At 34.8% G+C, this 144179-nt stretch overlaps 2 protein-coding genes across 2 annotated transcripts; both read right to left on the bottom strand.

The window, feature by feature from the left end:
* Window positions 1-18805: 18805 nt before the first annotated feature.
* On the bottom strand, window positions 18806-55434 carry LOC128864212 (uncharacterized). The gene is made up of 3 exons (XM_054103772.1): window positions 54978-55434; window positions 19281-19484; window positions 18806-19195 (listed from the first exon to the last, which is right to left on the bottom strand). The coding sequence occupies exons 1-3, from the start codon at window positions 55042-55044 to the stop codon at window positions 18984-18986; spliced, it is 483 nt and encodes a 160-aa protein (XP_053959747.1). The 5' UTR covers window positions 55045-55434; the 3' UTR covers window positions 18806-18983.
* A 17315-nt stretch (window positions 55435-72749) lies between these two features.
* On the bottom strand, window positions 72750-139257 carry LOC128864255 (uncharacterized). The gene is made up of 3 exons (XM_054103828.1): window positions 138655-139257; window positions 108609-108794; window positions 72750-73935 (listed from the first exon to the last, which is right to left on the bottom strand). Exons 1-3 carry the CDS (start codon window positions 138713-138715, stop codon window positions 73721-73723), a joined length of 462 nt encoding a protein of 153 aa, XP_053959803.1. The 5' UTR covers window positions 138716-139257; the 3' UTR covers window positions 72750-73720.
* Window positions 139258-144179: the final 4922 nt, after the last annotated feature.

The following is a 144179-nucleotide window of genomic DNA, read 5'->3' as shown; positions in this document are numbered from 1 at the left end:
CGTTAAATATTTTTTTTTTTGTTTTTTTTTTTTTTTGTCGGGACAACTAGCATAATTTTATTTAAATCTACCCGATCTCCGAGGAAATCTGAGTAGATCTTGTGGTGCCAAGGAAACAAGATGGTCGCTTCTTAACACATCAGTGCCAAAGACCTCAAACCTGATTCGAGCGAAGGCGGGGCAGACGCAGACTGCGTTAAATAACTTTGACCAGTTTCCGAAAATTTCTTTCTTTCTTACTTAATTTTAGTAATATAATAATAATAATTTTTGAGTTTATTCTACTAAAAAAATCTTACAAATCTAAGATTCAAACAAACTACAAGAAATTTCCATCAAAAATTTAGCCTATTGCATTTCAATATAATAAAGTGCAAATTTCGAGTGGCGAGAAATCGCATTGACTTTTGACAATTTTTTGCTGTCGGTCCCAAGCATTTCCTCCGTATGCAGAAAAAAAATTGAAATCATAGAGACACTTGCATATATCGTGTAGCCGATGATATATGAGAGTATGGTTGAGCAAAAAGCTAGACGACCATCCCAATAAACTTGTCCCAAATCTCCTTCTAAATCAATGTCACACACGGTTGAGAAAAAACGACATTTTCAACTCTGCACTAGATCTCATCTTGCAAGAAGGTCCGTCGGCGAAGAAATCTCGGTCATTCTGTACGACCTCATCGTCATGAGTGATACAGGAAGTTTCAAGGGAGCCTGGAAACTAGGTCTTTCTGGTTTTCAACTACGAAGAATCGGAGACCGGAAACCCGTTCTTTCTGGCTCCCTCCATTCATCACAAGGAAGCAGAAGATTTATAAACTTTTTGTTAGTTTCTTATACAAGAAATATTCAATAAATAAAGAAAATGACAAAAAAATCAAAAGCTTGCAAATAAAAAGAAAATATATTTGAATATAAAAATATGTAAATTAATTAGTTTATTCATTTAAGCTAAATCTTTTTACCGCGCATGTGAATCAAACTTTCGGAAGCTTTTGAAAAATATTTCATTTAATAAAAAGTTTTGTATTAGTACAAAACTAAAAATATTTAAAACTGGCAAACCCGGCCCCCTTCGCTGGGCACACTAAAATAGAATAGATATAGTTTAGAACAGAAAATATATGATTTTCATATTATTTATTTCTTTATTCTTTATTCAAGCGCTTTGGCATAAACAATATTTTTTGTTTTTCTATTTGTTTTTGAGTAAATATAAAATATAAATTGAAAATCAGGAAAAAAGAAGATTGTTTTTAAATTTCAAATCAACGCATATGAATAAACAATCGTCTTTTTTCCTGATCATCCATGAATTTTTCGTTTCAATTTATATGTTTTATTAAGCATTGGAGCTTTTTTAACCATTATCCATTTATATTTTTCAAAAAAAAAAAAAACGAAAACAATTTTTTTTCCACGAACACATAATTTCATTCGGATTTCACGTTAAATTCTCAAATTTCGTAGGAAATTATTCACTGTTCCAAAATCCACTCCAAAAAAATTCACAAACAATTTTTACATGTTGCACTTACGTTTTTTCTTTATGGCATCCAAATCAGAAAGAAATATAGACCCATTGTAACTCACACTGTCAATTTGACAGTTCAGTTCCGCCCCAAGCGTTAAAAAAGTAAGCGACATTATGGGTGGTTCAAAAGAACGCTGTACCCATTGCCAGTGCTCCGAATTACAACCAAACTTTACGAAACCCATTTTCAATACTTACTTAACAATGTGCGTAAGTTTGGTTTAATTCGGTGCAAAGACACGGCGGGTCCACATTTTGGCATATATTTCGAGACCCTAGTCATCAATAGGTATGAAAATTACCCCGTATTAAAGCACTTATCAACAGCTTTCATTTGATATCCATATTGTACAAACACATTCTAGGGTCCACGTTTTGGACTCTATCTCGAGACCCTAGTCACGGAGCGGATGGAAATACTCTGAACTAAAGCATTCACCAACAGCTTCCATTTGATACCCATATTGTACATACACATCCGAAGGTTACCCGGGTCCACGTTTTGACCTATATCTCGATATACCAATAAGTATCCAAACTATACGGAAACCATCTTCAATACCTCCTTAACAATATGTGTAAGTTTGGTTTAATTCGGTGCAAAGACAAGGCGGGTCCACGTTTTGGCATATATTTCCAGACCCTAGTCATCAATAGGTATGAAAATTACCCCGTATTAAAGCACTTATCAACAGCTTTCATTTGATATCCATATTGTACAAACACATTCTAGGGTCCACGTTTTGGTCTCTATCTCGAGACCCTAGTCACGGAGCGGATGGAAATACTCTGAACTAAAGCATTCACCAACAGCTTCCATTTGATACCCATATTGTACATACACATCCGAAGGTTACCCGGGTCCACGTTTTGACCTATATCTCGAGACCCCAGTCACGGAGTGGCATGAAAAATACTCTGTACTAAAGCATTCACCAACAGCTTCAATTTGATACCCATATTGGACATACACATCCGAAGGTTACCCGGGTCCACGTTTTGACCTATATCTCGAGCCCTATGCACTAATAGGTATCCAAACTATACGGAAACCATCTTCAATACCTTCTTAACAATGTGTGTAAGTTTGGTTTAATTCGGTGCAGACACGGCCGGTTAGCGAACACACACAAAAAGTTGACTTTATTTTATATATGAGATTTTTTTCAGTTTGTGTCCGAAAAATCCAAATATCTTACGGAACCCTATTTTTTTCCAAAATAAAATGTAATCCATGTTACTCTTGGATAATGTAGTTTTCTAATGGTGAAAGAATTTTTAAAATCGGTCCAGTAGTTTTTGAGCCTATTCGTTACAAACAAACAAACAAACAAACAAACAAACAAAGTTTTCCTCTTTATAATATTAGTATAGATAATGTAAGAAGAACCAACAGAGTAGAAAAATTTATAAAAGGAATCTTAACCTATTACGTTTTGAACACAAACTCTCGTACAATCTCAAACCCGAAATGAGTTTTCTGCACACGAACATCTCTTGTGCCATTTTCTATAGTGTAAGTAAAAACATGTAATAATATAAGCTTCTACTACTATTAACGCACGCGCCAATTATTTTTTTTTATTTCCTATTTTGTTTTATAATTTATCGCCCTTAGAACTCAATAATTTTGTCTATTTCGAAAAAGTTTTGCTACTAATCTATGAAATAAATATACCTATTGGGCACAAAATTTATTTGTGGTGCTTCAAATAAAAAAACTAAAAATAAATAATTGCCGCGTACACTTCTGTTACGTGTTTGGCCAGGCTCCTCCTCCTATTTGTGGCGTGCGTCTCGATGTTGCTCTACAAATGGATGGACCTACAGTTTCAAGCCGACTCCGAACGGCAAATATTTTTTAAGAGGAACTTTTTTCATGGCAGAAATACACTCGGAGGTTTGCCATTGCTTGCGAAAGGACCACCGATATTAAAAAAAACTTGTTCTATAATTTTGCTAGATTCGAATCCACGCACTCCCGAATCGTAGTCACGCATCAACCCTTTCGGCTACGGCGGCTGCTTCGATGCCTCAAATACAAGAGACAATTCTCTGTAGGATGGTTGATGATTGAGGAGGTTTGGCCAATCTGTTATGAGGGAAAAACAAAATTTGAGCGAGCAACTTCTGTTGCTACGTCATCGGGTACTCGGCAGGAGTTATAGATTTCTAGGTTTGCTATTTAACTATGGTAAAAAAAAATTGTGAAGAGAGTTTTGGCTGTAATGTCACTTAGGGATTCGGCAGCCGAATTCTGCACTATCATTTCATACGTATTTACACACTCGTCCAATCAATCGAAGCTTGTCATGAGCAATGCTTGCGTTGATTTTTTTCGTGTGACATCAACATAATCTCTATTATTTCGTAAACCAGCCGTTGTCATGACACCGGTGACGCCGGCTAATCAGCTGATTCTTTCAAATTCGCTGAGAGTCGGTTAACGGTTTGATCTTGCCAATACCTTCAGAGTTATTTTCTGCAATTTTCTTGTGTTTGAGTTGAATTTAATACTTTAACACCTCTCAGTGCTATTTTCATCAGATGGTAACAATAGAAACAAGTTTTCAGGCTGACCAAAAAAAGTTGTTTTGAATGAGATTTATTTTTATTTGAAACTATACTGGATGCGCTCCAGCTTAACCTAACCTTTAACATTATTTACAATAATAATTTTTAATTTAAACGATGCTAGTCAAATCGAAAGTACGTTTTCCTCTAATAAGACATTTTTACTTCAAAAGTGTTTTTATCAGGTTGCAAATATTAACTCAAGTAGGATATTTTGCATTGCTGTTTCCACATAATCCGCAAATTTCGTAGTGTTGTCGCATGCGACTGCCTTATATCCGTCCATGTACTGTCACTTTAGCAGCATTCACGCGGAATATATGGAGAATGTTTGATACTGCTACGACAACTGTGTTAGTGGCCGTACCATTGCAATCAAATTCGGGCTTAATTCTTCGTAAGAAAACAAGCGTAAAAATTGATCCTTCAAAACTTTTTGCGATACTCGGAATTGACGTGGCTTGGCTATCATATACTGGAACTGGTTCATTAATAAAAAAAATATATATATTAATTACTTATATGCGATTCAATTACTATGTATATCATATAATGGATATCACTGAAAGGAGGTGTTTAACAAATTTCTAATTTCTGTATTTTTGAGCCAATTTCCTTTCACTATTTCATATATTTGTATTAAATTTAAAGATTTATTTATATTATATGCATATGTATATATACATATACATATTTTTATAGCTAGAAAAATAATTCTGAAAAAAAAATCGACCCATCCTAATGTACATATTTACTTCAACTCAAGTTCTCTCTACCAACTCAGTCGCGCTGTCGTGCATATTTTCTTATACACTTCTTTATCGACTCGCCATCAGCCAAGCATAGTTCCACTTATCGAATTTTAGGCGCCTATTCCTCTATGCGTGACTAGCATGAAACTAAAAAAAATTATTGAAGCCTCAACGGATTTGAGGTAGTAAGTAACTAAAAAAATAAACAAAAAATATACAAAACAAGTTATGCTAATTTGCAAGCACTTACCAGCGTAAAAACGCCCTTCAAATTGCGCGTCCCTGAAGCATATGGCGTGACTGGTTGCTGTTCATTAACTCTTCTCTGTTTTACTTAGCCTACTTTTTCCTGTAAAGTACTTATTTCCATGACACTACGTGTTTACGTACATACATACATACACATATTATTGTGAAACATATATTATTATAACGGTATGTTTGCATATCCTTTGTTTGTGAAACCAAAATCCAGGCGTTGCCCTTGAACTTAGGAAGAGGTTTGGCAAAATTACTTAGCAAAAAATGTAATCACACACCAAATGCCTCTACCTGAGGTCAGAGGTTCCGGTGTAAGTGTTGCAATATTTTTTATGCAGTTGAAGGACATTCACCCTTAGCGTGACTACGGACTATTAAATATAAATATCTTTTGACGCAAAGGTGCAGAATCTGTAGTGTAGTGTCTAGGGTTTTCAAAATGTAAAGTACTCACATACATAATTTTCAAATAATTTGGATAATATACAATAATATCTTTTATACTGTTTAATATCAGGCTTGAATTTTGAGGGCAATTAAAAAAATGTGATGCGTTCGTTTAATGGAGAAAATGCGCAAAACATCTTACTTACTTACTTAGGTGGCCATAACAACCTGTTACCGAGTTACGGCCGACCTCACTAGCTCTCTCCAGGCGACTCTGCTCCGCGCGCGCCTTCTCAAATTCTGTACATCAAGCGAGCATAGAGTTTCCTCCACCTGGGCTTTCCGCCGGAGCAATGGTCTTTCTCTGCGTCGGCTCCCTTGGACTTCGCCCTCGAACACCTTTTTTGCTGGAGCTTCTTCATCCATACGCACGACATGCTCTAGTCAACGCAGGCGTTGGATGGCGATGCGTTGAACTACGTCAATGTCGGCGTAGAGCTCATACAGCTCGCGCAAAACATCAGCGAAAAAATATTCTCAAAAATCAACCCGAAAACTTGCCGAGTTTTTATAAACTTTTTAAAAAGTTTGAAACCATTGTCAAGACGCACGCGACAAATAAAAGGAGGAGCTCGGCCAAACACCAAATAAAGAATGTGAGCACCAATTATATGTAGTTGGGTCTTCAAAAAAATTTCACGTGTAATGCTATGCGCCTTTGACTAAACCTACTTTTCTGTACCCTATCAAAGAATCCGATGCCATGGCAATAGAGTAGAGTAATTTAATTGAAGGTTTGCTCTTCAACCTAAAGGTGCCCATGCCATGACAATACTGGGTATAATTTTTAATTCAAGTAAAAACCGAGATATTTAAATGAGGCATCACGATTGTAGCCTCAGTATTAGATTTTCTTGTCACTTTTGCCATAGCATACTACGGTGCGCCCTGTTATCCTAGAAACATATCCAGTTCCGAAATGGCTCGATTTTCTCGAACCCAGTGCTGGTTTTTTTCAGTTCGGTGTTTACTAAAATGACACCATGTGATTGTGAAAATATACTTTCCTGGAGAATTTCAGTAACCTGTAGTTCTAGTTAAGTAGAAAAAAATGCATACTCGTAATTTACATTAGACTCAAAATCTGGACCAAATACATATACATGTGATCAAAATAATAGGTACATATTGGAAGTTCTGACAGAAATCAAAGTTAGTATTTATTAATGAATTCAGTACAAAAAAAGGTTATACTCGTTTATTATACATACTTTACCATAAGCAAAAACTTAAAATTTTTAGCACAATTCTGCAATGCTAAGAAAAAAAAAACCAAAATTGCATAAACCGCCATAAAAAGCTGCTCAAAAAAATTGGTACATTACAGCATTTATATTAAAAAAACTTTGAAATGGTATAAAAAAAAACTTTTTGTTTTGTACAAAGTTATTGTAGTAACCAGTATATCCACCCTTTTGCGATATAACTTTCGATATCCTTCTTGGCATGCTCCTAATTAGGGACCTACACGTATCTTCACTGATTTCATATCAACATTTTTGGACTGCACTCCACAAATCTTGTTTATTTGTTAAACTTTGTTTGCCCAACTTTTGTTTAAGATGTCCCCATAAGTTTTCAATTGGGTTTAAGTCCGGGGATTGGCTGGGCCAAGTTAGAAGGGGAACTTTGTTATCCTCGAAAAACTTTTTTAAAAGCTTGGAGGTATGTTTTGGGTCGTTGTCTTGTTGAAAGACTCAACGCAGTGGCATGTTTTCCTCCGCATATGGAAGCATTACTCTCTCCATTATTTCCCTGTACGCCAAAGCTGTCATTTTGTTTGTTGTCTGGAAAATCGGGCCAACCCCATACCATGAAAAGCAGCCCCATACTATTATGCACCCACCTCCATGCTTTACAGTCTTTTCGGTAAACCTGATATGGAATTATTTGCCTTTGGGACGTCTCACATGTCTCTGACAGTCGTTTCCAAACAGGTTTATCTTAGTTTCATCACTCCATAAAATATTTGTCCATTTCTTTTCACCTTCAGGACCGGACCAGTTTGAATGCGATTCAGCAAATTGTAAAAGCATTTGTAAATTTTTTTTGCGCATAAGGGGAACTTTTCTGGCTAATCTTCCAGGAAGATTTGCTTTTTGTAAACGCCTTCTTACTGTCGGAGGATTTATAGTGTTGCCGATTTCTGCAGAAATCACCTTTGAAGAGCAAAATGGATTCTTTTTTGCCATAGCTAATATGCGACGATCATCACAATCAGTGTTCTGTGGGCTTCCACGGGTTTCTTTTGTCGGTTTTGACTTTAAGGCATTCTGTACAAAGGCATTCAATTCAATGACCGGTTTATTGATTTCGCTATTTCTCTCAAAGATTTTCCATCCTTTCTAAGGTTCATTACCAATCGTCTCTCCTCAGATGTACAGTGACTTTTGCGACCCATGGCTGCATAAAAAATTGTTTTATTTTTGGTAAGTAAACTTTTATCAATTCGAAGCAGAAAAAAATCAAAATCAAAATTTTATAACGCAAATCTATACAATAAGACGAATGTACGTATTATTTTGATCTACTGAAATTGCGTTCAAATTAAACAACGTCAATAAATAATACAGTTACGGCAAGTGACGCTTTGTTTTTATACTGAGCAGAGTTGCCAGACATAACCCCGCAAGTATGGTTAACAACTACTTCACAGAGATGTTAAAGTTGAACAAAATACTACTTTTAAATATATCGTTTCTAGTGTACTTATTATTTTGATCACATGTGTATATTTCGTTGGATGAAGCATTTACTTACCCGTAACTTCAAAGATATTTATATGTTATTCAAAAATAAGGTATTTAGCAGCTAAAAATGGTCCATTAGTGTTAAATATCTTGAGAAATGTGGGAGCAAGAACCTAAAATATAAGAACAAATTGAAATTTGTGTACATTTTTCATTTTGCATATCATTATCGGTTTATGTTTAAGCTTACAAACGAAAGAAATTACTTTCAATTCTTTTTTCAATGAGCTGTGTAATTTATGAAAATCCACTGAGGTTCGGTGAAGGCATTTGACCCTTTCATTTTCTCATAAACAAATTCTCCATACATATTCTGATAAAGAATGAAAAAAGGATTGAGTAAACATTTTTAACTCTTAAAAACAAAAAAAAAAATTGGCTTTTACACTCCTGTTAGATGTTTGACCGAGCTTATCCTCCTATTTATGGCGTGCGTCTCGATGTTGTTTCACCAATGAAGGTGAACCTAACGTTTTAACCTAAATGGGTTTTTATGAGGAGCTTTTTCAGAAATACACTCGGAGGGTTGCCATTGCCATTTGCCATTTTTAACCCCTTGCGATCGGTAAATTTCTCTCATGGAAGTGTAGCTAGTCGGAGCAAATTTAGCTTTTCGGAGTTATTTCTCCCTTAGTGATTTAAAGTAAATAATATATATGGATATTAGAAAACATAGAATTCTTTAAAACTGATTTATTGTGTTTAAGAACACTTATCTACATACACAGTCTGCCAAGACTGAACTTTGACATTGAAAATAAATTTAATTTTTTGATTTAAATAGAAAAAATAGCACTCTTTATTTACCTTTGACTTCGTTTTTGTTTCGTTTATTCACAGCATTTAAAGGGAATTAATAAAAAAAATAAAATTCTTTTGAAAAGCATCAACTGTAGCAATAAAAACAAATAACATGCTATCTCAACAATGTGAAATTTTTTCTATTGAAATCGAAAAACTGAATTTATTTTGAATGTCAAAACTCATTCTTGACAGACTGTATAAAAGAGTTTAATTAAATTTTTGTTAAAAGATTTTGTAAGCGTTTACATTTCTTAATTTTTTTTTTTGCTTTTGATAAAAATACGTGTGTTTAAAGTCTTTAAACTGCATATTTTAAAATATTAAAAATTGGAAATCTTTCCTTTCCTCTAAATGATATTTTGCCGCTAGACTGGCGGCACTGAATTTCACGACGACTTGCGAAAGCAGCCAATGCGGCGGTATCGACCGCAATGGGTTAATTTTTTGTGCATATGAAAATTCAATAGCCTGCGCTATTATGTTCTTATAGGTACTTATTATACGTAGAAATACAGAAAACTAAAAAGATAAAAATAATAAATTCAACGGCATTCGAATGAAGAAGACTTGTACTGTAAGAACATGATTCAATTATTAAAGGTTTGCTCACTAATGACATTCGATTTTTGACACTCCCTTACAAAAGGTTGTATATTATTTAAGAAGGTGCATAAAAAGGAAAAAATTAAATCATTTTTGGGAAAAATGGTAGCAAATTAGTACTCGTATTTTTTTTACTTGAATGGAAACAAACTGCGAACGGTTTAAAAAGTAAATTTTAATTAATATTTGAATGTAAATAATTGTATGGATAGAAGTGATTAGCGGAAATTGCCAAGTCTAATACTATTAAAACAAGAAATTATTTCACATAATCCAAGATTTTATTTTATGAATTAATTTTTAAATTTAAAACCAATTGCGAAGTTTCGCCAATATGAAACTATTTTGTTAAAAATAAATAAATAATTGGCACGTACAATTCTGTTAGGAGTTTCGCCGAGATTCTCCTCCTATTTGTAGCGCGCGTTCCACAATTGGAAGGCCCCACAGTTTTAAGCTGATTCCGGTAGATGGTTTTTTATGAGAAGCTCTTTCATACTGATACTGTGCTTTTCTAAGCCTCCTCTGAACACTTCATCCATCCATAGGAAGGTGGGCTCATTGGAAACAAGTTCTGCCAACTTTTATAATGAGGTGTGCAATGTAATCGATTGCGTCGGGACTATTCAGTAATTCTCCCTGCTGTAACTCTTTGCAAAACATGAGTTCCGTTTAAATTATCACATCATAAGAAATAAAGCTTTGTAAATTCTCCATCTCGATCTCGGATTGCGTCAAATACCCTATCATGTCCTAACTTAAGCGGTATGTATTCCATGTCATACTACCATAGTCCTGAACATACCGATGAAAACTCTTGAGCGAGTTGTTGCTCGTAAGCAGTTTATTTTGAAAATGAAATGTTTTTTCTACAAATTTTACTTTTCCTCCACTTTTAGTCAAAGTTTCTAGAGCTAGCAACCCAGTGTCTTGCTAAGGGAGCCGATTTGTCAAGAGGGAATGAGAAAGCTGCTTACTGAGCAAACCTTTTATTATTGAATCATGCTGTAAGATGCTGCGTATGTTTTTTAGAAATAAAGAAATTGTCACGCTACTTAAACTGAAATATAGGCAAAAATTCGTTTCTTTTTTTATTTTCTATTTTTGGTTAAAATATATCGTAAATTTGAGTTATCATGCGTTATTGTGACCATGGATTCAAATCCAGCATGTCGGAAACGCTTAGAAAATATACTCTGGTTTCTAGTAAAATTTGCATGTCGGTCTGTTTATTGGTTTGTGCAAAAAAAGAGGATGGCTCCGTATGCAGAAGGCTAGGCAGACTAATCAAATGTTTTTGATTTCCATTCGTCTGGAATTCGCCAAATATCTCGCTATTGCATGTGCAAATTATTTTGCAGCCCACAAATTCCACTTTTTAATAGGTAATATACCAGTATCTATTAAATATCCTTTGAAGCATTAATGAATGCGAGAAGTCAACCTTACACCAGACACTGCTTAAGCGTATTTGGCATGCAGACCCACCAAGCGTTCGTTGTAACGTTCACACGGTAAGTAGGTAGGTAGGTCTGACAACGGCCAATGTGATACACTTAGATTTTTCGAATGTCCATTGTGAATATCCATCGGAACTTTTCCTTACATTATGGGTTCCTTTTTAAACCATTCTGTAGCTTTTATCAACGAGCAAAGCTTGGTTAGTTTTAGATGCGCTATATCCGCTACATCTATTAAGAATGCAGTAGCAAGCGTGTAAACTCTGCGTTCAGCTAATGCTTCATATTCACAAAGGAGGCGTGGTTACTTGTTAGGCAATGACTAGTTAATACACCTATCCTGTTACCTGTACCTTCTCTATTAAATCTCAAAAGGCTTTTTTTTGGCGACCGCTGTTCCATTTCGGCCATGTCTTTTGGCTTAGTTCGCTTGTAGTCAGGTTTTGCTAAATTGTATTTACCCTGTTGATGGTTTTCCTATCTATTAGTAATGTACCTACATACCTGATTAGCGGTCAGCAGCTAACAGCTGATGCACCGTCTGGACTTTGTACGGAAACAACTTCAAATCTTGTACCAAAATTCGCTGTAAAGACCGTCGACTGATACCCATTTGCGTGGCACGTCGTCTGGTCGATATATTCTCTGCAGAACGGCTAATCCGGGGTCTGCCACGCCTGGAAGCATCTCGTGTTGTGCCAGTCTCTTCGAGGCGAGCGGCTAAACGTCGCAGTGTTTCACCAGTAGGCGTTGGACGGCGAGGAAATCTGCGACGAAATTCACGTTGTGCCAAAGTTACCGACCGATTATTGGTCAAATAAATAGTCAGCAATATTCCACGTTCTGGAGCAGTGTAGCGTAACATTGTTTATTAACGTGTATTTCGCATGTGTTTACTACACAAATGTCAAAACAGAACTGACATTAGGGGCCAATCGCAAAATGTATAGGATTTTCTGATAGGAGGATTACTTTAGCGCCACCTGTTACAAGTGACTATGGGCATAGGTATCAACGTTTTATACAATTGGGTATTAAGAGCTGTACCATTTCGGGCAAGTTCATCTGCTTTGCAGTTTTGCAGTTTAAAATATTCCATGATTGTTCCGGACTTTAACGCTTTTATAGCTGCTTGACAGTCTGAGTAAATGAAGACTTCATTTGTGGATAATACTCTCGTTTTTATCGCTGAAAGTCACTCCTTTTATAGCCGTGACCTCCGTTTGAAATACACTGCAGTGGCACACACGGCTCACTATATACGAATATTCATTTTAAAATCCTCCTCACTGGAGGCGCAGTCACATAAAATATACAACAAATGTTAGAAACCTCATATGGGAACCTCTACTCAAAAAGCAATATCAAAGTGCTTAAATTTTCCGTTTAGGCAGAGGCAAATAGTAGTAGAGTCTGAGTAGTCTTCTTATTCCCTAAATAAAAAAATTTTGTGGCTAAAATAGGTCTTTGAAATTTACATTAAAGTACAATAACAACAACAAAATTTTGTTATTATAATAAATGTGTTGATTCAGCTTCTCCAACTATATGTGGTGGGCAAAATGTTATTTATATAATTTAATAGAAGTTGGCGCAAAAATAATCACCCTATCGAAAGATTTGTAATTTTTGCAAATGGCGTCGTACTTCAATCCTATTTAGCACTTGCGAACTAGACAGTTGCGGCATACAAACAGACTAGCAATGGAACGCGTAAATGTCAAATGAAATATTTCAATTACTGAAATTCTTTTTGTTTTTGTTTTTTGTAAACAAAATTTTCAAAAACAAAATTGTATGATTAATTTTGCGCCACCTAATATGTTGACCATTTGTATTAAAAGCTTTTCTGCACATCGGATATTTCATATGCTTGTAAGACCGAAACACATTTTTTTGTTTAATTTTATGAACTTTATTTCTTAGTTATCTGGATTCGGCGGACAATTTGATTTTTACATATTTTTTACAATTAATCGTACATTAAGGAATTGATATTGTGGGTGTTAAGGTAAGAATGTGCTTAAATGTATTTGGGTATGTATATTTTAAATCGATTGTAGTTTTTGTTATTTCATTCAGAGTTGCTGGGTTGAATATTTTTTTTTTTTGTTTTGTGGGTGAAGAACAGGTTTATGTAACATCTTTTAAAGGACAACGATTTGTATACTATAACATGGATTTATGTGGCTAGGCAGACATGCATACATACATAAATACTTAGTATGTTAAATGTGTTTTTGTTTTTTTCTTGTGAAAATAATTACAATATTTGTATGTAGTTTTTATTGTTTTAGGTTTTGTATTAAATTCGAAATTTGGTACTGCGTTCCATGCCTACTATGGCAATCTATGTTTGTCTGGATGTTTGTATTTATGTATTTGAAAATGCAACAAGTGGTTGTTGTGCTCTAATGACTTAATTTGTTTGCTTGTTTTGCTATTCAATTAATGACTTTGCTGACTTAAAAATTAAAGATCAGAGTTTTATTTGAAATTAGACTACATTTCTTTTAATAAATAGTTTAAGACTAATTAAAATTAAATATAAACCAAACAGCTAAATATTTAAAAGTCTTTCAATATTATTAAAATAAGTTAAATGATTTTTAACAAATATTTTCAACAATTAAAAGCTATAATACTCTTGATTTTTTATTTAAAAAAATCTTTGAATTTCTAGAGAGATAATAAAATTTAATATTTGTGCAAGTAAAAAAACAAAGAATAAAAAACCCAATATTTTGCGTCTCTAGACGGCTTTAGTAATTTCTAGCTTGCGTTCATTACCATCATCAGTTCCTGTTTCTCCCATTGGAGTATAGGGCCTCAAGCTTGCGTTGCCTACGCGCAATCAGGCTAAACTAAATGACATTTAAAAAAAAAAAGAAGATCTTTTACTAAAAAAATCTTCTGAGTCAGTTTTGGTATTGCTTTACCCAGTATTGTTTCAGTGCGCTTTAAAGATGCGTATCAGCAAAGAGAAGATACACATTTTCTTTAAATAAAAGTTAAAAATGCAATCAAGGCGACTGAAATGGTGCCTAGTGAACTGTGAATTGTGTTTATGGTAATGATACTAAAATAAACGATCAAGCGCAACTTTAATTTAGTCGACACTCCGGAAGGCAAAGGAGCTAATCATTACACAAAAAGCCATTTGGACCTATACGAATGAAGCTGAATGCAAAAAGAAGCTCAATGCCAGTATCAGGCCAGTTCCAGGTGCTAGGCAATTAAACCTCATAAACCGAATTTCCATCTTTGCATTGCTGCTGAATCGCATTTCATGCAAAATAATAGATTTCTTTTTACCAGAATTTATACTTTTTTTATTACAATTTATACTTAAACACTGAACTATAATATAATAAAAGAAAGAAAGTAGTTCGTTTCTATGATAGTTCGTTCCCATTCTACATTACTAGAATGGCCAAGCAATTTTTGAGTATTTTTCCATAAATCCGTAACAGCATAAAACAAAATTAATACAGAAATAAACGGATTCTCGGACATCTACCCAAACATGCCGAACGTTTTAGTACAGGAGGAATTTTATATCGTAAAAATAAAAGCTTTCGGCTCATTAAAAAAATAATTTTCGTATACTACTTTAATTCGACCCTGTGGATTGCCGAAACTCCACTTTGGATTTGTTCAAAAACGAGAATCTACAGAAAAAAATTATAAATATAAAAATTATATGAAAAGGAGCTGCAACTGAATAAACATGGTAGAACTCTGAGCAATAGAAAGATATTTGGCTATTGCCGAGTGAAATCTTAAGAGGGATGAGCGAGTACTTCTAATATCTATTGGGTATGGGAATAAGTTTCCGTCCATACGGATTTCTCTGACGAAAAACTCGAGTTCTTTTGACTTGATCCAATCACTGCGCCAGTTTACGATGCTCTCGTAAGAAGTCAACCGCTGTCCAATAAGGGCTGACTGCATTGATCGGATCAGATGGTAATCCGAAGGTGCAATGTCCGTGGAATACTGCGGGTAGGTCAAGATTTCCCAATTTAGTCCGTCTAAATATTTCTGGACCGATTTAGTAACGTGTGGCTTGGCGTTATCATGCAGCTAAATCAGTTTTTCATGTCTAACGCCCCATTCCGGCCGCTTGAGATCGCTATTCAAACGCATTAGCTCCCGTCGTTAATGATTACCAGTGATGGTTTCAGATGGTTTAAGTTGTTCATAATAGATGACACCTTTCTGATTCCATCAGTTGCACAACATAACCTTTGCGCATGAATATTTTTTTCGCTGCCCATAGACCTGGTTCACTTGGCAGATTCCAGCATTTTCGACGCTTAGGGTTATTATAATAGATCTATTTTTCATCGCCAGTGACGATGCGATGCAGAAAACTTTTTCTTTTCTGCTGTTCCAGAAGCATCTCACACGTCACCAAACGTCTCTCGATATCCCTCTCCTTCAATTGATTTGGCTCCCAGTTACCTACTTTCCTACCATTCGCGTGTAAACGTTTACCGACGGTTGAGCTCTCAACATCAGCTGCACTTTTCTTTAAAAAGTAATAAAGAAGCCTGAATTCCTGCAAATGCTGTTTTTTCGGGACGAACGTAGACATTTTTGACGTCAGATAAAAAAGGATCTTTACGCTTCAAAGGAATGTCAGCTACTACTTCAAGTCACCAGTATATTATTAGAGCGAACACAAAAATAGTATCAGCAGTGACACCTCTTTTACGAGGGTGGAAATTTATTCCCAAAACCCAATACTTAATAGTACGAAAAAGTACCTCTCAGCCACTTCGAAAAAACAAAAAAATTAAGATAACAAAATTACTTTATTTATATTTAATTTGAAATTTATTTCTCTTCTGGGCTTAAAACATCTAAGCAAATAATTAATTTTTTGTCTTCAACTGAAAAGTTCGGAATTTTGAACTTATCAATTTTTGTTTACAAATTCAAGCAGAAAAATAAGTTTCGTAAAAATAAAAAATTTAAAATTTTTGCTTTTTGGAAGTTGATGAAATAAATTATTTGTTGTTAACCAAAAACTTCGATAAGAAACATAAAAAAAATAAAAATAAAAAAGTTAATAAATTATAGAAAAAGTAAGCAAAAAAATAAATTTATTTAAAACTTTTGAAGTTATCGTTTTTTTATTCTTTTAATTTAAGCAGAAAAATAAATATATTTTAAAACAAATATATTATTCTTTTTTGTTAAGCAAAAAATTAAGAAATTAAAAATTGTTTGTACCAAACCTAAATTAAAAATACAAAATAAAAATTAATTAAATTAAACTAAAAATGAATTAAATTAATTTTGAGTTTTAATTTAAGCAGAAAAATACAATATACGAATATATAATACAAAATTTATGCAGAAAAATAAATTTATTAAAAAAAATTTGAAAAATTTACGGCTTTTTTTGTAACTTGACTAAACCATAAAAGGCAACCAAAAAACGCGAAAAGAATTTAAATATCATAACTTGCTTGTACCAAAAAAAGATTTGAAAAAAAAAAAATTAAATAGGAATTGCAAAAAAATTATCAAATAAATGTGAGCAGAAATATAAATTTATTTAAAAATATTAAAAGAATAAGCATACAATTAAATAATTTAATTTAAATTTTTTCTATTTTTGTGTGTTTTTTTGTTTTGGAACAAAATGCAAGAAACTAAATTTGTTTACAAATAGTAAGAAAAAAAAAATTAAATTAATTAAAAAATATAACAAAAATTTAAAAAATAAGGTAAAATAATAAGTGTATACCTACGAAATGAGACTTTCACCTATTAGTCCATAGATGTCGCTAGGAGTATTTTTAAACCTTCCCAAACATCTTGTTTTTTTCGCCTGTCATCTGTCAACAATATTCAGTTCATTGTTTGTTACGTTTCATACAACAATGTATTTTTGTCGCTCTTAAAAATGTTGAATTTCGTGCCTTCGAACTACGATTTGTGGACATCGTTGATTTTCTGTTATCAATTGAACAAAAACGCTTCTCAAGCTCATCAAATGCTCAAGTAGAGCACAGTGCTTCAGGTGGTTTAAAAAATTCCGAAGTGGTGATTTTAGCGTGGAGAACGCGGACCGTGGCCGGCCACCGAAAAAGTTTGAGGACGCCAAATGGCAAGCATTGTTGGATGAAGATGATGGTCAAACGCAAGAAATGATGGCAGAGCAGTTGGGAGTAACCCAAAAACCCATTTCCAAACGTTTGAAAGACATGGGCATGATTTTAAAGGTCGGAAGATGGGTGCCGTATGAACTGATTGAAAGGCAGCAAGAGAACCGAAAAACCACATGTGAAATGCTGTTCTCCCGGTTCAAAAGGAAGTATTTTTTGCATCGAATAGTTACGGGTGATGAAAAATGGGTATATTTCTCCAATCCCAAGCGTAAACGATCGTATGGTCCGCCCGGCCACAAGCCAAAAACATCGGCCAAGCCAAATCGCTTCGGCCGCAAGGCAATGCTGTCTGTTTTCTAGGATCAGTGTGGTATGATTTGGTACGAGCTATCAAAACTAGGTGAAACAGTTGACGGTGCACGCTACCAACGACAATTGGCCGATTTGAGCAGCGCTAAACACCGAAAACGCCCAGAATATGCCGATCGGCGTCACAAAGTAATTTTTCTTGATGACAGTGCACCGCCACATCGAACAAGAGCGACCCGGGAATAGGTGGAGGCGTACGATTGGGAACCGCTGGTGCATGCGGCTTACTCACCAGATTTAAAGCCTTCCGATTATAATTCGTTTGCATCGATGGGCCACGCACTTTCCGAGCAGCGCTTCAATTCTCACGAAGAAGCCAAAAAATGGCTCAATGATTGAGTTGCGGCCAAAGACGGCCAATTTTTTGGCGTGGCACCCACAAATTGCCTGAGAGATGGGAAAAATGTGTCACTAGCGATGGCTATTATTTTGAAGACTAAATTTGTAACCATGTTTTGTTAATAAATGTTTGAAATTGAAAAAAAAGTCTAACTTCATACGTATTTACCGGCATATTAAAATTTCTTTTACCGAATTTATAAAAACATTAAAAAAAATTTAAGTAGACATATAAATTTATTAAGAAATAATTAATTAAGGTATTCGGTTTTTTTTTAACAAAAAACAAACAAAATTTGACAAGAAACAAATTTTTCGCCTTTAATCGAAAACTCGGTGAGGTATTAGCGGTACGACGGCGAAGCACTTGAATATTAGATTGACATTCAAAAGTCATTAATTAAATTTTAGTTAATAAAAAAAAAATTTAAATTATTTTTTTACTTTGAAAAAAATCAGCATTTTCAAGGTTTAGCAAAACATAAGCGGATAATTTGCTAGCGACATATTTTCCGCTAAGGCTAAAATATTTTCACGTCGAAATTAGGAATTCAACTTCCTGCTTTTTAGATAATTAAAATAATGGGTTAAAAATCACTGTTTCTATAACAAATTAGCATTTTTTCTTTCATAAATTTAATTTATTTTTCGTAACTTACAGTCATTAAGTATTAAAACGCAGCGTCCAAATATTAATTGTGAAACTCCTTTTAAAGGCCAATTTACAACAACCAATTGGCAACCAAAAAGCACAGTTGAACTACTTTCTTTCTATTATAAAAAAATTATACTAAATCAGTACATAACTTTTACTTATTAATATTCTTACATTATTTTTCAAATCAATAGCATCAAAAAGAATATAAATTTAATTTTTTTTTTTAAATCATTACGTAAAATTAATTTTTTAATTTCCTAACTAAAACTGCCGATAGCTCGAATTTGTCTAATTCTATTATAACTTAAAAGCACACCGCTTTAGCCAACACTAGTGGCAGCAATTGGCTGAGCCATGAGACAAATTGTTGGCCGCCACCATTGCATTGATCGGTTAGACAATCCTGACAAAATATTCGCTTAACATTATTTTCGGTTAGCTCCTCCATACAATGCTCCAGCGAATCCGATTTGTTGGTGTAATAGCAGAAGCGTTTTGTGATCGTTTTGCCGTTGACTACAAGGAAAGGAATACCAGGAAAGTTGAAATGTTAGTAATTACATATGTACAGTTATTGTTGTTGGGTATTAGATGCGCTCACTCTCTTCCACAGTTTTGCGACAAACAGGTCGCTCGTGCTCCGAATGTGTGGTGCTGCTGCAATTACGCAAAACGCTGATGTTATGTTCCTTCATCACTTCTGGCCTAGGAATGTTATCCTCATCAAAGGTTACGTCGCAGAAGTCCTCGGCACCAATGGTCTCGGAGCTGCAGTGCCAGCATTCCAATTGTCTTGGCTGGTTGGCTGTAAAGTTAATAAAATGAAATGAATAAAATAATGTTTAATAATAGGAATTTCAGTGTAGCTATATTAGTTTTTTACTAGGTAAATAACAAAATATTGATTTTAAGGGGGGATTCCCATTCCCCGGCTTAAAAAAATCGATTATTTTTTTACCGATTCTTGTTTACTATACTTTCAAAGAATTCTGTGCAAAATTTCATGACAAAATTCGTTAAATTGACGAAGTTATGCGTGATCGATAACACTGAGAAAGCGCGCGAGCAATAGCAATAGTTTTCTCAAAACAGCATTTTTCTATACGGCCGCTATGATATCACGAGAACTATTCGGTCGATTGCTGTCAAGTTTACGAATCTCGAATATCTGTCTCTATCTGTCCCTATCATAAAGTACGGAAAATAAGCTACAGGCATGCCTTTTTTTATAAATAAAAATCCGAGGAAAAAATGTGCGAAAAAACAAATTTTGTCTTTCAACCATCGCAGTTATACCTATTAAATTTCGAAAACATCTTTTTCAATAGCTCATACTGAAACTATATTCATAAGGAGTAAAATGCCATTTGAATTTTTCCTTTCAGACAACCTGGAGCTGAGTTATCGTGGCGGCCAGCGAATCATAGAAATTTCACCACCAGCGTTGTCAAAGCCACAATTTTCCAGAAAATTGACCAAAAATTGAAGTTGATTTTATATAATGCATAATAAATATGACTGTAAATTTTCCTAAAGATTCAAGTGATAATTAGGTTGTAGGTTAATGTTGTAATGTAACCAAGGTAGGTTGTACTCTTTACATGAACAGAAGACATGATCTATAAGCCTCTCATACTGTACGACGCTGAAGTGTGAATGAAATTCTTTCATTTCTTCTTTCTCAGTGGCAGTTAGAAGCACCAACGGTTCACAGTTCTTTTTTACATTCTTCTAACTAGCAGAACTGTAACAGCTTTGAGAACGGAAGCTTTTGAATACATGCCTTCGATATGGCCTAGTCAATTGAACCTTTGGCTTGGGTGAGCTAATAATAGTGAGCTTGGCAATGCCAATTTTGCAAGTACACCAAGTAACTTTTAGAGGAGTTTAGCCGAATACTATAATAATAAAAAATAACCATAAACTGAACTGAAAAATAACTTTTCTTAACGATACTGAGACTTAATCAAAAGATAGACGTCCATACATTTTCTTTGCCCATGCACTAAAGAAGGAATAAATTAGTTGGTTATGGTATCGATCGTAGAACATCAAATTTTAAGACGAAATTTCGTTCTGCATTCTTTAGTATGTTTTGTTATTTTTGCCATATTTAGATATTAGTTTAGGGAAATCCAAGTTGGAGTTTGGAAATCCATTACTTTTACGTAGTGGTAAATGGTTTAAAATGGTTTGATGTTCTATTTTTAGCTCCTGGGCTATGCTACGACTGCTAACATGCGGGTCAACTTCGATTATTTTTATGATTTAATCGACACTTCCGATGGCCGGCCTGCCTGTGCGAGGTGCATCGTTAACATTAAAAATGCCTGAACCCAATCAACGAAACCAAAATTGCAATTTACGATTTCAGCAGCCTGGCTTGCATTTTCGCCTTTATTAAAGAAAAACTCTAAAATGCACCGAATTTTCTCTTTGCTGACTTCTATTATTAACACCCTGTAACTCACAACTGAATGGAACAAACCAAACAAGACAAAATATTTTTTTTAGTGTGAAATGTCACCTTGACAACAAGAATAAACTTTAAATTGTTGGATCAATACTTTAAGAGATATCGATCACTATCAGATAATGGATTTCTTTTTCCCCAAACTAACATTTTGCGACTAAGTTTTTACAAGCATTTTTTGATTCACCTCACATTCCCCGATACGAAATCTGACTATGGCATCCAACTGGCATCATTTCATGAATTGTTGAAACGACATGTAAGATGTTGTTTATTTCATGTGAAATGCGTAGAAGCAAGAAAGTTCACAGAGAGTGAAGAATTGTTTCAGGAAAGGTGCTTTAGAGAAAGCAGACATCCCTAAAGACGATAGCTGTTGAACCGCAGAAGACGAGCTTTCACTTTCAGCAGTTGCTCAGTTTCCAATACTATTAATTTAGTTCACAAACAAGTCCAAGTTGAAAATATCAGGATTGAACTGTAACTATATCGCAGTTAAGTTGAGTTAACTTCTTATTTATTTATGTAATGATTCGATTCTAACACAGCAAAGATAAACCTTGTAATTATTAGTGCTAGTCGTAATAGGTAACAATTTGTATGGTAAAATTTACAAAGATATTTTAAGTTACAAAGAAATATATATCAAGTTAACATTACTTATGATTAAAATTCAAATTATCCCTCTTAGTACTAATATATCTGCAAAGTTCGCGTTTAAATGTGTCCATGCTACTTAAAGATACTAAATTATGCGGAAGAGAATTCCAAAATCGAGTCACAAGCACCGAGTACTGTCTTTCCGATGTTTGTGTTTTGTGTCTAGCAGCGAGAAATTTTAAGTTTCTCACCGATTTCATGGCAGTTGTTTTAAGTGCGAGGCGCCCAGGTACTTTCGAGTAGTAGATTTCGCGCAAAAATAAGGGGGAACTGAACTGAAAAAGCTTGTACAAGGACATGGAGTAGATTGTTTCAGATGAGAAATTTGGTCTCTTGTCTTGGTCTCGAACACATAACGAGTAATATTATTAAACAATACATTAAGATTGTGTTTACACGCATAACCACAATTTATAAAGATTTCTCAACCATACAATAACGATGTCTTAACATATGTTTTAACATTTAGGATGCAAGTTCGTAGAGGTGTAAAGTCTTGCGTAGTCCAGAGCGCGCGAAGTATTCCGTACAACTTACCCACGACTAAAGTTACGAGACTATCCCAAGTTAATCTTCGGTTGAAAATGATTCCGAGATTTTAACCGAATACTTATAATTTACAGTAATGTCGAGTAAGATTTTAGGAAAATTTGAAGCCTGGAGAGACTTTCTTGAAATAACAAACACAAATTGAGACTTCTTAATTTGTTAATGTGGCATTAATTTTGGTTGATTTTCAGAACACAGTCATTTATACCATTGAGTTTGCAAGATCGATAAATCTGGACATCATCTGCATGCAAGTGAGAATGCATTTCGGTAAAGATTGCTGATAGGTCGTTGATGTACAAAGAAAAGGGAAGAGGACCACGAATAGATTATTGCGGAACTCCCCTAAGCAATTCCAAAACAGATGATGTCAGTGGCCCAATACCGACAGCTTGTGACCTATTTTTTTAGAAAATAGGCAATAAACTGTATAGAGGGGAAAGCTAAAAAATTTGTTCGAGTTTTGCCAATAAGATACTGTGGTTAACTGAATCAAATGCCTTTGAGTGGTCGAGTGGGGTATGAAAAGAGACTTTTACTTCCTGAATGGACTCACGAATATCTTCAATAACGTCAATTACTGCAGCTCTTATGAAGGGCTCTATTTAGCTATAAGGAAACTAAAAGCTGTTTCTTTATATCACACTGACCCCAAGGGCGTTGTCTTGCTTACTGATCTTCATATACATCTCCAAGATGTTGCAATTAAAGGAAAACTCGCCTACCTGGAATATGTTCTGGTTTTGGAAATTTTGTCGCAAGTTATTAATAACTTGTTTAACAGTTCCCTCACAAGTGGACACATTTTTCAGTCCTCTAGATATCCATTCAATGGCCCTCGTATATTATTCGAAAAATTGTACTGCATTTTTGGATTTCTATTTATAGTCATCGTATCTATCCTACTTGGGATACCGCCAATGCAACCCAAAAAGATAGGAAGTTCTTCTCTAAATGCCCGTATATGCATCATTTTCTTTCTAGGTGCGCTAAAATATAATATGACCTCATTTTGGTTAACAATTCATTAGAAACTCATTGCTTAGTTGGCTGTGCATTTTTCTTGTTTTTTTTTTGGCTGGCACAAATTTATTAAATTTTTTAGGGTAACTTGAACCTTAAAGGAAATAAATTTCCTATCTTTTCATTTTCAAATAAGATTTTATATGAAAAAGTAGGTTTTTCTACGCTTTTCACGGTCTCACATAACAAATCAAAATATTGTCACGACCGTTGTGATATGTAAAGCAAAAGTAAAGAAGAAGAAAAAGAAGAAAACCAATAATAGTTGTGGGTTAAAGTTATTGTAAACATCTAGGATGGCACACGTAAAGAAATATTATGCGTATGACATTCATACATACATACATCTACATATACACACACACACACTATTATACTTATGAGTATTTGTACACTCAGCCAGCAAATTGACAACGCTGACATCATCACAGCGCCAAGTAATGAGGCTGATGAAGAAATGCGCATAAATTCATATGCACATATAGACATAGGTATATATGTATACTCACACACACATGCACAAAAGAAGAATGCTTGCGAATTTATTATTACTTCGCCTTTTTTGAATTATTGGCACATTCCGACAGGAAATCCCAGTCAACTGGGCGCCCACGTTGTTAAAACATATTTTGCTTTTAAACAGTGTCAGTATGCCACTTATACTCGTACATACATATTTGCTCGGCGGTGTAGATAGTTGTGTGCATACAGGAAATCAGAAATAATTGACACTTGCGTTGGTGAAATGTTTTTCCCTCTGCAGAAGCTTTCAAATTAAAAGGAAAATAAAATAAACTGCAAAATGCAGAATGCGAAATGCAACATGTGGTTGAAGCGAAAGCGCATAACGGTTAACGCATTTCGTAAATTACTGACTAAGCTTTCACTTATCTTCCTTCCACTTGTGCGCTAGTAAATGATGATGTGATAAAAATTTTCATTACTTGCAAATTATGGCCTTTTGTGATGACTTAGTTGGCTTTGAATACATATCAAAAAACGCCACCCACTGTTCTCTATCGCCCTTTCCTTAAGCTTTCCATTGGTTATTTTCCCTTTGATTTTATCAATATAGTTTTATGAGAAAAACTCAGCGCTTGGCGCCAATTTTGCATAACTACCGAGTGAAATACCATTTCAAAGGACACAGCGAAAGGACACAGCCAGACAATTGGCGCCGCCATGACGCGTGTTCTAATTTTCAACGGAATTTTAGTTCTTGTTTACGTTTTTGTTGTACTCTTTGCCATTGGCATGGCTCCATTGATATTGGTTGGCGACATACAAATTTTACACAACATAAACTCTTTTATAACTTACTGCTATACTGGTTGTCAACTACTCCCACTATGACTTTACTTGCAAAGCAATGCGCTGTGCTGTCAAAGGCGTTCTAATTACGGATCTATGCGAGTGGGAGTGAATCAGTTATCGTAGTTACGCGGTTTATGCGTGACAACTATTCGATTGAGCCCGAGTTCGATGCGCCGTATTCGCTTATGAAACATCAAATCGTAGAACAATTTTTTCTAATGAAACAATTTTTTCTAATGAAACAATTTTTTTGAATGAACTTTTGGGAGGAAAACTGCCTCTTTTGCGCTTACAGTGGAAGTTTCCAAAAAATATATAATAATAAAAATGTATATAAAAAATTGTCATATAAAATTATGGGGTAAAATAAAGGGTGGTTAAGTTTTAAAGGCAGGTGTTCATTTTAAACAAAACACAATTAAAAAAAAAAACTATTGTCATTTCTCTTTATTATGATAATACTGGTATGGCTCAATTACATCTAAAACAAAATATTGGCCAAATGGCCGCCGCGGCCTCGGCGGCACACCTACATCCGATGGTCTAAATTTTCGATGACGCTGAGGCATATTTGAGGTTCTATGCCGTTAATGTGCCGAATCATCGCATCTTTTAGCTCTTGAATTGTTGCTGGCTTATCGACGTGCACCTTTTCTTTCAAACAATCCCAAATAAAGAAGTCCAACGGTGTCAAATCACATGATCTTGGCGGCCAATTGACATAGCCGCGACGTGAGATTATTCGGCCATCAAATTTTTCGCGCAAAAGAGCCATTGTTTCGTTAGCTGTGTGACAAAAGGCAGCGTCCTGTTGAAACCACATATCGTCTACATCCATACCTTCCAATTCGGGCCATAAAAAGTTCGTTATCACCTCACGATAGCGAACACTATTCACAGTAACTGCGTGACCGGCGTCATTTTGGAAAAAATACGGCCCAATGATGCCGCCGGCCCATAAACCGCACAAAACAGTCACTCTTTGTGGGTGTATTGGTTTTTCGGCAATCACTCTTGGATTATCATTCGAGGTGAAAATGTGACTCATCACTGAAGATGATTTTGATTTTGATTTGAACGCCCGTTTTCATAATAAGCCTGAATAACTTTAGTGCGTTGTTCGATTGTATATCTTTCCATGGTTCAAATTGAATTAATTTTAAATTGAAAAATGTCAAATGAAATGAAATGAAGCAACTTGACGTTTAGGTGTGGTTCACATTCAACATTGGCCCTTGAAATTTAACCATTTATATATAATATTATATGACAAGCTTCCGCCAACCAAGTCACTGAGGCATAACAGCTTGGTTGTTCCTAAATACAATTCACTTACTTCCAGCGGATTGTTTTTCATTAGCGCTGAAAGACCGTGAAATTTGATTCCTGAGTTTATGAAAACTTCAAAAGGGATATACTTAAGTGGTCAGAGGCCCGTAAAAATGATGATTTTCAATATTTTTTTCTTTTTTGCTGGTCAATTGCTTTATTTTACAAAAATAAAAGCGTAGCATTAATACGTCATATTTCGACTTGACTTGACAAAATATCAACAAAAAAAATAAAAAATTAATAATTGTAAAAGTTATCGCTGTTTATGTGGAGCCCGTTTCTCCAGAAGTCCCTTGCGGTGATCTTCACAAGTCGTTGGAGTTTCATCTACTTGTAAAATCAATCGGTCAAAAGAAATTAGTTTTATTAATAGATAATCTTCTGGCTGATCGAAGATTTTTTTGCTTTTTCAAATTTCTCAGGAAACATTTTTCAAATTTTCGAGAAAACATCCGACAATTAATTGTTTAAAAAAATCGAAATTTTTGAAAAAAACAATCCTTCGATCGAGCCCAAGTTTTTTATGTTTTTCGAAAGCAGTATAATTTTGATTGAAATCTACCAAGCGGTTTTTAAGTTACAGTGATCACCAGTTCAAGAAACATAATTTTGAGAAAAACGCATTTAAAGTTTTGCTGCTTCCTCTCGAACGCTCCGGAGCGCCCGAGCGCCCTTTGTTAATAGTTGAATAACTCGAAAAACATTTGTCGGATTCAATTCAAATTTTCACACAATATTTTTAAGATATCATAATTTAATGAAATGAAAAAAATCTAATTTTTTGAAAATTCTAACTACCCTTAACCCCTTAAATACTTCAGTAGCAGCGATGTGTCGTCTGCACTTTCACTAGAATAAACCTTCGTGGGATATTGCATCTCCACCCATTCTTTTCTGCATTTTTTCTGTATATCATAGTTGGCTTTAAACCTCTCTTTTTAGGGCAACATCAAGTCTCGCATAACAAATTAGAGGAGGAACTCACCCAAATACTTTAACAAGACATGTACGCACAAATAACAAATCGCTAACTTAGAGTGAAAAGTTGCTAGGGCCGGTTTTTCAAATTTTACATGAACATAACATCTCGTATAAAAAATTCTTCGTATTCCAAGATAAAGAAACATCAATCGAATCGATTTCCGCAACTTTGAAACGTTTTTGTATTTTTGTATTCTTTGAGTAGTAGTTTGAACGTGGCAAAGTTGCTCATCATTGAATGAAACGTTTAAAAATGAAACAAATATTTTAAGAAATTATGAATTTATTTTTATTTTTCTTGCTTCTTGCATTAAATAGATTTTCTTAGCAAAAGTGGGCTGGACTTCATAATTTTTCACTCTAAGCTAGCGATATTATCCATAAACTCAAATATCCAAAAAACCTTCAATCAGGTCGAAAAATATACAAAAAATTGCCACCTAAAAATAAACCCAATGGAGTGCGAAAAAATCTTGTTCAAACCTCTCGTAAAAAAATGTAGTCGTGGTATACGAAAAAATAGGAAAAATTTTGAAGTAAAATCAAACCCAAATGACTCAAGTATCTCGGTGCGGAGCACAGTGAAATATTTAGGAATAAACCTGAACATGTTTTTGTACTTCAATCATCACGTAAATCAACAGTTGGAGTGGGCCACAAACGCATTCCTTTTTATATAAAAATCATCTAGAGTCAAGAAAATCATGTACGAAAATTAATACCATCTATAATTACATACGCTGTTCCCATATGGTTGAACATATCTCCATCGTTTATGGAAAAAATGGGAATTTTTGAAGTTTTTTAATTTGTATGACCTTTTGAGAGTTTGCTCTCCTTCTCGGCACATACAAACGCAAGTTCCACTAAGATCCAGAAACGCAACAAAGTCTTTAAAAAGATAACCAAAGACGCAGAAATGTAATAGGCAATAGCAATTCGATTCTGAACTACGCTGCCCCCGTTGAGTCTCCTGTGATACGCAGTGGGCTAAGCTTCAGACCTCTCAGAATACTACCACCAATACAGCCGCGGAATACCTCCTGATGTCTCTCCGGCACCTTCTTCACAACGAGGCTACAATGCTTCCAGTTAGGAAGCATAGTAAGATGCTCAGCAAGCAATTTGTGTGAAATTGATACCATAGAAATCATCTGTATAGGCACTTACTGGAAGCTGAGCCACCTCCCAGTCGAGTCAGGAAACATCTCTTGAGCTATACTGACGAGATTCAGGACCTAACACTACTGCAACTGCTGCATCAGACAGACAGGCATTAGACGACATTCATCGGGAGCCTCTTACCAATTTCCTAAACTCCCGGCCTCCGAATGCTGTCAGCGGATTCCAACCACCACCCATCGCAGAAGGAGGGCTTTAGTTCTCCTTTTGGATACAACCCGTTGATACAGTATGTTTTCTGGGTCTAAGGTGAAACGAAATGATGACGATGAGTGGCTAAACTGTACTTGCAGGGCTTAATGAACTACTACTACAACAGCCATTATATCTTATTTATCGTATTTTTCTTTGGAGGCAAAGATTACTCAGACAATTTGTCGAATAACCGAGATTTTAATTATTTTAAATTTAAATTTTTTTGTTATTATTGTACTCAAATTCAATTGGGTTAAAATTGCATACCAACAATATTTTTAGAAATTCCTGTGAAAAAGCTTGAACCTTTGAAGCAACTCTGCCTTTTTGATTTTTGTACAAAGTTTAAAATTTAGAGCTACACGCTTTTTTGTTAGATGATAAGCTATGCTTTTATAAAAAAGAAGTAAACAAAAAGAAAAAAAAATCGGGAAAAAATCCAAACTGGTCAAAATATTGAACTGCTGTAGTTTCATCGCAGGCTGTTTTGCATACTTCAAAAACAAATCTCGCATTTATGACTCAGCGCTTGCTTGGGTTGCTTGGGTTTTGCGCAGTACTGTTTATGTGGTGGAGTATTCTTATTACTTGTTGTTGTTGCTTTGCAGACATATATTTATGTATGCCATGTCATCATCATCCACCCCAGTGTGCATCAATAAATTAATGTTAGCACAAAGGACTACTCTCACGTACTTTCTCTTTTGACTTTCGATTACCTATTTAGTACAAAAATTGTATTTCTTTGAAAATAAAAGTTCTGCGCAGACTCACTTAATTCGCCTCCCCATAGTAGCTTATTTATTAGATAAAGAAAGATGAATGTAAGTAAGCTCTGATTTATACACAGATATGTCCATGTGTGGGTCTAGTTTGAATTTTCATAACTGGAAGAGCTCTGTATTTCGGTTTCAATGCTCGTGTAAATTTAAAAATATAATAACCTTTAATTCCGGGTGAAACGTAGTTTTTAGAATAACTCAGTTTTTTCCTTCTACGTTATTTATTTTTTCTTGATATAAAAGGCAGTTTTGAGAGTGCCTGGAATTATTGAGTTTAGGAAGGTGGTAAGAGACTCCCGCTAATGTCGTTTAATGTCTGTATGAAAACCGTCTGATCCAGTAGTAGTTGTTGTGCTCGATCCTGGATCACAGATATAAATAAATTGCGTGAAATAACTAAATCTCTATGACTTATTAACAAATTTTGACATTTTGGGTATTTTTAATTAATTTTAATATTTTTTATGAAAAATATAAATATATAATTGGCACGTCCACCCTCTTTGGGTGTTTGGCCGAGCTCCTCCTCCTATTTGTAACGTGCGTCTTGATGTTGTTCCACAAATGGAGGGGACTACACTTTCAAGCCGACTCCGAACGGCAGATATTTTTAAGAGACGCTTTTTCATGGCAGAAATACACTCGGAGGTTCGCCATTGCCTGCCGACCGCTAATAGAAAAAACCTTTTCTTAATTTTGGTATTTCACCGCGATTCAAAACTACGATCTTTCTGAATTCCGAATGGTAGTCTCGCACCAACTCATTCGACTTCGGCGGCTGCCGTACAAAAAATACTCCTACAAAAACCATATAAGTCCAACATTCAAACTTCTTGGATACTCAAACAACAACAAAAAAAGGATCGGAAAATTTCAGGAATCTCGCAGAAAATTTGGTGATTTTTTTTTCAAATTTATATGGTAAAATTCAATAAGGAATAAGTAAATTGTTAAACATTGCTAACCAAGAAAAAGTGCTAAACAAGTCAAATCATATCAGCTCTTGAACCTATTGCCTATTGCCTATTTCCTCTAAAAAAATGGAATCCGTTTTTCTCAAAAGAGTGATGCCAATAATTCAAGACCGAAATATAATCAGGAAAAAACACTGCACCATCGGCCAAGTCCATAGACTCTTAAACTGCATATATGAAGCATTTGAACAGAAAAAACGTTACACAGCTGCATTTCTCGAGCTTTTGACCACGTTTGGCATGATGGCTTACTCTATAAAATAAAATACACTCTTCCAATAAATCATGATAAATTTATTAAGTCCTACCTCAAAAATCGATATATTTTGTCCAGCAAGGCGAAGAACAATCTGAACTATGTGAAAGTTCAGCTGGTGTACCAGAAGGCAGTAGTATAGGCCCAACCCTATACTTGCTACACACATACGATATACCAGCTTCTGAAGAAACAATAGTTGGAACGTACGCGGATGACACTGCCTTACTCACAATTGACTCCCACCCCTATGTGGCCCCACAAAAACTCCAAAAAATACTAGATAAAATAACTCATTGGTTGAAAGAGTGGCGCATTAAACCAAACGAGACATAATCTTCCCAAGTCACTTTTACACTAAATCGAAGCTCAATAATATAACTTTAATCATGCCCCAAACCAAAGTCACAAAAAATCTCGGCATGCATTTTGATGACAAACTTTCATAGAAAATCCATACTTTCACCAAACTGAAGGCTCTAGGAATAAAACTCAGAAGCCTGTATTGGTTGCTACATCGAAATTCTCATATTCTCATGTAAGCTCTCACTTTACTCAGCTATCTCGAAACCGATATGGACATATGACATTCAATTTTGCGGGCAACTGCAGCTAACTCAGGCATCAAAATACTTTAAAGATTCCAGTCGAAAACCCTCAAAATGATCTCAAACGCCCTTTGCTATATCACAAATGCATAAAATATTCGTGATTGCAAAGTATCTACAATAATTGCAGAAAAAAATATGCCCCATCATACAACACTCGAATCCAATCGCACTCAAACCCTCACATAACTCTCACATAAATAACTGCACATCCCATAACCTTCACCAGACTCAAGAGAAAGTCTACAACAGACCTCATATCATTATAAATTAGTCTATTTTATTATTTATCATAAAATTAGTAAATGGGTGCATTTCATAAATGTCTGTTAAATTAATTAAATAGCTTTAAGTAAAAATATTGCTTAATGTTTAAAAAACATGTCGCAATAAATAAATGGATTAAAAAAAAGCGAAAAAAAAATTGCTAAAAAGTTCTAGTTCTATATTTATTTAACGCTGTGTAGGTCTCAAAATTGAAAAAAAAAATGTATATATTCTTACCGGCTTGGACTCGCTCTGTGCGGTTTTCGTGTAAGAACCTTATATGAAATTTAATTATAATCGTGGAATTGGGAAGAATAGTTTTTGGAATTTAACCAATTTTTGTATTTATTTTGAAAACTGAAATCGTATGTTTTTTGTTAGAAAATTAAATATAATTTATATAAAAACAAAATTTAAATTGGTAAAGATATTGATGCCCGTCATTTTGTTTCGGGTGTTAAGGCATGAAGCCTGGATTTAGGAATTTTCACATCTACACAGACGGCTCTAAAACTTTAGATGGAGTGGGAGCGGGCATTTACTGGTGTGGGGAAAGTCGCGGAGCTAGCCTGCACAAGAACAAGAAAGAACTCAACAAATTATATATACGTGGACAGTCAGCAGCTATAAAATCAATAATCTGATATTGTATTAAGTCCAAAAATGTTTAACGGAGCAGGGAGACCATAGAAAGGCTAGCTGCAAACAGTAGGCCTGCATATCTGTTGGGCACCTGGACACAAAGACATTATGAGAAATGAAATAGTAGATGAGATAGCAAAAAATGCTGCTAGACTACCATTTGAACAAGAGAACGACATACTAAAACCGCTAAATACTATATACAACGAAATGAACGACTACATGAAAAAGCGAGTGGAAGCTAGGTGGACTAATTTGGCTACATGCAAAACAGCAAAAGTTATGCGTAGAACTAATGACAAAAAACTGACTCCATTCGTACTTACATTCTCGCGGAAGGACTGCAGAACTATCATAGGAATGGTGACAGGTCCTAATCTATTGGGTCTACATGCGTACAAGATAGGGATTGCTAACACGGACAAATGCAGGAAATGCAGAGAGGATGTTGAGGAAACTCTAGAACACCTTCTGTGCGCTTATCCGGCATTATTAAAAACACACAAGCGGATCTCCAAGCGCTGCTTAGATTTGCCAAAAGCGCTGATATCCTACATGATGTCTACTTTCGGTATTCATAGAGGTCGGTCTCCATCTGGTATCGCTAGATACTAAAAGGTCTATGCGAGGCTTAATGCCAACCAGGCGAATCTAACCTAACCTATCAGAAAGCCAAACTACACAAATTTTTCACATATTTGTATCTCTCTCTCTCACTCTTTTTTTCTCTCTCTGTAAAAATCTATGACATCTGCAAATCGCCATCCCGCTTTCAGTGAATTTGACTTTGAATTTGACAGCTGATTCAGATTTGCTGACTTCGTAATTAGATATTTGTTTTCATGTTATTTTGGTATTTTTGTATTCATTTTTATTATTATTCACGCTCTACGCCATTCCCTCTCTTGTTTTAGCCAGAAGAAATTTCTAGAAATACTCTCACGAATGTCGCAAGCTTGTAAACTATCATGTTTTAAGTACTTAATACAACTTATTTCCTCCTAAATTCACAGTAAAAAAAAACGAATATTTTTGTTTTAAATCAAAGTTGCTATACTGCTTTGTGTGACCCTTTTTCTTCAAGACCTTTTGTAAAAATATTTTCTGTATTCATAGAACCTAACTCTAACTAATCTCGTGCTGGAGGTATTAAAAACTATAACTGCTTGAAGTTATGCCGTTAAATATTTCAAATTTCCTCTTTCACAGCAGTGAGTACTTAAAAGAAAATTACACTTCTCGCCCACTTCCATACGCTTTGCCCAAACTGGTGAAATGGCAATGGGTTAATAGCAAAAGAAATGCGAAAATTGGCAACCATACAAGGCAGCGTATACGGATATGTAACCTAGTAACACAATTTATGCTTTTCAATGTATATGCGCGTTCGCGAAAGCCATAAAATCACCCAGTGCCTCATCGCAAATTTGTTTCGCAGTTGCATGTAGTCACTCACTTTTCTGGCAAGAAAGTGTATGAAAGTACATAACTATAAATATGAGTCCGCATACACACGCACATGCAGATCCCCACACTTTCTCTTCTACATACACGCACATTGACCAATTGCTTGGTTGGTTGTCATGGCGAGTTATAACCTACTTGGCATGTAAAAAGTATGCTTTTGCAAGGCTGCACCTCAAATTCAATTGAAAGTTTCAACAGAGAGCGGTTGTGGTCAGGTGGATCTTCACACCCGTCCACATCGCCATCGCCTTCAAATGCCTGTTATCGTCACCGCTGAAGACAGCGTTTAACTCATTTCTCCTATGCTATTACTTTAATAATTAGGATTAGGTGTATGTTTGTAATAATGCCTTCATCCTTACGTGCTTGGCGTCTGCTAAAGGTGCGCCAAAAATATTGCATGACAGGTTGCGCATACGCCATGTACTACCACCAGTCATTTGTATGCTTTGAATTCTAGTTTAAGGCTCAATGCGAACATTTTCAAGCAAGTAATCGCTTTGCAAAAGTATGCAAATTTATGGAATTTTTCAAATTTTCTATTACTATGACTTTTTCTCTCACTTATAGCTTTATTATGTCGTCGAAAGCTTGGCTGTTGCTGCGACTACTTAGCTACCAACTAATGAAGTGGTTCAATTAGCAAATGTTATTCAATACTTAATTGCAGTGCACACCTAAATGCATATTGAAGCAGAAAAACAAGTTTACATATTCGAAGCGTATTGATTATCATTCTTGGCGCATGACTTTGTTTCTTGAACGCATATTGTTTACCATCAGTCACTGTCAAGTGCTTGATATTTGTGGTTGCCAAGGAGCAGATAAATTTAATGAGCAGGCAATCCGTACAATACGCCTGCAACTGCACTTACACCAACAAACGTTTACGTTCTGTCTTAATAAGCATATTGTGTGTCGCTGGAGAATCTCCATTTTAGCACTGAGCTTCTTTGTTCTTAGTTCATTTATTTGGTTTCTGTTTTGCATTTTTATACAAAGCGAATTTAATACCTTCGACACCTAAAAGCTCTCACATTAATGATTTGCTTGTTTTTGTATATTTATATTTTGTCAAAGCGTTGGCGGTGAAAATGACGGTCAAGAGTATCGCAAGTAAAGCGTGAAATACACAAGTTTTGCATGAATAATGTGGATATGTACGTGCGCATGTATATGTTAAATTATAAATAATATGATTAGAGTTTAAGAGATATTATTAAAAAAAGTTCTGAGCACTTTATTTCTTCTTTTTGTTCAAGTTATGTGGCTCAAGTTATACGGAGTCCCTTGCAAAACACAACGAAGCTGGACATTATGGTATTGCAGGGTACGAGTTCGCTGACAAACTGTCTAATGAAGGCTCTGCAAGCGTACCACTAGGCCCTGAACCCTTTCTAGATGCCAATCCTACATCAATTCAACCATGGATTGACGACTTGCTGAGGTCTACCCATAGAAGACGTTGGTCTGAGTTGGGCTCCTGCAGAGTAACCAACTGCGTTGTCAAAGAACCAAAAAGGAAATGAGCGACCCTTCTCTTAAAACTTAGTAGGAAGATTCTGAGAGCACTGATGGGTGTAATTACAGCGCTCAACGCTCATATGGCTACGATGGGAATCATTGATAACCCAATATGCTTACACTACCGTGAGAAAGAGGGCATTGCAAACTATTTTCCCTGTAGCTGTCCGGCGTTTCCTAGAATCAGTCTTAGGGGGTTGGGGTGTGATGTTCTGAGTATCGATAAAGTTTATACTCTTCCTCTTCTGGACCGCTTAAGATTCATCAATTTATCCAAATGATTCGCGGAAGAGTGACCTCTAACCAATTTTTGAGTCTTACCATCCATATAGTATCTACTCTGTCTCCCTATTCTTTCTACTGTAATCTATCCTGGTGTAGTGCAATGGCTTTCCTGACTAAGTGTTTGGACTTTACCAGCCCCCACAAATCTAATTTAATCTACTTCCTCTCATTTTCGCAAAACTTCTCTTGAAGCCAGTTCTGTATAATCAATGAAATTTTGCAATTGCTTGAAAATGTGAGAATCAGATGGTGCTAGGTCTGAGCTATATGGTCGATGTGGTAGAATCACCTACATAAGCTCTTACAACTGCTGATGCAGTATTAAATATGCATTGCGGCCTTAAGGTGTCTTGTTTGATTAAAAGACTCTTTCTATTCACCAATTCTGGCCTCTTCTCGTCGATTGCCTGCTTCAATCTGGGCAGTTATTAACAGCAGAGTTCCGTATTGAGTGCTTTGCTCGATGGGAGTAGTTTGCTCATTCTTCTTCCAATCCCTTTAAAGGTATAACAAAATCTTTGGTTTATCAATCTGAGCTAAAAAATCGTTCGGGTCAGCACTTAGCAATTCGAAAATGATCTTTTGCAACTGTTTCCCCAGTATATGAGCCATTTTTCGCTTTCAAAGAATTTTGTAGCCTATCCTCAATCGGTATTAGAATAGATTAAATTTTCTTATTTTTCACAAAAATTTTACAAAACTTTTTAAAATATTTGTTACTTCATTTAAATGTATATACAGCAATGACTTTAAAAGTCGTCTGCCGGAAAAACTAGGTAGATATTTATTTACAAAACCATTCATCTATAATAAATAGTCTGTAGTTTAAAGAACCAGTAATAAAATTGATTAATATTTTCCATTGAAAATCATTTACACCATTTAGAAAATCAAATTTTTTGAGGACGGTCTTTCCAAAAAAAGTACAGTGGTAATATTTGTTTCATCGCCAGTTACCATTATATTAAAAATGTCTCGACTTCCACAAAGAATCATAGCCGTCAATTCGTGTGGCGTTCGTACATCGCGCTTCTGTATGAGACCAACCTAATTCAAACAGATTCAAACGATTTTCTGGTTAATCATCAAATTTTGAGCTATACAATAAATTTGCAGCTGCCGATTTAGCTTGAGGAATACCACGATTTTTACTGGTCTAGCTCAGTGTATCTCATCTTCAGCACTCATATTACTACATAGATACAGATAATTGGAATCATAATTTGTTTTTATTGCATTTGATACTGAATTCGGTCTATAAGCAGCAAACAATTTTTGACCGCCTATCCTCACGTTTCACCTTGGTTGTGGTGGAGCTGAAGGATGTATTGTATTTTCTTTTTTATTACCTACATTTTGGAACGCTGCAACACACAACTGAATCTCCCAACTACAATAATGCCAGAGAACTTTTTTTGAGGCACGAAATCGTCTTTAAAAGATACAATACATTGTGTACAAGTAGAATATATTTTGATAAATTTGGTTAACTAAAGACATTTCGAAGAAAATGCTCAGAATTTTTTGTTTCCCGTTACTAAACAGCTTTTTTCTATCATGTTACATGCTTCTATATGATCAAATCCACAATTTGGTGGGTATCTGTCTACGGATATTTTTACTGCAGCCCACTTCGCACCTCTCTTATTCAACAGGTTAGAGTTCACGGTGTTGCGAATACTGGAGGTGTGACCGCCATCAGACCAGCGGTTATTTCAGCAAAGTTGAAGAAATCAGCTGATTTGCTGATATCATAAATGAGGTGACAGCCGTTTGTTTACAACGGAGATTGGCAGAGTTGAGATTGTGTTGGTGATATACAAAAAATCAATCAACGCATCCACTGCCAAGTTTACTCCGTTGTTGTCTGAACAACTACTGAATGCGCGAGAACTCGAGCGAAATGCACTTGAAAGTTTAAACTCGTTTTTCTCGAAACTACTTTTTCCGACCGTCTGCATGATACCTCATACAGTGTTTAGTATTTTTTGATGCGTTTTTTTTTCTAATATTCGAAACTTTTTTCCCTATAGGCTGTCGAGCCGGATTTGTGGTATTTTTATTAAAAAATGTTATGAACAAAATTAAAGTGAGACATTTATGACGTAATACCCATATTTTTTCAATGCCGTAAATTGCAAAATTTTTCGAAATTCAAAAATCCGGCTTGGCACTATAACTAAACCTTATTTTACAAGAAGTTTTTTAGGAGGAGCAGCTTTTTTTCCATTGCACTTTTAGTCACGTGATTTTTTATATACTAGTTTTTGTGAAGAAAAAACTAAAAAAAACTAAATAACGTCACTTTACATATTTTGTTTTCATTTTATTCGCCGTCAAATCTCATATGACGTAACAGCCTAAGTTATTCACAAAATATTGCTTTGGGTTGCCAGACCTTGCAATCTATTATCATTGTTCAGAACCAGTTTCAGCAAATTTAGGTGTAGTACTAGAGTAACCGATACTAAGTTATCCCAATATAATTTGGTAATAGAGACAAAAATCAGTTTTTATTTAAAATATTTTACAAATTTGATTCAATAACTGGAATAAAAGCAATGATGAAACAATTATTGTAGGACAGTTACCAGCCTATAACTCGAGTTTCACGGCAGAAATTTATATATAATTGGCACATACACCCTTATCGGGTGTTAGGCGGAGCTCCTCCTCCTCTTTGTGGTGTAAGTCTTGATGTTGTTCCAAAAATGGAGGGACCTACAGTTTCAAGCCGACTCCGAACGGCAGATAGTTTTATGAGGAGCTTTTTCATGGCAAAAATACACTCGGAGGTTTGCCATTGCCTGCCGAGGGGCGACCGCTACATGTCTAATATGATAACTGTTTTTCTTAATTTTGATGTTTCACCGAGATTCGAACCGACGTTCTCTCTGCGAATTGCGAATGGTAGTCACGCACCAACCCATTCGGCTACGGTGGCCGCAAAAATTATAGCCATTTATAAAGCCTTAAAATTCGCCAGACACGGTCGGGGTAAATTTGCGATAGCCACAGACTCAATTTCACATCTCGAAACCATAAAAAAGTCTAAAAAATAATAACAATTATGCAGGCAGCATACGAAATTTACTTACAAAAATAAATAAAAATGAAATTGAATTTGTCTGGGTACCAAGCCAAAACAGTACATACGACAAAACTGCCACTTGGTATAAAAAAATAAGCCCGCAAAAATTAACTATGACCAAAATCTCCAAAATCGACCACAACTTTGAACTGGCAAGAAAGAACCTGATTAAAGTTGCAAGAATAAGATTAGAACACAGCACTTTGACAAACCAACATTTAATAGCGAAAAACGTTACCAATATACCTATGTAAGATACTTTAATACATCCCCAACCAACATAGAACAAATATTAGAAAAATGTCAATTTTTCAACCAATATTAAAGCTCTCCAACCAATACAAAGCCAATTGACCTTCTTATAAGCCCAACCCTAGAAAACCTCAAAACTTTTTTAAGATACTTAAAATATTGAAATATATAATATATGACAAAATCTAACCAAAACCAATTACTAAAAGCTATTTAAATTTTTCCTATTATTGATAAGCACTAATTAGCTTGAGAGCACCGCAGTCATAGCTTCGATATTTGTTGCAATTAAGATTTGACTATCAGTACAACAAACTTAATAAAAAATATAAAAAATAAAAAAAAACCATATATTCATCAGAAATAAATGAAATTTGCAGTTGTTAAAATACAAATTCCTTTCCTAAGTAGTACATAACTTTATGTTGGGATATATTATATTTATATGCACGTGTGTGATAAATACAAACATTTGTTTGGTTACCGTTTCTCTTTCACACGGAAACTAACAATTTCTTGAATTGGTAAACAATTTTTATTACATTTTTTCGATATGAGGAATGTAATTGCGAAAATATGTTCCAACGTAAACACCTTCTTCTTGATTGGCGCAAAAACCTCCTAAAAATTTAAAAGGTATACACCAACATTCTTTTGATTACCTGAATACTAATCGGTTGTGAAAAATTGTATTTCATTCAAATTAAAAGAACTTCACCCATCCATATATACGTATATATGAATTTCCTCATATCTTTGGTATGAAAAATATCTGGAAAATTATTTAAGAAAACTAATAAAAATTTTACGACTCTGTTAATGCTCCTAAAGCAGCACTTTGGCGGTATTCTTTGTTATATTTATTTTTTTTTTTTTTGATTTTAGATATCTGCTTCACACCTTCGAAGAATATTTTTATTCAAAATATTCAAATTTTCAGAAGGTAAGGATGAAATTTGTAAGTAGTAAACAGCAAAGCCAATTATAGAAGCTGGCCTAAAATACTTGTGGTAAGCTGAAAAATATAAAATTTATTTTTTTTCAAACTATAATTTTCTCCAAAGAGAAGTGCAATTCGCGCTATAATATAGCAAGAGTTCTTCCATATAATCATAGCGGCGCCGACCTGCTCAACTAATAGTATTTTATTTGGCCTTTATTATTTATGACCCCAAAAAATGAGCCTTGAGGTCGCATAGAACTAAAAGTGTCTAAAGGCGAACGTTGAAGTTCGATGTTAGCAGAAAAATACATTCACTCATCCAGCTCAATTCGGTAGACACATTCGCGGCCATTTCGCATGTCTGAAAATGGAATAAAGTCCGTTAAAAAAATTATAAAAAAAATGCTTAAACGCTCGATGCACACATCGCTTGACAAGTTACGAAATTTCCTTTTTCGATAAAAGTGTAAGGGGTTATACGCAGTTATGAAGCAAATAAAAGACGGGTTGTGAAGGATTTATCCTGAAGAAACTTCAGAATATTTTAATTTGAAAATTTTTGGCGGTTATAAAAGCATCCTTCAAGAACGTAACAAAATTTTTTATTTATGAAAATGTTGATTATAGAGCGCGCTGCAGGCGATTTCTGGAACCTCCTTTAAGAAAAGACGATTTACGGTGTACATCGTAACTCAGGATTGGATTATCTGAAATCAAAAAACCAAACAAATTTTGTTAATGTAATATGTATATTAGATTATCTAGTAATTAATCGTTCGGCTAATCAAAATAGTGAATTTTCACAAAATGGCAGCTTTTAAAAGAAATGATTTCGATTTTTACGTTAAAATTTGGCCGTAAATTGATTATAAAATGGAAAATAAGTATCAGATTTACAAAAGGAACGATTAATTACTAGAAAATGTATCTTTAAAGATTGAGTTAAAACGGTTGACCGATCAAACAAGCCGTTTTCGAGATATCGTGTACACCGACTTGAAAAATGCCGTTTTGAAAAAAAAACACGTTTAAAGTTTCAATCCTCTGTCAACGTACCTTAAAACGTGCCGAGGCATCTCTACATATTTAGGTATAACTCCGAAAGTATTGCTTAGATCTACTTCAGATTTCGTGCGTATACTTTTGAATATATGTACATTACAAAAATTTAATAAAAAAAATCGATTTTTTTGAAGGTCATAACTGCGTATAACCCCTTAACCAAAGGTCCAAAATAGGAATCCATATTTATATGGCTTGTTTAGAGCTCCAAATATCGCGAGTGAAAGCTCACAAAAATCTAGAAATAGGTATTAAGGGAAAAAGTTCAATAAATGGATTCTAGATGAACTGAATGTAAGCGAGAAAGAAGAGCATTTGGAGACATCCCGCACGACACTAACCACCTTTTCACATGCCCTTTGAAACCTACTCATCTAACACCCCTCTCCCTCTGGACCCAACCTGTGGAAACAGCATGTTTTCTGGGCCTGCCTTATATGAGCCAGACAAGACGAGCGGTGATATACCCTAGACTGACGTGGCTTCTATTACTGCTAAAACAACAACAACAACAACAAGCATTTGGAGGCTTACTTTGACACTTTTTCTCATAACGAATTTGACCTAATTCTGAATCGGTTTATCTCTTTTGATAAGAAAGAATTCAAAATGACAATCGCAAACGTTCAGCACAGAGTTTGGATAAGGATGAGTTACCAAAGCAGAGGTTATAACATAATATTGTAATAAAAAAAAGCTAATAGCTTGTGAAGCATTTAGCCAGCCTGACTGGGGCCTGGTTGGTCGATCATCAAAGTAATATAATACGAGGTGGCGTAAAAATAATCACCTCATAGAAAGACTTATAATTTTTTCAAATGTCGACGTACCTCAATCATATTCGATACTTGTGAACTAGAAAGTTGTGGTATATATTGTACAATAAAAACACAAGCACTAGATCGTGAAGATTTGCCTTTGCATTACTCAAAAATTTTTTTTTTTTTATTTATAAAAGGTTCTTCAAAAACACATTTAGATGTTTAATTTTGCGACGAAAGTTAAAAAACGAAGAGAATGGCAGCCTATCTATGATAACCCTGGATCAAATTCTTCATCAAATGATTTAACTTCTCCTTTCACCCTTTTATTCATCGCAAATATAGTAGTGACCAATGACTAATAACTAATGACAAGTGACTAATGACAAGTGACTTGTGACAAGTCTCTACCATTTAATTACCCACCCTACTCATCAGAATCAGCTCCCATTCTGTGAAAAACTTGTCCGCCAGGAGTTCATTGGCCATCGTTCGCCAGCATTCAATTATCTAGCAGCTTTGCCTTTCTTGCTAAAAATCTTGTTTCTGACGATCTACGTATGAAAATCACCAATTCTGGAGATAGACTAGTATAGGTGAAGGTAGCTCTAAACTAATTCTAATTGGTCTCATAAGTTGTTTGCATGATGCGATTTGATACACCAGTTTTGTTAGGTAAACGAACTGGAATTGCAGCTTCTTTGTCTTTATAAGTTCGGGTTTTCACGAATATAGTTTCGACAAGCAGTAAAGTGCAGCTGATTGTTGGCTGATAGTATTTGTATTTTTAGTATTTCAGTGCATCCTTTTGAGGAGCGGATATTCACAAAATTTTTTTTCTAATACTAAAATATTTTAATATTTAATAAATAAAAAAATATTTTAATAATTTAAATATTAATAAAATTAATATTTTAATAAATTATTTTTTTCTATTCCTATACCGCCTTGATTATATACTCGATATACTTTAGCTTAGACGGATGTGGTCATCGAGTCTGAGAAGGCTCTAAGCAAGTTTTTTTTGCTTTTATCCAGTTCCTTTAGTCAACGGAAACGTTCTGTGAAGTTGATGATAATGATAGATGATGAACACGGAACATTGAGTGTAGATTAGTAGGCCAAGGTGATGGCGCATTTTCAGGCAGCAAGCATAAGTGAACTTTTAGTTGGATAAAAATGCAGAGCGCTTACTTTGCGTCTTTTTCTCACCTTCGCTATAATCGGGCTTGAGTTTTTGGAATATAAAAAAAAAATGTTTTGAAAGGCAAACCTCAGCTGTGCTGCACAAGTACACCTTTCCCAACTTGCTACTCTGTGACGCCGACAAAAACGAAATTCGTGCACACACATACACACATACACTTCAACACACTGAGTTTCATGATTTATGTGTATTCAGGTGAGATATTCCAAACATAACAGCACACGAAATTTACTAATTTATGATGTTTTCCTAGAATTCTAAAAGTGATGTGAATAAAGCAATATTTTAAAACTATTTGCGAAAATCTCATAGTGCACAATCACCTGGCAGCTAAACAAACAAGCCACGATGCATTTTTATGGAATACTCTTTGAAAATATTTCCAACTACATTCACTCATCCACAGATGCCTTTATAAATACCGAATAAGTTTGTACTGCATATTTCTGCTTCTTACAATTTTTGTATGCAACCACATCTATTTACCCAAGGTCATTACTGCATATATTCTAATCACCTTGCTGACATTTATGCATCGACAAGTTCAATGCTTGTTTTAAATTTTATTTAACACCGCAATAATTTGCACTAAACCATAGCGGTGTGGCCAGCCGACAGACATGTGGAAAACACAAGAACATCCAAAAATAGAGAAAATACATGAAAACACCTGTACGCATGAGAAATAGTCTGAAAGTAAAAACACGGCTATGCCAAAATTAATTACAGAACATTTTTCATCAATCGCCCCTTCCAGCCTCTCACATTTGCGGACTGATCTGTTGATCTGTTGGCTTGCTGCTCGTTTGTTTATTCCACTTCGCTACAAGTGAAATCTTTAAAAATTCTTAATTTTCTGCTGGCAATTGCTCTAACAATGCGCTCAGTGTTGGCTCCTATTTTTATACCCTTCACTAAATTAAGGTGAGCATGTGGAGCTTCATTCACTTTGTTCGAGACAGATGGAAACAAATGGAATAAAGGGGTAATAACTGCATTGAAATGATGAGAATGAAGAGGGGCATAAGTGTATAAGTCGTCATGCTCCTTGGTCTCTATGCAAGAACACTAATGCCTCTCTAAACGCCAAGCGTTAGCGAATGGCGAATAGATGAAAGAATTAGCTTAAATAAATATTCGTTGAATATATTGGAAAGGTCTTCATAAATGGCTATATTTCTGGCCTAATGTAACTATCTTAAAAGAGACTTAGGTTAGGTTAGGCAGGATGCTTGTCTAAGACAATACACTTGGTGGCCCTAAGACCTATTGTGATACCTGCATTTGACTTCCATCCACCCAGTAAGGGGCTTAAACCACTATTGAGATATTTTTCAAATTTCATAGGCCTTCAAGGAAATAATCGCAAAAATATTTGGCACGGCTTCTTTGAAGTGCAGGGCATTCACTGAGGAGGTGAATATACCGACTCAATTTCTTCTTCATCTTCACAACTCCTGCAAAAGTCAATGTGAGGTATACCCATTCTACCGGCTAGGGTGCCAATAGTGCAGTGACCCGTTATAACACCTATCAGGACGCTCTTAGTTGATCTGTTGAATCCAAGCAGACATTTTGTCCTTTTAAGATTCAGTTTTGGCCACAGCGCTTTGGGACCCCTCAGTTTGTAGTCAGATACTACGTTCTATTGGTTTCTGCGATTACGCTCAAATCAACCGCAGTGTATAGTTCGTTTAGAGGTATGCTTATCACTCACTGAAGATCAAGCTCAGAGCTTTTCTTTGCACGCTCATCCACTCTTTCATTTACCTTCACTGCAGAGTTGCAGGGGACCCAACAAAATATGGTGTTGTATTGTTGGATAAGCGACAGCAACCTCCTGCATTCTTTAACATCTTGAATTAATGCGCGCTGAGACCAGTACCTTGATCAGTGCTTCTCTATCAACGAAAATGGTAAAATTTGCAGTTAGTCTGATCGTCTCTGCTTTCTTGCCTATAGCTTAGATCTCAGCTTGGAAGACGTACCGATATGGAGTCTAAAGGATCTACTTAAGGATAATTGTTCTTAGTACACTCCCGATCCAGTGACATTGTCCATCTATGAGCCGTCAGTATAAATATGGTGACTACTAGCGTCCGATATGACTCTGGTCTGCCAATCCTTTCTGTCGGGTTTTCGTATTTTAAAGACTTTGTTCAGATCTATCTTGGGAGCCAGATAGTCTGTTTTCGATGCGTCTTGCAAGTGTTCCACAGATAGTAAAACTGATGCTTGAACGTGCATCTTTTCTTTTAGCAGTCACTTATACCAGTTTTATGAGGTATAACCACACTCGATAGCGGCGCATCTTGCTCGACAACTTTGTTGTTGCTTTCACACACAAATTTTACATCAAAAGGGCAGAACCGAAACATAGCGAGCAGTTCTCTGGTGGTGGCGAATCGAAGGCGCTTAGTAACCTAAGAATAAGGCCACTCGTAATATGGGGATTGGAAAGATTATTTCTGATCATATTAAAAAAAATGGTAACGAAAATGCAAATTAATTTATCAGCTAAGCTATTGGAGGGTATTTTATTATTTGACCAAATCATCACTGCAACCTGTCATCTTTTAGAAAATATATTGACCAGAGCAGCTGCACCACAGGGCAACTGCTAACCAGGGTATAAACCAACAAACATTTTAATGTTTAATATCTACTTCTGGAAAAGAAAAGCCTTTACCCTGGATTCAATTGGAATAATCCTCGCAATGCAAGGTTTTGCTTTGCTGGTCTGTAAAATCTTAAAAAATCACTTTCTCAGCATGGATCCACACACGAAAGGTAGGTTTGCTGTTTATTAACCACTATTAAATCGTATCCCTACGATTTCGTTTCATATGTGTACACCCCCTTGCAAAATTATAAACACACCACTAATTTTTATATAAAAAAAATTACAGTTCAGACTACAATAAACACCAAATTTAACTCAATAATTCAAAAAAAAAAAATGTTCAAACTTTTTCAAAATTTCTTCAAAACTTTCAACTTTTTAACCAGAATTTTTGGAATGTAAAATTATAAACACACCACTAATTTTTATACAAAAAAATACAGTTCATACTACAATAAAAACCATGTGACGCAAAATTTTAGACTTTCCAAACATTTTTCAAACTTTTTTAAAATTTCATCAAAACTTTCAACTTTTCAACCAGAATTTTTGGAATACTTTTGGGTATATGGTTTTATAGCAAATTTAATTTCGTAAAATATATGTTTTAAGTGACTACAAAATAAGTTTGATTTTTGAAAATTTTTTTCCCTGAGGTATGGATCATTTTCTTCTACGCAAAGTTCATGCTTGAATTTTTTTATGTGTAAGAAAATGCCTACTAGTGTCAAGTAGCAAAGATATTGTGCCTGCTTGAAACCCGAAAGAGGTACTTTGAACATCTAATTTAATCCGGTTTTTTGTTAATAATAATAGTTTTAGTATTTGTAGCCTGCCCAATGACCGACACTTCGACCTAAAAACGTGTATGCCCTACTACGTGTTTTGGAAGAACTTAGAATACTGGTCGTCTTGACTGCCACTATATGTATTACATCACGATCTATTTAAAGATGTGCTCTACCTCATGCTGGGAATCGGTTGAAAGCCAAATTCAATAGGCGCTTTCTTGATTTCATGCGGATCCATTTGATCTCGATGAAAGATGTCCAACCTTGCCTTTGCCAAAGCAATACGAGTACAGTTGCACAAGATATGCTCTGTGGTTTACTTTGTTTGCTTGTACATAAAATATAAAATAAAAATAAAAAATATAAAATAAAAATAAAATAAAAAGGTTTTTGCAAACAAATGTTTCAGAAAAAAATGTTTTGTCATATCGCCAAAGTTTGCACGTTCATATTTTTTAAGGCTTGTTTGCTTCTTTTGGACCAACATTTTGTAAAAATTTGTACGATAGAACCTTAATATGATGGTCCAATGCAGGCCGCCTTTGCTTGTCATGTCTTTCATTTAATTCGGTTTGATGATTGGTGTCTTATCTTGCACATTTTTACTATTAAAAAAAATTCGCAATATTTTTTCACAGCTTCTAATTAACATCATAATTCAAGAGTATGTTATATATTATTGAATATGGTTAACATATCTGTTTTCTTTTTCTTTTTACGAATCATTTGAGTGTTACAATAGTGTTCAAATCGCCCATTTGGCCATACACGTTTTCAAACCCACGAAAAACAAGTACAGCAAGAAAAGCCAGCCTGCATTGGGCCAACACCTTTAGAAGCGATATTAAAAGGCCAGACTTGCATTCATCCAACATTATTTTGCATAGAATTTACTACCTTAATTTTGTGCACTTCTAAAAATCTCTAATTTTCAATTCAGTGTAGGGTATATGTCTTCGAAAAATCATTGATATTAAATGCTCTGTTTTCCGTTTCTTCATACGAGGAGTAAAATTAAAAACAAAAAAAGAAAATAAAGGCCCAGCTGCGACTTACTAATCGGCAACCTGTCATTTGAAATCCATTGCGAAAAAGTATTAAAAATCGCTTTAAAAGCCACAAGTGGCCACAAATACAAAAGTGTTTCGGTAGGTACGAGTACCTCTCGCCCTCGCAGGCCATCGATGGCTGCATCATCTTAATTTGGCCGTTCATTGGCTTGTGTGGTAATAGTGTCTAAGTATACAGTTCGCGCAGAGGGCACACAGGAACAGCTGTATATAAAACTTTTTGAATTGTATAAGCACTTTTCTGTTTTCTTAATACTTTTTCAATACAATGCTTACATAAATAGTATTTATCGTATGTATAAGTATACATATATCATATATTTATGCGAGCTTCTTCTGTCAATGCAGCTTCTGAATGTCAATCGAATTCATTTTCGGCCATGATCGCTTTCAAATATTAAAGGTAGGAAAAACCGAGAAGAAATTTCCCTTTACCATTCAAGAAAGTGGACACCTATTAGATTTTGAGTAATGCAATGAATGCTTCAGCAGAAAACTTTTTTTACATTTCCTTTTTTTTTGGAAATCAATAGGAAGTGCAATCAAGACAGATGATCGAAATAAATTATTTAGAGAAGACTATTTTCAATATGTAGAAATATATGATATAAGTCATAAAAGTATGAAGGCATATATCACACACACACATACATATACACATACATTTGTACTAGCATTCCGCTTGAGAAGCATTTGGTTTTTTGGCAGCCGATTCGTAATATGAATTTTTAATGAGTTCTCTGTCAAATATGATTGAATCTAAAGAGGTAAAAAATACTAAAGTTTTTGCAGAAAGCAACAAGATATGCTTTATTTTTAGTTCAATTATTTTGTTTGCTAGGGTGCAGTGAGCCCTAACAAATTTTATGCTTAAAGTTTTGGTGAAATATTTGAAGTTCCAACAGCCCTTTTAGCTAACTTTCATAAAACAACTAAGGTATAATATACTGAAAAAATTGTAGTAATAACAGGAGACCTTCTAACTGCACTTTTAATTAACTTTCACAAAACTTTTTTCAAAAAAGGGTCAAAAAGACCCAATCTTGTAAAATTTAGGGGGTAAAACTGTTGTACAAATTGTTTTTAAATAAATTTTATTAAGGACAGGTCTTCGGAAACCTTTCATTTGCATTTTTAATTAACTTTCTCAAAACCTTTTTGGGAAAGGGTTGAAAATATGATACTAATTCAAGTAGAAGTTAGGAGTTTAAAATATTAAAAAAAAATTTTTTCGATTAATTCTATTAAATATAGATGTTTGGAGATTTTTTAGCTGGACTTTTAATTAACATTCACAAAACTTTTTTCAGGACGGGTCAAAAAGACCCATTCAACATTTTTTTGAAATGTAATATACAAAAAATGTTTGCAATAAATTTTATTAAGGATGGGTCTTTGGATATCTTTTAACAACACTTCTAATAAACTTTTTTCAAAACGGGTCTAAAAGACCCATTCTAGTAGAAGTTAAGGGGTAAAAATGTTGTACAAACAAATTTTTCATCTTTGGTGCTTTTTTTTCTTGTACTTTTATTTGGCTTCCACATAACGTCCTTTAAAAAAGGGTCGAAAAGATCAGTTCACGTAGAAGTTAGGGGTTAAAATGTTGTACAAAGAATTTTTCAAATCCATTTCATTAAGTATAGGGCTTTGAAGACCTTTTTACTGCACTTTAACTTAAGTTTCACAAAATTTTTTTTAAAAAGGAGTCAAAAAGCCCATATCAAGTATAAGCCAAGGGGTTAAGATGTTGTACAAAAAAAATGTTTTAATACGTTTTATTAAATATAGGCCTTTAAAGACCTTCTAATTGCACTTTAGTACATTTTCAGCAAACTTTTTTCAAAAAAGGGTCGAAAAGACCCACTAGTTAGACGGTTAAAATATTTTGCAAACAGTTGCTTCAATATATTTATTTAATTATAGGGCTTTGGATACCTTCTAACTGCACTTTTAATTAAATTTCGCAAAACTATTTTCAAAAAAGGGCCGAAAAGAACCATTTTGATAGAAGCTAAGGAGACAAAATGTGGTACCACAAATTTTTTTAAATAAATTTCATTAAGTATAAGCTTTTGAAGACCTTCGTACTGGGGGTCTGGCCCATATTTCTGAATTGTATTTAAGATATTCCTATTATAGCTAACGACTTGAGCTTTCAGGTGGCTGCCTAAAATTTAATTTTCTCTCGATTAGTGATATAACCGTTTAAAACGGATCCCCGCACAGGAGAAAAAAAGGCCAGACAAGGGTGTCCAGCGGAAGTTATTAAAAAAGGTGTCCAACGGAGGGTTAATTAACTTCCACAGAAACATAGTCCACAAAAATCTACTGAAGTATATTATAAATTACGGGATTAAAATATTGCACAAATAATTTACTCAACAAATTTTATTATTATACAATAGAAGCCTTTAAATATAGAAATTATATTGCATATATTTTATAAATAATATTCCAAATTATAAATAACAATCCTCTGATGGATTCAAAATTCGTATTCATTTTATAAATTTTAACAAATTATTTTGAAAATAAACACTGTATTTGCCGTTGATGGCGCTAAATAATTCAAATTTTTTATTTTTATTTTATTTTGTCAATTTATGAACTCGTATTTATTAATTGTATTTACAAAACCACATAAGCGACGCTAAGCAAATTGCCGAGGTGCCATTTCATCGCTATAAACATCGCCAAAAAAATTATCAATTATAATGGCTCAGCATGGTGAAGCATGCGGAATATGGCTCTTTATTAAAAAAATTTGGGCTAATTAATGAACGTATGCACATATACTCGTACTTACATACTGTTAACAAAGTACTAAGATCTTATAATTTAAAAGTCTACTGAACAAGATTTAGGGAATTCTTGGCTGATGGTTAGATGGTAAGTGATTTATCGTGATATTATCTAAATGTTATGCGGCTTTTGAGAGTGAAAAAGATACAATTTTTCGAGGAAAAATAATGAATTTGGCGCCACTTGAACGAGATATTATTGTGCATACATTTCTGGCCCAGAACTCAACAAGTGCCATGTAACATTTGACCGAATTGACCTGATTGATCTGACTACGACTAACTTATTTCCTTCGCTGACAAAGTTCAAGCTCCTAATACGAAACACCCGTTCTCATTTAATAAAAGCAATGAAACAAAATTCACTGCGTAAAATGAAGTCGATTTCGTCAAATGTGTTTGAAAAATAGTTTATTGGTCTACGTGAAAAGTGATATAATGAATAAATTTGAAATAAAATAAATTTGAAGGAGTAACAAATATTTTGTGTCTTATTGCCAATTCTTGGAAAATTTTCCACAAAGTGTATTAGCTTATCTACATATTAATTGAGTAAATATTTGCATAGTGGCTGCCAATGTTATTTTGAATGGAAATATTGCATACAATTAATTAAATATGCATTTGAGTGCATACAAAATGTGAATGCGCGTGTGTTTGAATGAATTTGCTTCGACATAGAAAGCTTTCGAAAGGGGACCACTGGCTTCAACTGCTTTAGTAAATAAATAATATATTTTGGACATTTCTATTGAATATATTCTGAATAATTACTTTGCAATAGCAGCCACTTGGCAAATATTTATTTAGAAATTGCAGAAATTCACGTTGCATGCGCCAAGTTACCGAGCTCTTCACACACGCGCTGATGCACTTCTTCGTCCAACTAAGCAGCTTAGGCAGATTCGATTTATTGTTCGAGTTATCTTATTTTTATATAATTTCATTCTTATTTAATTTATATATAATTTTAATCTATTATATGGATCATCTTCACACTGAGCGAGCCGATGAGGTTATCGTGTCTCTAGCATTTAGTTCGACGGACTAACCATACTCGTATTTGTTGCTTTTGCTTCTATATGCCGCTTAACGTAGTTTCTGCCCATCAAATATTTGCAAGATTCTAAGGAGATATCTTGCACTAAGCGGATTTAATACAAGATTTAAGATTAAGAAATTTTATTTGTGTCATAAGTTCGTTAAATAAACTAATACTCAATGAAAATTGTGACCAAATTTTTTCTATTAAGAGGCTCATTTCTCCGTATGTCGTAAGCAAAATTGTCACATTTGAAAAACCAAAAAAAAAAAAAAAATATGCACCAGACACTCGAAATTTCCCTACACTTCAAAAAGGTGGCGGTTTGGAGTTTTTTAATTGCACGAGACATCGTGTTGCTCCCTTCCTTCGGCATTACCATCAAAGATCAGCTCTACAGGCATATGATTCGTGACTTTGTTATGGTTCTGATTTTATCAAAACTGATGGTGATGATGGTAGAGTCAACATTACCATCAAAGGTAATAAGTACTACTAAATGATTCACTCCCTTTTCCACTTGCTAAAGGACAACAATTTCATACCCAGAAAATCGGCACTATTGGTCACTATAATGCAAAAGAACGATTCAATGGATCATTTGCTTTTTTATCGCTCAGTTTGGACTACAGAGCAGCATAATTGAATTTCACCCGCTTGATGAAAAAAAAGATAAATATTTTTTTCACTTCGGCCGCCGTAACCGAATATGCGGCTGCTATAGCCAAACGGGTTGGTGCGTAACTACCGTACGGAGTGCTCTATTTGTGGAACAAGATCTAGAAGCACAATACAAATAGGAGGAGGAGCTCTGCCAAACGCCTAGCAGAAGTGCGAATTATTTATTTATTTCATTTTTCCAAGGTCTTCTTTTTCTTCCTGCCCTTAATCCTTCGTTGGGTGTAAATCCTACTCTATGCCTCCTGGACGCGCTTACGGACGTAGCTCGGACACACACTAGTCAAAGCAGCGGGCAATGAACGACACTGTATTCTGCGATAGCAGGGCCTTACTGTGTAGTAGTTTAAGTTGCTGCTGAAGAAAGAGATGCGTGATCTCTGTGAGTATGCAGCTTAATCCAACGGCTAGGCTAACGTTAGCTCAGAGAGCGTAAATGCTAGTTGGAGGCGGAAGATAGCCAGCATTATTTTTTTTTTTCTCTGGGCTTCTTTAACATCTTTGAAGTCGTGGTTAGGATAGGTACAATGAGCTACTCCTAGGTCATATGAAACTGGCGGTGTATAAGCCTCTTGTGGTTTAACGGTGGCGTTTCAACCACAAAATAGGATTACTGGTAAAATAAGGCTGATGTAGTCTATAAGGAGGACAAGCTGCACTACCAGTCACGAGGTGAATAGATTAGCCTGCTATTTTCTTCAAAATCTTTGCGACAACAATACATTTTTTCAGTTAATGAATATAAATTTATAATTTTTTTTTTAAATTTCTAAATAATTTTTTAATTTCTAAACATTTTTCTAAATATTTATTCAACAATTTTGACATAGAAAAACATTTGGGCAAAAATACAACAGCTAAAAAAACATTTTTTGTAATTTGAAAGTAAAATTTGGGCAACAAATTTGAAGCGCCAGAATATCAAGCTTTATTTAGTTCATTTCTGAATCAAAACTAGGCGGAACTGAGATTCAGTTAATCTTGAATATTTTTCGAATTACAAAATACATTTTCGGAACTCTTGCCTCTAAGGGGTTGCTTTGAGACCAATTCTTTCGAATTTTGGTCACTAATTGCTTACAGTAGCTAGCATTTTTCTTAAAGAACGAAATAAACTTTCAATAAGCTGCTAGGCATTTCCTTTGAATAGAAAGTGTTTTTTTCTTTAATTTTTAATTTTACCAGGTTAGGTTGGCTTGAAGCGATTATCCTACGGGACACCCTTTGGTTCATAGCCCATTGTGCGGAACGCGTGGTGAACTTGTCCGTATCTCTCTTAAAGGCAGGGTGTGCTTTTTAAAAATTTTAGACTAAATTTCCTTGATTTTTGCAGAACTGAAATCTTCCAATTCATTTAAGGTATGTCTACCTAAAATGGTGAGTCTAAGATTGAATAGAGCAGGACAATGGCTCAGAAAGTGTGGGATCGTTTCTTTCTCTTCCTCATCTAAACAGATTCTTACCATAGAACGCTAAATAGCACGGCCACATTTTTTTCTTTCAAAAATCTCACAGGATTATAAAAGAAAAATCGCTGAAAGGTCCCCTCGACCAGACTAGGTTACTGCCTGTTTTATGGTCGCTTTAACTGAAATCGGACAATGGCAAACCTCCGAGTGTATTTCTGCCATGAAAAAGCTCCTCATAAGAACGATTTGCCATTCGGTGTCGACTTGAAACTGTTGGTCCCTCCATTTGTGGAATAACATCAAGACGCACACTACAAATAGGAAGAGGAGCTCGGCCAAATACCTAACTGAAGTGTTTTTATTTTTTTTTTACGGAAACCAAGATTTGTTTCCTACCTAGGGCGTTTTTCACCCAAAAAACGAAGAAGCAAGATGTAGCGAATTTTATATGACATAATTTTTTTTAAGATTGGTAGACTTGCGGGAAACTCGTCATTCGACAAGTTTCTGAGGTCGCACAGAAGAATTTATTTTTAAGCACTTTTTCTGGTGGTATTTTTTTCGAAAGTAATCGCCTTATCTTATAACAAAAATTTACTATAACTAATGTAGCAGAGTAGGTATAGAATTTTTTAAACATTTTTGAGATATATTTGGGCATATACTTGTCTTTGTACGAATGGAATATTATATACCCTTACAGACAAACTAATAGAATCGCGATATTTGGAACAGTTTTGACTACTTTAATTTTATTTTATTTTTTTAACTTTCATACATTTTTTATAAAAGTATAAGTAACAAATATCATATAAATCAAAATTTCAAACTTTGTACGGGATTTATAAAAAATCCAAAAATTTTCATTAGCATATCAAAATTTTTAATCAGAATTTAATATAAAAATTCGTTCATTTGTTACGTGGAGAAAATGCGCAACACCTTCTGGGAAAAAAATTATCAAGAAGAAACGAGAACTTTGGGGTCACTTCAAGCCTGCTAATGGGCCATAAGACTGTGGGCCCATTTTTTCATTGGACACAGTTTTGAACTTCAACGTTTGTTGTAGAATGCACGAGTTTAAGGGGGGAAGCTGGTCTAGAATTTTGAAAAAATCGAAAAATTTTTTTTTATCTTAAAAGGTGCTTTAGGGTCTTAGAAATAATATACCAAATGAGGGATGCCAGCAAAAATGTCTAAATGCCCAAATTTTTCATTCGACGGCAGTGCCTCGCAGGTATGCCCCGAACGCTACTTACAACTTTAAACGCGTTTTTCTCGAAATCACTTTTTTTAAACTGGCCGAAGACATAACTCGAACAAATCTTTACCGATTCTTACGAAATTTTGACAATACATTCGAAATACCTTTCTCCGGAGACGTACGTAGGATTTTTTATTTATATTACATAGTTTTTTTTTTAATCAACAATTTTATGTCGTTCTTTATAGTGAAAATTGTAACTTTTTGTTCAAACGTGCACCATTTCGCGAAAAAACAAAATATCGAAAAAATCCTACGTACTCTCTTTCTGTTGTTATATAGAAACTAAAAAAATTTTATTTTAAACAAAAATTAAGGAGTTTACGTCTTCGGCAATGGACCCACTAGAAAAAAAGGCGCCTTAGGAGAACTGCTGGACAGCGGCCATTTTGAAATTAATTCAGACGAAAAATTTTGTATTTGTACCATGAAAGCTATATTATTAAACCTATTTCACAGATTTTCGATTGATTCCTTTGTTGGGTCAAAATAAATTCATAAAATATGCCCATTTTTTGTGCTCTAGACCAGCTTCCCCCCTTAATGTAAATTGAAAAAATAGTAGGAAAAGAAAAGTAGCCAAAACCAGTAGTAGTCGCAAATCTCGTATTTTATCCGTAAGCGTATAAGAAATATTTGTTGATACCTTCGCAAATTTTCGTAAAAATTCGTACGAAACCCAAAATAACTACAGTTTATTATAGACATTACGAGCTCTCCAAAAACTCAAAATTATATTTTCCCATACAAAAAAACGTTTATTATTCTTATAAAAACCAATACCAACCTTGACTGCAATGCATCAGCAAAATCAGGCTAATTCCGGCTAAGAAAATTTTCAAGCTGTTTTCCATTTCTTGCACAATTTTTCAAACTGTAATACAATAATTACAAATCGTTTACTTCTGGCTAACTATCGTCAATGGCTGACAAGTATTTCCTTTGAAATTTTAACGCAGACTGTGACCTTCGAAAAAATGTTCGCCTCAAGCGATTTTGCTTTTATTCCTTTATTTCTACTTTATGCTATCAATGAGGCATAAGAAATATTTATACCAATATTTCAACTCACAAATGGAAAATATAAATTCCGAAATTTATTTTTTCTTCAAATATTCGCACAATTGCCCGGACAATATGGCGCCATAAACCGTTAAAATTCAAAAACTATGCACACTTAAGTCACACAATAACATTAAGGAGATTATTCGCACGTGACCAAAGCACAAACGCGATGCAGACACTTTCTCTAGTGAACTTCGACTAAAGTGGCCAGTAGCAAACGTCAACGGAAGAAGCTACCAAACGAACAACCAGAAAGGCAAATGCGGCTAGGCAGCTAGCAGCCCATTGACTGGCAAAAGCAGCCGGCATGCCAAAAACAAAGCATCGCAATTTTCAACTTTTCACTAGTGACGTCGTTTAGTAGTGCTGCCTGCTATGCACATACATACATTCGCACATACGTACTTCTCCGGCTGCAAATACAGTTTTCGCTGCCTCGCTGCTGTTGCTGTTGCTGTCTGCTTGCGTCCACCATCGTCTCTATTCGTGCCTTTCTGCACGCTGCGAAACGCTTTGGAGTGCTTGCTTTGCTCGCCTTCCATGGCGCCAGTGCGTCGTTGGTGCTGGTATTGTTGGTGGTGGTGGTGGCAGCAGTCCTAATGGCGCCATGCGAAGTCTTGAATGGCAAACGAAGTGCTGCTTTGGTCCTTTGGGAAGGGGGATGCTGTTAACAGCTGCTTTTGGACAGCGCTCTGTTGCTTAACAGAAAGTAAACTCGTTAAAGTTTCAGAGCCACTGCAGTGCGCATATTTTTGTCTCTATCCGGTTTTTTTATGAAATGATAACAGTTTGATGGCCATTAGCGCTTTGTGGGATAATCGACTGTTATTAACAGCGATTCTGTTAATGTTGTAACAGAGAATGTTAATGAAATGAGAAGCCGCAAACGAGAATGTTACTGATTCACACCGAGCCATGTCGGTGTTAAGAAGCTATGAGTTATTTTCCAATATCTGACGACAAAAATTATTCTCCAAATTAATATCTTTGTATTGACGGTAGTAATTCGAAGTGAACTCCACTGTGTCAAGCAAAAGCAAAGCATTGGTTTTGGATAGACTTTGTCACGTTTCATAGAGAAGAAGAACCCGCTTGATAGCAAAAATTGAGAAAACAAAATCAGCTGTTTTAGTTAACCAGCCAGCTATCACAAATTAGACGACAACAATTTTGGTGTAACTAACTCAAAATGGTGAAATTACATTATCAAAAAGCTATGATATTAATTATTTGGTTAATGATGTATTCCGTGGAGATGAGGTAGATCGACATTTGCTCCGGCATGTGGGACAATCCATTCCATTTATCAGCAAGAGAGTTCCAAAACTATTCCGCCTAACTCCAGACTCGGCTGAAGACCTAATTTCTCAGCTTAATAGGCAACTTAGAGGTTCCAGAAAAATCGCTAAATCTTATAACCTTCAAGCTTATTCAATTCTAAACTCAGCCTTTATATTACTAACTTCTAGCTGCATTGCGATTTTTTGCAATGGAATGTTGCAATGGAATGTTGGCACCTATGGGTCGATCAACAGGGAGTATCCATCAGCCAGTCATCCATTGTTATGTTATAGATACAATCAACCGCTCTATACGAGTATTTTGCGCAAAGTTGAGGTTTCTTATGACTTAAGCGGAGTGTCACGCTGAAAAATAAATAAATTTTTGATTGAGTTGCTTGTATGAGGCGCGGCTTCTTTTAGGGTCTGTCGATGTCATCCTAAAGCAAGTATTAGAAAACATTAATTATTATAAATTTGTGAATAGGACAATTGTTAGTGCAAATAGCAAATATTATAGACAAAAATTACATTTTCGACTCGTTTAAAGTAAGCGAATTGCGCTCGGCTCCTATCTCCTGGCCCTTAACTGACTTGCTCGAAAATAAGCTGCAAGATTGGCCATACTTTTTGAAAGGATCTTACAGAAATATGCAGGCAAGCATTCGATTGGAACCCGCAAGGCACCCGTAGGTGCACCCACGTCACTGTTGACAGTTATAACTTCGAGGTTGTAAAAGACTTCGTATATTTAGGAACCAAAATTAACACCGATAACAAAGTCAGCCTAAAAATCCAACATAGAATCTCTCTTGCCAACAAGTGCTGCTTTGGACTAAGTAGGCAAATGAGTGGTAAAGACCTCTCTCGACGAACACTCTACAAGACTCTCATTATGACCGTCCTAACGTATGGCGTAGAAGCGTGGACGATGACAACATCCGATGAAGCGACGCTTGAAGTGTTTGAGAAAAAGATTCTACGCAAGATTTTTGGACCTTCGCATGTTGGCAACGGCGAATTTCGCAGGAGATGGAACGATGAGCTTTACGACGACATAGAAATAGCGCAGCGAATAAAGATCCACCGGCTACGTTGGCTGGGTCATGTCGTCCGAATGGATACAAACGCTCCGGCACTGAAAGTATTCGATGCGGTACCAGCTGGTGGTAGTAGAGGAAGAGGGAGGCCACCTCTGCGTTGGAAAGATCAGATGGACAAGAACTTGGCTTCACTTGGTATTTCCGGGACTGGCGCGCTTTGTTAAACTTGCCCAAAATCGCGTAAGCGCCAATTAAGAAGAAGCTGCACGTGGAAAAGAACTTTTGGAAAATAACTTAAGGTTGCACGGAAATCTTTTAAAGAAGTCAAAGTCCTCGCGAAGGATCGCGACTGTTGGAAACGCTGTGTAGAAGCCCTATGTCCCTACACAGAGGACAGGAAATAAGGGATGACGCTGTATAACCCATTTAATTTTAGTGTATTAAAGATTCACTTTTAGGATTTTTTTTTGTGCTGACGCTGCTGGGCACTTTCTTCTATATAAAAAACTTTTCGAGGGAACTTTGTACAAAATTGTCAAATAGCAACAGTATATAAAACTAAATAGTACAAATTATTTTAATTTATTCCGATTAAAAAATTTTAAATTTTGGTAAAAAAAAATTTTGAAAAACGAGTTATATGTTTTTTGTTGTATAATGAGTGAAACTTTTACAAAAAACAAAAACAAAAAAACTTAATAAACAAAAGTTAAATAGCAGAAACAGATCAAAATGTCGCACACCCGTATGATCAAAAAGTACGGGGAAGGGGATGTTGACTGTTTTCTTCGTGCCAGACAGTCAATAAAGAATATTATTTATCCATTTTGAATTGCCGCGCCATCGCACCGAGCCCAAATTGTGCTGAATTATTTGTACCAACCACCAAGTAAATACCATCGAGTAAACAGCTTATTCACCTGATATGCCCCCGTGGACTTCTTTTTGTTTTACAAGTTGAAGTTACCACTTCGTGGAAGGAGATTTCAGTCGATAGAGGACATCCATAAGAATTCGACGAAGGAGCTGTAGGCCATCCCTTCGTCGGCCTACCAGGGGTGCATGGAGGACTGGGTTAAACGTTGGCACATATGTGTTGCTTCAGACCGGTCATATTTTGAAGGAGATAAAATAAATTTGCCTGAAATTTAACTCTTTTTTGTTTTATTTAAACATTCTCGGTAGTTTCTGATTATAGGGTATGTAAAAAAAGAACTGGACTAACAAATCTTTAAGGGGACAGATACCTGTAAACGGCCATATTTTCCCTTATATATTTTTCTCAAAATTGGCATACAGTTTATTAAAGTAATATACATTTTTATCGTGTACGCCAATTCGAAAAAAATTGTTTTGAGAAAGACGCGTCTAAAGTTTGAAAATTCTCTCCCAGCGCTCGAACGCAAAGAATAGAGTCGTCACGGTTCACGATCTATAATATAAGAAATACTTAAATTTACATTCTAAACATTTTTTTAAAATATTCTTAAAGGATTATATAATATATTAACATTTTATGAAAAAAAAAACAAATTTTTTTTCGAAATTTTACAGGTATGTCCCGTTAACAAAACCCTTTCAGACACTCTAGCCAGTCTCATCATAATTTAAAAATTGTTACATTAGTTCCCACTACTATATTTATTACATGCGAGGTTGCCACCTATTCCGCACATAACTCAATTCAACCAGCTAAACTACCAAATTAAGTATTGCATTACAGCCCATAAATAATCAGTATTTATTAACTATTCATTGCCCAACACTCATGTTATTGTACAAAACCAAAAAAAAACATTTCTGTGAAAAATCACAGCAAACAAAAAAGTTGCGACAAACTCGCTTCTACAATATCTATGAGTTTATATGCAAATTTTGGCATTAATCTTATTCATTAAACGACAACAAAATCGAATGGCGATCAGCCCGTGACAAAGCGGAATTGCGGGATGGCAAAGGAGAGGAGAGCTAACAAGAAAGATTCAGACAGTTTATATGTAAATACTCACACGCACACACAACTATACGTGCATTTGTATGTGTGCAATGACTGCAATTGACCGCAAAGTGCGTGACAGCCTAAAAGTTGTGAGTAGACGGCGCACATGCGCAATGCGTTACGCCTGGCATTTTCCGTTGGTCATAAGTAGATATTATTTTGTTGTTGCAAACCGTCAAATGTAAGCAAAAAATTATTTAGCAAACAAACCAGCTGACTTGATTTCTAAACATGGCAGCATAAATTCACCAAATATTGTTTACATTGTTCGCTGATAATGCAAAATAAATCTTTGCTGCAACAAAAATGCAAAGGAAAACTACCATAAATCGAATAAATAGACTTCATGCCACATGTCAATTGCTTCGGGCGGCAGCAATGGCAGCGGCAGCCACTCCAACTGCCTCGGGCGACAGCATTTGGTGCGTACATAATTTAGTTTTTGCTTTGCCAGAGTTGACCATAAAGCATTTTAAAGGCATGGCGCACGGCCAGTGGGCAAGCCAAACCGGCCAATCAAGCAACTGGCCGCACGCATGCATTCTATTCTGGCGGGCATTGCGAAAGACAATCGAGAAAACACATTTGCCATTTTTTGGTTTTGTTTTTCTGTTTTTTTTTTCCTTTTTTTTTTATTTATTTGCCAACTGATTTCAAGGCTCTAAATTTGCTTAAATTAAAATTAGAAATAATTTAACTTAATGTAAGTATTTTTCTTCTAATCTAGTTTTTAAATTACAAATTTTTGGATTTTCGTTAAAACTATTTCAAGAAATTACAAATTTTCTAGATTAGATTAGTTGTTTTACGACTTCATTTACCGCTGAAAAGTGATGATTTCTACAACAAATTACAGCTTAATCTCAAAGTAACAGAATAAAAAAAAAAAATAAATAAAGAAACCACCACAAGTAAAATCCAAATATTATATTTACGAAATTCTATAATCTGGCAGTACCTTGTTTCCATACCAGGTGCAACAAAATGACCCTCAGCCATGGATTGTCACTTCAGCAGCATTCTCCAAGTAAATATTAATGGGAATATTTGTGATGTTGCAACAACACCATCCCACATTACTCCGTTCTAGCTGATTGTCAAAGTGGTATCTGCTCAGGTACCTCCTTGTGGTTCAACAGCTCACCCTGAAGGATTGCGGATATTTGCAGCTAGGACACGCCATCTCATAAACGACCAGACGTCGCTCGAACGCGTTTTTCCATCAACTTCAGAATGATGCTGCATGTGATAGTAGACCAAGAAGCGTCGGCAAAATACTTCGCTTCAATCGCAGTACCTACAACTGCTTCACAGCCGGTTTTGAAATGTCTGAATGAGTGAGAGCCACTGTATTCTGCTTGGAGCTTCACTTTCCACGGATGTTCCGAAATCTATACTGGAATTAAAGCTACTAAGTTAACAGCTGACAGTTGGCAGGTGAGTTGACAGTTATTAACCCACTATGAGCTCTGTTAGCCTCAGATTTTCCTTGATTTTCAAATAAACTTGGAGCACCTCATCAAGATAGCACCAGCCATATTAGTTTTTAATCGTCCAAGTTTATAGTACAATGCTTTATTTTTGTTTATTTTCTTGGTTGGTTGGTTGGTTTAAGTGGTGATTCTTCCAGAATCCAACTAGCGCTTCCGCACCATTTCGTTGCCACATCCACGTTACCAAATTGTTTAGCAGTTGTTCACAGCATGACTATATCCAGTCTGTGCGGTTTACGAACCTTATCAGGTTGTTGATATCTAAGCCAGACAGCTGTTCGAGACTCTCGAACAGCGGTTTCAGCGGTTTGCCCAGGGTTAACAATTTGTCCTTCCATAGGGCAGGGCATTCGCAGATGGAAGATTGTTTCCTTTTTCTCCGGTTGTTTACGACTGTGACAGTATGTATTGTGAGGGATACCCATTTTGGCTGCTTGTTCTGCCACAGACCAAAAGCCAGTTATGAATGCCGTTAGTCTCCAGGCGTCCCGTCGTTTCATGTTTATCAATGTTGACGATTTCTTAAGGTTGTAGGTGGGCTATAACGTTCTGCTAATTTTGCATTTCGTCTGGTCTCTCCATCTATAATCTGCGATTTGGAGGTATTTTAGGGAAATTTCACTCTTGACTGCACCTAATGGTGTGAGTACCGATTCTGCAAGATCGTTATACATGGCAGATCCCCTTCTTGCCAGTTCATCCGCTTTTTCGTTACCTTCAATGCTCCGATGTCCAAGGACCCCGATTAAGCTAACTTTGTGGTTTTCACTCAAGGTGGTGAGGCTATTCTTACTTTTTTCCACCACATTAGAGGTTGTTGTAGCCGAACCCAGGGCCTGGATTGCAGCTTGGCTATCCGAAAGAATAGCGATATTGCCCTTAAAAGAGGGATCTGCGATTAGTAACCTACAAGCTTCTCCAATTGCCAGTACTTCCGCCTGAAAGACACTGCAAGCATTAGGGAGACGCACAGATCTTTCAATTCTAAGTCTATGAGAATATATACCAGCTCCAACACCACAATCCATTTTACTGCCATCTGTATAGACTGTAGTATCGAACTTGTTTAGTGAGAATCCCTTATTCCATTCTTTCCGAGATGGAAAGAGAGTGACAAAAATTTCTACCGAATGTTACCGTCGGGACGATGTAGTCAGTAATCTTCGAGGTATACTGGGTTTGTCGCAGTAATAGACTGGCATGGCCATGAGCTTTTTCCTTCCAGCGACCCGCTTCATTTAACATCTTCTTGATAAGTAGATCTACCGCAATAACGTGTGTCAGAGCATTCAGGGCCTCCCTAGGACATGGTCTGATTGCACCGACTGTTATTGCACAAGCTGATCTTTGTATTCTGCCAAGTAATTTGATGTTGTAATCTCTCTCTAGAGCTTTCCACCAAACTACCGAGTTATACGTTCAAATTGGTCGTATAACCGCCTTATATAACCATAATGCATACTTGGGTTGAAGACCCCATCTTCTTCCTACCATACGTTTACAGGCATATAACGCGATTTCTGCTTTCTTTATCCGTTCAATGTTTAATTTCCAGCTAAATTTGGAGTCCAGAATTACCCCTAAGTACTTTGCACTGGTTGAAAGTGAGAGGGTTTGTCCGTTAATATTTATTATTTCCTTACTTTGTCTTTAAATTCGACAATTCGCTTTGACGCATTGCCATAAGTTTTACATTTGTACGAAAAATTAATTTTATATGGCATATGGAGGAAATCTATTCAAAATAGTATTAGTAGCATAGGTATGGAATGATGCGGCAGCAAATTCTACTACTGCTCTCAATCCACGTAAATACATAACTTAGGAATCTGAACCACACAGCTCTCTATGTTTTCTATGCTTAGTATAGTACAAAGTTAGAGTTTCATATGAAATGCTTGTCGAGATCCATACAAATTGCATTGCCGTGAAATATGCGTGAAATTTCGTATGTATTTCACGGCAAAGATGCACGTGTTGTTAAAAAATAAAATGGAATCTTTTATAAAAGAGGTAAAAATGCAACAACTGCTACTGCAGAAATAAACACAGTTCACAGAGAGAATACTGCGAGTGTAAAGACTGCGCAAAAGTGGTTTTCAAAATTCCGAAGTGATAACGGCGACGTGGATGATGCCCCGCGCGCTGGTCGTCCGACGCCTTGCTCGAACTCGTGGAAGCTGAGCCAAATTTGACAGTCGATATGATAGCTCAGAGGTTAAATTCATCGCATGAAACAGTTCACAGGCACCTGGTTCAGTTTGGAAAGGTTTCAAAGCTGGGCAAATGGGTTCCGCATAGACTTTCCGGCGCCAACCTTCAGCAGAGAGTGAATGTGTGTTCTCAGCTGCTGCAACGGCTTCAACATGAACGTTTTTTGAACCGTATCGTTACTGGTGATGAAACATGGGCCCTTTACAATAATCCTGTCGCAAACGCTAATGGATAGATAAAGATGAAACACCAGAACCGACCCCTAGAGATGGCCTTCACCCCAAGAAGATTCTCTTGTCTATTTGGGGGGATATGGCCGGTATTGTTTATTATGAACTTCTGGAATCAAACCAGACGATAACTACTGATTATTATTCCCATCAGCTATCAAACCTGAATGAGACACTTAACAAAAATCGCCCGTCTTTAGTGAATAGACGCAAAGTTTTGTTTCACCACCACAACGCAAGACCTCATACCGCAAGGCAAACATTAGGCAAGCTGAACGAGCTCGTATGGGAGCTAATGCCGCATGCACCATACTCTCCGGATATTGCACCTTGTGATTATCACCTTTTCCATGGACTTCAATCCCATATGAGTCAGAAGAGCTACTCCTCAAAAGGGATATTGAATCGTATTTTGGCTCCAAGGACAAACAAATTTTTGAGCAGGGAATTAAAAATTTGCCTAAACGTTGGGAAGACATTGTAAATAATGACGGAAAATATATTATTGATTAATAAATACTTTAAATATCTTTTTTTACTAATTTTAAAACAACCTTCAAAAAGCGCACGAACTTATGGACTGACCTGATATTTATTGCCAATTTTTTTTTAAATTTTGTATAAAAATATAGTATATGCTACAATAAATACAAAACAATTTAACACATTTTCACAAAATTTCGAATTTTTTATTTTAGTTTTAGATTTGTTTTCTGTTATGCAGTTTTATAGCATTTAATTCCAGAGCAGCAAAAGTGCAAGCTTGAAGTTACTGCAAATTATCGTTGATTTTTTTTTTTTTTTTGTGCTGATGGACTTGAACACATTATTACTTGTATATTTGTACCTATTGGAACGAAGCAAATGCAGAGACGTCAGCTGAAAAATAATTTGTCCGATTTGTGCCGCTTTTATTATACTGAAAACTATGTTTTAATAGCAAAATAACGAAGTAGAATTAAACCAGAAAAACATTGTGGATATGGAAGAAAACAAGTCACCGCGCCAAAACTTTTTTGACTCACTATATGTACGGCCCTCGTATATATCAAAGCATGCATTAAAATAGCAAAACAAGCGCAAGCTTTTGCATTTCACCTAAATTGGCTTTGTCTACTAATTTAAGCATTTTGCAATATTCATCATCTCTCTTCCTATGTTGTTCTAAGCAATCCAATTGCGCATGCGTTCTGCTTGCTTTTAGATTTTGTTTTCTTGTTCAGCCCGCTGCATTCTTTTTCGTACATAATAAATTAATTACGTACATTTTTATATTTCTACTAGATACTAATTGGTCGCTTAAATGTTGCCAGTTGCTGTGGGAATTGAACTCGCTCGTACACAAAGTCGTATATGTATGGGGATGTACATATAAGTATGTATGTGTGTGTGTTTCTTGTCTTTAAGTGCATAAATTGATATTCTTTGGGGAGATTTGGAAGACAGCGCCTTTTGGTTATAATTACCCGCAAATGGCTGCGGTATGTTGATATCTAATAATTTGACTATTCAGAGACTTAATTAAATAAGTGGCTTATGGAGTTTTTATAAATTGCACGACTGCGATTGCATTTGTAAATTAATATGTATGAACATGGGCATTAATAAAATAAGGCGTTTAAGGCTTTTAAAATAATAAGCCAACCTAGAAAAAAACAGATTAAAGCGTTTGAAAGTATACCCGTTCCGAATCCGCATTTCAAAGGTAGAAAGAATATAATTTTCTTGGGCAATTATTTTCTCTAAATTGGAGAATCTTTTTGCTGTTTTTTTTGGTTTGTATTGTATCTTCAAATATTCAAAACTTCTGAAGCTTTAGAGACTCCTTCCTTCCTTAATTTCGAAGGTAATTTTTCAATATTTTTTATAATTTAGCTGGAATATGGAACAAAATTTGGAAGTCAAAAATTAGTGTAATTTAAGGAATTATTTTGTGAGAGTAGGCAAGAAGTTAATAAAATTGAAATACTGTCCTACTTATAACTTATAACCGAAATGAGTGCCTATACATACTTAGCTGATGCAAATATATTGCATTCACACAGTGAGATGATGTATGACTTCGCACGTGCTACTCTCCCAACACATGATTCAATACAAAACCCTTCCCTGGTCCTAATACATACACAATATTTTCATTCACCATTTCCATAGGTGAATAACTCTTTCAAACGGAGACAAACTCTTGCCAACAGGTGATACTTTGGGCTCAGTAGGTAACTGAGAAGTATAGCTCTCTCTATGGTCTAAACTGGCACTCTACAAAACTCTCATCATTCCCGTCCTAATATATGGCGCAGAAGCATGGACGATGTCAACAGCGGATGAAAAAGTTTTGGGAGCCTTCGAAAATTTTTACGTAAGATCTTTGCTCCTCTCCGCGTTAGTGCGGAGTACCGCGTACGGTGGAACAGCGAGTTGTATGAGCTGTGGTATATAGGGACATGGACATAGTTAAGCGTGTGCGTTGGCTTGGCCATGTCACCCGTATGGAAACAGACGCTCCAGCAAGGCGAATTTACGACACGGTACCTCAAAAAGGAAGGCGTGGAAGAGGAAGACCACATCTCCGTTGGAAAGACCAAATGCTGCAGGACTTGTCTTCACTCGAGATTTCCAACTGACACCAACGAGCGCAGGACAAAAACACCTGAATATGTTAAAAAGTACCAAAAAATCACTTTATAAAACTTTTATATCAAAATTTTCAACATCAAATAAATCACAAAACTTACTTAAAAACTTTTCTTAAAAATTTGTTCAGTTTACTCCTTATTACACTCTTTTTATTAATGAAAAATACAGGATACAAATTTTTTTATTTCAAGAATTTTTTGACAAGAAAAGTTCAATATTTTCTTAAAATTTTTTTTTTGTAATTTTTTTATTTTTAACATAAAATAATATTTTCCGAAAAATTAAAAAAAAAAATTTTTAAATTCAAAATTACTTTAAAGTTTTTTTGAAAAATATGTTGTATTTAAAAAATTTAGAAAATTTTATATTATAAAAATGACGAAATTTATTTCACTTAAAAATTTTTTTTTATTTTTAACAAAAAATTATATTTTTCCGTACAATTTTAAAAAAATTTTAAAAATTAAAATTTTTTATGAAAGTATGTTTTATTTCCAAAATTTAGAAACAACTTTTAAATTTAAAAAAGATCCAAATTTATTTCACTTAAAAAAATTCGTACCGGAAAATTTTAGTTTAGTTTTTTAGTTTCTGAAACATTTACCACAAGGTCCGAAATGTTTGAATCACTTGCTATGGAGCCGTACAAATACGGCGTTTTGTAAAATTATTAACGAATATGGCAGGAACTTTCCGAAAAACTTTTTCATATGTAACTCTCCATGTCAAATATGAAATACTCGTTTATCCGAGATGCTTATGTATTCAAAACTTTCACGCTTAGTCAAACGCTCGTCCATTAGCGCAAAGTTCATTTAAAGAGTGGTTCAGTTTCAAGAGCCGGTGTTGATTTTGAATAAAATAGAATCTTTCTAGAAATTTATTATCATTTCTCTTTACTATGATAATATTGTTACGGTTCAATTACACTTAGAACAAAATATTGGCCAAACGGCCGCCACGGCCTCGGCAGCACACCTCCATCCGATGGTCGAAATTTTCGATGACGCTGAGACATAATTGAGGTTCTATGCCGTTAATGTACCGAATTATCTCATCCTTTAGCTCTTGAATTGTTGCTGGCTTATCGACGGACACCTTTTCTTTCAAATACCTCCAAAGAAAGAAGTCGAACGGTGTCAAATCACATGATCTTGGCGGCCAATTGACATCGCCGCGACGTGAGATTATTCGGCCATCAAATTTTTCGCCATGAAAGAGCCATTGTTTCGTCAGCTGTATGGCAAGTGGCACCGTCCTGTTGAAACCACATATCGTCCACATCCATATCTCCCAATTCGGGCCTTTAAAAGTTCGTTACATCTCACGATAGCGAACAATATTCACAGTAACTGTCTGACCGGCCTCATTTTGGAAAAAGTACGGTCCAATCATGCCGCCGACCCATAAACCGCAACAACAACCACTAACTGTGGGTGCATTGGTTTTTCGGCAATCACTCTTCGTCCAGATGCGGCAATTCTGCTTATTGACGAATCCACTGAGGTGAAAATGTGCCATTTGCAGCCACCATTCTGACCATTTACGACGCTTGAAATGGCCAAGAGGCTTTAGTTCTTGATTCAATTGCATCTTGTAAGCATGTAAATGCAAGTCTTTATGTATAATGTTCATCAATGACGAGCGTGAGAGGTGCAATTGTTGGGCACGACGACGAGTTGAGGTGGACGGCTTTCAACCACTCTATCGGGAACAGCAGGAATATTTTCTGCAGTACGAGCTGTACGAGCATGCACAGGTGTTTTCACATCTCCTACATACCCGGTTTGCTCAAAATTTTGCACAATTTTTCCGATTGAACGCACATTTGGACGATTAAATTGACCGAAAAAATCACGAAGTGCGCGATATGCATTTTGAGTTGAACGCCCGTTTTCATAATAAGCCTGAATAACTTTAGCGCGTTGCTCGATTGCGTATCTTTCCATGATTGAAATTGAGTTAGTCTGGTATTGAAAAATGTTAAATGAAGTGCAAAAAAAACTTGACGTTTAGGTGTGGTTTACATTCACCATCGGCCCTTAAAATTTAACCATCCTTTATTATGGCTCTACTGAGCACAATAAAAATTGTCATGCAGATTCCTTTGTATGATACAAGCCTTCAGAATTTCTTGCATATACTACTCTTTATCGAGAAATCTTAAATTTGAGCAATACTATTGTTTTGAAGTTCAAAACTTCTCTCGAGTTTTTCAGAAAAATCTTGTTCTGGAAAGTTTATAGTTGGATATATTTTTTTCTCGATAAAAAAGAAATTCTTGATAAGGTAACTCGTGAGAGTATTTAGAATTTCGCTGAATATGATGTATGCAAGTGTCTCTATGTAAAAATTAATCATTCAATTATGCTTTTGAATCATTTTCTACTAAGTAAAAAAAAATATTTTGAGTGATGGAAATCGGTATTTTGGCCATTATGCGCTGCATTGCTTGTCTGTTTGTATACTGCAGCTGTCTTGATCACAAGTGTCAAATAGGATTGTAATTCGATAACATTTGCAAAAATTTTAAATTATTTATAGGGTGATTAGTTTTGCGCCACCTTTTACATAAAAATCAGTAATTATGCTGCTACTACATAAATTAGATGATTTTTATTTGCCACTACATCTACTTGAAAGAAACAAAATAGAAGGATAGCTAACCACTATTCCAAAATAATGTAAGAGGACACTAGATCCAGTACTATATGACCCTCACCCGTACTTTGCTCTTTAAGGTATGTATAAGCTATGTTCAGATAAGCAAGTCTGCTTTCATGTACTTCTCTAAAACACTTTCGCCTGATCAGTACCTAAGCTTTGCGCAATTAAATCTACCTCCGTATGAGCTTGGATATGAGCATACATTTTTTTGTAACGTTATTAATTTCTACCCCGGCTCACAGGCAGGGTCATTGTCAATTGAATAACGCACGGAATGGCAAATGCATCGGTCAAAGGCCGCTTCCCTCGAGCAGCGCTAACGAGCAGCTCGTGCGTAGGTGGAGAATGGGTAATGATTCAGAAAAAACCTGACACACGTATGTAAAAAGAAGGAAAGAGTAAAATGCGAATATAAAAGTTTAGTTTGTAGAGAATGCAGACGAAATTAAATCATGACAAAGAAGCGTTGCAAAAAAGAAAAATAGCAGCGATTATACATAATTGCATTTCCGCTTATTTGAGAGAGTGAATTAAGAGCTGCATGGCTCGAATGTGCACTGATTCACGTTCTTCATATAATGAGGCAGAATTTTAGAGATTTACTGGCTTGACAAGGGAAAACTATTATTTTTTCTTGCACATAAAATATAGATGCCCTAATGTATTATTTGGTGAGTTAATTGTTGCTTATAATAGCTAAAAGAATGAAAAGTACGCACACATGAATTGTGTGGTACCCTTAGATTAAAAACTGCAAACCAAAACAAAAACACGAAGATTGCAATACAAATAAATATAAAATAAAATACAAAATGTATATGTATATGTAATAATTACAAAATGTGGCAGAAGGTGGGACCCCAACTTTATTCGTTCAAAAAACACAAAAACATAGTAGCAATAGAAATAAAATAAAATTTCAAAAATAATAAAATAATGTGGACATAACAGGTGGGACCCCAATGTTGTCTGTTCCAAAAAAAATAATAATAACAAAAAAAAAAAAAAAAATAAAAAAATAAAATAAAAATAAATGTTTGTCTGTATGTCATCGATTAACTCAAAAACTACTGGACTGATTATTATAAAAATTGGTACATATATGTATTTATCGACGGAGAAGGTTTGTAGAATATGCTCATTGATGTCACTCGCCACCAGGTGTCGCTACAGAGTAGCAACTTCTGCCCCGTTTAACCGATTGTCATAAAAATTAGTAAGACCATGTATTTTTACAGAGAGGAAACGAATATGACATGTTCACACAATATATCATATCACCCTGTCAGCAAACTTCTGTAAGATCACAGAAAGCATCCAAGAATTGGTGCAAAAGTTTTCCCTAACATTGCACAAAACTACAAAAATCATCAGTGGCTCAGTACGCGTGCTATATTAGTAACCAACAACATCGATGTTAATACCATCAACTTCACCATTCAGCATGGAATACCCAGTGAAACGACAACATATAAGGCTATCGATACTGTGGAGAATCAAGACGAGATTGTCAACTATCCAACTGAATTCTTGAATTCGCTTGATTTGCAGACATGCCGCCGCACGTTCTTACATTGAAAATTGTCGTACCCATCATTCTTCTTCAAAACATAATTCCACCACGACTTAGCAACGGAACCAGACTCTCAGTCAAGAAAATGGTGAACAATGTTATCGAGGCAACAATTTTGACTGGAAAACTCAAAGGTGAAGATGTACTGTTGCCACGTATCCCAATGATCCCGACAGATATGCCATTCGAATTCAAACGTTTACAGTGCCCGGTGCGACTCGCTTTTGCAATGACTATTAACAAAGTACAAGGACAATCGTACAAATGTGTGGATTAAATTTGGAGAATCCATGCTTCTCACATGGACAGCTCTATGTGGCTTGCTCAAGTGTCAGAAAACCTTCTGATTTATTTGTCTACGCACCAGCTGGAAAAACAAGAAATATTGTGTCCGAATAAATTGAATATACATATGTGTACTGATTTTTCTTTCAAGTTATTTTTCTTAAATTTATTTTAGTTGTTGGCGTAGCAACGCGCGCCGGGTACAACTAGTAAACAATAAAATTAAGGCGCTAGACCAAAAACGTATATCGGAATGTCTCCACCAAAGAAAACTCGGAGAAATGGAAACTCGGTATTTCCACGACATTCGGTTCTTCGTTACCGGAACGACCCGGCCTTATATCTGGTCAAGGACTGCTACTCCAACAACCTTTCTCAAATATTTTTAATTCGTGCCAACATCTTAATATAAGGGGTCTTTCAAAATACCAGTCTAGATTTTGTTCTAAAATAAAAATATAAAAATGTGGATTCTTTCAGGTTTCACTATTTTAATTCAAAATACCACTCTTAACAATGATATGTGAAAAAATACATCTTTTAAATGACTACAGGTTGTCATACTAGATGAAAATTTTCAAGGTCTCGCTCACACGAATATTGTGGTACAGCTCTGGCATCATTGTTGGCTTATACACATAGAGTTTACTTTCAAAAAACCGCAGTCTGGTCTGCCAGTCTTTTTTCTATCATCGAGAGAATCAGTTTCTTGACATTTTTTTCCCCAACCTTTGAATTGTCGACTCATTCGGGTGATTATTTCCACCAAAAAAATGACGAATTTTTGCGATACGTTGTTATTAAAATTAGACAATTTTCATAACTAGTTGTTATATTCTATGTACTTATATAAAATTGCACATCTGTCTACTTGAGAAATGTCAGATATGACATAAAGAAAGGTACCGTTTAGGAATTATTCACTACTGAAAGGCCCTTTTGAAAGATCCTTTAAAAGACGAAAAACAGAAAGAAAAAAAACTGCTCTACTGATATCATCTATTTTCCTAGAAAAAAATAAATAAATAAGGTGCTCTTCTTAAATTTAATTTTTTTACTTACTCTTTGGAAATATCGGCAGGAAAGCAAGCACCCAAAAATTTTCTTGTTTTCATCACTTTGTGCAACATTGGAGATGCTATTTAGACGACTTTCTGGTATATTTTGAACTTAAGTTTTGCAAAGATATTAGGTCTGTACGCATGAATTTTACTCTTTAAAGATCTCTTCCCACAAGTAGAAGTGTGACGCAAAAAAAATTGTGTGAATGCGCTATTCATAATCGCTACTTTTCGAAAGGGTAGCATTGCCTTCAATAACTCAATAATTTCATGGGCATTGTGCCATGCGACGTCACTTTGCTGAAAACAGAAGTCCCCCTCTCCTCTACTTAAAAGAAAACAAATTTGAACTAATTGCCCCATACCACACTGCATCCACAAATGCATAGTCTCCCATCATATTTTTCATCAAAAAAAGTTTGGACCAATGATTTTTTCTGAACATACGCCGCACCACATAGTAATTTTTCAATTAGTGCCTTAGCAGCAGAAAGTTGTAGAGATTTCGGAGATATTAAGGTCGTTTTAAGAGGGCACCGGTTATCTGATCGTGGTCTTGAACTTTATTCTTCTTTATTTACGTTTTAAGGCATTTTTTTATGTTGTCAGATGTAAGGCTCCATTCCGGTTGGATTAATTATAGTCGCACTGCTAGATGAGAAAACTTGTGAATTTTCATGGTTTTATTACTTTTTAAAGACAGGATCCTCATATGTAAGCTGAAGTTACTTCTTGGCATGGATTCAGAACATAATAAGTTTGCATTTAAATGAAGTCTTAGAAAGGTCAAACGCTTCAGTTGCGCATTTAGGTATTACATATACAGAGCCCCGTAAAATGTAAAAGAAAAATAAATGAACAATTGGTGGGTACACTACTGTTTGGTCTTTGGCCAAGCGTTTCCTCCTATTTGTGGAGTGCGCTTTGAAGTTGTTCCACAAACCGAGTCCTTGCGCCCCCCCCCCCCCCCAAAACAATTGTGCTGAAAAAAAATTAATGCTGTCGTGTTTTATTCACTCGCTTTATTTGGACATTTCACTTACTTATTTCCATTTACTTGTATAATAATAATATAAATATAAATTTTATGACAAAGGTGATATTAGTATAATTGCTTTTCTTTAGAAATATTTAATTATAAATTTGTAATTATAAAATTATTTAATATAAAATTATCGACACAAAATTCAAGGTTCTGCCTCAAAATGCGTATCATATAAATTTGTGTTTGATATTTCGGTTCATTGGAAACGATTGATTTATTCCGCATAGTTTAGTCATTTACTGGGGAGTCTTCTCATTGATTGCTGTATTATGACTTTTAAATAATTCAAATGCTTGCACAATTGGGTTCAAACGCACCGGGCATCAGCTTATGAATAGCCCTTTTAAAGATGCTTAATTCTCCGCATCTGAGTTTAGATGGGTTAGATGGGCTCTTGCAATAAAATGTGCAATGTAGTGGAAACCGTTATTTTGTATTTATATTAGTTGATAGATTCAGCATTAAATGATGAAGTTTTGTATTACTCTGTTCATTGTTTTGTCTTTGTTTTTTTAATTTCTAAATTGTAACAAACCTCTACTTTAAAGTCAGCAAAGTGCCAGAAGTTAGTATTACTCACTTTCAGTTTTGTGCGAATTTTGTTAAATATAGTTTCAAAAATAATTAAGCTTGAAAAAAAGTTAGAAAAATTCAGCACTTAAATAATTTGTAAATAAAATATTACGAGCTGAAGTCGAAAATAATTTAACTATAAGGAAAATTATCAAACTCTTACATGATTTTATACATTTAAAGCAAAATGAATTCTCTAATTTAGCATTACAACTAGAGTTTACTTAAATTTTTAAATTAGAATATGCATACTCGTACAAATAATTGTAGTTTTTCTTTTAAGTTTACAAATAAAAGCAATGCTACTTTAGAATTTCAAACTATTCCCTCCGATAGCCTCAACTAGGCGCCCATTTCGATGATCTTCATTTTAGCAGCTTCATTAGCAATGTGGCCAGAGGTAGCAGTACTAACGCGACATAAGGTGAGAAAGCAGCAGCGCCATTGCAGCCATCGGTGCTGCACGTCTGACAGAAAACGGTCTTAATGTAGGATGAGGTGGTTTCGTGCCCGCAGCGATCAGAGGAGTCGTCATAGTCTTCGTAGAAACAAGAGCGTGAAATTACACGTTTTCCATAAACTGCAAGAAGAGAGAGAGAGAGAGTAAAAGGCAAAAGGTTATTTGAGGTAGGGAAAAATTAAAAAAAAAACAACAACAACAACAAGAGTTTTATAGTTAAGCAATTAAAGGACTTTTGAAAAGGCTGAACACTAAAAGGCTGAAGTTTCATTCAAACACTTTTGATATATCGGAGAAAACGATAATATCCACTCAAAAAAGTTTTACGTTGGCATAATTTTAACTTTCATCAATTTTTATACAATATATAAACTGAGTACATAATTTATAATTTTATTGTAATTTCATTCAGTTGAGTAGTTGCTACTTCTTCTTCTTCAGTTGCTACTGTAGTTTTAAAACTCGACACTTAAAAACTTCTACCTTTTTGGGTTATACGGCAAAGACAAAAAGTATTCAACGTCATATGGACTGCGTTATATGGGTTCCAGGACACAGGAATATAGGGGGAAATGAAATTGCTGATGAGCTAGCCAGGAAGGCGAGGCTGGGGCTAATTCAGAGACCTCCTACCCGGTCATCTTCATGTGCTATTTCGAAAACCCTTTGTCCCCAATAAGATATACTAAGGACTCAGAAAGTCCTTTGCACTCCTCGCCATTCAAGGCAATGGTTGAGTTAAAAAAAGGAAAGCGGTAGCGAAATTTTTTATAGAACTGAAAAGAAAACTCAATATATGCCTCTTGTTTAGAGAAAAAAGGCAATATAAAGCACTTTCCTGTATTTTTTTTTTTTTTTGTTTCTGTTCGGCAAATGGTAAATTAAGGAACCACATTTTTGTGCCTGATTTATTGAGTGCTGTATTCTCTCTTCCACCAATATTAATTTTCAGGTTCATTAAGAAGTCAATGAAGTTTAAGGTAGAATTAACCTTGTAATCTCCTCCATCTTTAACCGATTTCCCGTCCATATTCCTTGTCTTAGGTTTCAAGCACAATTAATATCTAAGCCAGAGTGTTTGTGGTTTTAACTATGATAGCAAGGCGTACTGCAATCGATACATTCATCTATCTATAGTTAAACTAAGAAGAAATAGGTTGATATGGAAACATCAAACAAAATAATTTTTTAAGTGTTTTTGTATGCCTTTCACATACAAATGCATCTTTCTTCAACTATTAGGTGCGCAACTAAGTTCCCGCTGTTTGTCAATAAATGCCGTCAACAGTGTGTGCTAATCGATTCTAGCATAATCTAAACATCATAAACCAAGCTTAGACATATGGTAAGCAAACTGCTTCGACACATTAGTGATTTTGTTTTGGTAACATATACTTTTGGTTTTGTGGTTTTGTGAAAATGTCTGATTTTGTGCCGAATAATCGTCTTTTGTGGGAAGTGTTGATTTTCCTCTTTCATTCGAAAAAAAACGGCGGCTGAAGCGCATCGAGAGCTACAAAATGTCTATGGAAATGCTGCTTTGAGTGAAACAACGTGCTGAGATTGTTTCCGTCGCTTCAAAGACGGTAACTTTAATGTTGAAGGAAGGCCAAAAACCTTCGAAGACGTTGAATTGGAGGCATTGCTCAATGAGGATCCGTGTCAAACGCAAAAAGAGCTTGCTTCAGTATTAGGAATTACCCACCGATCCATTTCCAAGCGATTGCATGCTTTGGGAATGATTCAGAAACAGGGGCTTGGGTTCCTTATGAATTAAAACCAAGGGATATTGAAGGTCGTTTTTTTTGTCTGTGATCAACTGCTCCAGCAGCAAGAAAGGAAGGGCTTTCTTCATCACATCGTGACGGGTGATAAAAAATGGTTTCATTACAGCAATGCAAAGTAAAAAGAAAGTCATGGGGACTGCCCGGTCATGCTTCTACGTCGTCGCCTCGGCCGAATATTCACGCTGCGAAGGTTATGTTATGCATTTGGTAGGGCCAAATTAGTGTTCTTTATTATGAACTGTTAAAACCAAGCGAAACCATCACAGGGATCAGTATCGACTTCAATTGATGCGATTGAGTCGAGCACTGCGCGAGAAACGGCCGCAATACGCGGAGAGGCATGAAAAAGTGATTCTACAGCATGACAACGCTCGGCCTCACGTTGCCAAGCCCGTTAAAACCTACCTGAAAACACTGAAATGAGAAATCTTATAGATAAAAGTAGATATTTGTAGGCTGGGTATAATAAGAAGTAAAACGAAAATATTTTGAAAAAAGAAAAATTAAATAAAAGTGAAAATTTTTGGTACAGAGTTTTTTTAACTGAAAAATCTTCATATTTCATTATTTTTATTTTTTTAAGTCAAAATAGAAAACTTAGAATATTCTGAAAAAACTTTTATAATTTTGAGACTAATTCGGTGTTCAACATTTCTGATGTAGTTTTTTAACATTATTAATTATATTTTAACATTATTAATGTTTTTATTTAATATCTGAATATTTTTATTTTTTTTTTTTAATTTGAAAGGATTTTTAAAAAAGTTTTTGTTTTGGACAAAACTGAAAGAATTTCGAAAAAAATTTTATGGTTTCGAGATTTATGCGATGTTGAAAATTTTTGGCGCAGAGTGTTTTTTTAGTTTTTATCTATTATTGTAAATAAAAGTAGATATTTGCGGGCTTGCCTTTAATACGTGGTAAACTGAAAATATTTTGAAAAAAAAAATCTTATAACTTTCAGATTTCTTTGATGTTCAAAATTTTTGATATACTTATATAGGATGGGCCATGTAAAATTTGCTTTGTGAATTGGCTATAAAAAAAAACTGATCAATATTTTTTCAAACTTTTTTTTTTATTTTGAAGATTCGACAGTGTCATTTATGAATGAAAAATAATATCGTTCAAATGACTGCCACGACTGGCTTTACAGTAGGCCATTCGATCAACCCAATTTTTAAGCAAATTTTCGATTGTTTGGGCTCCAACTTCATGAATGGCAACTTCGATTTCGTGTTTTAAAGGATCAATCGTCTCTGGATGGTTCGCATAGCCTTTGTCCTTAACGGCTCCCCACAAAAAATTGTCCAACGGGATTAAATCACAGCTCCGAGGCGGCCAATTGATATCGGAATTCAAAAACGGTAGCTAAAAGTTCGAGTGTAACTTTGGCAGTGTGACAAGTTGCATCGTCCTGTTGACACCAAATGTCGTCCATGTCATCCTCTTCAATTTTTGGGAACAACTCGTTGAGCATGTCACGGTAACGCTCGCCATTTACTGTAACCGCGGAAGAAGAAGAAGAAGACTCACCACTTTGGAAATAGGTTTTCAATGTTTCCCAATTTTGTTCAAGCGTATAGCGTCCCATTTCGTAAATGTCAAACCTTTAAGTGAATTATGAACACATTTGACATGTCATTTGTGTTACCATTCTCAAAAAAATGGGTAATTCAAAAAGCAAGCGCTATATGGCCCATCCTGTAGTTTTTAAAGCGAAATATCTTAACATTTTGAATTCTAATTTTTGTTTTTTAATAAATTTGCTTTTTAAATGAGTTTTTGGTTTTGAAAAAAAAAAACATGTTCAGTGTTTGGAAAAAAATCTATGATTTCGTGATTTATTTCATATTAAAAATTTGTGGTGCAGAGTGTTTAAAGTGAAATATCTTCACATTCCAAAATTTTGTTTTATTTTTTTAGCATAAAATATCCTTTCAAAAAAACTTTAAATATTGTGAAACAAATTTGAATATTTTGAGGTTTATTCGATGCCTAAAATTTTTTATGCAGTTTTTTTTTAATAAAATATATTAACATTTTTGTAAATTTTTTTTTTATTAGAAAACATACTACAAGCAAATTTGACAACTCACATGTAAACTGCAATTATTCTCAATTTATTTTATAAATTTCAGATTTATTCGATTTTGAAAATTTTTGGCGCAGAGTTTTTAAAGTGAAATATCTTAACACTCTGAAATTTTTGTTTATTTTTTTTAGGATAAAATATACTTTTTAGAAAAAAAAATTTATAAAATTAATCTATGTATTAAAATTTTATAAAATTATTATTTTTTTTCTCATTTTATTTGTTAAACAAATTTGTAATTTTTTTTTTTGATTTTTGTAATTTTTGTAAAAAAATTTTTTTGATAATTTTTATGAAACTTTCCCCTAAAATTTTGCTAGTCCTTAAAAGTTTCATCGTGGTACGTAGGTAGGTAGGTTAGATGGCAGAAGTACCCCAGGTATTCTACAAGTAGCACTTTTAGGGAACAGAAAACCGTCTTTATCGTGGGATTCCAATCACTTTTCGAGTTAAATGTTGTGTATCTGCTAACTAACGTATCTAGTCTCACTTCTACCGATTTGCCAACGAACGTAAGAGAGGAGTACGCATGCTAGCATGCTTCTACCAAGGTTATCTGTGATAGGAAACAATTAAAGAAAATTAAAATTAACAACAACAAATTCTTCATATTTAAACATTTAAAGGTCTTTGAAGAAGATGGACATTATTTTAAAATTTCACTTTAGTGTAAAATTTTGTTTTTTCTATCCAAAAAACTCAAAGTGTTAAAACAAAAGCCGAGGATATTTCACTTTAAAAACCCCTGAACCAAAATTTTAAAAATTGCAATTTATTAGTTTTTTTCAAAAATTTTTCAATTTACTTCCATTCCATTTCCATTTACTCAATATCAGTAATAAATAGGAAATTTTCAGAAAAATCGACTATGCTGTCCAAAATACTTGGATCTCTTGACAAGGAATAGCCCTATGTATCATACATACATATATATACGAATATTAGCTTATGGCACTTAAAAGTATAGGTATAAGTATTTCATTACTGCATTTTCTCATGCGCATTCTTTTTTTATAATTCATTCGTTCAAATGCTTTCTGTCAAATAATATTTATTTTTGTCATTTATATGCAAATTGGTTAATTATGCAACATAAAAGTGTCCAAATAAATTGGCTTAGCAAACATTGTTACACATATACACACCTACTCACACACGCAAAATAAATTTCATGTAAAATAGATAATTTTTTAATTTTCACTTTGTAAATTTGCGTTTTTCTGTCTTTCAATTCCCCTTCGGCGTAGGCTGCTCTCAGAAAACCTAGCTTAATCCCAGCACTCATTCATTGCTGCATACATATACACATCGGCATATCAAATATGCCACATACAAATACAACACAAACGCAAATGTGAATGCCTACTTGTGTCACGTGTGCCGTCATATGGCGCATGTTAAGTGACACTTCAAATGCCATTGGACTGTGAGTTTTACAAGCGAAAGATATGCAAATATTCGCTTTTGGCATTAAAACGTTGGCGTCAAACAGCTAAATAAAATTTAAAAAAATTGCTGAAGAAAATAGATTTCACAGCTTTTGAGAAGTTACTGTTAGAATAATTCGAGAAAGACGTAAGCGATGCTCGTAGTTTGAATATGTTAAGTTTTATATTTTTTATAGAAAGTTTTTACTTTCCACCATTTGCCGTTCTGGGTCGGCTCAAAACTGTGGGTACCTCCATTTGTGGAATAACATCAAGACGCATAACACACACAGGAGAAGGAGCTCGGTCAAACACCTAACAGAAGTTAACGCGCCATTTATTTATTTGTTAAGAAAAGACCCTTAAGTAAAATTTCCCACGTAGTCGAAGCATAAAGCCCAACAAGTTGAGAGCGACAACGGATCGGCATTTCGGCGTCTTCTTCGACATTTCGCTTTATGAACTTTGCACACAAAAAGTTTGTTTTGTTTTAAGCTAAATTTTCACAATTTGGAAGGGTTGTTCCACCCTTAAATCATGATTTCATCATTTATGATGACACGCCAGAAATGCCAACACAGTTTGCCAATCTCAGCTGTCAAATCATAGTTATCGATATCGGTAGTTCTCATGCAGTTAAAAAAACACCCGATTTAACACGTTCTTCTATTGCATTTTGCTGCTATGAACTAAGCAACTATTATTTCGGTGTATCCACCAATTTTCAACATCTTTCAAATAAATTAAATGTTTGTCTCACCAATGCTTGTGACAAACTTCAAACTAACATCTTACATAGCTGCAGCTCCCCAACATTTATTTCTACTTTTAAGTGAAAAACAAATGGGTTGGAAAAAAATTAGCTTGCGACCATAAATTGCAACTTGTCTTGGCCAAAATGGGCGAAACTGTTAACGCAACTCCATAAAGCCGATCAACAACAACCGGCAAAGTGATTGCGATGCGTTCGCCTACGTAGGTGTGTATGTGTGCGTGTATGTTTTTACTGCATTTCAAGTTAGTTATTGCGATTGCGTGTAATGCGAGATAATTGCAACGGTAGCAAATGATAGAATTAAAAATAAAAAAAATAATAAAAATAAAAATAAGAAAACTTAAAAGAAAAAAAAAACACAAAATAAATGCAGGAAAATTGCAAAAAATCGTATAGTTATTTTTCAGGTCTCGCGCAACGGTTTGCCGCATTTGAGGAAGCACATCAGTTGTCATTTGCCATCGGCTTAAATTTTTACGCCGTAAGAGGAATTGACATTTGCGACCAAAAATCATAATTACTATTTCGTGTTTGCAGACAATTGCCAATTATACAGTCGAACTATAACAACACCAACAAAACCTATGCGCCAAGTAAGAATACCCCAAAACCCAAAAAACCAAGAAAAACTGCGATTTTTCTCACTCCGCCGTCAGTTGGCTATTACTTTTTAGCTCCACGCTTTGCCGTTGGCTGCTTGTTGATATTTCGCTGTTGATTGAAGTTGTGATTGCAATTCATGTTGTTGTGATTATGGCACTCATTACTGGCACAACAACTTAATTATTTTTCTAAGTGGCCCCTTTGAACGCTGAGGTGCGTCTTGATTTTATTTTTTCTTTTTATAATTTTTTGTTTCTATATTTTTCTTGCTTTTGATCTAGTTTGGTCAGGGAAAAAATAATTTATGCGCTCACAATTGAGTATTAGTAATTTTTACGGCAATTTGCTACCTGCAATTACTGAAAACATGGTACAGTTAGGTATTATGCATAAATTATGGCAATCAAGTGCGAATTCGAGTTTGCTGACTTAAAATGAATTGAATACTTTTTTTTTAATTAGTTAAAGAAGTCACCAAAAGGCCCGGAGAGAAGAATGAGGAGGGGTGGCCAACATCAGGCCGTTAACCGGCTCTCAGCGATTTTGAAGGAATCAGCTGGTTTGCTGGACGTAATCGAGGCTATGAAAAACTGAGATTGTGCTAGTGATGCACGAAAAAAAAAACAACGACAGAATGGACGAGCGAAAGGATGCGTGTGAAATGCGTGGGCAGAACTGAGGCGCATTCATTGATGGTGGTGGCACTAGACCAAACGTTTTGTGCATTTGAATATCACGTCAAAAGAAAGTAGAAAATAAAAAGAAAAGGACGAACTATGTTGTAAAGCCGACATGAAGGTGAAGCTAGCAGCATATGACGATAGTGTGAATGGATCACATTTTCGTCATTTAATTTTATGGTGACATCTGGATGGGCATGTCCAAAGAAAAGATTAAATCAATACCATCTTTAATAGATTCGCCTTGGACAGAACTCTGTCGCCGAGGCGCCGATAACGTGGGAGCCAAAGTTATTCTCACAATTTTGCTTCGGATGCATTCTATTAAACTTGACCAGATTTAAGAATTTCAATACTATCTTACAATACTTCAGTCAACTATCCATGCATTTGGCAGTTGATTAAGCAGGACACTAAAGAATTTCTTAGGGAGGAGCGGGTTGAGTGATGGATTACAAGGGAACTCTGGGAATAGTGGCGTCAGAAATAAGCTCAAGGACTCTAATGAAGATACCGTGAATTTCCGGTAAAAGAAATCTAATGCTATTTAACTACTAACTGGACGGGATTCTACGATATAGCCTGAAAATAAAGAATATGCAATCGATTAAATGGCCTGCTCGAAACCAGGGTTGGGCATAGGGGACTAAATAATTATATTAGTTAAAGGGTTATATACCTTGTGAGCCCGAAAAATACATTTTAGTGTTTTTATTTAAAAAAAATTTATAATTTATTGTTGATATCGCCCCTCCCCCAAACCGCTGTTTTTTAGAAGAGGCTTGCGGTGATCACGGTAGCGCATGAGCAGCTCAACTGGAATCAAAAAAATTAAATGATTATTGTAGAAACATGTTTTTTAGTGAATCTGAACGGTTTATTTACCGAAAAAAAATTTTTCTCGATATGGAAACCGCTTTGCACCAAAAAAACGATTTTTGAGGGTTTGAAAAATTAAAAACAAAATTAATTCCAGCGAATTATGCGAATATTTATAAAAAGTGATCAGTTCAGATTCCCGAGGTTGTAATTTCGAATGATTAAAAAAAAGTTTATGCAAATCGGTTAAATAGTTTTTGATAAATAATGATCACCGCGATGTTAATTTTCAAAAAACACGACTTCGAGATAATCGGGTCTAAAGTTTTGCGTGGGCTTCCACGGTCTGTGACTTTCGTTCTAGTGCTCCGATCTTTATGATTTTTTGAATTTATATTTTTAAGATGATCTACTTTTAGAATACGCCATAAAAAATTTTTCGATTTTTTAGTCCAACACAAGGTATACCTATATCCCCTTAATTAAGCCTATTTAGTGAATTGAAGCTTTAATGATAATGAAACCCTTGTTTTAACTACCACTAAAAAATTAGTGATAGTTCAATTTAGTGAGAGTACAAAATGCCCAACCCTGCTCGAAAAATGCTGCAAGTGATATCAACTAAAACTAATGATTCGGTGAGGTATTCTTTTCGAACAGATATGACAATTCGACGCAAGGCTTGACCAAGCAATAATTGGATGAACGCTTTTGCTGTTTTATTCAATTTAAATTGTAATTAGTCTTAGGCATTGTCGATCAGTCTGGCCTACCTGGTCGGTCGCAGTAGTCGCCCGCTTTAGTAAGGAATAGCTTTATATAGTACCCGTAGTATCAAAATGTTTTCATAATTTTGCTTGTGACCTCTTGTGGGAGTCACGCTCTCCTTTTTAATGTTATAAAAATAGTTACTAGGTTGTTCACATGCGTTCATATGAAAATCTTAATAACATAAAAACAAATTAAGCTAGTAGCAACGCCCTCTCTTATCGAACCGCAAAACTTATTAAGCACCTTAGGATCTATGCTTCCACTTATGTTCCGATACAGGCTGATCACGCATTCATCGTTAGATTTTTGATCAATATTCTGGAAGGCTCTGTAATTTTATGACATTTTTAAAAGGAAAGGAATAACGACCTTTATTGTGTTCTTGGCATACCAGCTGTGATTGAAGTATTGAAGTAATTTGCCATAGCCCCCAAACAGTGACTAAAGAATTTTATCAACAATGCAGAATCCAGCTTACTTCGGCTGAATTCTTTTGAAAAACGATTAAAATGCACAACGGTAGCATAGCTTATGGAAAGCGAGTAGCAATTGTATTGTAAAATACGTCTTAAGACAAGTTGAAGGATCAAATGAAAATTAATATCATTGTGTATAAGTATATCATCATCATAAATTCCTAGAGTTCCAGTGTGGAGCATAGGGTCACATAGGGTATAAGTAGATACCTATGAAATGAGACTTTCAGCTATTAGTCCATAGATGTCGCTGGGAGTATTTTTAAACCTTCCCAAATGTCTTGTTTTTTTCGCCTGTCATCTGTCAACAATATTCAGTTCATTGTTTGTTATGTTTCATACAACAATGCATTTTTGTCGCTCTTAAAAATGTCGAATTTCGTGCCTTCAAACTACGATTTGCGGACATCGTTGATTTTCTGTTATCAATTGAAGAACGCTTCTCCAGCTCATCAAATGCTTATAGAAGCTTATGGTGGACATGCTCTAAGTAGAGCACAGTGCTTCAGGTGGTTTGAAAAATTCCGAAGTGGTCATTTTAGCGTGGAGAACGAGGACCGTGGCCGGCCACCGAAAAAGTTTGAGAACGCCAAATGGTAAGCATTGTTGGCTGAAGATGATGGTCAAACCCAATAAATGATAGCAGAGCAGTTGGAGTGACCCGAAAAACTATTTCCAAACGTTTGAAAGACATGGGCATGATTTTAAAGGTCGGAATATGGCTGCCGCGTGAGCTGACTGAAAGGCAGGATAGGAAACGAAAAATCACTTTTGAAATGCTACTCTCCCGGTTCAAAAGCAAGCTTTTCTTGCATCGAATCGTTACGGGTGATGAAAAATGGATGTATTTCTCCAATCCCAACCGTAACCGATCCTATGGTCCGCCCGGACCAAGCCAAAAACAACGGCCAAACCAAATCGCTTCGGCCGCAAGGCAAGGCTGTTTGTTTTCTCGGATCAGCGTGTATGATTTGGTACGAGCTATTAAAATCAGGTGAAACAGTTGACGGTGCACGCTAGCAACGACAATTGGTCGATTTTAACAGCGATGTACACCGAAAACGCCCAGAATATGCCGATCGGCGTCACAAAGTAATTTTTCTTGATGACAATGCACCGCCACATCGAATTATAGCGACCCGGGAATTGGTGGAGACGTACGATTGGGAACCGCTGGTGCATGCAGCTTACTCACCAGACTTGGCGCCTTCCGATTATCATTTGTTCGCATCGATGGCCCGCCCACGCACTTCCCGAGCAGCGCTTCAATTCTCACGAAGAAGCCGAAAAATGGCTCGATGATTGGTTTGCGGCCAAAGACGGGCAATTTTTTTGGCGCGGCATCCACAAATTGCCTGAGAGATGGGAAAAATGTGTCGCTAGCGATGGCTATTATTTTGGAGCTTAAATTTGTATCCTTTTTTTGTTAATAAACGTTTGAAATTGAAAAAAAGTCTCATTTCATAGGTATCTACCTGGATAAAATTATACAACGCTTTTACAAAACTAATAAGAAATATTAATAAATTAATAAAAAAATATACATAAAAAAATTTCAAAAGAACAATCCCACTAAGTCAATACGAGATTTTAGCTGAGACGATTTTTTTCCTACATTGCGAATGCTACTTTTAATCTGGAGTTCCCAAAGAGCAGTATTCCAATTCAATCTAATAATACAATCAAATATCTATGCTTATGTACTTATATACAATATGTAAATACATAATATAAATGCGATATACAAAAACCTACACACGGCGTTCTGCATAGCTCGTGCATGTTTCCCTGCCACCACCGACCCAAGCATGGAAATAAATCACTGATATGGCACACCCTTGAGATCAAACGATCAACAGCTGGATTGGAGGGTGAGGCCATTAATCTAAAAATGTTCAAATAAATTTAAAAACAGTGGTATTAAATTACTTATCACGCATTGAAATTTCTGTCAGCCACAAGGGTACCCAACCCAATGACCATAAAGGACTTTATCACTGCACCCATCGCCCAGTGACATACATACACACATCTAAAATGGATATAACATGCAGAGTAAATGTATAATCAGAAATCTAAATACACTGCTGCATATGGGAATATGTATGTGTGCATGTAAACGTTTGCATTTATTTTATTATTTGACTCAAGTGCCAAAATATCCTGGGCGTATGAGCAACATTTGATTAGCATGCGGGGCATACGCAATAAAAGTGAAATAAGTTGGAGACCAAAAAACCAACTAAAAGTAGCTTTTGCTACATAAGCGTGTGTTGTGATTTAAGTTGTTTTCTGTTCAGTTGCTGTTGTTTATTACTTTGGTAAAAATAAATAATTTTATTGCTATTTGCTGCATTGAAATGTTATTGGGTCGGGTCGGTTGTGTACATACATACTGCCAAAACACACATACGCACATAATATATGTATCAGTGGAATATGCCATGTACATATGTTTTTGTTTATTTTTATTTATTTTTTTTAACGCATTTTTCTTAATACAAAGTGCAGATGTGTGTGTACGACGTGTTGCATTTATTTTTATTTGTCGCAGACAAGTTGCTGCGTTTTTTCCATGCCATTTTGTTTTGGGTTTTGCATGCTTTTTCGTTTTTGCTACGAATTTTCATTTTAAACCAATCACAAAAAACGTCAAAAACCCCATAAAATGTGTGTTTTTGTTTTTACAAATGGCAGTCGTAAATTGAATGGTCAAGAAAACATAAACAAGAAACAAAAAAAAAACAGAAAAGTGCGAGTCTAACTGAAAACGTGAATGCAAGTCAGTTTATTTTTTTATTTCAGTTTTTTTGTTTTGTTTCATTTTCTTTTTATTTTAATTCATTTTTTTATTTATTTTTTGAGTTTATTGTTTTTTTTTAATTTTTTTTTTCAGTTTATTTATTTATTTATTTTTATTTCGGTTCGCAAAATGCGAATTGGCCGAATCGAAAATTACGAAAATTCTTAATCGTTTTTGTGATCTTTGGCCCGATGTTTGGCGCTTTTCAACTGCAACTTTTATTCAGTTGTCGCCGTTAATTTTATGGCTTTTAAATAAGTTTCTGAAATGCGTAGTACAGACAAGTAGGCAAATAGAAAGAGTTGACTAGTTGCGCAAAAATTAAAAACAGTTGTTTGAAACTATTGAGTGGAAGAGGGGCACATTGCACTCGAAACGTGGACGAGCGCGCGTTCGTATGATAGCATTCGACACTACTTACAATATTTGTCACAGTTGGTCAAAGTGGTTTGTTGTCAGTGCTTGAGCCTCTTTGCCTCTCACGTGGAACTCTTGTTGAACCAGGCAAGCTGAACTAAGTACATAAATACATGCATGTAAATATGTATGTGCATACAGATTTGTATGTGCATGCAACTAGTAGAAGACATGCAACTTTTATAACAAATATATATATGTTTTAGTGGTTTACCGCCAATTGATTGCAAGACTTTCGAAAATTATTTTAGACTCTTTATCTCGTGATTCTTCTTGGAATGTCTTCTCATAGGAGCTAAAATTTATTTATTTACTTTTTTTTATTTATTTCAAGAAGTCAAGAAAACATTTTTACAGGCTCACTACTAAAACTTAAGAATAATGAAAATACGAAGGGTGCCTTTTATATGTCGGGATTTGGCAACCCTGGTGTTGGAATCTGGCAACTGACAGCTGCATCGCAAATATTGACATTTTTTGGCTTTTACGTACTCAGAACGTTTTGAAATACCAGCGCTATTTGTGTTGTTTACAGTAACTTAAAGATTCATCTCGGTCCAAAAATGGAATTAAATCGTGACATTTTCGTGCGATTATTTTTTACAACTTTCGACGTGGATTAACTCAGCAACATTGCATGGATGAACTTAATTCATTTTTTGGCGATGAAGCTCCATCAAGGACCAATGTTTATCAATGTTATGGTGAATTCAATCGTGGTTGGATCCCACACAATTTGACAATCGCTCAAAAAAAAGGCTCGTGTCGATTGGTCGAAGGAAATGCTCAAAAAATACGATCGCGGGGCTTCGAAACACGTCTATGATATTGTGACAGGTGATGAATCATGGATTTATGCGTATGAGCCCGAAAGTAAACAGCAGTCGACTGTATGGGTGTTTCAAGATGAGCCAAATCCAACAAAAGTTGTCCGCGCACGAAGCACTTACAAGCAAATGGTCGCCTGTTTTTTCGGAAAAACTGGACATGTCGCAACCGTACCACTAGAACAACGCAGAACAGTAAATTCTGAGTGGTACACAACTATTTGTTTGCCAGTTGTCTTCCAAGAAATTAGGAAAACCAATCGCCAAAGACGGATCACTCTTCACCAGGACAATGCGAGCTCTCACACATCGGCTCAAACAACTGCGTTTTTGAGCACCCAAAACATCGAATTAATGGGTCATCCGCCGTATAGTCCTGACTTAGCACCGAATGACTTCTTTTTATTCCCGTACGTAAAAAACAAACTGAGAGGTCAACGTTTTTCGACACCTGAAGAAGCGGTTACGGCATTCAGAATGCATGTTTTGGAGGTACCTCATTCAGAGTGGCAAAAGTGCTTCGACAATTGGTTCAAACGCATGCAAAAGTGTATAAATCTTCATGGAGAATATTTTGAAAAACAATAAAGTGATTTTCGATGATTCAAATTTGTTTTTGTTCTCCAATCCCGAAATATATATAATATAAAAGGCACCCCTCGTATATACGTATGTGTACGTAATTAAATTACAAACTCACATCTGATTAAACTGATTATTATTCTGTAGGCTTGCCATTCTGCCAGGTGTTACTTTCGTTTCTTTTCGGCCCTAACTTTCCATACTACAGTCTGATTTCCACCCGAAAAAACATACCTCTTTTCGAAAGTCTGCCATTTTGTTATTTTCAAAAAAAAATGTCCCATTATAGCACCTGCCAGAATGACAAACCTACAGAATAATCAGTTTGATTTTTTCGTTTCAGATGTCCCGAAGAGCCAAAATCCTGTTGACAAGCCACCTATCTTTTTTTAAGATGCTTACTTTGGTGCCACCCTATTACAAAAAAATATGTCAAAAAAAATTGTTTTTGTAAAATACTTGATGTCAATAATAACGCACTATAAAATTAAAACGATCGCATTTTATTTTCTTAAAAAAAATCCTCAAAAATATCTATAAGAAATGAGTATTTGACCAGACTACTCCTTAAAGTTTCAGTTGATATCAGACTTAACATTGACAACAACCTCGTAACCTTTTTAACGCTTCTGAAACATTCAAAAGCTTTCGACACTGTTGATCACGGACTACTTGACTTGACACTTAAAAAATGATCCAACTTTTAAGCACCAGCATTGAGCTTAATAAAATCATACCTTAGTGATCGTATGCTGTATGTGCCAGTCACAGCTTATCCTAATTGCCTAAAACTAAGGGTGTCCGCTACGGTTCTATCCTTAGCCCGCTTTTGTTTGTTATAGATGTCAATCATCTTTCAAACGTACTAAAATATTGTAATATTCATGTTTATGCCGATGATGTTCAATTGTATGCCCGTTGCCCTTTCGTGTCCATCAATGAATGTCTTCATAAACTCAACACTGAGTCAGAAAACGTTAACCAGTGGCAATGCGTTAATGGGTTGCTCCTAAAGACAACGAACAACCAACAGTGCGTCGTTATTTCCAAAAAGCCATTTAAACGTGTCGACTACAATAAAGTAAAAGTGAACAATTTATAGTATATTAGAAGATTTGTGGGCGCCGCAAAGAACCTAGGAATAACTTTTAAGAGGTTATACACAAATAAAAGGCCGAAAAAAGCGAATTTTCCAGATTTTTTTCTTGGAAAAATTTTAGATTTATTGATCTAAAATTTGCTTTCCATATTGTGTTATCTTTTAACTGTATTTTAAGGCTTGGTATTAGTAAAAATATTTATTTGGAAAGGAGCTATAGCTGATCTCCAGGAGCCCCTCTCAAAAACGACGTTTTGCGGTGACCACTATCCGACTAGAAATTTTGGTAAGGCAGACCACATTCCAAATTTGCGCCTCATAAGGCAGCCAAACTAGGCCCAAGCCCCGAAAGTTATCGCCTCACATCTGTCTCATTAGGCGCAGGTTCGAAAAACCGAACTTCGGTAATACTCCGTATGCCCTTCTACAAATCAGTTAGGGATTCCAATTTATGCCTAAGTGAGACACTGCCACAGATTTTCGTGACCACAACCAAATTTGGCATTGTTCTGGCATGCCAATCTTTGTCTTGCCTAACGTGGGCCTGGTAAGGTAATAGTGAGGCGTGCCTTAGTAAGGCCTGCCTAATTCGGGCCTAACTGATTCTTTGGCATGCCTCACTGTAATTCTAGTCGGGTACATCTCTGAATTGGATCCTCTGAAATTAAAAAACCAAGCAAAATTCGTTAAAGTTATGTTAAATCTAGTAATTAATTGAAGGAATAAGCAGAATAAATCTGTTTGACAAAAAGGCGGTTTCTCAAAATAAAAATCGATTTTTGACCAAAATTTCGGCCTTAAATTGTTTATAAAAAAATATTTGTCGGTGATAAAATATCTTCGATTAATTACAAAAAAATATACTTAAGAAGCTCGTGCCAAAATTTGAGACTAATCGGTTAAGCTATTTTCGAGTAATGTTGGTCACCGACTTTGAAAACACCAATTTGAGAAAAACGCGCACTTTCAAGCCCTCTGAAACCCTTTTTAAAATTTGCGTGTAACATCGAAAATATTCACCGGAACGATATTAAAATTTCTGTGTGCATTCTTAAATATATGGGCATTAAGAAAAATAATCGATTTTTTGAAAATTATAACTGTATATAACTCTTTAATAAATATCTGACTTGGAATAACCCCATCTATAGTGCAATAGGCAAATTCTATGGTATGCTACGATCATTATGGACTACTCAATGGAATAGTACGAACATAATTCCATTGAACTTATTTAAATAGAAAGGAATAGCACTACGAAGAGTTCTGGGAAGAAGAAGAAGTAAGAAAGCTAATCATTTAAAACAGAAATGAGCAACCAATATCACCTGCAATAACATTGAAACTAAACTCGAGCGCAAACATCAATCTTCTACTTTCTAAAGACTTCAAGTTAATCAATAGCAAACGTGATATGTAAGATGGGCTAGAATCCAAAAAATTTACTAATCTTAGTACAAATTTCATTGCATAATTATTTTTTGCTTATTATTTTTAGTACAAATTTCAGCTATACTCTTTTTACTCTTTCGATCCTACAGTTTGAAAATTTATGATATGGCCTCGAAATAAAGGCGGCGTATTCCAATCTGGAACGAATGAATAGAGTAGACAGCAATTTCAGGATATGACAGTTCCTAAATTTGCAACTATTCCGTTGTAAAAAACCCTAAGCCAAAATATGATTTTTATATGATGAAATTAACATGACTATTAAATGAAAAACGATTGCAAAAATATTAAACCTAAGTCTATGGATTGCTTTAAATTGATTAGAGAAAGTATGAAAGATAATGGGGATTTTGAAAAAGTGGTTTGTTAGCATTTTTTGATATTTAAAGAAAATTGAGATGTTTGACACCCTTAAAACAAATTTGTATATATCGTCGCTTTTAATATAGGGTTTTCCAAACAGAAGCGTTATTTTGATATTCAAAGAAAAATGCTATTTTTTAATATAAATGTTTATTTCATTATAAAGAGGAAAGTATGCCGTTAATAGTGGGAAATAACTTGAGGCAAATGACCACAACCACCACTCTTACAGGACAATATCCTCTTCATGAAATTTTTCAATTGCAAAGTGGCTGCCCTATGTCCTCGATACCCTCACGAATTACATCTTTGAGGTCTTGAATCGACCCTGGGCTGTTGGCGTGGACCTTCTCTTTCACGTGACCCCAAAGAAAAGGGTCCAATTATGGACGAATAACAGGTTAAAAGGAGGTTAAAAGGATAATACAAAATTCTATGAAAAATACACCAGTCTCAAACTAGTTCAAAATAGATAAAAAAATCTAGTCCAACTACGGGCCAAAAGCACTACTTTGAAGTTAAAAGTATAATTAAATAATTTTATCAGAAATACACCAGTCTCAAACTACTTCAAAATAGGCACACAAAAATACTAGTGAAACTATGGGCCAAAAGCAATAGTTTGAAATTAAAAGGAGAAATAACAAATTTTATCAGAAATTTACCAGTCTCCAACTTGTTCAGAAAGGAGAAAAAAATATTGTACTAGTCCAACAACGAATATTTAAAAAAATTTATCAAAAATACACCAGTCTCAAACTAGTTCAAAATATACAAAAAAAATACTAGTCTAATTACGAGTTTGAGACTAAAAGCATAATTAAAAAATTCTATCAGAAATATACCGGTCTCAAACTAGTTCATAAAAGACAAAAAAAAATACTAGGCCAACAACGGATATTTAAAAAAATCTATCAAAAATACATCAGTCTCAATCTAGTTCAAAATAGACAAAATAGTACTAGTCGAACTATGTACCAAAAACACTACGTTCAGCTTAAAAGGATAATGGAAAAATTCTATCAGAAATATACCAGTTTCAAACTAGTTCAAAATAGGCAAAAATTCTACTAGTCCAATTATGGACCAAAAGCACTAGTTTGAGAGTTAACTAAAAAATAAAATAAATTTATGAATACACGGTACAAATGAGTACATGGTAGTTATGATTTACTCGAGAACTGAAGAAAAGATAGATAGCTTGGCTTTATGCTAGAACCCTTATATGTAAAGGGTGATTAATTTAGAGTTATCGAATTGTAAATTGGGTTATCTTTATTATTTTTGTGTAAAACCATTCATTACTCGTACATTTATTTTTCAAAGATAATCCCTTTCAAATGTTGGCCGTAACTGCTCAGTAATTCCGCCATCCGTAAACACCAATTTTGAATGACTCGCTAGAGGACTTCCGTCAGTTCGGTCCACAAATAAAAGTCCAAAGATGTGAAATCACACGATCTTTGTGGCCAATCCACTGGTCCGAGGCGAGAGGTAAATTTCTCACCGACACAACAGCAAACAACGCAGTAAATCCACTGTTTCACGTGCTGTACGGCAAGTAGCACCGTCTGCTTGGTACCACGGCAAACTTATTGTGGATATCCCGGGCTTTAATTTCCGATATTAGAAAATCGTGTATCATGGCGCGAAAGCGTTCGCCATTCGCTGTTACATTAGTGCCAGTTTCGTCTTTTAAGAAATATGGGCCGATGAATCCTCCAGCCTATAGACCACACCAAACGGTCGTTTTCAATGGATGCTATTAATGGCTGTTCGTCAATGGCTTCAGATTGCTCTTCAGCCCAAATATGGCAATTTTACTTATTGACGTAGCCATTAAACCAAAAATAGACCTGATCTCTAAACAGTTATGTACACCATAAGTTGCTTTGAGCGCACAGTGCACTCTTTTCACAGAGCGTCGATTTTCACAATTCAGTTTTACGATTTGTAAACGTCGTTGATGCGTAAGTCTTTCCATGAAGAAATGTCAATGAATACTGAAAAAACATTTATTTAGTTTAACAGTGGTCACGAGGTATCTGTAAAAAAAAATCCTATTGGGAAAAGTGCCTTCAATCTGATCACCCGTCATATTTGGTCGTCAAGAAGATTTGTTTTCGTTGAATATCGAAACATAATTTGAAAATTGCCCATAAAAACAGGCTCGTGTCGTTTGGCGGCGAGAAATATTGAAGAAATTCAGCTACGGAGGTTCATAGCACTTCTAAGGGATCGGTGACGAGGCTTGGATCAAATCGTATGTATATGAGTCGGAAATATAGCAATAGGTGACAGTAAGGGTGTTCCCTGACGAGCTTAATCCAATAAAAGTTGTTCGCAGCAAAAGCACCTCCGAGCAGATGGTCGCCCGTTTTTTCGGAAAGTCTGGTCATGTCACAAATGTACCACTAGAGAAACTTGAAACGGTTAAATCTGAGTGGTACCCAACTATTTGTTTGCCAGAAGTTTTGGAGAATTAAAGAAAACCAATCGCCGAAGACGAGTCATACTTCAACGAGACAATGTGAGCTCTCACGTATCGCCTCACACAAAAGAGTTTCTGAGCACTCAAATATCGAACTAATGGGTCATCTGTCCTGATTTGGCACCCAATATTTCCTTTTGGTTAGCAAACATAGAAAATAAAATGTGAACTCAATGCTTTTCAACGCCTGAAGAGGTATACACTTCCGAGTTTAAAAAGACTGTGAAAATTGTTTCAAGCTAATGCAGAATATATTGGCTTTCAAGGAGAATAGTTTGAAAAACAATAAAATCATTTTCATAATTTTTTTACTGCATTTCCATTATTGCACGCAGAATATAAAAGGCAACCCGAGCATGCCTTTCGACTTCAAGCGGCCTCAGTTTGTTTCGCGTTTTGCCTTTGCAATCACCATCACCACCCATTAAAAATCGTTGCTTTGAATTTGGAAAATTCGTGTTTTTCCCACGGCCAACTCTACATTGCCTGTTCGCGAGTTGGAACTCAAAAAAATGTATATTTTTTACACCAAATGAAAAATCCAAAAATATTCTATCTACATTTCTTGGCACAAAGTAAAGAAATGCATAGGTAAATAAACCATTTGAAATCCTCAAAATATTTGTGTGCCTTTTTGGGCGCAGTAACGCGTGCCGGGTATGAACATTGAACTGTAAATACGTCTAACTTCAACACAGACCGGGCTTTCATTTTTCCAAATTAGTAGTTTTTATTTCGGTATTCATATACCAAACCCAACAAAAAAGTATTGGAAGGCCGATGTGGAATAAAAAATAAACATAAGTTCGCCTACTCCTCGTGAAAATCGCCAGAATCTGTGAGAGTTGCAGAAGGGTTGCTTTAAGTCATTACTTCGCTGATTTAGTTGAAAGAAGCTAAAGTTGAAATCTTACAGAGGTGAATGCCTCAGTTGTGCCGTGGCTTACTTATACCTATTTTCCTTCAGTGCAGCCCATTTGTTTGATTATTTGTTACGCAAAGCCCTTCCATTGACTTAAGTAATGCAAATATACTTCAAAATATGTCGCCGGAATGCCCACCAAGCGTAACAGGTAATAACTGATTGCACATAGGGAATTAGGCAACGTCACGCAAATGACGCAAACGCTCGCTAATATATGGCAGGTAGGTGTGTATGTGTGCGTGTGGATAACGAATGCAATGAAGATACAAAACAGAAATTTGTTGCATGTGCGATAAAATGGAAATTGCTGCAATAACAAAGCAGCCGTAAAAAAAACAAAAATACAACCAAATGTAAGTTAAGTATGAAAAGACACAGACAAGCAAACAAAAGCAACGGGCAATCAACAAAATGCATTGCACGCCGACAGCAACAAGTCAGCGCGACAACAAGCAATGCATGCGAATTTCGTTGCATGCACACACACACACACAAAATGCCACATTTTTTATTTTTGCAAATATTTCCACAAATCAACAGCGAACGCGTCAACTACCGCGGAGGCGGCGAGCCGGTGTCACGACTCTGTGATTTGGCGATGATAAAGCGAATTTGTAGCACCAGCACCGCGGCTCGCGACAGTGTTGCTGGCGAAATGGTGCAATAAATTGTAACAAATTAGCGCCACATGCAGCTAGCAACACAACTGAATTTGTGGCCTGAGTGTCGGTGGGCGACCCTTGGATAATGCATGGCAAAATTTCGGAGCAAACACAGAGAGCCGATAGTCGAGAGCTGCGCTTGTATGTGATGGGGTGGCGGGGGAGTGGGGCGTGTACTAGTTGCATATTGATAGTGAGGTGATAAAAAGTCACAAAGAAAAATATTTCGTTTTTATTCAAACAATTTTTTTTTATTTGTTTAGTTGGAAACGGAGCCATGGAGCGCGGGTGTCAGTGTCAGTGACGCCAATTGCACCCAAGCCATATTGTCGTTTCTTTTGCATACATTTCTTTTTAGCCCAATAAATTTTAATCTTTTTTGACGTTTCGACAGCAAAGTGCAGATTAGTGTATGGAATTACTCGACTTTGAACAGGCGACGCACACACACATAAATATGTCACATCTGATTTTGACTTTGGGCACCACCACGGTTTTTATGCCAAATCAATTTGTAGTCGGCTAAACTAGGCCTTCATGTGCATACATACATACATGTATACATACATACTTACACATTCACACTTATGAACGCTTGGACATCCACACAGCCGTGCTTCTTTGATATTTACAGAGTTCTACTTTTCCGCCACGTCTGTGTTTGGTCACAGCGCGACGGACCAAATAAGGGTTAATTGCTTCTACATAATTTGACAGTTAAACTTGGAATTTGTGAAAATATTTGAACAAAGAAACAAAAAAAAAAAATTCTTAAGTGTTATAAAATAAAATAAATCCAGTAAATGATAGACAACAAAATAGGAGAAAATGATGAAAAAAAAAGTAAAAAAAAAAAACAAATAAAGTAAAAAATAGTAAAAAATAAATAAATTGAAGTGAAATAGAAAAAAAATTAAATTATTTAAAAAAGTAAATAAAGGGAGAGACACCAATAAAAAGAAAATAAAACGAAACCTTAAAAGAAAAATGCAAAATATTTATAAAAGCAAAAAATAAATAAAAATAAAAATTAAATGAAGTAAACCAAACAAATTGTAATGTAATACAATTGAACAAGAAAAAAACATACAATAAATAATTTAAAAAATTAAAAAAAAAATCAAAGTAAAAAGTAAAAAAGCTAATATACAACTTTAATAAAGCAAAATAAAAAGAAATCAGAAAAAAAACTTGAACTAAAATAAAATATCACGAGGTAAAATTAAACAAAATTATATAATTAAATAAAATATTGACCATGATGAACTTAATGACTACTTTATTAGTATTGGTAAGAAAACAAATTGCGCAACAGTTTCAATTTATGACAGTTAGTGAGGTAAATGTCCTGAAAGCTTTATCCAAAATAAAGTCTAATGCTGTAGGCAAATATGGCATCTCGTTAAAATTTGGCATCCAATATATAATAGGACCCCTTGCCCATATAATAAACCATTGCTTGACTTGGTCATGTTTCCCAGCAGTATGGAAAAAGGCTATAGTTTCCCCAGTCGCAAAAAAGACAAATGCTATTTATGCTGGTGGCTATAAACTTATCAGCATACTGCCCACATTTCATCATTTGTACAGGACAATCGTCTACTCTCTCCACTACAATCTGGCTTCAAATAAAGTCACAGTTCCTCGACAGCAATGGTTCAGATACTGGACGATATTAGAATTAGTTTTGACAACGGAGACTTGTCTCTAATTTGTTTACTTGATTTTTCTAAAGCATTTGACTCAGTGGATCACAAATTGCTATGTTTGAAGCTTAAACACTATTTCGGCTTCAAAGACAGTGCGGTGAAGCTCATGGCCAGCTACCTTGGTGGCAGAACGCAAAAGGTCAAGACCAGTAAATTAACAACTCCGTCTAGATATGCACACACTGGTGTTCAGCAAGGGTCTACCCTTGGTCTACTTTTATTCAGTATTTTTGTTTGATATACAATTGTACTTGTTCCGTCGTATTGGTCTCGTTGAAGATCTATGTTTCAAAATAAACAGTGATTTGTCTGCTGTTTATATTGTATTTGGACTAATGATAACTCTTTATGTTTGAACACGTCAAAGTCGTATGTCTTACCTATATGTAATAGTGTGGTGTATGTTGACAATATCCCTAAATTGTGGATAAGTACTAGTTCCCTTACCTTTATGGATAAGGTAAAAAATCTGGACTTTATTCTTGGCACAAAACTTCCCTGTGCTGACCATATAAATAGAGTTGTGGGGAATATTTATGCTACATTGCCTACGTAAGCCAAGAGTCCCTGCAACATTCACGCCAGAGAAAACGAGGAGCAAATTAGTTCTCCAGTTAATTATGCCTCTCATTACCTACTCTGAGGTGGTATTCAGCAACTTGACTCCACATCTTGCCATAAACTTAATGTGGCATTTAATTATGGCACGCGGTAGGTATATGGGATTGGTAGACATGATCATATATCTGTCTGGCGAGCAAGGCTACTGGGCTGTTGCCTTAACAGTTACCATATTTGTCTGCTAGAAATTGCATATTTATGTGCAAACTTACATTATTCAAGTCCCATCCCTAAGTGGCAGAGAAGTTGAGGTCACGCAGACACAACAAATTCATCGTTTCAACATATAATTACCTAGCATCATCTAGATTATTCTTCATTAACGCTGTTAAAGTGCGGAACTCATTACTCGACACTGTGAAGGCTGGACTTAATAAATACAGGATACAAGTCTATAATTACTATAAAAGTGTTTGATTGCATTGAATTAGGGCATTAAATTTTTACTTTTGGTTTTTCTTTTCTAAATTCCTCTTTCTTTTCCTACTACCAAAGCTTTATCTTCTTATTATTAAGTTAAGTTACATAAATTGGATTGATTTATGAATTAACTGGTGGATAAATTTAGACTAAGAAACTTTCATGTTAAAATCATTGTAGTTGTACAAGATTATACTAATATTGAAGTACTATTAAAAGCTTAGTCTTACTTTGTACTATTGATATAAATAAATAAATATATAAATGAAAACGCAAATGAAAATGAAATAAAAGATTAAAAGTAAAAAAAAAACTTCAAGAAAGACGAAAAGAATAAAAGGAAACTAAAATAAAGTTTAATAAAACGAAATAAGAAAAAATCACATTTAAATGAAAAAATTGAACTACAATAAGGTAAAATAAATAAATTAAAATAAAAGATAAAAATTGGAGAAAAAGAAATGAATTCAATTACAATTTAATTAAATAAATAAAATTGAATAAAATATAATAAATGGAAACAAAGTTAAATTTAAGAAAATTTATATAGAATGGTTTTAAAATGAAATAAGTAACATCATTAAATTAAAAAAAAAAAACTAAGTTAAAGCATAAGCCACGCATAGACCTTTTGGTCCCTAGCGATACCAAGTGGAGGCTGCGGAATAAAGTAAAACAAAAAAATAAAATAAGCCACGCATAGACCTTTTGGTCCCTAGCGATACCAGATGGAGACCGACCTCTATGAATACCGAAAGTAGACATCATGTAGGATGTCAGCGCTTTTGGCGAATCTAAGTAGGGCTGGGAGCTTCGCTTTTGAGACGTCTTCCAGACCCTTAAACAGTGGGGCTCCCAGGCATCTTAGTCGCGTTTTTAATAATGCCGGACAAACGCACAGAAGGGGTTCTAAAGTTTCCTCAACATCCTCTCTGCATTTTCTGCATTTGTCCGTGTTAGCAATCCCTATCTTGTACGCATGTACACCCAATAGATTTGTTGTTAGTTCTACACATGACTTTTGCTGTTTTGCATGTGGTAGGGAAGTATGTATAGATATGTATGTAAATAAACACAGTAAAGTAGAAAATAAAATAAATTAAAAGGAATTAAATTGAAAAGAAAACCTCAAAAAATTAAGCAAATGAATTCAAATAAAATAAAACAAAAGAAATTAGAATCAAATTAAATAAAAAAATATACAAAAAATAAATTAAAAGAAAATGAAAAAATTTAAGTTAAACAGAAAACGAAATTAATAAAGCGAAGTAAAGCAAAAAAATAAAATACAAACTAAACAAAATAAGGTAAAATAAAATAAAAAGCAATAAAAAAACGAAACTAAAATAAATAAATTAAAATAAAATAATAAAAGGGAAAGAGGTACAGGTGCAATTGACGTTGCAGCACTGCACGGCAAGCTGATCCTGAAACTTAGAAATTACTTTTGTGGAAAGGCCGGAAACTCTGCAGTTCACCATGCGGTCAGTGCAGTTGATGACAAATTTACACCTCTCACAATGATGCATGAGTTTAAGGGGTTATACGCAGTTATGACTTTGTAGTGTACATATATTCAAAAGTATACGCACGAAATTTGAAGTAGATCTAAGCAATACTTTCGGAGTTATACCTAAATATGTAGAGATGCCTCGGCACGTTTTAAGGTACGTTGACAGAGGATTGAAACTTTAAACGTGTTTTTTTTCAAAACGGCATTTTTCAAGTCGGTGTACACGATATCTCGAAAACGGCTTGTTTGATCGGTCAACCGTTTTAACTCAATCTTTAAAGATACATTTTCTAGTAATTAATCGTTCCTTTTGTAAATCTGATACTTATTTTCCATTTTATAATCAATTTACGGCCAAATTTTAATGTAAAAATTGAAATCATTTCTTTTAAAAGCTGCCATTTTGTGAAAATTCACTATTTTGATTAGCCGAACGATTAATTACTAGATAATCTAATATATTAACAAAATTTGTTTGGTTTTTTGATTTCAGATAATCCAATCTTGAGTTACGATGTACCCCGTAAATCGTCTTTTTTGAAAGGAGGTTCCAGAAATCGCCTGCAGCGCGCTCTATAATCAACATTTTCATAAATAAAAAATTTTGTTACGTTCTTGAAGGATGCTTTTATAACCGCTAAAAATTTTCAAATTAAAATATTCTGAAGTTTCTTCAGGATAAATCCTTGACAACCCGTCTTTTATTTGCTTCATAACTGCGTATAACCCCTTAACAGCAGGAACACAACAACAAAAATGGGCAAAGTTGAACAATGGTCACGAATGCCCATACATGGCGTATATTACAACGAATTGAAAAGCCCGCATGTTGACGCGAAACTGTCGCGCTTATCGCTAATCAATAAAAGAATTTTCGCGGAAACCGAAAGTGGTATATTTGCTATGGAAGATGGGGTAGTACCCACACGAAATTATTTAAAGTACATCATCAGGGAGCCCAATGCTCCGCAAGACAAATGTCGTAGATGTGGCGGCGACGGCGAAACTCTAAACCATGTTCTAGCTGAGTGCACTCTATTAACAAACTCGTTCTACCTTAAATGGCACAACGATGTTGCAAAAATTATACACCTACGACTTGGTCAAATGTACGATTTTCACCGTGAGAAGATACCCAGGCAAGACAGATATGTTCCAGAACCAGTGCATGATGATAATGACATGCTTCTCTATTAAGATAGAACAACCCTTACGAATAACACAAGAACTCATAATATACCTGACATATTTGTGGTAAATAAAAATGACAACACTGCATTTGTCATAGACATTGGCGTCCCATTGAAGAAAAATATTCATAAAACGTACACAGAGGAAATCAGCAAATACAACGATTTGGGGATTGACATCAAACGGCAGTGGAAACTCAGAAAGGTCTTTATCTATATTGCCACTGATCATATCGGCTCACGGACTCGTTCACGTAAACCTGACGGAAAACTTCAAGAAGCTCAAATTGGAGAAGCACCTTATCTATGACCTTCAAAAAGCGGCTCTGTTGAATTCTTGCCACATCATAAGAAATTTCCTTCAGTAAATTAGTAATACATATTTATTGTTATAATATTAACACCCGTACCTATTAGTTATATTTTAATTTAGAGTACGATAGCTAAAAACTAATTAAACCAGTGTAAACATCCTACATGGAGTTAAGCTGCCGTCGAATTGGGTAGGGGTCTCCCAAAGAATGTGATGTATTAACAAACAAAAAAATTTTAAATAATAAATAATAAAAAAATAAGTAATAAATACTAATAATAAATAATAAATAATAAAAAATAAATAATAAATTAAAATTGAAAAATAGAAAGATATGAAAAAGTTAAGTAAAATAATACAAAATGAAATTATGTTAAATTAAGGTAATTGTATAAAGAGGTTCAGCAGTTAATTAAATTTGACGTATATTATTTGATTTAATTGTTATTAAATTAAAATAAAAGATAGAGTAAAGTCGGGTATTGTGGGCACCATTTTACATATATATATATAATTGGCGCGTACACCCTTTTTGGGTGTTTGGCCGATCTCCTCCTCCTATTTGTGGTGTGCGTCTTGATGTTGTTATACAAATGAAGGGACCTACAGTGTTAAGCCGACTCCGAATGGCAGATATTTTTTTATGAGGAGCTTTTTCATGGCAGAAATACACTCGGAGGTTTGCCATTGCCTGCCGAGGGGCGACCGCTATTAGAAAAATGTTTTTCTTAATTTTGGTGTTTCACCATTTTATTTTACCTTGATCTGCCAAAATAATCGTAATGAAAAAGCGATTTTTTTTTCTTTCTCACACATATTGAATTATCTTAACATTTGATTGCAAAATATACCCTAATATAATCGTTTTCTTCTGATAATATAGAAAAATGAAACCACTTTAAAAGTTGATGAAAAGAAAAATGGTGGGTAACGTGGCCCAGTTTATTCAGGTAAAGTGGGCCACTATATAAAATCACCAAAGACAATTGTAATAGTTAATAATAAGTCAATGAATTAATTTATATATTTTTTAATTTTAATTAATGACCTTCTTGGTTGACTATTTAAAAAAAATTATTAAACTTAGGTGAATATAAATCCACATACTGGTTAGCAGATGGTGGAAATTTGTGTTTCTCATACTCTTGCTTAAGTAAATCTAAAAGCATTTTTACATTTTCTTTTGTGAAACCCATTACTGTATTAAAAGACGTTCGAGTTGGAGAGCGAAAACTAAACTCATTCTTTGTGCCTGCGCAGGAGTCCATACAACTAACCTTTCCCTGCACATTTTCTAAGGACTGAACATTTGTTTGGCACTTTATTTCTTTCCGCCAGTTGAAACGCCAGGGAACGAATATCGTGTCTTGTGAAGCCTCAAAGTCTTGATTCCATTTCTAATCTATACTTTACAAGGTCTTTTTCTGTGGCTTCGTCCAGTATTGGCTTACATCCAAGTGGGATTTTTAAAAGCAGGCTAGGGGATGCATTACTCCTTCTTTGCAATCTAAAACGCGGCACATAAAAAGTCTTTGATGCAAAATGTGTGCCCATCTCCTCATCCTAACAACTCAATGGCTTTTTTCATCATACCATTTCCTTATTTCTCCATTTTTGGCATGTCTAAACATGTATAATTGGGAAATATAAAACAGGAAAATTAACGTGAATTAGGAAAATAATATACTATTGGAGTAATGTGGGCTACTAGTTCACAATACCCGATGCTGACTAGCCCACATTAGCCACTGTACCACTTACAAGAAAAAAGTATTACACACTTTTGTTTAAATAGTTTAGAAAGAGTTTCTTACCGCATTAAAAAATACAGAATAGTTTAATAATTCTATCTGAACTTTCACACTCTAAAAATAATCACTTGCTAAAAAATACCTTTAATATTATACGCCACTGAAAAACAAATCGACCGCACTTTACAAAATATTTTGATCAATTGCTCATCAGTAAAGAGTCGAGCGAACAGCGTAAATCATCCGTTATATGAATTTTGAAGTTCATAAGCAATTTTCTAGTGAATGTTCGTTATTATGAAAAATACAGACGTTGACCACATTACCCGAATAGTCCACAATACCCGATCTTACTCTACCCAAGGGGAGTTCAAAAAGTTATCGGGTTGAGTCGAGCAGATCATTCTAACTATGCTAGAGAAAGCCTTCAATATTACTGAAAAATAATCTATTTCTATTGCATGCCGAAATTCCGGTTTCAAAGGTATACTGGTATACCTAGTATGACCCATAGAGTAAAATATTTGCATAATTATATGTGTAAATTTAAGGGGTAACACCACTGTACACGCGTAAAATAAACACGATTTTTAAAGAATTTTTTTGTACAGAAGGAAAGGGAAAGGAATCACTCTGATTTGGGAAGTTATTACTTATATACTAAAATACAAAACTACAAAGTTTGATCGAAAAATTTTACAAAATGGCGGCATTGGAGACATTTTTGTAATGTGGTTTCTCTTGAAGGAGCTCCGCGGCACGCAGCACAGAGGGTGCAAATTTTAATCTGGAACAAAGAAACATCTTTTTTCTTAATCTAGATCAAAATAGCTAGAGAAACACGTAGGGGATTTAAAAAATATTTATTTTTGTGGAATTAGCAAGCATTTGAAGGAAAAAACTCTATTTTGGACTAAAAAAACGGCATTTAAATAATTATAACAATCGTTTAAATTAATCTATCGAAAAACCCCTACGCTCTTCTCTTAAGAAGGTTATTATACAGACGTAGTGAAAAACCTGATTAAAAATATTAAAAATTGTTTGAGTTATGCTGCGTGCCAATTTCAGAAAACGTGTTTTGAGAAAAACGCGTTTAAAGTTTGGAAATTTGGAGAAGTCGTTAGGTAGCAGTCACTAACGCTTGATTAAAAGCTTAAAATATTTATGAAATAAACTTCGGTAACGTATAAAACTTATTGTTCTGTATTTTAAAAGGTTCAAAGAATTTTTTAAGCTTATAAAAAAAAAATCAATTTTTTGAAATTTCTACAGTGGTGTTACCCCTTAAGTACTATATTTTTCGGAGCCTCATAGATCAACAAAAAAATTACTTATATATGGCCCCTAAGAAGCTAAAATTATATTTTAAACTTACATTGGGTCGCTCGTATAAACTCAAACAAACTTATAGTCATTAGTTTGATAGGAAAATCCATTTAAATAAATTAAATTTTAATCAATAAACGAATTGCTATGGGATATAGTATTTTCTGCCATCTCCAGCCCTAGCTCAAAATTGCTTACTAATTTGAACTAAACCCTTTTAATTATTATTTATTGTTTTCGGCATGTACTGCCATGACGAATTTCAAAAAAAATTTCTAAAATTGTTTACGCTTAAAAAAATGTCCTTTATTTTTTTTTACAAATACTTGCATACATATTTTCTTTATTTATTATTGATATTTTGGTCATTGGGCCATAAATTTTGGATGTCAATCAAAAATGCTTTCCTTACATAAATTAGACCTAAATACTTTTACAACTCGAAAGCCAAATAAAAATAAATCAAAAACTACCGCAAGTTTTAAATGTTCATCACGTACGCATGCGCATTCTGCTGGCTTGTTTGTAAACAATATTTGCTGCTAATAAGAAATCATTATTGTTCCTTTTTAAATACTTCCTAAAAGGTCGATGTGGTTATGATTGTTTATTTGTAATGTTTACTTTGACAATATAAACTTCGCCCACGCATAACTTTTAAGTTTTGTAGGGCAGTTTTACAAAAATTATAGCTATTGAAATCGACTGATTAGGAATCGATTGTGTAGGAATTACATATTTGGTACATAAACCGAAATATATTCTGTCTTAAAAGTATCGGAAATTAGTCTGTAAAGCACAAAACATTTACTATTCACATAGATTAGGTTAGGTTAGGTTTGGCAGCCGCATCGCACATAGAGACAACGATGCCACTTAGACCACGAAATGGGTCCGATGTGAGCCGCGGGGGTTGGACTATATTTCCCTCTCCATATTGAACCATTCTGAGCTTTTGGCAAAGCGTTAAAGGTTGTTTATACCTAAAGTGTATGGATTATCTATATTCTTTAAGAAGTAAGATCTTAAATATCGGTTCCTGCTTCTGACTAGAGCTGGGCATGTGCAAAAGAGGTGTTGAATTGTTTCCAACTCCTCCTCATTTCTGCAGCTACGACAGAAATCATGTGTGTAAACGCGTAATCTCTTTGCATGATTTCCTATGAGACAATGTCCTGTGAGGGCCCCGACTAAGGTCCTGATTTGAAGTCTATTCAGTTTTATAATGCTCTTGGACAGACGTAAATTTAGCCTTGGCCATGTTTGCCTAGCAATTTCACAGGTGTTAACGCTAATCCATCTTTGATTTGCAGAACTGATTAGTGCGTGAGAGAATGAGAAGCTTGCAAGTTGCGAGAGGTATCTCCATAAACTATTCACCTAAATTTATTAGATCGCCTACAACGTAGTACTCTTTCAAAAAAATGCATACGATTATCTATGGTAGTGATGGGCAAATTCAGCACATTTGCACTGTGCAGCAGCGTGTGCTTCTGCGTGCGTAAAAGTGCTAGGTGAAGGGGGATAGCAAAGCACAGGGAAGAAACAGAAAAATTGAGCGATTTGTGTCTGTGTTTGTATCCTGAATGAGAGAGCAATTATTCATGAATTCTTACCAGGGATGCCAACTTTTAACTTCATGTCAACAAATTTCTAAAAAATAGGTTTTTTTAGTAGATTTTTCTTCAATAACTAAATGTAATAAATATTACACTTTCTATTATAATAATGAATTAAGATAATGAACAACAATAAACAAGCAATTAAACATTTCAAAAGTTCGCGTAATACTGTTTTTTAATTGCTAGATGTAAACTTATGATTACTTAAATGGTTTTTGAGATCGGATATATTTTTTTAAATTGATGTTTTTTGAATTGAGCTAAGAAATCCAGAAAATCAAATTTTTTAGCAAATTACTTTATAAAACTGCAAACTCTCTTCAGCTACCGAAGTTTGTCAAATGTTTCAGAATTTTTAGCTACTATATGATACCATTTTTTTTTTTTTTTTTCATAAAAAGTGTAATAATTTCGCCCATCTAAATCCAATACACTCTGATATGCACAACTGCAAATAAAAATAAACAACCAATAGTATATACTTATGTATATAAATCATGAATAATAAAATCAACAATTTCCAAAATTGATTCCCACATTTAACAACTGCGGCAACTCTTACTCATAAGTTTTGACATTTCATAAATAAAATCAGTTTTTTCGTGATTTCTTCATTTTTCGACGATATTTTTTGAGACCGTAAGTTACATACTATTGTCGCATAAAAAACCACTAATATTAAGTGTGTTTGTATGGTGTGGATGCAGTAAAAGTGATGAAAATTCTATTTGAAAATTTGAAACGGCGAACGTCAAAACAAAGTGCACAGTGTTCAACTGCCGACAAAAACATAAATTTATTTCTAATGTGTAATATATTACTCTGTTTTAACTTTTAAATAAAATATTAAATATAAAACATTTGGTTCAGCATGACCTCAAATAAAAGAACATTGTTAAATTTTAATCCGAAGTGGAGTGTAACTTTTTTATGCAAATATGTAGATGGAGAATCACAATGCCTTGTATGTGAAAAACGTGTGGTGTGTGAGGTTTTTAACATAAAGAGACATTATGAGCTGCATAGGAGTGAATATGATGAATATGTAGGAGAAGAAAGGAAAAGTATATACAAATCCCTAAGTCTAAACGAAGAGCCCGATTCGATGTGCCAAATTACAGAAGGTCGGAAAAATTCAAATTATTAAAATTTTTTTTAAATTTCTTAGGAAAGCGAAGATTACGTTGTAGATGCAAAGCGTGCAACTTATGAAATCGCGTTAAACCTTGTTCGTGAGAATCGTGCATTTTCGGATGGCGAATTGGTGAAGTCTTGTATATTAAAAGCAGTAGGAATTTTGTCCCCTTATCTCGTAGAACTATAAGCAGACGAGTAGATGAAATGGCGGAAATTACAGAATCGCAGTTAACAGAGCGTATAAAATCATTCACAGCGATTTCATTGGCAATTGACAAAAGTACAGATATATCCGACATAGCTCAATTAGCGATTTTTATCCGTGGAGTTGATGCCCACCTAAATATATGTGAAGAACTTTTGGACATTATTCCAATGAAAGGGACGACTAAAGGTGAAGATTTATTTCAATGTGTTAATGACCAATGGTGCGAAATCCATGCGCGGATGCAAACAAATTTCTCTAATCATTTTTGTGTACTTTGTCATACTGTGCGCATTGCCATATGCGTGTGATTTGAATTTGAGAGCAACTAAGTACTCACCAAGAATACCCACTCTGCTATGATAATTTCCTCAATATTTTTTGAAAAAAAACCTCTATTTTTTTAATGGAAACATGTATAAATTGTCCTTTTTAACAACATACAATTTATAACATGCATTGTTTAAATAAAACATGGCTGGTTGAGATTACTGTTCGCTGTTGTGACCAGCATTCTTTAAAAAAATGCACTAACATAAAAACATACGATATATATTACATATATACCTATATGTAAACGAAGACAATTTTTTCATTCAGTAAAATATACACCGATTTGTCAGTACACATTTTTCTCAACATAGTTTAGCAACTATGAAACTTTGACATGCGAATGTTCAAACTTCTTGATTATAAAATCGCCAATGCTTCTTGATTACAAAAATTATAAAAGTAAATAAAATAGAAATTTGCAAAGATGATGCTAATATTCAAAGAAGCGTTTCCAATAAAAAAAAACCAAAAGCGTTTTATTATTTAATATGAACGATCAACACTTCGAAATCCCCTAACATGGAATGAAGTCCCTTATCTGGTAACTTTGCTATTGGCAAAGCTTCACTCTCTTTTTTACAAACACATATGCATTGCTCAGACGTGATTAATATACGTACACGCCTATTGCTTACCCTTCTGATGTAAGTTTGTCGCCCCCCCATCTAGCACTTTGCTAGCACGCTCTGCTGCGAGCGTGCCACTCTGCTGCCCATCCCTAATCTATGGCAAAGAATAATTCAATTCTCCAAAAATATTTCTCAAATACATTTCTAGCAACTGACTTCACTTTTCGTTTCTATTTTATATAGTTTTATCGACTGAAAATGGGCGCCTAAAGATTATAATTTAGTTTTGAAAAAATAAAAAAGATCGTAAACCAAAGCCATATCAGAGGACTGCTATGTCGAGTTTTTGAAGAAATATTCACGAGAAATGCATGAAATTTTAAGACCAAATCAAAATTTGTTCAACAAATCTGGTCTTTTCTGATGTATTTGCTCTCTCAAAAGCCCCTTAATGTCCATCAGATAGCTTTTACTGATAGGTAACACATTCTTTTTTAATTTTAACAATCCCTGTAAGTTGGCCTTTCAATTATCAATTTCGGGTACTTTTTTGGCAGAGTGTATTACTAACCGAATTCGATGCTGAATTTATGCTTTGAAGGTGAACAGGTTTAGTGCTGATATCTCTCCATATAAAATTTGTTTTTTAAACAGCGACCTGCCCTTATTGGCAAACCCTTTATATGTATTTATTAGCTGCTTCATATTTATGAATATTAAATAAAAATTTACTAAATAATTGTTCATGGTTTGAATTCTTCATATGCATAACTATGGAGGTCAGTCAAATTGACTTGTCTGACTTTAGCGCGTTTTTGAATTGGATAAACAAACTTTGATGTTTGTATTTTTATATATTTTTAATTTTTTTTAGTTTATATTTTGATTCAAATTTTATTCACAAAGACTCTCATCAAGCAGTTGAAAAACGTGTGGCATTACAACTCAGCAACTCTTAACAGGTAGAACGTGTTTTATCAAAAGTGTTTACCCTGATGAGTATTTCCCTCGACCCCTTCTCACTCACCTTCTTGTACTAGTTTCTTGCAGACGGGCCGTGCGCTGACCGATTTATAACCCGCAGAATACGAACAATTCACGTAGCTCCAGTAGCGCTGTTGATCGGAAATGAATTCGGGATCGAAGGGATCATCGCAGAAGCCGCCATTGGAAACATCGGTTGAACAGCGCCAACATTTTAATAAAGCATTGACTGTAATGGAAATAGTAAATATTTTAAATCAATTCAAGTTAAGTTCGAGTTCAATACTAGTTGAAATATATATGCACTTCATGAAGCTTAAAGTAGGTTTTAATCCATGAAAGGAATTTTTTTACATGGAAGAAAACGTGCAACACGAAACATCCAAAATCAACGAGATTTTTACTCTACTTGAAATTTGTACTTGGAATACTATTATATTGTGCCAAAATTTAATGGGCTGTAAAACAGCGTACTCCTAATTGTTCTATGTAAATTCTGGTTAAAAAGTTTGCAATTTAGATGAATTAAAAAAAAACGTGTGTGCTCAAATATAGTTTCTACTACTACAAAATCGTATAATTCTATGTTTCACACTTTGTGCGAATTAAAAATAAAATTTTAAAAAAAGTTTATATTAAAACAAAAAAAAAGCAGTTTAATTAAATAAATTAAATAAATTAAATAATAAAAATAAAATTTCAAAAAAAAGAAAGTATGAAAAAAAATTTAAAAAAATTTATTAAAACCAAAAAAATTAAAACAAAAGTTAAAAAAAAATTTTTGTTAAATTAAAATCAAAATATATTTAAAAAAATATATATATTAAAAAAAATTTGAAAAAAATTAATTTAAGAAACTTTCTTTTAAAATTAATACAATAATTTTTTTTAATATTTTTTTATTTTCCACATTTTTATATTTTTTTCATATTTTTTGATGTTTAATTAAAATTTTGTTTTTGGTATTTTTTAATTTAAGTTTTTATTTTTTTATTTTAGAATTTTAATTAAATAAATTGGAAACACTTATTAATAAATCCTTGTGCTATAATTATTTAACGCAGCGTATGTAAGTAAAAGCAGGATAATCGCCTTTACAAGAATTAGCAGCCTAAGTCTAGGAAACCAGAATAAGTTATGTAGAGGTAAGTCGGATCCCCTAGAACTCTTCTGCAAATACTTAGCGGCCCGCTCCACTTTAAGGCTCAAAGCGAGCTCACAATGGAGGACTGTCCCCCATGAACATTCAACCATCTTAGACTCCTACACGGTCAGCCTCCCATTCTTTGCTTCGGAAGGAATTTCCTAATGAAAATCCCTTCTAGACTGGAATGATTTGAGGAAGATCCAACACCGAACAACCCGTCAAGATCTACACGGACGGATCTAAAATGGAATAGGTGTACGATCAGGGTTATTTTGCGAAGAGCTTTTTCTTAGTGAATCCTTTAAACTGCCGGATCACTGTAGTATTTTTCAAGCGGAAATAAACGCTATTCATGAAAATCGTTATCGAAAATCGAATTCGTAAAGATGAACAGAATATCATCAACGGATATCTACATTATATCAGACAGCCAAGCTGCCATACGCTCCCTGCATGCATTCCACATAATATCAAGGAGTGTCTTACGTTGTCGCTAATCTCTAAATGAGATGGCCAAACAATATCATATTATCTTATGCTGGGTTCCAGGTCACAGATATATATCAGGGAACTGTAGGGATGAACAACTTGCAAGAGAAGGTACCTGTATGCCAGACATAAGTAATTTTATGGAGGTACCTCTCGCAACTTGTACGCTTCTCTTTAAGGACGCATTAATCAGTTCTGTAAATAAAAGATGGATTGGCATTAACACCTGTGAAATTGCTAGGCAAATATGGCCAGGGCTAAATTTACGTCTGTCCAAGAGTATTATAAAACTGAATAGACTTCAAATCAGGACCTTAGTAGGGGCTCTCACAAGACATTGTCTCATAGGAAATCATGCAAAGAGATTAGGCGTTTACACGCATGATTTCTGTCGTAGCTGCAGAAATGAGGAGGAGTTGGATTTTTAAAATCCTACTTCTTAACGAATATAGATAATCTATACACTATACACGCGGCTCACAAAGGACCCATTTCGTGGTCTAAATGGTATCGTTGTCTTTATGTGCGATGCGGCTGCTAAACCTAACCTAACCTAAGTCAGGTAAATGTGGAGCTTTTTGGAATGGCATTAACGTCGCTTTTATCGTTAACTGGTAGCATTTAAGATGAAGTGTGTGAGTCGGTGCCGTGTCGCGATAAAGAAATTACCAATATGATGTCTACAATGTCGCTTTTGCTGAATATTCTTGCTGAAAAGCTTTAGTATATTCACTTAGCATTCTTCATTCAGTAGTTCTCTACCGAAAGGAATTTGAAGTGGGCCACACCACGTTAATCCAAGATATGGTGAACAAAACTTTGATTATAGACTAGTGAGATCTTTTTGTTTCTTTTCTTGTGGCAAAAGGTTGAGATTTTTTTAATAAAATTGTATATAGTTAATAAATTCAATTTCGTAAAATAAGTTTCAAGACGAAAAAATAAATATTTCACTTCGAATAAATTCTTATTATACAATTTTATGAAACCAGAATCGAGTTTTCTTCATCAAAAGTAATCGTTGTTAAAGCGCTCTCAAGATACTTTGGCTGTGCTGAAATTTTCTTCAAAAGATCTGGATTTTCTTTCAAACAATTGTAGAATTTTAAGCATCTTTGTTTCAAATTATGTTAAGTGAACAAGAAAGATTTCAGCGTTTTGACTTGAAAGTATATTTTTTTCGGTCATCCAGATACTTTTAACTGCTAAAAAGACCCCTTTGGCTGGCGCAAATGTCGCCTCGTAGAGCTAAAGCATATTCAATGAAAACCCCGATTTCCGTAAAGCGTGCGCCATTTTTCAAAATATATTTGAAGCACTGAAGCATTCGTGAGACGGTGCATTTTCTGGTGCATAAATAATATTGTAGTTTCTTCTTCGGTAGTTCAAAGAGGGTTATGGGGGTTAGGATTTGCTCAATGGAGGGGAGTTCTCCGTATAAAAGCCAACTTGCGTATTATTTAGTTTAAATCTACTTATTGTCATTGTCATCACTAGACTACTATTAATGCATCCCGCCCGAAAATGGAGTTTCTCCAACGAACGGCCGGCAAATGGTTATGCAATTCCAGACAGACTTCAATTTTTTTTTGCTAGTCTGTGAAGTGTCATTCGTAAATGCAAAGTCGCTGTCAATAATCAAGGCATTTCTTTAGTCATAGCATTGAGATATTGTTTTTGCAAAAAAATTCAGCATTCTCGACTACGCCACTCATTGTGTTGTGAATCTTTAAGTCACCAGTTGAGGTTTATGAATTGAATTAATATACAAATCTGAATCTTACTGAGCTATTAATTGGAATAAGTGAAATAATTTATGCCGCCCGGTTTTCGTGAAATGCACTCATAACGTTAAGTCACTTGCATAAGCTGTCGTTTTGAAAAAAAAGTTGTGATTTATGTTTATACTAAAACACAGCGCTCATCTATCGCTCTTATTAATAAATAATTCTAACAAAAAATTAACTGATGCGTGCAAAGGCGAAAAAACTCGACACAAAATGTAAATCAACTATTTAGTAAAACAAAAAAAACATTTTTAATTTATTGCACACGATTTTCTCCTCAACATTTCATATCGCTACACTTTTATTTTCACGGCAGTTGCCCACCCTTATAAATGAGCTGTCAGCTTGAATGGATAATCATCTTACAGGTACTTGGACGTAAACAAAAGCGGATAATTGTAATGCAAATCTGGTCTGGAAATGTTAAGCTAAAATGGAATTAATTTAATTTAAAAAGGGCGTATGCGACACTCAAATAAATGCGACTCATTTTTTCATCACTAATTATTTTAATTGCTAATGGCGCGAAGTGACTGTAGATGTGTGTGTGCGTGTGTGTTTTTTTTATTTGAAATGGGAGAGGAGGTTTGTAAAGCAAAATTTGAGCAGAATATTAAAAGTAATGCAAATGGAAATGAGAAACTTTCATTACTTGTGTGACTAAGTACAAGCTGGCGCAAAATTAATCATTCTATTTAGTTTTTGTATAACTTTTTTAATAAATTAAAAAAAATATATTGTGAGTGATAAAAACTCTTTTTTTACGTTTGCTCGATTGCTTGTTGTTTATATACTGCCGCTCTGTAGTTCACAAGTGTCAAAAATTATAAATCTTCCAGCAAGATGATTAATTTTGCGCCACCTTGCAAAAAGTAAAATAAATTACCGGGTGTATACAATGGAGATTTTTCGACAAATTTTATTCATAAATCCTAGAGAAGGCAATTTTTGACCGATTTTAATAATTTTTAGCTTGAATGCTGGTAAATGATTTTGGAGGAGTTTGTATAGGACCGAATTTCAAGTTTTTTTTATTTTATCAAAACACACCATTGAGGAGAGGTATTGTTATGAAAAATTCAGAAAAATTTTAAAAATAAAAAATTGTATGTATTCTAATGCGGTTTGTCTTTTTTTATTATAGTTCTAATCAACGCTCATATATCCCGACAAGTACGCAAATTTCCAACCCCCTTAAGAGGTGAAATCATCCCCTAAATACCTAAAAACTTAAAAACTATTTTTTTCAAAAACAAACTTAGAATATTCACGGAAACATTTAAAAAAAATTATATATTCGTTTTTGCGACTGCTGAATCAGAATTCGTTGTCAGTTTGTCCTTGCGGGGTCAAATTGAAAAAAAAAGTTTTTAAAATTGGTATTTTTATTTATTTATTTATTAAATTTATTTTTTTTTGTGGAATGAAAAGTTTTGCAATGAAAAATACTTCTACGATAATTGTTGCGCATGCCACATAATCGAGAGTTAGCTTTTGCGAGCTCATGTCAAATGTAGATGCGCGATTATTTTTCTTCTTAATTGGCGCGATAACCGCTTACGCGATTTTGTCCGAGTTTAACAAAGCGCGCCAGTCGTTTCTTTCTCGTGCTAACCGGCGCCAATTGGACACACCTAGTGAAGCCAAGTCGTTCTCCACCTGATCTTTCCAACGCAGAGGTGGCCTTCCTCTTCCTCTCCTGACACCAGCTGGTACCGCATCGAGTACCTTCAAAGTCGGAGCGTTTGTATCCATTCGGACGACATGACCCAGTCAGCGTAGCCGGTGGATCTTTATTCGCTGTGTTATGTCTATGTCGTCGTAAAGCTCATACAGCTCATCGTTTCATCGCCTGCGATATTCGCCGTTGCCAACGTGCAAAGGTCCAAAAATCTCATCAATCAATTATATTTTTGTTGAAAATCAGTTAAAATTAAATTTTAAAAAATGTCAAAATGTATGATCACAAGGGCTGCGGCTTTTTTTGTTTTCTTGAATGTGCTATGAGAAGTGAAATTTTATTCTCAAGAGAATCATAGTTTTTTAGTCAAGACTTTACCTGTGGGAAAACTCATACACCCTACACTTTTTTGCATTTGGAAAAAGGTTTAGTATTTATAAGTTATGTGGTACTAGAATTCCAGCTAGACGTGATTCGGTTGACAATATGCCTAATCGGAAAATTGCTTACGGTTCTTTACTGATGGCTCAAAGATTGACGGTAAAGTTGACTTTGGTGTCTACTGCAAGAAGACAAAATTAAGCTTTTCGGCTCATTGCTGTTGTGGTCGCAGCTTACTAAACCCTGTCAATGCGATATAGTTACGAGTCGTCTTCGTCTAGCTCATCTAATGGTAGACAAAGGAAACGTGCTGTTTGGACAGGTTGGGTCCAGAGAGAGAGGGCTGTTAGTATCGACTCGTCTTGCTAATCACTGCAGCGTTTTTCAGGCTGAAACTCCACTACTTAAAGAAGTAGCTATCTGGCTAAACAAAAATGTGACACCCCTTAGGGAAAACTGTATTTATTTTGATAGTCAAGCGGCGATTAAATCTCTCAGTGGGGTTGCACTAATTCCATCATTACTCGCAAATGTCTTGCGTTTCTTAATGAGATGGTGCAATATTTCCGCACACATTTTATATGGGGGCCAGGGCAAAATGACATCCCAGGACATTGTAGGGTAGACAAATTAGCCAGAGAGAGTACTACCACTCACCTCCCTCATGATATGGAAAATGTACATAGGTGGGGTATACCTCAACCTATAAACTGCGTGGTGCAAATAGAATTTAACTTCAGTCAACTCGATTTGAGTGGATAGTCTGTCATGTAACGCTGCAAAAATAAGCTGGTCAAAATTGAACGTCAGGAGCTCAAGGGCGCTACTTTATCGGTCAAGAAAAAATGTCTCTTTGTTAGTAGTTTTGATCATAGGCCACTGTCTCCTAGGCCGGAACGAGCAAAGATTGGACTTACCTCATTTCGACTATTGTAGAAGCTGCAAGATTGAGTATAAGGAAGAGACTGTCAGAGACCTGCGTGGCCTGCCACTTTCAGGTCTTCAAAGAAATAAGAAATGGTCTGCTTGACCATCAACAAAAATGGTAAGGTTTGCCATAAGTCTTATCATCTTTGCTGTTCTGTCTATAGCTTAGAAGACCCTACACGGGTCTGGGAGTTTAAAGTAACTATTTAAGGATAATTGTTCGGAGTACACTCCCAATCCAGTGCCATTTATGGTCAGTGACTGGAGCGTCAGTATAAATGTGGTGATCACTATCATCTGATATATCAATCCTTTCGGGTATTCGTATTTTATAGTATGTTTTCAGATCTATCTTGTGAACCAGATAGTATGTTTTTTATGCGTCTTGCAAGCGTCTGATGCATAGCCGTACGTGTTTCTTTTAGCGTAGAGTAGCGTAACTCTATACCAATTTTTAAGCCTCGAAATCAATGAAATTCTGTAAAGCTTCAACAACGCCGAAGCCCGTAAAATTCAGTGCAATGCACGAGCTTTATTGTATCAAAAGTCATAGCACCGCACGATGTTTGCTTTCACTCTTCGGCTTTGGCACCGTCACACTCTTAAGACAAATGTCGCTCTCGCACTTAGCACAAAGTAGGTCACTCTGTTCTGCAGAAGTTGTCTTGAGTACGTGGTGAAATCATCTCAACAACTTCTTCTCAGCTGCCCTGATCTCGTCTGGCAAAGATTTCGACATCTGTGCTCTCATTTTTTTCGCTACGCCTGCGGATATAGCGGGTTTAAATATCTCACATCTGGTGAAGTTCATCAGCAGTTTGTTGCGGCTAATTACGAACGTAAATCAGCCACCATCGACGTCATTGTAAGTGCTTAGTTATCATCCTCTAAACCCAAGGCTCCCTTTTCCTTCCCTTTTCCTTTCTCTTTTCCCCTGTATGGCATGACAACGGACGAATTTGGCATATTTGTCCAAGTGGGCCCCAAGCTAGGGCAGCCATTTAACCTAACCTAATCTAGGTCACTCTTTGCGATCTCTGACATTAGTTCCGTGCCAGAAATTTTGTGGCACTTGTTCATATTTGTTTCCCTGCCGGGTGCTTATGCGTAATTGACACACAAATTTATCATCACCAGCCTCCGAGTGGCCACTTACTATGCAATGTGCCACAACCCAGTTCATTTACTGTGCGGCGAGCAAGTCTATAGTAGTCGGCTATATTATAGCTTTAGCCTGAGTGTCATAAACCACTGGGAAATGATATAGTGGCACGTTAAAATTTAAATTAATGAGTTCTATGCGAACTTAAGATTGGCCGTTGAGATTACACGGCAAATGCATGAAATTTTATACAGGAAGGCGAGTGAGGCGAGTGGGTATAACTACAATCTTGGGTAAGTGCGAGTGCAGGCATATCCATGGAAATGTATAAAAGTATGTATGTATGTATATGTAAATACATGAGAACGTATTTTATTACTTTGTGGTACATAAACTACCCATTTGCTTGAATCTCTTAGGCTAGAAACTAATTTGACAGATTCGCCTTGCGGTTGAAATATTTGGCAGGTCTGCTAGACAACTTACACGAAGCTTATAAAAATGTCAGAGTGTGAATGTTTTGTTTTGAAAAATATGTTCATACTTCATTGAAATGAAAACGCTGGAAATGTAAGAGAGACAGTGTAAGAAATCAGAGTTATTTTATTTTTGTTCCATTCAACTCCCCACTGACATACCGGCTCAAAACCGGCGGCGAGTTTTAAAGTAATGTAGCCACTGTGCTTGCTTAACAGGTTGTTGTACCTGATTTCCAAAGCGATATGCTTGCAGCTACACAAACTTACATGCATACATACATATATGAATAACTAAATGTTTAAAACTTTATTCGTACAAACAGACGTATGCACACACATACATACATTTGGAAACAGATGGCAAGTATTGCTTGTATATCGACTCTTTCAGTCGCCTATCAATTAGTGAGCCACTTTGTTTGATCGAGTGAGCTTTGAGTTATCCCACAGCTACGTCAATATTCACTGTTGGGCTCTTATCAAAATGTGGATACATTTTTGTGTGGCCAGGGAATTGGAGATGAAAGCTAGGAATTGGTTGTGGATCGAATGCACTTATCGAAAAAATGACCTGGCCAAAGGATCGTTGGATCGCAAATTGCATTATTCTACACGTCATGGCCCTCCACGTTTAGTTTGGTTGAACTCTCATCATGCGGTGACTGTCACTCGACATATGGCGCGCACAACTTTCGCTCAATGGAAACGATTCACTGGCGCTGCTGTGGACGTTAGTAAGAGCGAAGAGTGTTAAGAGCTTTTGTTGTTGTTAATAGAGTTATTGTGTTTTTGTGAATAAAATTTATTCAGAAATCTTTATACAAATAAAACAAATTTGCGCACATGCACATGTGTGTGTGTGTGTTTATAAATCATTTTTTATTCAAAAGCAATATTACTAAGGTACACTTTGGAAGGAAAGATAATTAGGTAGGTATAAGTGGCAGCCCGTCTCTATACCAAATCACTTAGACCGTTGCCGATTTATTGTGATAATACAGTCGCAGATTACCTGTTACTCTTCGTTAAGCTATTTTGTTTTAAGCGCAAAGCCATTGATCTGGCTTCCACTCATATCTCTAAGGTCATCAGTATCATGCATGAATGATGAGCCAAAATATCTAAACCTAGAGGCAGGCCACTCAAGACAGTAACAGAGGAGATGTGTGGCAGACCTTCTCCTTCTCATTTTTACAGTGGCAATGCTCCATACCAAGAGGGAGGCGAGTGGCAGTGCCCTATCTCACTAGTTAGTCTGCTTAAAAATGTCCTAATATGTCACTCTGCATTATCACCCAAATAAAATGGATGCAGAAATATTTCGCCATCTCACTAAGAGACGCCCGAGATTTGCGAGCAATGATGGTATTATAAATTATACATTTTTTTTTTTTGATTTTTAACTCTTTAGTGTCTGTAAAGTGACCTTTTAGAACTATTTTTGGAAAAAAGGTTTTAAAAGCGTTTTCCTTAAACTCGAACATTAAATAGTGACAAGTCTTTAATCTCTATTATAAAGGGTGGGTAATTGTGAATTTTTTTTCTACATTTCATTCGACATTTTTCAATTTCAGACTAACTCAATTTGAACCATGGAAAGATACACAATCGAGTCAATGGTCAGAATGGTGGCAGGAAATGGCAACAGTGAATGACCAATTTTCGACGAAAATCATCTTCAGTGATGATCATTTTCATCATCACTTCACCTCAGTGGATTCGTCAATAAGCAGAATTGCCGCATTTGAGCGAATGATAATCCAAGAGCGATTGCCGAAAAACCAAAACACCCACAAAGAGTGACTGTTTGATGCGGTTTATGGGCCGACGGCATCATTGGGCCATATTTTTTCCAAAATGAGGCCGGTCACGCAGTTACTGTGAATAGTGTTCGCTATCGTGAGCTGATAACGAACTTTTTATGGCCCGAATTGGAAGATATGGATGTGGACGATATGTGGTTTCAACAGGACGGTGCCTCTTGTCACACAGGTAACGAAACAATGGCTCTTTTGCACGAAAAATTTGATGTTTTAAAACCGCCTTTAAAATGGTTTTTGAATTTTGTGATTCAGGCTGTAGAAACTTCCAGGCTTTTAAATCTTCCAGGTTATAGAACTCTGCCAGCAAATACGTCTCTTTTTGTACTCCATTTGGAATAAAACAATTGAAATATATATTCTATGTTGAATTTTGTTTTGAACAGCATTAAAGTAATAAAAATCCAATATAGGTATAAATAATGGATCTATAAAAGTTACATTTTGTAAAATTCTTGATATTTTTGGTCAATATAAATGTATTCTCAGGGGTCGCTATTAAGAATTTGGTCTATAAATTGAATTGTTGGTGGTGTTGTTGTTGTACGGAAAATGCTGCTGGATTGACAGTTCTTGGCCGAATATAAATGCGGGTTGTTCCGGTAACGTAGAACCAACTGCAGTGGAAACAATACATTTGAGTCGTAGGTTGAAAATGCGGACTACGATTTCGAGCGATGTTAAAAGCCGCTGATGCCAATTTTCCTTAAGATGATAGCAAATTTTGATGAAAATATCGACACTTGTAAACGTGGTCATAGTGGGCATCTATACGATATCATTTCTTATTTATAACTGCTAAGCCTTACGCTTTCTAATACAATAAAAATTCCAATTATTCTTATCTGAATTCTTTCTCTTATTTCGATTTCAAAAATTAACCTCGTGTAGAAAAACTTTTATAATTAAATTCTGGGATAGTTTGTAAGACAAACTAATTAATTATATAGTCCTTCAAAGTAAATTCCTTCTAGGAGTGCAGGCTTGACGGCTATATTGCAAGGTACAATTACAATAAAAAAAACTTGTAAATGTATTGATTTAGTTCGAACCATTTTATATATACGAGTATGTCCTGTGAGTGCTCTAAATTTATTTCTATAATTTATTGTGCATGTGAAATATTCGAAGCGTTGATGGAAAATGAAATCGATAAATAGGACGATTTATGTGTGGCACACCTTAAGGACACTTTATGAAAGCATCTTGATAGCACTGCGCACACACTCCCATTCAGCCAGCTGACAGGCATCTATTCCGGCAGGTCGATTCTGTGCGGTCACTTAATGTCCGTTTGCTCATATTTCTGCCATAAATTGCGGTCTCACTTCAGTGGTTCGCTTATATCACAGTTACACAGCTGGTTGAATATGAAACTGCGGGTAAGTAAGTCTTTCACGACTATTGAAATATGCACACTAGGCCGGGTCGATTTGTGGGGAGGCAAAAAAATCGCCCATTGCTCTGTGAAAATCATATTCTAGGGATCAAAATAAGAAACTTTGCCGAAGGAACCATACCTCTAAAACGAATTCTGATGTCCCCCAATTTGGGTCGAACTTTTTAGTTTCTTTTCTCATTTAAAGACCAAAAATGGTGATATTTTGAAAGGATTGTATGGGGAACCCCCCAAGGGAGTTCCAGGGGGTGTACCACTGGCATGGATGGATCGGCCGTCCAAAGTTAGTGGGGGTCGGTCATACATTTGGACTCGATTGGAGCACTCTAAATGGGTCAAAGTGGGATTTTTCGTTCGACCCAAATTGGGGGACATCAGAATTCGTTTTAGAGGTATGGTTCCTTCGGCAAAGTTTCTTATTTTGATCCCAAGAATACGATTTTCACTGAGCAATGAGCGATTTTTAAATCGACCCGCCCTAATGCAGACCAATCCCCATATACTCATACTAACGCATATCATGCACACAATATCGCATATAGGAGTCCAAATGGTAGCTGTAAGAGCGGCGACTGTGTCTGTTGTAGTCACTGGAATTGCTGCTTCTACTGGTGCACAAGTAAGTGATTGTAATAATCGTAACAGAACAGTGACGATTTAGTGAAAAAAATTTCTGGTTAACATTTATTTGAATTCTTGAGATTAATGCAAATTTCTCTATTTGTATGTGTGCATGAATTTATGTAAATGAGAAAGATTGGGTGTGGAATCGTAGATGATGAACATAGATGAAATGAAAAATTTTTTGCTGATCAAATTGTAGGTGAATAGGGGAATGAAAATTCATTAAATATGTTTTTAGATTTTTACGAATTTTCAGAAGATGGTTTAGCTGGAGTCACGTTGGAGCGCAAATGACATAATTCTTAAGCATTTGCCGCGCCGATTTTCTACCAGTGAAAGATTATTGCGAGAAATCGATTTGTATTACAAAGTATGGTTAAGAAATGTGGGAGAAAGGGAAAGTTTGACGATTGACGGGATTTTCAAATAATTATTTTAATAGTACGTACAAAAACTGCTTTCGGCACCTAAAAAAATTACCGAATTAGAGACGTTACTGAAAGAAAACTTTATTTTTACTAACACATGGGCTCAAAGGTCCATACCTTAGAAAGACAGCAGCTAAAAGTGCATGATATTATATTCACTAATTCGTGAGTTATTGTGCTTAAAGTGACGCTACTTTTGTTATTTTCAAAACAATGGATCACAAAAAATTTTAATTAATTTTTCATTTTACTCTGCTTCTTAATGGGAAAAAATACCGTTCAAGCAAAGCAATGACTTGAAAAGTATTATGAGGACTGCGCCCAAAAAGAAACAACAATACAACGATGGTTTGCCGATTTCAAATATGGTCGTAGAGACACCGATGATGCATAACGCAGTGGGCATCCAAATGAGGCGATAACACCTGAAAAAATCAAAAACCTCAACAAAATCGTTTTGAAGGATCGAAAAGTGAAGTTGGGTGAGTTAGTTGACATCGTAAAGATATTACAAAAACTTATTAGCTTTATATTGAAGAAAAAAAATGTTTTCTTAGCTATGTCCAGGACTTTTTAGCCCATATGTTTTATAAAAGATCTGTTGTATCCTCTTCACTGGTTTGGAACATTTCTCTAAGCTCAACTTACTTAAGTGCAATGTGATAAGCCCGGTAGATTGTCCCAGTTTGATTTTCGTAGACTTTCCTCTACTTCCTGTGGCCTCTCTTAGGACAAATAATAACCCTGATCCTATAAATGTGGTTGCCGCCCCTTTCCTGAATAATTTTTCTGACATATCGGTCCCAGTAGTTCCTTATTTACTCTGGAACCCAGAGGAAACGCATCTAGTTGTGCTGACCTAAGATTCAGTTTATGTAGACATTTCAGCATCAGTTTTGCTGTAGCCTGGAAACAGTTGAAAGCCTATGCTTGTATTGTTATTGTTGGATTCAATGTTAGAGTGAGCGCATCTTGAAATATATGTACAAAATTCTTGTCTAGCGCTCCGAGCATCTTTTCCCCCATTCGCAGGCATCTTCCCCTGCACCTACCTCCGCGAGGGATCCATCGGTGTACCATGCTACAATTTACTATGTTCTGGTTTATCTTGTTGGTTGAAGATAACCCTTCCCAAGTATTTTTACTGGCCGCTGCAGTTTTGAAGCATTTGACGAACTAAACATCAGTAGCACCATGTCCCATGGCATGAGATCTTAGGGTTTAGTTCAACAAGAACATCAAATACCCTGCGATTTTGATGATCAACTCAGCTCAGGTTGATCTTAGTATAGTTCTCCTCACTTGGAATTGGATATGCATATGAAGAGGTGTGAGTTTTAAAAGAAAGTCCATTGATATCGTGGGTCCATTTGCTTAACTTGTCGTTGTTTGGTGCGTTGTAGTCTGGAGATGCGATTTGACTAGTTGTTACTTTCAAACATTTGGCTGAAAACGTGGCTACGAATAATAGATTACGATTTCGAGCGGTGCTAACAATTGAATTTTATCCTATTATTGATGATAAGGGTATCACTGGTATGTGATTTGAAAGAGAAGGTGCCATATGTCACACAGCCACCGAAACTTTCTTTATCAGGAGAAAATAAAACTCAATGAAATGGGGCAAATACTAAAATTTATTGAGAGAATTGGGCTCAGACATATATGTACTCTGATTCCATGAAGGGGTCGCAATAGATCTTTCAGATCACAGTGATTCAGATCACCTAATACTAATAAAAATAAAGGTTTCCTTCCATTAATGCCCTAATAGGGCAATTTTTTTAAGGTGTCAAAAGCAATCTTTGTACTTCTAATTAAAATCATAATTGAATTATCAGTCCCCAAATCTTATCTTTCTCCCACATTTCTTAACTATACCTTTTATTACCAGTGGAAGTGGAATGCAAGACTTCTCGAAAATAACGTTTCACTAGTCGAAAAATTGGCACGCGAAATGCTTAAAAATTATATCATTTACGCTTCAATTTAACTCCAGCTAAACCACCTTCTGAAAATTCGTAAAAATGTAAAACAATTTTTTCATTTCATCTATGATTATCTCCTATGATTCCACATTTACATTGGATATGCATATGAAGAGGTGTGAGTTTTAAAAGAAAGTCCATTGATATCGTGGGTCCTTTGATTTACGCTCGGTTCCGGTAATGCATGTCTTTTCTAACCTTTTTATTGTGTTTATTACAGATTACTTCATCATACAATTCTCTCAGGCTGCTGCCCTGTAGGAAATAATAGGCTTGACTATAGCCATGTAGATCCATTGCAGTAACTTCAGCTTTTCCCTGCAATCAATTTACGTGTCACGAATACTCTAATGGAAATTTCCGCCATCTCTTCTATATGTGAAGAAAACCTTTAATTCGGCGTTCTACTTAATTTTCATTTTTTATAACTACTTACAGACTGTAACTATATTCCTTAGTGAATTTGGTTTTTATCGTCACAGTTTCGAAATATTTTTTTAATAATTCGGAACGTTCTTGAAGCGATATAAAACGATAATTTTCGAACCGCAGGAATATAATACTGGGTTTCTGCTTTTTTTTAAGTCTTTGTGGGTCTGTAATGCCAAATTTCATTATAAATGGAACTGTATGACGCAGTGGCCATCCTTTGATAGAAAAAACTACTTTGTTACCGCCAAGTGCCAATAATGCTCTTTCGGTGTACAATCTACAGTCGACATTACTGAAGTAAATTTGAATTTTGTTTAGAGCGGTGTAAATTTTTTAAATATTCTGAATTTATTCCATTCAATTTTTGCCTTAAGAAAGTATCCAAAGTATTTTACACTGCATTTAGTAAATCATAAAATTGTATCAGAAAATACTTCTGCCATACTTGACACCAATATTTTTGCCACTTTACCGGTGGGGAGACATACCCGTTTATATGTGTATATATGCATGAATGGGTGCAAAAGTTAGTAGCTTGAACTCACTGCCTCTGACTGTACAAACATATCGAAGGCGGTAAATTATTATTTATTCAAATGCAGAAATTTTACAACGCTCAAGCAAACCTCAATATGTGTGTACTTTTATGTGTGGCATACATTTTATGTGCAACCGATGGCGCGAGTGCATTCAACTTTGCCATATGTTCAGCTGTCGCAACAAAATTGGCCTATTTATTGAGAAAGTTATCGTTTAGTGAGTGGACGGACGACAAGACGACTTACTCATCATATCTTTCAGCTTTTACATACACAAATGCGTTTAAATATATGGGGTGACAGTTTGGATATATAAACAGTTTTACGAAATTCAACACATTTTGGATTCTCAAATAAGTTGTGTTGGGTTTGATGATAAATATGCAAATATTTTATATTTTTTATATTTTTTTTTTAAATTTTACTGCGCTATTTTTTTATAGAGAACTAGAATTTTGAAAAACTGATAGCAGATTTGTAATCGGAGATTTCAAAAACCCCCGAATAGTAATTTTTTTTATGAGCTTAGTTCAGATATTTTTCAGCTCAATCGTAGTCACTGGACTTCGGGGCAAAGGGTTAACCTCATTTTATTAAAATATATACTAATTTTTTTTGGACTAGCATATATTGCGTCCGATGTAGTCGAATGGGCTAGTGCATGTCTACCATGCGGGAGTGCGAAAGCTCGAGCCAAACACTTAACAGAAGTGTAGATGCCAATTATTATTATTTTTTTTTATATCGCTATTAAGTGTAAGATTCAAGCTTTAATTCGAATATAGGTAGAAACCTTTAGCATCTCAGGCTTTTTTAGAAAAGAAGAGCTAACAACTCATTTTATCGTTTACACCCATCCCAGAATCATTTGGAGCACGCAATAATATATGGAATAGCAGTCCCAAAAATTGTAAGTACTGGAATATATAAAAAGTGAATTTTGTAGGCCAGACTTATATGCAGTTTGTTTGAAGAGTGAAATTTGTTGAAAGTTTTTCTTTTTTTTTTCTTCGAAAAAGGCGAAAACGCAAGCTAGGCGTTTGAAGACGTGAATCGTTTTTACTATAGGTATAGTCTTGATTATGTAATAGGAATCATGCGCAGTAACGGTTTCGTCATTTCAGTCACCCAGAAATGGCCAGCTTTAGCCAATCACAGAAGAATTATTTGGCAGGAGCGCCCAGCTTTAACTAACTGAAAAGGGATTCTCTGGCATCAGAATAACTCTCTTCTAAAAGGTAACCCAAAATTAATCACCCTATTGGAAAATTAAAAATTTTTGCAAATGGCAGTGTACGTAAGTCCTATTTGGCACTTGGCGCCACTAGAGCTGCGATATACAAACATACAAGCGTAAAGGTATTATAAAAATGTTGATAACTCAAACAATTTTTCTTAGTAGTAAAAAAGAGCACAAGGGGGGGAAAAAATGATATAAAATCCGCGCGATTTTTCAGCAACTTCTAACTTGCACTTTTTTAAACCGAAATTTAATAAATTCTAAAGCTGCATACCAAGAATCCGTTTCCAAATTCACATTAAAAACCGTGGGATTGTGATGGAAAGTTTGGGGATTTATTTTTTAGTTTAGAGCAAACTTTTGAACTTTAATTCAAATGAATTTTTTCATACTTTTGTAAGAAAAAATAATGAACAAAATAGTCTGAGCTATTCAAATGTTGACGTACTATCGATTTGTCGCGAGCTGTACTTTATAGAGCGGACCTGAGATCAAGTGACTACTATTAGCTCCTGTTTTTGGCGCTTGACTTTGCTGGTGAACCATTTGACTCAAGGAAATTTTCCGAAAATCGACTATCCGAACTTGGAAAGATCAGGTAGAGAACGACTTGGCTTCACTTGGTGTGTCCAATTGCCGCCGGTTAGCACGAGAACGAAACGACTGGCGCGCTTTGTTAAACTCGGTCAAAGTCGCGTAAGCGGTTATCGCGCCAATTAAGAAGAAAAAGAAGAAGCGTTAATCTGCCATTGACAGGAAGTTTGCTCTCGATTCTGAATACTCTTTTTTGTCAGGTTAGGCTTCAGATGTGAATTTGAAAACTTTTCGTTACTTCTAATTGTAATTGAACTGTTTTATTTTTATTTAAACAAAATTTTTTTGAAACTTTTTTTTAATCCTTTTTTTAATTTTAATTTAAAACAAAAATTTTAATTTTGTTTAATTTTAATTTTTTTATTAAATTTTTGTTCTGTTTTTTTAAATATTTTTTGGCAAAACCCCTTTATAGGTCCGTTTTTTTTCACACATACTGTACAAATAGATATATGAGGGCATGTACGAGTGCTGCCAATTGTATTTGAGTTTGCGCAACATGTTTTATGAAGTAGGCAGTGTCTGCACACTTGCCAAGCAAATAATTGCATAAATGCATGCAAACATATGCACTTACACACATACATATACCTACGTAATACAACAACTGTACGAAAGCTACAGCGTACGTTGACTGCCAAAACATTACCCATGGCCAGCAAGTGCAAAATTTCCCGCACTTAAAGAAAAATTGCACCGAGCCAAGACACTGCACACATACATACGCACATTGGCGATAAGCTAAGCAAGTATGCAGTAAAGAAATTATAGTAATTTTCGAAAATGCAATAAAATATTTATTTATAACAGGAGGAAGGAAAATAAGCGAAAATGTTAATTAGAAACAAAATTACAGCTTTGTGCACAAAATGATTATAATTTATTCTAAAGCATTTTGTAATCATGAACAATTTCTTTAATAAACTGACAATGGTGGTTGCAACGTGTGGGCTACTTAGAGTAGAATGAGTATGAACATTAGGGTGTCCGAAAAAAACAAAAAAAAGCGGGTTTTCCAGCGGATTAAATTTTAAGGCTTCTGATAGAAACATTTCGGGCAAAAAAATATAAGAATTATTGAGAAAGTAAAGGGTCTTCGAAAAGACGCGCCTAAATGTTGATTTAAAATAAAATTAGGAAAAATGTATATCTTTTTCGGTTTCACTATTTTTTATTCAAAATACCGATCTTAAAAATTATAGAAAATTAAAAAATAACATTATTTATATACCCACTATGAGCACATCTACCGGCTGTCATACGAGAGTTCAAATTTTCACGGACTCGCTCATTCAAGAACTCGCAAGGAATTCAGAAATCTTAATCCGCATGTTGTGTTTCAACTCTGGATTTGTTGTTGGCTTATTCGCATAGAGTTTACTTTTCAAAAAACCCCAGCATGGTCTGCCAGCTCATTTTCAACCCTCGATAGCACCAGTTTCTTGAAATTTTTTTACCAACCTTTGAATTGTTGACTCATTCGGACGATTATTTCCTCCGAATTCGAATTTTTACGAATTTTGCGATAAATTGTTCTTGAAAATCGACCATTTTCAGAACAAGTTTCAATAATTTTATCGTGTTCTATAGTGTAAAATTACGCATCTGTCTACTTGAAAAATGTCAGAGATGGCATAAAAGGGTCTAGGAATTATTCACTACTGATAACTAGGCGTGACTTTTGAAAGGCCCTTCACTTTTTACAAATTATTTTTTTTCCGAAATCTCAAAATCTTTAGTCAAAAGCCTCAAAATTTAATAGATTTTATAATTAAAAGCGGAAAACACCCTCTTTTCTGGCTTGTTGGCCACGTTGACATCCAAAGGTAGTCTGAATAAAATTAGTTTTTAAAAGAGTAGAGTATGAGCTGAAGAGGGTTGCTTAAAAGTGTCTCAAAATTTTATCAATATTTTTAAATATTTTAGTCAGAGGTCTAAAAATATAATATACTTTACAATTACGGGGGAAAATGGACTTATTTTGGTTTTTTTATTGGCACATTTACCTCCAAAAACAGCTCCTGCGGGAAGTTATGCTTCATTATTACCTTTAAAAGAAAAGTGCAGTTCAAACGAGTCACGCTCCATCAACGACGCATGTCGAACCCTTTATGATATGTCTAAAGAGTTGGATGTTGACAGATCAACCGTCGGTAACCGTTTGCACGTGTTGAGAATAGCCCAGAAAGCAGGTAACTGGGTGACACATCAATTGACGGAGAGGGATGTCGAGCGGCGTTTGGTGACGAGTGAGATGCTTCTTGAACGGCAGAAGAGAAAAGGTTTGTTGCATCGCATCGTCACTGGCTATAAAAAAATGGATCTATTATGATAATTCTAAGCGTCGAAAATGCTGGATTCTGCCAAGTGAACCAGGTCTATGGGCAGCGAAAAAAATTATTCATGCTGCAAAGGTTATGTTGTGCATCTGGTGGGATCAGAAGGGTGTCATCTATTATGAACTACTTAAACCTTCTGAAACCATCACTGGCAATCTTTACCGACGGCAGCTAAAGCGTTTGAATAGCGATCTCAAGCGGCCGGAATGGGGCGTTAGACATGACAAACTGATTTTGCTGTATGATAACGCCAAGCCACACGTTATTAAATCGGTCCAGAGATATTTAGAGGGACTAAATTGGGAAATCTTGCCCCAACTGCCGTATTTACCAGACATTGCACCTTCGGATTACCATCTGTTCAGATCAATGCAGTCGGCCCTTATTGGAGAGCGGTTCACTTCTTACGATAGTATCGCAAACTGGTTTAATGAATGGATCAAGTCAAAAGAACTCGAATTTTTCGTCAGAGGAATCCGTATGCTGCCCGAAAGATGGAGTAAAGTTGTGGCTTCCAATGGCGCTTACTTCACATAATTTCATGTATTATTTAATTGTTTAAATAGTTCATAACTTTGGCTATGAAAGGACGGAAGCCTATTCCCATACTCAATAATTTTATCCAAAAAATTACCTCATTAGCAAAGTTTTTGAATAGAATCAAAACAATGCGTCCTTTAGGAGTACTCTCAAATCGTTTCAGCTCACGTAAGCTACAGTATTTATCCGAAATATTATATTTTGTTGAGAAGCCTTAAAATACAATGCATTGTCTAGCCGATGGCCCTGACAGGTAGTGCTTAAGCTTTAAGCTCAGCAATTATTTATAATTAAATAAATAAAATAAAATAAGATAAAATAAAATTAATACATTTTACAATTTCGATGGCAAAAAAATCTCAGATTTTTTTTATTTTTGGATAGTGGGTGCACCCTAATGCGCATATTTGTCATCTTTGATTTCGAACATTCTGCTCATTATCGTTGATGTCCGCAGACTTTTCTTTCTGTGCACTTATTAACTTAAGAACTCGCCCACTCGCTCATCTTGCCACACATCACGCATTTGCATTCCCATGCAAATTAAGTCAAATTTCTTCTCATACTACACCATCACACATACACATTTAATTATATATACATATATGCACATTATGCATAATTATATACAAATGCACTAATAATAAGATTGTAATAATAACCACCCACCCAATTCAGATCGAGACTTGCACGATATTTAATTTTTTTTTTTTACATATAAATTGTTTCAGCCACATCATTCACAACCTACTGATGAGCTAAACGAGGCATGCCACAGTGCAAATATAGTTAGCTGCTCGGTATTTACTGGCAATCACTGTGTTGACATGCGCTGGCAAAAATCTGCCGTAATTACATAAATACACATTTGGACGTTAATTAATAATTACATAGCTGAGGCTTTTAATTGAATTTCTGTTTGCCGTAATCGTAGCAGATTTACAGAATCCCTCATATTATATTAGTAATTTTTATTCTGGAAAAATATATAATTAAAAATATTTTGCTAAGCGAAAACAATTGACGGAAATACTTTTTTTCATAAGTGCCTCATTTTGTGTGTCTCATTAGTGAGCGGAACAATTTACCAGTTGCAAAAGTTAATAATCTATTTTAAATATTTGTAGGTGTTTGTGTAGAAACTTAAAATTCTCTATCCAAATGCGGAAAATTTAAGTGTAAATCTGGGACTGTCATGACAGCCACGAAATAATTATCTATCTACATGTGATGGCGTGACATTAGTGGAGTAAATATTTTCCGCTGAAAATGAGAAATAAAGGGAATAAAAAATATTTTTGAAACATATAAAAGTCTAACAGCCTTAGTCATGGCCGGCATCACAAAGTTACAAGGAAATATATGTATGTATGTATTAATTGAAGTAAAAAGTTTGAAATGTTTTTAGTGAGCCATATCTCACGATATATATCAGGTCATTTAAAGGTTACATTAGGAATAAACAAGAAAAGGAAAAATATAATAGATATAAAATTGACATTAGCAGAAAAAAAGTTGTTTGGCAGAAAAAAAGATTTTAGGCAAAACAAATGTTTCCCCAAAAATTTTTAACAAAACCATAAAATTTTTTCCCAAACATTTCTTGTAAGTTTGTATATATATTGTTTGGGAAAAAAATGTTTAACAAAAAAATATAACTTAAAAAAGATTTAAAGTGTGTACATATAATTTCTTCCGAAAAACATTGGAAATTAAAAAAAAAAATTTATCTGAAAATTTTTCTTTGGGGAAAAAACATAAGTTTTTGTTTTTCCACAAACTATGCATGGTATACAATTTGTATGCACATATACAATATAACATTTAAAAAAAAATTAAAATAAAATGAAACTTTTTCCATCAAATTTTTCTTAAATATATAAGCCATATATGAGTTTTGTGAAAAAATTTTAACAAAAAATTATGTTTTTCCAAAGAAAAACTTTCAGATATAACTTTTTCAAAAAAAGATTTTTTAAGGATGTATATATAATTTTTAAGAACATTTTTTAACACAAAATATAAAAAAATTTTACAAAAAAGTTCCAAAAACAATTTTTGTTCTATTAATATATTATTTTATACACACTTTTTGGACAAAATTGAAAAAAAAATATATATAATATATTATATAAAGGGTGATTTTTTAAGAGCTATAGGACATTTTATCAAAAAAGCACACGTAAATTCAGAAAAATGCATGAAATTTTTATTTAAATCGATAGTACAGTACATATAATTTAATGTTATATAATATAATTAATTATTTCATGCAAATATTGACCGCGACTACGCTTCAAATGGTCCATCCGCTTAGTCCAACTTTGGAATACTCTTTCCAATGTTTCGGCCGGTATCTCACATATAAATGCTTTAATGTTGTCTTCCAATGCGTTAATTGAAGCAGGCTTGTCTGAATAGACATTAGCTTTAACATAGCCCCAGAAAATCTAAAGGCGTTATATTGCACGATCTGGGTGGCCAATTGACAGGTCCCGAACGTGAAATAAAATGTTCACCGAACTCGCCTCTCAACAAGTCCATTGTTACGCGTGCTATGTGGCATGTGGCACCGTCTTGCTGAAACCACATGTCAAGCAAGTCAAGCTCTTGCATTTTGGGCAAACAAAAGTTGGATATCATTTCACGGTAGCGCTCACCACTCACAGTTACGTTACGAATCGCAGCATCTTGGAAGAAGTACGGTCCAATGATACCTCCAGCCATAAACCGCACCAAACTGTGACCTTTTCTGGATACATTGGTAGCTCTTGCAATTCTTCTGGCTGATCTTCACTCCAAAATCGACAATTCTCCTTATTTACGTACCCATTTATCCAAAAATTGTGGGTGATTAAACTGACCATAAAATGGAAGAAGCGCGCGATAAACTTTCTTAACAGAACACGCATTTTTATAATAAAATTCAATGATTTGCAAGCGTTGTTCGTTTGTAAAACGATTCATGGTTAATTTATAGACCAAACTGAAGATGTTTGACAGTGAAACAAAACACGAAACGTGCGTCAGCTGTTTAAACCAACTGTTAAAAAAGATAATAGCTAAACAATCACCCTTTATATTTAACTTTTTCCATAAAATTTGTTTTAAATATGTTTACCATATATAATTTTTAAGAAAAGTTTTTAACAAAAAAATTTTTTTTCCAAAAACAAATTTTCAGATAAAAATTTTTTAAATATTATTTTTTGGAAAATATTTTTAATAAAAAATTATGTTTTTAAGATATAACTTTTTCAAAAATATGTTTCTTAATTTTTATTTTTTTCCAAAAATTGTATATGGTATAAAACTTTTCCAAAAAAAATTCCAAAAAAAAATTTTCCCTCAAAAAAATTTTTTTTTCTTCTTTATTTTTTGGTAAAAATGTTTTTATTGGTATGCACATGTATAATCGTGGGAAAAAATTAAAATAAAATGCAATTTTTTCCATACAATTTTTGTAAATATGTATGTGCACCATTTACAATTTTTTTGAAAAAGTTCTAACAAAAAATTAGGTTCTTTTCTAAAAAAATATTTTTAGATGTATAAACTAAATAAAACATGTTTAAGTGCGTATATATAATATTTAAGAACTTTGTTTTAGTATGTTTTCCAGAAAAATTTTTTTTTTTATTTTTTATTATTTTTCCAAAAAAAAAATTTTTACTTGCTTGCCTACTACGTATGATGAACTTGCTCTTAGTTTTTGTAAAATTTTTTTTAATTTTTCAAAAAAGAACTATGTATGATGAGCTTACCCCGAATCTGGTGCCAACTGAATCTTCTAAGAAGCAAAAGCAGATCTTTAGCCAAACTTTGTTGTAATTTGCTTTGCTGGAATCGCTAATTGCTGAATCGAGGTGGAAGGATTTTGATCAACATTCTCACTAACTGCGGCAATCTTTGCATTAAACCTATGTTTCCCCAAGGGCGAAAATTTTAGGACTTAAATTGAGCCGATCATTTCAAATTTTTCGTTTTGCCAGCATCAACGTTTATGTACTGATATTCATTTTGAAACCACATAAAAAAAGGTACCGTCTAGGAATTATTCCCTACTGATGTCACTTTTAAAGGGCCCGTTATATACCTATACTTTACAATAAAATAATAAAAAAAAATAGTAATTTTCTTTAAAAATTCCTTTATTAATAACTTAAAAGAAACTCAAATTTGATATTCAGCTACACCTAAAACTTCTATCAACCAGTTTTTGTTTTGAAGAAATACTTTACTTTAACTTTAAAATGAAAATATTAACCAGTATCACCAAACACGATATCAGAAATTGTGTGTTGTTGCATTTGCATAAAATCCTCAAAAATGCTGCTGATATTTTTAATTAAATTCCATGTGAATTCCACTACAGTACGTAAAAGTCTATAAAAGGTTTAGTACCACAAAATAAAAAAAATGAGGTCAACAATATTTTGAACGTTGAATTCTTTATTTTCACGTGATTTGCGATTGGCGCCACTTTTTAACGTCTCTCGCATGCAGAAGATGTTAGCTGTTTGCTTTTAGCTTTCAGTTTCGCTGGGTGTGTCACTTAAGGTCATCTGCTGATAGCCACGCCAAGGCCTGAACCTCAGCTACATTGTTGATGGATTTAGTTTTCCATGCAGGCTTACGTTTTCGTTAAGGAATTTTTTTAGTCAACCGAATTCGTTGCATAGCTCACGAATTTTTTCTCATTTCACTAAAAAGTACTTAGCGGCATTTACGAGTACATACACATACATACATACATACATACATTTGTAGACTTATAATTTCTCACAGCAAGCCACTTTTTGCGGCAATTGTTAAAAGTATAAAAATCCAAGTTAACTGCCTATTATTTTTTTATTTTCCACTTGATGTGTTTTTCTGCATAACTTTGAAATGCTGTCATGTGTCACAATACTTGCATTTAAGTGTAGGGTTGTATGTTTGTATGTATGTACGTATGTGTATAAATATCCTCGATTATTCATTTATCGAACTATTCCTTTAGCACAAAATCGCGCCACAATGTCACTGAACAATAACTCGTTGACAGGCATGGATTTTCATTTCCATTTCTTTTTATTTGGCACTGCGGAAGATGGTTTGCAGGATGTCACGATGAAGCTTGCCTTGGTAGTGATAAGTTTCGCAAGGTGTCCTATTTTTAGTTTTTACTTAAATTTTAACTGCAACTTTGTTTCCATTCAATGACGTCGCATGAATAAGAATTCTTATTGGCTGGAAATTTTTAGATTTATTAAATGGAAAATACAAAAAGACTTAAACAAAACCATATGAAATATTTGCGCAAACAAATGATGACAAAGAAAACTATTGATGAAATTAAAAGGGAGCTAAAAGAGGCCAACGGGGTTTCAGTCCCTCCTTATCAACTATAAAATAATGGACAGTTGGATTTTAAACTGGGGCCCTGCCAGCATTTTTATCTAAGACCGCCCAAGCCCTCACAATGAGGTTACCAATTCAGAAATGACAGTGACAGCTATCTTTGAATTTTTAAAAATAATCCGACATATAGAATAGCCTGTCGCCTTATTGTTGCTCTTTGATTGCTTCAAGAGGGGTGGCTGAAAATTTCGTGCCCTAAGGTACCTAGCGACGGCTCGTCATAAAGGTACTGATAACACTAATTTTGTGACCCTCATTTCTATTTGGTTTCTTAAAAGTTATGTCAGAAAAACGGAGGAACAAACTACGTCAACGAAAATTCTCGAAATTGTGAGTACCGGGCTGTGATTGAAAAAAAGGAATTTCTTGTTAAGAAATATGAAGAAAAAGGAAATATGAAGAAACGCCATCAGTTTTTGAGGCTTTCACTCCTCCATACATTGCCAAAAAGATGGGCTCGACTATTTTAACAAGGAAGAGATATCACTGAAGATAACCTCCTCTTAGTCTGGTAGTAAACGATAGTTACAGAAGAAAATTTTCAACAAACCTCAAAACTAGTACAGACTGAGTGAAGAATGATAATTGTGACAGATAACAGAAATAAAACAGATTAGCAAAGAATAAATCGAAAAGATTTTAAAGGAATATTTGCACATGAAATACAAGGCCTTGTTAGACTTCGTGAATGCTCACATCGCGTAACAAGCAGCCATTTTTGGAGAGTTGTAAAGAATTCACCGTAGCCGAATGGTTGGTGCGTGGCTATTGTTCGGGAGTGCGCAGGTTCACATCTCCATGCATGAGACAACAAAAATGATATAGAAAGTTTTTACTGCCCCCAGCAGACAACAACTAATAATAGTAGATATCTAAAATTCTTCTAGATATTTCGGAACAAGAATATCGGATGGTTAGTAGCAATCATGGGGTAGAAATCCTCGCGTCCAGCTTATCAGATTATTAAGAAAACTAAAAAATTATTTCAAAGAATTTTTGAAGATAGCCATAACTTCAAACCAAATATGAATTGAAGCTTCATGAGAGTTTTTTGCTGCAAAAATTTACTAATTGCGCTTTCTTAAAGCCATTCAAAAATACTCCAGGTAATTAAATGCCATGGGCACGATCTGTCGTGTAGAGAGCAAAATAACTCATAAAGCGTCATAAATTGAAATTAGAAATCGTGACTTTCAAGCAGGCATAGTTTTCAAAGCAATCGACTTTGCGGGAGGGGGCTCCATTGAATCTACGAAAATTGAAAATACTCTTGATTGCAGGTTTGCTCATATATTTTTGCAGCAGAGGCGTGATTTCAACACGTAAAAGATCAAAAATAAAATAAAATTGGTTGCGGTTGTTTTTTATGTTTTTTAGGGCTCGAGTCAAATGTAATGTTTGCGCTCCTCAAGAAGAGTTGTGATTTAAACAAATAAACGTTCAAAAACGAAAACATAAAATATCTTTTCAGTTATTTCGTTAGTAGACTATGACTGCTAACCCACGCCGCTCTTCGAAATTAGTCGGTGAATGTAAGACTAAACAGTGTTGCAAAACACAACAAGGGATGCCTGAACAGTGTGGTATTACAGGGAACGAGTTTGGTTATGAACTGGCTAATGAAGGCTCTGCAAGCATTCCACTAAGCCCTGGCATGAATTCTGCATCAATTCAACTTTGGATTGGTGACTTCGAGGAGTCTACCCATAGGGCAAGTTTGTCTGAGTTGGGCTCCTGCAGAGTAGGCAAGTGCTTTGTGAAAGAACTAAACAGGAAATTAGCGACCTTTCTTCTAAAACTTAGTACCAATGACATGAGAGTACTGGTGGGTGTAATCACAAAGCGCAACGTCTGTAGTCCGCACAATGGTCTTTCTGACTGAGTGCTGGGACCTGTCCAACACCCCACAAATCTAGTCTAATCTAGACTATGACTGACTATCGAGTCAAAAAAAAGGGCGACAATGCCTCTAATTATTAGTCCTGAGCCTTTCTGTGGACTTACAAAAGGCCACATTAACGAATTTCTCGGAAAGTGGGAGTAGAGGAAATTCGTTGAAAACCGGTGGAATTATATTGAAGCGAAAAGCGTCCTAACTCTAGATAGAGCAATTTCTGATAAGTTACTTTTGCTCAGCAGAGTTGAATTACGATTTTAACTGGTTACTTTGCAAGAAACTGTCGCCTGAGATATCCTTAATTCCTTGACTAATGAATCGAGCGACAATTGTGTGTGCCAATTTCGATGCACGCTTTTCTCGTTCGTAAAAACAATCTCGAAATGGATACGAGATTTTCACTTTAGGCCAAAACAAGACATCGCCTGTCTGATACGAGGAAGTATCATCTATCACATGTTGTTCTATAGCAAAGAGTTAAACGAAATTAGACCTTCTGAGACCACCATTTGCCGATACGGTGAAATGAATACGGAAAATTCAGAGCAGATTCTTTGTGAATGTCCTGCACTAGGCAGAGAATTACGGAACACAAAACCTCAAAATGTGCTAAATTTTCAAAAAGCCTTAAAATATTGGTACTCTTGTGCAGGCTTTGCACACATTTCGCAGTAGCTTAATAATAATAGTAGAAAACTATAGGCAAATTACCAAAACCTTTGAAAAAAAGTTGAAAATCTTTCGTGCAATCATTGGCCGCGTTTGTTACCAGTTTACTTCAAAGCTTTAATTTCTTAAATATTTCTCAGTTTTAATATTTCAAAATCCACATCAAACATTAAACTGCACTTTTGACCCAGTGCCAAGTGATGCCCTACAACGGAAGCGGAAACAGTTCAATGAACTCATACGAATGCAACAGAATACGGAATGGCAGCCATAGAGGGAAAAGGTTAAGAATTTATTCGGTTAGAATATAAAGCGGCACAACTCATAATTAGCGGACATTTATGCGCGGGCGCCAATCTAAATGCAAAAAAAAACAACAAAATTCGGAAAATATATATAAATAAACCGAGATAAAATGAACAAAATGCAACCCTTTTATTTGCACAGCTAAGCGCACTATGCGGAAGGCGTAAAAAATGTGAAGTGATGATGTGGTCAAGCAGCGAAGTGGGTGGGTGGGAAGTAATTCGAGAAGAAGAACGCAGTGATTAGTGACATGCAATAGCGGATTTGGCACTGTGTCGGAAGGAGAAGAGAAAGACAAACACAAATGGAATTGAGGCACTGAAGCGGCGTGTAATTGGAGGATGAAATGTGGTGTCGTGCCAAGTAGGCAAATATACATATACCTATGTATGTATGTTACAGTAGTGAGTAATATAAATGTACACTACTTTTCGAACTGAATTTTTGTTTTTGTTAATATTATTCATTTTTGAATCAAAACTATATAAATATAAACTTTATACAAAATTTAGAAAAATTCAACAAAATTTTCATTTAAACTTTAAAAAAATTTTGAAAAATTCAACCAAATTTTCATTTAAACTTTAAAAAAATTTTGAAAAATTTAACAAAATTTTAACTTAAATTTTATACAAAATTTAAAAAAAATTCAAGAAAAATTTTCATTTAAACGTTATACAAAATTTAAAAGAATGAAATAAAATTTCATTTAAACTTTATAAAAAATTTAGGAAAATTCAATAAAATTTTCATTTAAACTTTATTCTAAATTTAGAAAAATTCAACAAAACTTTCATTTAAGATTTAAAAAAATTCAACAAAACTTTCATTTAAACTTCATAAAAAAATTAGAAATATGCATCAAAGAAAAATTTTGATTTAAACTTTATTCAAAATTTAGGAAAATTCAATAAAAATGTTCATTTAAAATTTATACAAAATTTAAAAGAATTCAATAAAATTTCATTTAAACTTTATAAAAAATTTAGGAAAATTCAATAAAATTTTCATTTAAACTTTATTCTAAATTTAGAAAAATTCAACAAAACTTTCATTTAAGATTTAAAAAAATTCAACAAAACTTTCATTTAAACTTCATAAAAAAAATTAGAAATATGCAACAAAATTTTCATTTTAGAAAAATTCAACAAAACTTTCATTTAAGCTTTAGACTTTTTCATATTAAATTTTAGAAATATTTTGATAATGCAGTTTTATAGCTGATTGAATTTTGGTACAAAGAAGTGGAAGTTTTAAGTGGCTCAAAATCTTTTGGGTTCTTTATTCGAACCCAAATAAATCAAACTTTCATACGTTATACAAAATTAAAAACCAATCAAATAAATTTGTATCTAAACTTTAGACTTTTTAATATAAATTTAAAAAAAATTTCGAGTATGGAGTTTTATATTCGTTAATTTCGATACAATAAACAGCAAGTTTTAAGCGGCTAAAAAATTATTCAGATTTATGAGAATTTTGCACTTTATTCCATATGAAAATTCATTTCTTGTGGAAGAATTTCGTTTGAAAAAAAGAAAAAGAACCAAAAATAATCAATTAATTGTCCTTTAAAAACAAAAAAAAAAAGAACTAATAAAAAATATAAAAAAAATTATAAAAAATATATTTATATTTAAAAGAGTTCACTCCTCAATGGCCAGGCTCCGAGCGTATTTCTGTTATGAGAAAAGTTTTTCCCGAAAACCATCTGTATTGCGGGAAACGTAGGATAAGCAAAAGATGTAGATGCCATTGACACTTAGCGGAGAAATTCGGCCTTAACACTTTCACTATCATAATTTTTGCTTTAATTAATGACCTCCATATAAAATATAATATAAGTGGCGCAAAACGATGACAATCGTAAGTACTCACCCGCTGTGCTGCCCAATGCCAGTGCTAAAAGTAGCGCCAGGAGATAAGCTGAGGTGGACATAATTTCTGCTTTTAAAAGAGGCTTTTAATTGTTCTGGATTTTTTTTTTTTTATTAATCTTTTTAGTATTTTTAGTATGTAAAGGCACTTGTTGCTTAATAATTGGCAAGCTCACTACGCTTCAAATAAATGCAACGAAATTGTATTTATAATTTTATGTCTTTGTATATTTCACGCAAACAAAAACACGCCCACACACAATTTACAAACACTTTTGTGTGTGAAAATCAAAAATTGCAGCAATTACTTAAAAGAAAATTCGGTTTTTTTAATCTGCTGCAACCCAAAAATATTTTCACACAAACTATTTAAAAAAAGAAATATTTTTTTTTGAAGTTTTATTTTTGAAAAAAACGAGTTTTCAAAATTTAATTTTTTTAAATTTTCCAAATTCGCGCGCTGCTCACAACTGACCACTAAACACTACCGAACGACGACAATGCTGCTCACTGACTGCCAAACGACTGACTGCTGACTCTTCGATTCGTTGGCTTCCACAAGTCGTAGGTATTGCACTCGTCGACCACTAAAAGCGAACTGAAAATGCTCCACTCTGCTCCAGCCAAGTGCGTGCGTTTGTTGGTGTTGATGGCGATTAGCTTTTCCCTCATTGCAATCGAAGTTAAGTGTATTGAGGCGAAGCGTCTGACTCTGTCCCCATGTAGTTGTGTATGCGCGTGGATGTGTGCGTGTGTGTGTGACCTCTAACAGCTCTAATGCCGTGTGGCACGTACAGCGGGCGAATGGGAAGTGGCGAACGACACAAATACACACTTAAATATAATAGTTATCTGTACATGCATATGCATGTATGTTGTATGTGTAAGAGACGGTATGCTTGCATTGCTGTTGATAATTCCGTTGGTTTGTTTAGGGCTGCAATGCGATCGCTATTATCTGCCGACAGCATTAAAGTTGCAACTCAAATTAAAAGCGCGAAGTTAGCCCAAGCTTTGTTTGCTCTACGGCATAAAACTTAAGTAAATTCATCTTTTTAGTGGAACGTGCTTTAATTACAGTTAAAAGCTCATGATGTGGATTTCATGATGAAAATTCATCACATCTTGCGTGCGGGTCTTTTGTTTTTTTTTAGCTAAGACCGTAGGTATTGCACCGTTAGTATTTCTTTTAGTATTTTGTATTGTATTTTTGCTCCTAAGGAACGTTTGCTTTGATATCAGTGGAAGTGTGAAAGTGTACAGAAACTTACATATACAGGGTGGCTGATGAAAGCCGCTACCAAAAAAAAAATTGAATAACTTTTTTTCTTTTTAAGTTATCTGTTCCATTTTTGTTTTAATTTGCAGATTGATCTTTAAAATTTATTAAAATGGATAACTGGGACACGCAAACAAGAATTTGGATAGTCCGCCGCTATCACGCACTGGAGTCCGTAGTTTTGGTACAGAGAGAGTACAGGCGGATGTTTGGCGGCGATCCCCCGAGCAGATGGACCATAATGAGACTGGTGAATAATTTTGCTGAGCAAGGAACAGTCGCAAGAAGACCTTATCATCGAAACCCACCAGTTCGGACGGAGGAAACGATCGCTGCTGTAGCTGCAGCTATACAAAGCAATCCAAGGGTTTCAACAAGAAGCTTATCTGCTCAACTTGGTGTCAGCCGACAGTCTTTGCAAACAATAACGCACAAAGATTTAGACTTATTTCCCTACAAAATTCAAATGGTTAACAAACTGAATGCAGCAGACTTGCCGATTCGCTTGGAATTTCGCCAGAAGATCCTGCAAATGGTGGAAGAAGACCAAAACAAGTTAAACTGCCTTTTCATGTCTGATGAGGCCCATTTCGATTTAAACGGCAATGTGAACAAACAAAATTGTCGAATATGGAGTACTTCTAACCCACAGATACTCCACGAGACGGAGTTGCATCCTCTTCGCGTGACAGTGTGGTGTGCGGTTTCTTCACGCTGTATTGTCGGGCCTTATTTTTTTGAAGAAAATGGTCACACCGTTACGGTTACTGGAGACCGTTATTTGAAAATGCTGAAAGAATTTTTCTATCCAGAACTACGCCGAAAGAGAATTCCTTTCAACTCTGTGTGGTTTCAACAAGATGGGGCAACGTCTCACATAGCCCAGACTGTTATGACAGAGTTGCGACGAAAATTTCCCAATAAACTGATTTCAAGAAACTCCGAATTTCGTTGGCCCCCCAGGTCGCCTGACCTTACTGCACCTGACTTTTTCTTGTGGGGTTTATGTAAACAAGAAGTTTATAAAACAAAGCCAACAAATTTGGATGAACTAAAACAATCCATTCGGGCAACAATTGCGGCTATTCCTGTCGCAACTCTCAAAGCAGCAATGAACAACTTTTTACTAAGATGCCGCACTTGTGTCAACGAGCATGGGGGGCATTTAAATTCAATTATTTTTAAAACTAGTTAAGCTACATTTAATAAAATTTAATGACCTTCAACTTAAAAAAAAAATAAATGAATTCCATACACTAAAAAAAAAGTTATTTGAGTTTCTTAATGTAGCAAAATTCATCAGCCACCCTGTATTAGATCCCATGCCCCACTAAGTATTACGGCCAACTATCACAAAAGACCCTCTTGTGAAAACCAGTCATGAAATGACCGTTACAGGGCGACTTTAGACCGAATAACTTGGTTTTCGTGCCCGAAAAGCTTTGAATACCGAAATATTAAAATTTGAATTATTTTGAGATATGTATCTAGCTGAACGACTTCTTCAAATAAGAAGAAGGATTTACTAACGTTTGAAACGTTTTAAATTTTGATAGACTTTGATTTTATAGCGATTTCGGAAAACTTGGTACACAATTGAATGCACCAAAAAATGTTTTCCTTTTTTTTAATTTTTTGTTTTTTAATTTTTTTTAATGTTAGGTTTTACAGCAAATTCGAAAAAGTTAATACATAATGAAATGGATCGAAAGAAATTTAAAAATGTTTTAATTTTTTGTTTTTTAATATTTTGTTTTCAATGTCAGCAAATTCGAAAAAGTTAATACATAATGAAATGGACCAAAAAACAATTTTTGGTTAAATGCTTTATTTTTTTTATTTTTTTTTTGAGTCAGATATCCAGATATCAGATAAAGTTTGAGTCACATATCCAGCTGAACAGCAAAAAGAAGTATTTACTAAGATATATATATTTAGTATTAATATTAATATATTTAAACACAAAGAATTCTTTTTAAATTTTTTGGTTTTTAATTTTGTTTTTTTTTTTTTGTTTTTAATTTTGATACAGTGAATTCGACTACAAAATTTAATGGACCAAAAAACAGTTTTTTATTTTTTAATATTTTTTTATATAATATTATATTTAAAAACTAAATTTTTTTGTTTAATTTTTTGTTTTTTAATTGTTTATTTTTCTATTATTTTTGTTTTTCTGAAATTTTTGGTAACACTTTTTCTAATATTTTTAGATTTTTTTTTGTTTTTTTTTAATTATTTAAAAAATTTTTTTTTTTTAATTTTTTGCCAATAAATATTTATCGCGTAGACTTCTGTTAGGTATTTGGCCGAGTTCCTCTTTCTATTTGTGATGTGCGTCTTGACGTTGTTCCACAAATTCTTTCTTATTTTTTCATTTACAGTTAAATTTAAAAAATAAGATTTTGAAAATTGTTAGTTTTATGTTTGCATTGTATAAAAATAATTGATTTCGAATTCTATAGCTTCCAGCAGCGATGTCTAATAAAATACTTAAAATTCTTACAGGTACAGCCCCATTAGTTAAATAAATAAATGAAATAAATAAATACCAAAATTCAGTTGGCTATAAAACTGCATGCTCGAAATATTTTTTTACGACGTAGTTGTTTTTTTATGGAAAAAATACCCCACATGATTTTTATTATAGTATTTATTGAAAATTTGAAAATAATGCATATTTGCGGTCGCTGACCTTAACCAATATTACGTCCCCCTGCCTTTGTCGGTCCATCTTTTGGCGTAACTAACTTTAGTGAATAAGAGTAAATCACAATTAATGCTATTCTGTAAATAGGAGTTTTTACATAAAAAAAATTTAGTATATTACTCATCTAATAAAAAACATGGCTTCATACAAACATACATTATATTTTACCATTCTTTCCTATACCATTTTATCCAATCCTACCCAATTTTATGTTATCCGATCCCGTCCTGTCCGTCCCTCCATTCTAATCTATGCTATACCGTCTCCTATCCTTCTTCTTCCTTCAAATGGGATAAATAGAATTTTTTTTTCAAAAACATTTTTTTCCAATGTTAATAAACTGAAACAGGAACCATCATCGAGGCGACAAAACTCGTAGTACCGTATCTACAACCTTCATCATTGCGATTTTCACTATCAGCATCAAAAGTTCGTTTATGCGAAAAGTCTGGCAAATAGACTGTAAGATAGAAATATTTACATTTAAATATTGCATGTATGTACGTCGGTATGTATATACGCTGGCGTATGTATGTAAGTCAGTGCTGACAAGAAAAGAGCATTCAGGCAGACAGACAGCGCCATTGTAGGTAGATGTTTTCCGATTTCATTGACGGCATTGTTGTCAAATACTCACAAATCTGCGTGCATATGCCCTCATAAGTAGATATATTTGTATGTATGCATGTCTATATAAAAGTTGTATGCATATTCGTGGGAATGAATGCTTGTACGCAGATCTCAATGCATTTGCCTTGGAATTGCGGTTGTTGCACAAAAATTGTCCGTTACATTGGCTGTTGTCACTTTGACTGTTTGCCATCGCATTCCGATGGATTTTTGAATGAATGTACATAGTACACACCATCAACTAGATACACTAAACTAAGTGAAACAAATTTCTAGTACAGAACTGGTAACATTTCATCCATTACAAACCAGTGCTACTCCTGTGGCACTTATCGACTTATCTTGCTTCGGAGCCCAACAGATAATTGAACATAAGTGATCGCTCTTCTCGTACATTACGACGGAGGCGGAGGGCTGTGATAACTTCTATGGTTACAGTAGCAACAGCATTTTGGTTCTTAATTATTTAATAAAAAATTTATTCAAAAAACCTCATCGGGTGATTAATTGTATGCCACCTTATATAAACGTTATTACTCGTATTGTGTAAAATTTGGGCTTTACCTATATTATATTTTGAGTGTCGTTTTTCGCTGTCCGTAAAGTTTGAGAACGGCTGCAATAATTTTTTTTTTGAAATTTCGGCTATGGATCCTAGATGCGCTTCTAATTGCACTGTGCAACAAATTCAGGTTAGCAAAAATTAGGTCCATTCTGAGAGTGGCGGGTGAAAATAGAGGCGAAATTAGAAGACCCGTATCGCGCCGTTTTTTTATGTTAGTTCGAATTTTTTTTTAATCGGCCTTCGAAGTTCGAAATCGGAGCAAAATTGTTTATATGGTTTTTTGGCTATAACTCGTCGACTAATTGATATTTTTTCAATCTGTAAAAGCCAAATTATTGCTAG

This window comes from Anastrepha ludens, chromosome 5, assembly GCF_028408465.1.
Source record: "Anastrepha ludens isolate Willacy chromosome 5, idAnaLude1.1, whole genome shotgun sequence".
Taxonomy (NCBI): Eukaryota; Metazoa; Arthropoda; class Insecta; order Diptera; family Tephritidae; genus Anastrepha; species Anastrepha ludens.
Note: the sequence above shows the minus strand (reverse complement) of the source record. Positions and strands in the feature narration are given on the sequence as shown.

Bases quoted from the DNA above. Each gene is read 5' to 3' on its own strand.
- LOC128864212 (XM_054103772.1), bottom strand. From the start codon at position 55,044: ATGGAAAACAGCTTGAAAATTTTCTTAGCCGGAATTAGCCTGATTTTG. The intron at 19,485-54,977 runs GTTGGTATTGGT...TTAACTTTACAG, and splicing joins GCTGATGCATTGCAGTCAAG to CCAACCAGCCAAGACAATTG. The intron at 19,196-19,280 runs GTGAGCGCATCT...CTTTCCTTGTAG, and splicing joins TCGCAAAACTGTGGAAGAGA to TCAACGGCAAAACGATCACA.
- LOC128864255 (XM_054103828.1), bottom strand. From the start codon at position 138,715: ATGTCCACCTCAGCTTATCTCCTGGCGCTACTTTTAGCACTGGCATTG. The intron at 108,795-138,654 runs GTGAGTACTTAC...TTTCCATTACAG, and splicing joins GGCATTGGGCAGCACAGCGG to TCAATGCTTTATTAAAATGT. The intron at 73,936-108,608 runs GTGAGTGAGAAG...CTCTTCTTGCAG, and splicing joins CAAGAAACTAGTACAAGAAG to TTTATGGAAAACGTGTAATT.